Here is a 139,016-nt window from a genome sequence, read left to right as displayed (position 1 = left end):
AGTTACGGATGTCAGCAGCCAGTACCTGTGCATGGGGTGCCTCCTTCCTAAGGGAGAGAGTGGGGGAGTCAAGGAAGGGGCAGCGATGCTTGTGCAGCTGGGGCTGACCAAGCCTGCGGGCCCTACCCACGGGTGGTCAACCCCAACTTCTTTCCATCCCCAGCTCCTATGCCTTCTCCTCCAGGCAGCCCTTCTTGACTGCTCCTCCCCATGAATTTCCCAGATTGAACTCCTCCTTCTGGCCTGGCCCGGGCCACACAGGGCTGCGCTTATCCAACTCTGTCCCTGCCCCTTAGGCTGTGGGTCTCAAGGCCTCTCTGCCCCTCCCCCCCCACCATTGTCTCCATGTCTTTCAAATAAATCCTGCTGTCCCTCTGCCCTGGCTGTGACCTGGGGTATGCCCCACCCCCAGCCTCCCAGCCTCAGTTTCTCCTCCTATAAAAGTATCTTGATCTGGGGAGTGCTCTCAGTCAGCATCTCAGCCAGAGGGAAAAAAACACAGGAAGCCGGATGAGATTCGAATTTCGTAGAAGCAGCAAACATGTTTCTAGCGCAAGTGCAAGTTTTAGCACTTCCTCCCGTCTGCACGTCTGTCCCAGCTGCGGGCGACCACAGGGGCTTTGAACCTAGCTCCCCACTCACTGGGGTGGGGGCGGGGCTTATGTGGGTGGGGGCGGGGCTTATGTGGATAGGGGCTGGACCCCCACAGGCGCCACCAGTACGAGGACGAGCACCCGCACCCGCACTCGGGACCCACTTGCACTAAATAGTCATTATTTTGCTGAACTCACGTGTAACTGGGCCTCGTGACTTTATCGGGCGACTCTGGGGGGTGGGGGAGGCAGGCTCTGCTCCGGAACCTGCGGGAGCCCCTCTCACGGCCTAGGGCCTGGCTGACTTCCCGAACTCTTCCCCCCCTCCCCACAATGGAGCATTTATTAAGCACCTACTGTGGGATCTAGACACTCCACCCCCGGAGGTGGGGGCGGGGTCAGGGGGCGCCTGGGGTCGCACAGAGGCCCCCGAAGGAGCTCCCCGGGGAGAGTGTGGCCGGACCTCCGGGAGCCTCCACCCCGGCCAGGCCGCGCATCCCTCCCAAGGCTGGAGCGTGCGGATCGATGGCTTCTCGGTGTTTCCAGGAGCCGAGAGCAGCCCAGATCGAAGCGGGAGGGGTGCAAGGGGCTGGGATGGGGGAATGGACGGCGCGGGTGCGCATGTGCATGGGTGCCCGCGGACATATGCCTGTCTGCCTGTGCACCTGTGCACACAGCCGTGTGGCGCCGATGCTCTGCATCGGTATCTGTGTGCCCGCCAGTGGCCTGTGTAGATGTCCGGGCAGCGTGTGCCCCAGTGTGGACGTCGGTGTGGTCTGTGCAGATGTGTGTGGACGTGTGTGAACATTTGTGTGTGTGGTGGACCCTCTGGCCTTGTCTTTTGGGCCTGGCGGCCTGGCCGTGTTGGAGAGGTCACCCTGGGCCATTGGTGGTGCCGCCAGGACAGCAGGGACCCTCAGGGAGCCACAGTCAAAGGGGTTGAGGGTGCCAGGCAGCTGGCTCTCCCAGGGCTCCCCGGCTGGGTTGCCCACATGTGGACACCAGGCTGGTGGTCCCAGGTGTCCACCTTCTCTTCCCAACTGGACAGAACGGGGCAAGACCACCCAGGCCTCTGGGTGGACACTTGGCCAGCATCCCACCAAAGCCATTTCATCAACTCCCAGTATGGGAGGGGCGGTGGGCTGGGAGAATCCAGAGACAGAAACAGAGAGAGAAGGGGCAGCAGGTGGAGGATAGAAGAGAACCTAGAGCCACAGCAGCAGCTCACACTGTCTCTGTTTCTGTCTGTCTCCTTCCCTCCCTGTCTGTCTGTCTCTGTCAGTTTTGACTCCACCAGGCCAGCAGGATAACACATCCTTACATAGAAACAGGAATAAATAAAGAAGGCCCCCAGCAGCATGCATTCCTGGGGTGGTCTGAAGGACAGAGCTCTCTCCCTGCCTCAGAAGCCCTGGCCTGCGTAAAGGCCAGCAGAGTTGGGGGGTCAATCTCTCCACAGCCGGTGGGGAGGCCCCACATGTGCCCTGGCCAGCAGTTCCTGCCTACCGACACCCTTCTGGTCACAGCAGCCGGAGGGACTGAAATGCCAACTTGATGGTACCACTCTCCTGCTAAGATACTCGCTGGCTCCCTGTTGCTCTTAAGATCAGATCAGACTCCTCACGGTGGCCACGTCAGAGGTGGGTCCTGCCGTCCATCCCGCTTTTAGAGAGAGAAACACTGAGGCCTGGAATGGAAAAAGGACTCAGCCAATGCCTGAGTTCTGGCTCAGCTCAGAGGGTAACAGAAGCACTGGTCAGGCCTGCGATGGTAGGAGAGGGAGGTCAGATGTGACACAGGAGACCAAAGTGGGGAAGGACCTGCTAAGAGTCTCCAGGCACACAAACTCAGGGCCCACCACATCCCAACGTGAACACACAGGCACCTTTATTCAAAGGAGAGAGACTCACTCAGGTCCTGGTGACCCTTAGGCTACAAACAAACATGACAAAGTTCAAGTTCTTGTTTCTAGGCTGCAAGTTCAAGGGGAGAGGGACCTGCATGTGCTGAGACGTGACAGTGAGGGGAGAGGCAAACAGGGTAGACCCAAAGTCAACAAATTCTGTTCCATACTTGGGGGCTACTTAGTGGAGGGACCAAAAACACACTACAAACCCCAGCCATCGCTGCATCCCAGAAAACCGATCTTCATCGGATCCCAGTTTGCCCAGAAAAGTCACAATCCCTTCCTCAGCTCTGTTTAAATAGAAGATCAAATCTGTGATCCTTCTCTCCCCCTCCCCCTCCCTCTCTCCCTCCCTCCCTCCCTCCCTTTTTGTTTTTTTCTTTTTTGGCTGCGTTGTGTGGCATGTGGGGGTTTCAGTTCCAGACCAGGAATTGAACCTGGGTCTTGGCAGTGAAAGTGCCGAATCCCAACCGCTAGACCACCAGGGAACTCCCTGTGATATGGTTTCATATATTAAAATAACGTGAGCTTTATTCACATTACAAAAGTAATTTGTTAACCTTATAGACATTTAAAAAAATCCTGATAAAAGCAGAGAAAATAAAAGAAAAATTACCCAGTCCATCTGTCATAGGTTGGATATAGCATCCCCCCAAAATTCATGTCCACCGGAGCCTCGGAATGGGGCCTTCTTTGGAAATAGGGTCTTTGCAGATGTAAGGAGTTAAGGGTCTTGAGATGTGAAATCATTCTGGATTTAGGGTGGAAGGAAAAGACAGAGAAACACACAAGGAATAAGGTGATGTGAAGAAGGAAGCAGAGATTGGAGTGATGTGGCCACAACCCAAGGATTGCCGGCAACGCCAGAAGCTGGGGAGAGAAGCCTGGGATGGTTTTTCCTGTGGAACCTTCAAAAGGAACGTGCCCGCTGACACCTGGATTTCAGACGTCTGGCCTCCAGAGCTAGGAGAGAATAAATTCTGTTGCTTTAAACCACCCACTTCGTGCTACTTAGTTTCAGGCGCCCCAGAACACTAGTTCACTGTCCTACTATTGCAATATCTGCTCTGAAACATTTGTGTGTGGCCTTTCACTCTTCTTCCTATTCACGGGAATCTTTTCTTTCTGTCTGTAGGTTTATCCAAAACACTCCACTCTTGTCAATTTACAAGAGTATAATGTGAACATTTTCCCAAATAAATACTCAGCAGTCATCACTTTCAATACCCGGACACAGATATGTCATCGTTTATTGAACAAATGGTCTTCTTTTGGACACTTAGGTCATTTCCAATTTCTTTCTGTTGGAGACAGGACAGCCGAGAGCATCCCTGAATATGGGCACTTGGACACTCTGTGGAGTTTCCTTCAGGACAACCTCAGCGTCAAGGAGACAAATATTAAGGCTTTGATGATACACTTTCTCAAATTACCTCCAAAGCACCTTTACAAAATACACATCCTTTAGTTGTGTCTCAGCATGTATGTTTGCCATCATCCATGCCAGCCAGGGGAGTTGGCATTTTTTAACCTTTGAAACATCGAGGTATACAATCCAGCAATTCCACTTCTAGATATGCACCCAGAAGAATGGGAAAGAGGTGTTGAAACAAGTACACGTGCACACATATTCTCAACAGCATGATTCCCTGCCGCCATAGGTGGAAACAACCCAAAGGTCCACTGATGGATGGTGGATAAACACAGTGTGGTCCATCCATACACTGGAATATGATTCAGCCTTAAAAAAGAAGGCGATTCTGACACCTGCTACAATGTGGATGAACCTTGAGGACATGATGCTCAGTGAGAGAAGCCAGACACAGAAAGACAAATACTGTCTGATTCCATTCACAAGAGGTCCCTAGAGGAGTCGGATCCACAGAGACAGAAAATAGATGGTGGGGGGCAGGGGCTGGGGGAGGGGTGGGGAGTGAGTGTTTCATGGGCACAGAGCTTCAGTTTGGGAAGATGAGAAAGTTCTGGGGATGGATGGTGGAGATGGCTGCACGACAGTGTGAGTGTGCTTAGTGCCACTGAGCTGTGCGCTTAAACTGGTGCAGATGGTAAATGTTTATGTTACGTAGATTTTACCACAGTACAAAAACGTTTTTAAAAGGGATAAAAACAAGGTAGAATTTACACACAGTAAAATGCACAGATCTTAGTCTATAGTTTGATGCGTTTTAACAAACGCACCGCTCCTTGTGTAAAAAGAATTCTACCAGATCGGAACGCTGCGGTTTTCATTCATGAATTCGGGTTTTTCGTGTGATTGGTTATTTGTGTTTCCTCTTCTGGGAATTTCCTCACTGTGGCTTTTGCCCACTGCAACACGGTGGGCTGTTGCCCAGAACCAGACTAAACCCGACTGGCCCTCGAACTCTGCCCATCCCTAAGTGCTCGCGTGGACCAGTGGTCCAGGGACAATCGCGAGGTTGGAGAGTGTCAAAAGAGACACGGGTGGATGACACACATGCTCGCACAAGCCCAGCCTGTGCCTGGAAGGAGATCCCAGACTCCACATAACGCACGTCCCTGGGGAGGGGGACTGAGATAGCAGTCTTTTTGTTTTGTTCTGTTTGCTGTGGCTGAAAATATTGTTTGCCACTGCACATAATAAAGTAAACATGCTTGTAATTTAAAATTCACTGCTGGCAGCATTGTCCCCTGAGAGCAGAGCTGCCTCCCCAGCCCAGGGCTCAGGACTCTTTCCCGGTTGAAATGTCCGCCTTTTCTCCCACACCCCACTCCTGTCACTCAGATTCCGTCTCCCAGCCTTTGAGGCTTGTCCCTTCCCCTGGCAGAGGACTGAGGGTCCCTTCTAGGGACCAGCAGCTATAAGTCACCCCTGCCCTGAGGGGCCAGGTAAGTGTTGACTGGAAGATGGAGAGACAGACATATGGATGGGGACACAGGTGGACGGATAGACGGCTCGAAGGATGGAAGGGCGGGTGGAGGGTAGATGAGAGAAAGCAGGTGAAGGTCTTAGAACAAGGCCTGGCACACAGTAAGCAATCAATTAAGTGTTACCTTTTGATGGGATGGGGGAGGGAGTTGAGGGGTAGACAGTGCAACGGATGAATGCCTAGGTGGTAGGTGGATGGCTGAATGAATGAATGAATGAAGCCATGTTGGGTAAGTGAATACGTAGGCAGACTAGGTATGTAAATAAGTGCTCACATCCATATGTCAACAGATGGTTGGGTGGACTGAGGAATGGACAGATGGAAGGATGGGGGAATGATGGACGATGGATAAATCTATGGGTCTGCGGATGGATGATGGGTGATGTATTAATAGATGAATGGATGGATGGACAGACAGATGGATGGATGAATAGAGAAACATATTATAGATGGTGGATGTAAGGATGGATGGATGGATGGATGGATGAATGAGTCATGGATGGAGGATGGGTGATGTATTAATAGATGAATGGATGGGTGGACAGACAGATGGATGGATGGATAGAAGAACATATTATAGATGGTGGATGTAAGGTTGGATGGACGGATGGATGGATGGATGAATGAATGAGTCATGGATGGATGATGGGTGATGTATTAATAGATGAATGGATGGATGGACAGACGGATGAATGGATGAATAGAAGAACATATTATAGATGGTGGATGTAAGGATGGATGGATGGATGATGGATGGATGGATGGATGGATGAATGAATGAGTCATGGATGGAGGATGGGTGATTTATTAATATATGAATGGATGGGTGGATGGGTCTATGGATGGATGGATGTAAGGATGGACAGAGGGATTATGACTATATGAGTGGTGGATGGATGGACAGATGGATGCATGGATGGATGACCATGCACGTGGATGGATGAACAGACGGGTAGATGGATATGTGGACAATTGTCCCTGTGATTCCCACACCCAACAGGGCTGCAGGCCACCCCTTCCAAGGCCTGGCTGGCTCACGGGGGCTGCACTTCCAGGCTTGGATGCAGCCATTGGCTGCCCTCTGGGTCTCAGTCTCTCTCCACATTCTTGGGGGGACACGAGGGGGCCCAGAGTCTGCTGCGCCGCCCCCTCTCGCACCACCCCCATTCCTCCTCCTCAGGAAGGGCCGGTCCAGGAGCAACGGACAAGATGCAAGATGCAAAAAGGTAATTAATCTACGGTGGGGAGAGGAGTGTTAATACCTTGAAGACACGGGGGCACACTGCCAGCTCCCACCAACTAGTGGCCGAAACCCGTGTGGGCGCCTTTGGTGCTGCGGCCGAGTTGATTACTCGAATTAATTTTGCATCGACCCGCATGGATCTGCTGGGGAGCGCTGACTGGCCTGGGAGAGGGATGCTGCCAGCCGGCCTGTAACCCCCCCCCCAGCCCCTGGCTCCCCACCCCGTAGCCACTCGGCCCCTCCTTCCCCGTCCAGTCTGCAAGGTCAAATGCCCCCACCCCCCACCCCGCATCCAGCCCACTGCCCAGGACACACCTGGACCTACGGAACAGGGTGGAGGCACAGCCAGGAGCCTGTTTCCCTGTGACAGCGGTTGGAGAGGCGCTGAAGGCATCGTCCAGGGCTCACAGGGACCCCTCAGTGGGCCTGGATACGGTTCACGGCCACTGAGGGCTGCCCGATGGGAGAGCGTATGGGCTCAGTGTTTGCAGCTAGCAAAGCTTCTCCCTGCCTTGGCTTCCGGCGACAGCCAGACTCTCCTTCCCCCGTGCACGGGGGACCTCCCTCAATCAGGGGGTTTTAGTTTCCCATTCCTGAGATAACAAACTGCCACAAAGATAGTGGCTTAAAAACAACGCAGCCCTGGAGGTCAGAGGCCTCACGGGGCCGAATGCAGGCGTGGGCAGGGCTGGTCCTTCCGGAGGCTCCAGGGCAGCAGCGGTTCCTGCCTTTTCCAGCTTCTAGAGGCGCTGCACCCCTGGCTCGCGGCCCCTCCTGCATCCTCACAGCCAGCAGCGCGGCATCTCCCGTCTCTCTCTGCCTCTGACCCCCCTGCCTCCCTCTTATAAGGACCCTGGGATGACGCTGGACCCCCTGGGGAATCCAGGGTCATCTCTGTCTCAGGGACCTTAACTTAATCCCGCCTGCAAAGTCCCCTCTGCCCCGTGAGGTGACAAGTCCACAGGTACCAGGACGGGGACGTCTTTGTAGGGCTGTTATTCTGCAGAACCCAGGAAGGTGTCCCCATGCAGAGGCAGAGCAGTTCCCTAGATATGGTCAGAAGCTGGATACAGCCATGCCTGAAGGGACTGTTTTAAGTTGTTGGGATGAACAGAAAGCCAAGATGGGAGCTCACCAACATATCCAGAGAAAACAACGTGACTACTGACACCCTCCCCCAGTCTCCTCCCCCTTTCCCCATCGTGGGGCTGAATGGCAGCAATGCCAATGTTCGGTTTAGATCACCAGAGAGGATTTTGTTGTTTACAGCTAGATGCATCTTTATATATAGATACACCTATGTAACCTTCATCCCAATGAAGAGCTACAGCGTCTCCATCCCCAGAACGCTCTGTCATGCCCCCAACCAGTCTATATCCCCTGGAAGTCACCACTACCCTGGCCTCCATCACCAAGAATCAGTTTCACCTGTTCTCGAAATTCATATAAATGGAAGCAGATGTGTGTTCTTTTGTGACTGGCTTCTTTGACTTAACAACACATCTGAGAGACGCATCCATGTGCACTTTTTCCTTGCTCTGTGGTCTTCCATTGTATGCGTACCCCACATTTATTTATCCCTTCTACTGGGGATATTTGGGTTTGATGGACATCGGATTATGTCCAGTTTGGGGCTCTCATGAACAAATCTGTTATGAATGATCTCCAACAAGTCTGTTTTTGTGGACATGAGCCCTCATCTGTCTGGGGCATTCACTCAAGAGAAGAATTGCTGGGACATGGGATAAAGAGACATGCCCGGACTTCTATGTGGTGGGACCACCTTATGCCCGCACCAGCAGGAGATGGGAGGTCTCACGCCTCTACTACAGAGAGGACGGACCAGCAGTCAGGAGACTCAGCGAGAAGACATGAACACTATTTTCTAGCAAATGGTAGTCGTCTCAGATCTGCCTTCACCTAAGGATGATTAAAAATACGGATAAGGGGCTTCCCTGGCGGCACAGTGGTTGAGAGTCCGCCTGCCGATGCAGGGGACACGGGCTCGTGCCCTGGTCTGGGAAGATCCCACATGCGGTGGAGCAGCTGGGCCCGTGAGCCATGGCCGCTGAGCCTGCGCGTCCGGAGCCTGTGCTCGGCAATGGGAGAGGCCACAACGGTGAGAGGCCCGCGTACCGCAAAAAAAAAAAGAAAAGCCAGCCACCTACTGAGCCCCAAAGAAATCCCAATCCATTCCTAAGAGTGGGAAGAACGCTGGCGATGTTTGTCAACCACAATGAATAAATCTAGAAATAAATACCAAAGTCTTAAAAAGAACTAATTCTCGGATCAAAACAATTCCAGAGTACTTGAAAAATTATGAGAATGAAACTCTTCTCCCCAAAATCTACAGGTGATGGCCAGGCACAAATCCATTGCCTTAAAACGCTTTTATGGCTAAAGGAAAAAACAGCGAATATCAATAAAGTCAGTATCTCAAGAAGACAACAACCCCAAAACAGAACTAGTGAAAGCAGAGGAACAAATTAATAAAGATAAAAGCCAAAATTAACCAGTTAGAAAAGAGATACACAGCAGAATTAATAAATAAATCCCACGGCTGCTTCTCTGAAAAAATAGGAAAACACTCTAAAATAGATAAACCTGCTGGTGGAATCAAGAAAGAGAGAGAGAGAAGAAACACAAATGAGAATTAGGAATGAAAGACAGGCTATGAAACCATAAATACCGAGGACGTTTAGCTGCACAAAGATAAAACGATGGAGGATCCTATGCTAATGAACGTGAAAACTGGGACGAAATGGATGATTTTCTTGGAAAAACGTAAATTCTCTAAATTGACCCCAAAAGCAGCAGAACACAAGGGAAAACACGAGAGAGCTTTGCCCTCAGGTGAAGCCATGGGTCTCTACCCAAAATACTTGAAAAAAGATGTTCTAACAAATACTTGTTCATGAATGTTTACAGCAGCCTGATTCACAGCAGCCCAAACGAGTGCCCATCAACAGATGATAGATAAACACCACGTGGTCCCTCCACACACGGGACTGTCACTCAGCCGTGGAAAGGAGAGAAGCCCTGACACTCAATAACATGTGGACGGACCCTGAGAACACGATGCTCAGTGAGAGAAGCCAGACACAGAGGGACACACAGGGTGAGATCCCATTGATGGGAAACGTCCAGAACGGGCCGATCCACAGACACAGAGAGTGGGTTCCTGGCTGTCAGGGGCTGGGGGAGGGGCTGGGGGTGATGCTAATGAGGTAGGGGTTTTCCACTGGAGTGCTTTGATATTGAAATTAATAATAATAAATATATATTTGGCCTTTGTCCCTGTTCCTGATACAGAGCTCGTAAAATGCTGGAATTTCCTAAGTGACAAGAGAAATAGAGGGGTCTTGTGGGAGTCACAATAAACCCCTTTCAACTAGCCTGAGTTTATGTTAATGAGGTGACTTTGGGACCGTCCCTAAGGACAGGGAACCAGTGATTAAAGGATGGGGACTTTCAGCTCCACCCCCCAGACCTCTGGAGAGGGGACAGGGCCTGGAGGTTGAGTTCACCATCCCCAACAGCCAGTGATTTTATCAATCATGCAACAACGAAGCCTCCATAAAAACCCAAAAGGACGGGGTTCGGACAATTTCTGGGTTGTTGAACACATGGCAGGGGGCTCCCAGGAGGATGGTCCCCGGAACATGGAAGCTCCGAGCCCTTCTGACATACCTTGTTCTAGGCATCTCTTCCGTGTAGCTGTTCCTGAGTCGTATCCTTTTATAAGAAACAGGCGATCTAGGACGTGAACTGGTTTCCTGAATTCTGGAAGCCACTCTAGGAAATTGATCGAAGCTGAGGAGGGGGTCATGGGACCCTTGGGTTTATAACACAGGTGACAGCCCGGATTTTTCCATTGCCATCTGAAGTGGGGGCGGTCCTGTGGGACTGAGACCTTACCTGTGGGATCTGACGTGGTCTTCAGGTAGATGGTATCAGAACTGAGTTAAGAGACTTCCCTGGCGGTCCAGCGGTTAGGACTCCGTGCTCTCACTGCCGAGGGCTGGGGTTCAATCCCTGGTCAGGGAACTAAGATCCCACAAGCCTCATGGTGTGGTCAGAAAATTAAAAAAAATAAAAATAAGAGTTCAACTATTAAAAAAAAAGAACTGAGTTAAATTTAGGACATTCAGCTGATGTCTCACAGTTTTTTAGTGTGGGGAAAAACCTCCACACCTTTGCTGGGAAAAAGTAAACTGGCCTGTGGATAGCATAGTACACTGTTTTTTTTTTTTTTTTTTTTTTTGCGGTACGCGGGCCTCTCACTGCCAGGGCCTCTCCCGTTGCGGGGCACAGGCTCCGGACGCTCAGGCTCAGCGGCCATGGCTCACGGGTCCAGCCGCTCCGCGGCATGTGGGATCCTCCCGGACCGGGGCTCGAACCCGCGTCCCCTGCATCGGCAGGCGGACTCCCAACCACTGCGCCACCAGGGAAGCCCGTCACCTCAATTTTTAAACATACGAAACAAACAAACAAAAAAAGAGATGGTGCCTGACGGAGATGGTTTCACAGGTAAGTTCCTTCAAGGTTAAAGAAAGGCGAAGTCAACATGATTCCATTTAACTATCCCAAAGCCTGGGAAAATGAGAAACACCCCTCAACGAGGTAACTAGTGTCCCGTGCCCCCTCCCCGTTCACGTCCCCTCAGAACCTCAGAATGTCACCTTATTTGGAAATAGGGTGTTTGCAGATGTAATTAGCTGAAAATGAGGTCATACTTGGAGTAGGATGGGCCCTAAATCCATTTGATAAGAAGTGCATGTGAAGTCAAAGGCAGGGATCTGAATTACGCTGCCAAACCCAAGGGAAGCCAAGGATTACCAGAGGCCCCAGAAGCTTGCAGAAGGACAAGAAACAGACTCTCCCTCATATACTTCCAGAAGCCACCAGCTCTGACGACACCTTGACCTCAGATTTCTGGTCCTCAGGCAGTGAGGGAATACGTTTCTGTCATATTAAGTCACCCCATTTGTGGTACTTTGTTACGGCTGCCCAGGAAATTCATATGGCCCCCATGATCTTAACAATATCAGCGGACCCCGATATTAAACCTGCCAAAGATAAAAGGAAAAATAAATCTGCAGACCACCTCCACCCATTAAAACTGCAAAAGGATGAAATAAATTAAAAGAAAAATTCATCTCATCCAGGTGAATCCAGAGATATTGGAAGAAAAAACACCCCACCGTCATCAATTAAAGCTGGTTCCAGGATGGCAGAAGCTAGTCAGTGTTAGAAAATCTATTCAAATAAAAATAGACTTCACCGTCTTAATAGATCGGAGGAAATGAACCAAGGGCTCCTCAGGAGATGCCACAAACACTTGCCAGAGGTTCTAGGTAAAACGGGAAAAGGAGACTATCTTTAACGTGATGAAGAAATGGACAGGTCTGCCGGCATTGGCATCGTTGTTAACCACACGAAATCTTCACAGAAGTCTCTGAGAGGTTCCCAATAGCGTCTTCTAGTTTTTTCACTGGGGACCCACATGTGTCTTGGGAACAGGGAGCTGGGCATGAGGTCCATTCTAAACCCCAGGACCTGCACCAGGTAACCCCAAATTCCTGAAGCCTGCACCTCAAGAGTGAGGGCTGAATGGGATGGCAAGGTCCTTCTGATGGGCTCATGCCCCCTTCTGTTTTCCACGAAGCTTTCCGGTAAATCCCTGCAATGGAAGATAATTTGTCAACATCGTCAGGGTGGGTTGACTCCACCGTGGAAGTGCTAGCCAGCTCCATAGGGCAGGATAACAAAATAGCCCTCGTTAATAACGGAAGGGGCGGTAACACTTGAAGCAATGCCCATGGGGGCTGTAAACTCAGGGTACAGCCGAAATAGGAAACGAAATCGCTCATTGCTATTTTGGGATGGTGTCACTGGATTGCGGAAACCCCAAGAGAGTTTATAAAGAGGCATCAAGGTGTTAACGATAATTACAGTGTAAATACGCAGAACCAACAGGAGCTTTCCACAGACTGGCAACAGCGGGATGACAAGCTGTGGAAGACAGTAAAATGGAGCTAAATAAGTCCCAGGTGGAATAAATTTCTAAACATACGTAATGAAAGCACAGATGTATCGGAAAGACAAAGAACAATCTGAGGATAGTCAGATGTATATCATTTGGTGGCAGAAAGTATAAAGAGAGAAATTGGGCTAAAAATGAAACACCGGAAGCAAAAATAGAAAGCGGTTAACAAACCTAGAAGAATATGAAAACATGAATGGCAACGTTCGTGTCTTCAATCTGTAAAGAGATCTTACAACTGAAGAAGAAACTTAGGTACCGCCAATGGAGAATGAGCAAAACATCACAGAGCAGTGACAAATGACCCAAATGAGATAAGATGACTAAAATAAGATGCTATGTCCTCCCTATTAGGGCAGCAACACTAAAAAGAATCATGATACCCACCGCTGGAACAGATGTGGGTGTCGACAGCCTTTCAATGAGATGATTTGGTGACAATTCTGAGAAGGTTTCTTTTCAAATGAAAAGAAACCTTTAACTTGTCCTTTAACTTGTGAAACCATCAGAGAAGATGTGGTACAGATATTCATCACAGGATCGCTCTTAACAAGAGAAAATTATTATAAAGCCTTAAATGAGAGGTGGCTAATTAAATAAAATCGGATAGTCAGAAAGTTAACCATAGGGACTTCCCTGGTGGTGCAGTGGTGAAGACTCCACCCTCCCAATGCAGGGGCCCCGGGTTCGATCCCTGGTCAGGGAACCAGATCCAACATGCATGCCGCAACTAAGAGTTTGCATGCCGCAACTACGGAGCCCGCCTGCCGCAACGAAGACCCAGCACAACCAAAATAAATAAATAAATATTTTAAAAAATTTAACCATAGAATCACCATATGACTCAGCAATTCCACTCCTCGGGATGTACCCCAAAGAATTGAAAACAGGTGTTCAAACAAATATGTGACCACATGTGTTTTCAGCAGAATGATTCACATTTGCTAAAAGGTAGAAACGGCCCAAATACCCATCCGTGGTTTATGGATAAACAATGTGGTCCCTCCACACACGGGAATATCACTCAGTTGTGAAAAGGAGTGAAGCACGGACACTCGCTTCAGTGTGGACGGACCCCGAGAACACGATGCTCAGTGAGAGAAGCCAGACACAGAAGGACACACAGTGTGCGATTCCACTGATGGGAAACGTCCAGAACGGGCAGATGCGCAGACACAGAGTGGATTCGTAGTCGCCAGGGACTGGGGGAGTGACTGCTCGTGGGGATGGGGTTTCTCTCCTGGAATTTGATAGTGAAGTTGGTTGCACGACTCTGAATATGCTAGAAACCATTGAATTGCACACTTTACAATGCTTAATTTTATGGTATGTGAATTTCATCTCGATCTTAAAAAAGGGGAAAAGGAAAGAAACTCAGTTATGTCAGCAAGCAAAATACTGTTAGCAAAAATTGTAGAAAAGATGGATATCTGCTGGCCTAAAAATATTCTCAATATTACATTAAGTGGGAAGAAAGACTGAAAAACATTTTGATTCCCTGTTTATAAAAATGGGTGTATTCGTATCCCTAAGCATATCTGCATGAAAAAAAGCCTGAACTATTATGGATCAAAAGAAGAGAGGTCTAGGGCTTCCCTGGTGGCGCAGTGGTTGAGAGTCCGCCTGCCGATGAAGGGGACACGGGTTCGCGCCCCGGTCCGGGAAGATCCCACGTACCGCGGAGCGGCTGGGCCGGTGAGCCATGGCTGCTGAGCCTGTGCGTCCGGAGCCTGTGCTCCGCAACGGGAGAGGCCACAACAGCGAGAGGCCCGCGTACCGCAAAAGAAGAGAGGTCTAAATGTGATACGAAATACTGCATGGGATTCTGGAACAGAAAAAGGATGTTACGAAAAACCTGGTGAAATACAGATCAAGTCTATAAGATATAAATGTGTTAATTTCTCGGTCGTAACACACACACATCAGTGACAAGATGTTTCCATGAGGGTAGGGGCTGGGGTGGGGTTCCCTGCCTTATCTCTGCAACTTTTCTGTATGTCTAAAATTATTCCAAAATACGAAAAAACTTTTTTTTTTTTTTTGGTGCCTAAACCTGAGAATTTTTTTTTTAAGGGAGAGAACTGCTGTTTCAGTTCTAAGGCATGAAATTACCAATGATTAGATTTTCTCCGTTCTTTTCAATATTTTCTAATTATTTCTGATCCCGGTGACATATTACTTTTTTAATCAGAAAGAGCTGCTAATCTTTTCGTGCAGATCACAGACAATGTATGAAGCCATTTTTGCAAACTTCTTTAATATTTAGGTACAATTATTTTCCACAAATGTACGTGTCTGTATGGGAGAAACCTTGAAAGGTCTTTCTCTGGAAAGGTGGGGTGGATACTTTTGGTTGTAGGGGATGATGACCCTCATTTTAATACATTTTTGCCACCACAGACAGGCAGTGTTTGTGTAATAAAAAATAATAACGGGATTTATTTTTCTACCCACGAATTTCCCCCATGGCCTCCTGTGAATTTTCCCAATGACCTTTCCCAATACCCACAGTAATTGATCCTTAATCAGATATTCAAATGTGTGCTTCGAGGGAAGACACAGTGATTCGGCAACTTTGATGATGAAGAATATTTCTTTGCCTTCCTCTCCCACCCTGCCTGCTGCTACTTGCCTCCTAGCCCCCCTGCCCCCCAGCTTTCCCAGCCCAGCCCCCTTTGCCCCCTGCCCCACTGGAGTCTTGCAAATATCTTTTGGTTTTAAGAGTTCCCCAGGGAAGCCTTGTTCTAAATGAGGTGTAAAAATCTAAGCGGCACACACACACACACACAAAATAGCGAGAGGCTGGAATCAATACCCTCTTCACAGCTGCATCGATTAACAACCATATTCTTCATTTATTAATTATGAAGGGGGATTTCAGAGCCGCCATCTCCTTCTTTTGCTGTGACATGGCGCCCCCCTATCCCTGCTTCCGGCGGCTGCCCCCCTCACCTGAGACCACCCTGGGTCTGGGGCCCGTGGTACCCTGGCTCTGCATCCCCCAGGCCTGGGAGAAGGGGAGGGAGACAAACACCTGCCCCCACCTGCCAGTGCAGCCAGGAACAGAGAGCTTGGGAATCAGTCTTGCAGCAAATGATTCTAATTTCTTGGCTTCTTTGCTGTTTTATTCCCCCGGTCTTCCCCCTTAGAACAGAAGCTCTGTGAGGGGCCTCACCAGCTTTTTCCCTGCCGTGTTTCAATAAAGATCTGCTGAGTGATCCTGCAGGTGGAGTCCAAAGAGACAGGGTAGCCAGGGTGGGGGCAGTGAGTGTCAGCCCTTGTCTGGGCTGAACACGGTTGTTACACGAGAGCAAAATGTCCTTGGTCTGGGAATTCATGGGGCGGGGGCCAGCTCAGACTCACCTTTATCTCCACAGGGCAGCATCACCATGGCCCAGAAAGGACCACGCAAAATGCCTGTGGTGGATGAATGAATGGGTGAATTGATAAATAGATGGGTGGGTGGGTGGGTGGATGGGTAAGTGGATAGACAGGTGGATGGAAGGGGGAATGAATCAGTGGACAGGTAGGAGGGTGGTTGGATGGGTGGGTGAGTAGGAGGGTTGATGAATGAATGGGTGTGTAAATCGATGGGTGGATAGATGGGCAGATGGATGTGTGTTTGGTTGGAAACTGGATGGTGGGAGGAAGGATGAGTGGATGGCTAAAAGGATAGATAAATGGAGGGACGACTGGACGGATGAATAGGTAAGTGCATGGGGAGGCAGGTGAATGGCTTGGTGGACAGATGGATGGATGGATGGATAGAAGAATAAAGTGGATGGGTGAATGGGTGGAATAGATGGGTGAATCACTAGGTGGATGGATGGGTCATTGGGTATGTTGGTGAATGCATGGATTGTTGACTGTATGGGTGGCTGGATAAAGGGATAAACAAATGGATGTATTTATGGATGGGTGAGTTGGTGAACGCATGCAAGATGGGTGAAAGGTTTGGTGAATGGATGGATGGGTGGATGGGTAGGTGGTTGAGTGGTTAGGTAGATGAGTGAATAGGAGTGTAATGTGTGGGAGGATGGATAGACAAATGGGTGTATGGATGGATGGATGGTTGGGTGGATAGATCAGTGGCTGGATGAATGGGTGGATAGAAGGATAGATAAGTGGATGGATGAATGGGTGGAATAGACACGTGAATCACTAGGTGGATGGATGGATGGATGGATGGATGGATGGATGAATGGGTGGGTGGATGGATGGGTGGATGGACTGATGGGTGGATGAATGGATGGGTGGATGGGTAGGTGGGTGAGTAGATGGCCAGATGAGTGAATAGGGGTGTCATGTGTGGGGGAATGAATAGACAAATTAGCGGATGGATGGATGGATGGATGGATGGCTAGGTGGCTAGAAGAACAGATAAATGGATGGATGAATGGGTAAGAGGATGGGTGGGTAAATCAATGGGTGAGTAGGCAGAAGCACTGATGGATGGATGGAAGGATGGAGGAGGCATTGGATGAACGGGTACGTTGGTGAATGTATGGCTTGTTGACTGGCTGGGTGGATGGGTGGGTGGACACTGGACGAGTGTCTTGGTGAAAAGGCAGATGGGTGGGTGGGTTGAGTGAATTGATGAGCAGGTGGATGGATGAATACTCTGATGGGCACGCTGGTGAATGTGTGGGTGAGTGGGCACGTGGGTGGGTGAACAAAGGTGCTTAAGTGGGACTATTCTGCACCGGTTACTCTCTTTCCGAGTATTTACTGTACCTGTGCAGGTGCTGTGAGAGGAGAGCTCCTGCTGGCTCAGGAGCAGCAAGCGATTCTCAGAATAGGACGGCATGGGGGTCGGGGGGAGGGGAGCCCTACGGCAGAGTGTCGCAAGAAGTAGAAGCAGCCACTGGACTTGGAGCTGGCAGCAGGGCCAGGCCTGGGAGGGGAAGAACAGGATTCCAGACAAGGAGAGATGCTCGCAGGGGTGGGAAGCCTGAGACCAGCCTCTGCTCTCCCAGCCCGCCCTCCTTCCCGAGGGACCCCCTGACACCGAGTTGGCCCCTCCCCGCCCCACACCTTCCAGGGCTCCACCCCCCCGCCCCGGCTCTGTGCACACTGCACCTCCCCCCTTCCCTCGCCCTGTCTGTGCCCTCCAGCCCCCACCTTCTCCGGGACGATTGCTGGAGGAGAGGGGGCGGCCCTGCGCGGGGTGCTGGGGTGCAGAGCCTCGGGCAGCGGGAGCTGTCAGCGCCGGATCGTGGGGAGGGGCGCCTCCGCTCGAGGTCGATGGGAGCGGGGGGCCTGGGCTGTGGTTTACACTGAATCCACGAAAATCACCGAAGCTTGAAAAGTGCTCAATACTCCATCGATCGCTCTCTGCTGATCGGCGCGGCCGCCGCAGTGGGCTGGGGGCAGGGACCGGGCCAGCAGACCGGTCTCCCACCGCAGAGGCCCCACGCGCCCGCCCCCACCCACCCCGGGCCTGGGGAGAGCATCCCCCGGTGCACGTGCAGACCCCCAAATCCTTCCCTGGCTGTTGTGGGTGATATGAAATTAAGACAGAAAACCTGGCTCATCCACTGCTGGGCTGTGTGACCTTAGTGCGTTTCTAACCTCTCTGGGCCTCAGTTGCTGCCTCTGTAAAATGGGTGTGGTAACCCGTACCCCAACGAGAATTCCTGACTTATTTGCTGTCTATGGCTTCTGCATTTCCTCCCATCTTTGGGGTGATTCTCCTCTCCTCAGCTGGGGGGAAGGGTTTCAGGCAGAGGGAACAGCATGTGCAAAGGCTTGGAGGCTGGATGCCACATGGGGCGTTCAGGACAAGCGACTGGGACCTGTCTTCGGAAGGAGGGTGCACGGTGTTTGTGGCAGCTTTAGCTTTTAATCCCGGAGGTAAAAGAGAGCCTCTGGAGGATTTGGAGTGACAAGTGGCTCAGCAACTTTCGCCCCAAAGCTATGCCTCGGTCCTGGCATGGCCTGGCCTCCCCTGCCCCACCCCCAGGGCGCATTGGTCACCACTTCCTGCCCTAACCTCACATGGGCTCCCCCAGAGACCTTTCAAGGCCAGCTCTGAACTGGCCCCTCCCCTGCTCTAAGCTCTCCCGTAGCTCCCCGACGCTGGTCCAGGCACCTTAGCTGGACAGCAGCCTGTGACATGCCCCACTGCACGTCTAGCCACACGCCAGCCAGCCAGCGGTGCTCCAGCTGCCCCAGCTGCTGTCACGCGTGCTCTCATCCCACCCGGACTTTGTCCTCCTGCTAGGAGTTCTGTCCCCACCCAGTGCACCTACTAAAGCCCTCCTCATCCTCCAAGCTCCACCCCGGGGCCTCCTTTGGGCTGTGTCTGATTCTGTGTCTCCCAGCCATGATGAAGGGGGTACTGGGGGGCATTTGTAGCAGACACTGGGGTGGGGGCTTTGGAGACACAAAGCCGGAACCTTCCTCCCACAGTCAGGGAAGCTGAGGCCCACCTGGGGGGGGTCCTACCCCCCTCAGCTCCCTCTTGCCTTTGAACCCAGTCCCCAACCCACCACCAGTGTGACCCCACCTGACCGGTTCCCAAGAGGTAAACAGAAAAGAGAAAAAAAGAGAAGAGACAAGTGAAGGGGCTTCCCTTCCCCCACTCCTTTCACCAGACCACCCCCTTTCTGGTCTCTTCCATGAGTCCCCCCTCACCCACCCTGGAGTCTGAGCACCACTTCAGGACCCCCATCTGACCTCTGCTGGAACAGGGGCTGCCCTCTCCCCACCCCTGCGTCCTTCTCCTCAAAGGTCAGGCAGTTAATTTCATTCCTGTGTATCTCTCACACCTCGATGATTAATAATTGAAGAAAATGTATTTCTTTGGGGGCCCAGAATAAATCAGAAATAAGTCCAGCATTCACATGCTGCTTAAGGGCTGGGGATGCCTGGGGCGGGGGAAGGAAGAGGCAGGAGATGGGGGTGTGGGCTTCTGAGGGTCTAGCAGCCGTGAGGATACTCAACAATCATTTCAAAATCATCATCGTAACAGCAACAGCAAGTTCACTGAAGACTTGCTCTGCATACAGAGGCACTGTGCTTGAAAGAAATGAGCTCACTACCCCCATTTTACAGACAAGGAAACTGAGGTCCAAATCAGGAAACTGTCTTGCCCAAAGTCACACAGCTGGGATTCAAACTCAGGTGGGTCCTGTGCCGTACCTGGGGCTCTGTCCAGGACCCCCTTCTGGTATATTCCCTTCAATTGGGGTCTTGAGGCCCATGTGGGGTTGGATAGAGGATGCTTGGCCCCATATGGGGTCTGTTTGCTGCCCCAGGACTTGCCACATGGAAGTTAATGAGGTCAAAAGTCACCAAGGTACACCCATGTTCACAGCGGCATTATTCACCATAACCCAAAGTTTTGGCGTTCATCAACGGATGACAGATAAACGAAATGTGGTCCATCCGTACGATGGAATTGTTATGTACTACTCAGCCGTAATAAGAGTGACGCACTGACACTTGCTACAACATGGATAAACCTTGAGGACATGATGCTCAATGAAATAAACCAGACACAAAAAGACAAATACTGTCTGATCCCGCTCACAGGAGGTCCCTGGAGAGTCAGATCCACAGAGACAGGAAGTAGATGGTGGGGGCCAGGGTCTGGGGGAGGGGCTGGGGAGTCAGTGTTTCACGGGGACAGTTTCAGTTTTACAAGGTGAAAAGATTTCTGGAGACAGATGGTGGGGATGGTTGAACAACCGTGTAAATGTACTGAATGCCACTGAACTATGCACTTAAAATGGTTAAAGTGGTAAATTCTGTTATGTATGTTTTACCACGATTTTTAAATTTTCTTAAAAAAAAGGAAAAAAGCACTGACACACACTGTAACACGGATGAAACTTGAAATCATGAAGCTCAGAGAAAGAAACCAGACACAAAGGGCCACATAGTGTGTGACTCCATTTATACGAAAGGTCCACAATAGGGAAATTCAGAGACAGAAAGTGGATTAGTGGTTGCCAGGGGCTGGGGGAGGGGCGGCGGAGGAGTGGATGGTGGCGGGGTGATGGCTACTGGGGACAGGGTTTTAGTTTGGGGTGATGAAAATGTTTCAGAGCTACACAGTAGTAGTGATCGCACAACATTGTGTATGTACTAATTACCACTGAATTGTACACTTTAAAAGGGTCAGTTTTATGTTATATGAATTTCACCTCAACTACAAAGAACAATATACCATGAGGGCTGCCCATTCCCATCTCTGGGCATCTGTCTATGTTTTGGTGATACTGCCTCCCCTCCCCACCCCTGAGGTGGGGTAACAAACTTTAAATGCTTTTTATCCAGTTTCAGACATGCGGCAGTGGGGGGGGTCTTTATTTTCCATGTTCTGATCCCCAACTGATTTCATCCTGTTCCACTTACCCTGTGCTATTTTGCTGTTTGCCAAAAGAACATGTGCTGGGGGATTTCCCTGGTGGCGCAGTGGTTAAGAATCCGCCTGCCAGTGTAGGGGACACAGGTTCCAGCCCAGGTCCAGGAAGATCCCACATGCCGCGGAGCAACTAAGCCCATGCGCCACAACTACTGAGACTGCGCTCTAGAGCCCTCGAGCCACAACCACTGAAGCCCGTGCTCCTACAGCCCGTGCTCCACAACAAAGAAAAGCCACCGCAATGAGAAGCCCGCGCACCGCAACGAAGAGTAGCGCCCCTCTTGCTGCAACTAGAGAGAGCCCACACGCAGGAACGAAGACCCAATGCAGCCAAAAATAATAAATAAATAAATAAATTTACTTTTTTGTTTTTAAAAAAAGAACATATGCTGGGACTAGCCTTGCTTTCCAAGGGAAGGGGATTGATAAAGAGATGTCTCCTCCTTGCGGGTAATGCTGGGTGGGTATTAGAGGTGATGGAGGAGGAGAAATTTTAATGACATGGAAAGATACCCATGTGATAAAGTGAAAGACACTGACCACATGACAGCCGGAAGTCACATGAGCCCATTTTGGTAAAGCCTCTTGCCTCTGTCAGCATTTCCCTGGGATCCTAGCCCAGAGCCAGTTGTATGGAAAAATGTCCTGAGACCATGCAGAAGGCCACCACCATATCTGCCTCCCTCCATGCCCACCCAGTGAATCAAATAATGTCCTCCGGAAGTCATGTCCACTCGGAACCTCAGAATGTGGACTTATTTGGAAATACAATCTTTGCCGTTGTAATTAGCTAAGATGAGGTCATCCTGAATTAGGGTGACCCTTAAATCCAGTGACCGGTGTCCTTATGAAAAGAGGAGAGACACACAGAGACAGAGAGAAGATGGCCATGTGACAACAGAGGCAGAGTCTGCAGTGATGTGGTTACCAGCCAAGGGACGTCAGGATTGCTGACAACCACAGGCAGCTGGAAGAGGCAGTAAGGATCCCCCCTAGAGCTTTACAAGGGAGCACGGCCCTGTGACACCTTGATCTCAGAAGGAGGGAGGGGCCTCGATCCTCCAGACATGCTTGCCTCATTTTTCCTGTTTCCTCATCTGTAAAATGGGGATACATTACCCAAATGCACAGGATTTTGAAGAACCTGTACTCTTTTTTTTTTTTTTTTTTTGCGGTACGCGGGCCTCTCACTGCTGTGGCCTCTCCCGCTGCGGAGCCCAGGCTCCGGACGCGCAGGCCCAGCGGCCATGGCTCACGGGCCCAGCCGCTCCGCGGCACGTGGGATCTTCCCGGACCGGGGCACGAACCCGTCTCCCCTGCATCGGCAGGCGGACTCTCAACCACTGCGCCACCAGGGAAGCCCAGAACCTGTACTCTTGCACGTGCAAAGCACTTAGTGAAGTCTAGCTCTCTGTCAATGCTCAATAAATATTGTGAAAAAGATGAATCTGAGGCAGAAAGAAGCAATGGGGAGGAGCGGGGACCGCCCTGAATTTGTAACAGGTGCAGTCTCCGAGCCAGTGACTTTTCCTCTCTGGGCCTCAGGGTCCCCATCTGAGAACAAAACATGGTTGATGCCAACTTAGAAACAAAGAGCTTAATGGGACACCTCGCAGACCCCAACCGGGCAGGTACTACTTTACCTCACGGTACAGGTGGGAACCCTGAGGCCGGAGCCCCCCTGCCCCAGGCCACTCAGCCGGTGGGTGGTGGGGACAGGATGCTGCCCCGGGGTGGCCCCTGCCTGCACCTCCGGGATGAAACTGGGCACCAACGGGCTCCTTTGGCTGGGATGTTGGGAGATTATAAGTGGATGGTCCAGCGCTGGATGAATGTGAGCTGCTGCTGCTGCTGCTGTTGTTGTAGTTATTATTATTGAAAGGAGCAGGAGGGGAGGAGGTGGCGGATGGCGGGGCACCACCCCCCCTTAAGCCCTTTTCCGAGCTTATTAAGAGCCTCGGGCCGCTGCGATCGATGGCCACTGGGCGCCGGCTGCAGCATCCCTCCCGGCCGCGGGCCGCGCATGCGCACGGGTGCCGGATTGATCGTGGCCGCCTCGGATCCATCGCGCGTCGGCCCGCCCCTCCTCCCGGCCCGCGTTGCCCAGCAACAGCAGCTCGGCGCGCTCCCATTGGCCGGCAGCGCGCGGGGCTCCCCGGCTGCGCGTGGTCAGTTGGTCAGCGCGGCCGCGGCGTGGCCGAGGGCCTGGCTCCGGGCGAGGGTCGATGTCGCCTCCCGTCTGACCTTTCCCGGCGTGGGGAGGGAGATGCAGGCGGGAAGGGGGCCTGGGGAGGATGGAGCAACCCGGCCCGTCTTGGAAAAAAGTTTATTGACCCGTGTCTTATCTCGGGGACGCACGGCTTCCTGAGGTGGGGGCGACTGAATAGCCAGGGTAGGGGGTGAGGAGGCGGGGTGAGGACCCCTCCCCAGCTCTCCCCTGGCCCCAGCATGCACGGGGCTGCATCTGCGAACCCTACCTGGCCATCTCCCTGGACTGGCTGGCCCCATTCCCTTGCTGGGAAAACCAAGACTCGTAAGAGCGCAGTGCCTTGCCTGGTTCACAGGTCATAGGATGAAGGTGGGCCTGCCACCCAGAAAGTGTGGCTCAGGGGCTTTGGATTCTTTCTGCCACATCTGTGTGACCACTAGTCACCCCCCCCCAAAGGAGATAGAAACATTTATCCAGTGCTTACTGGGTCCTACACACTGGCTGCCCCTGTAAGGAAGGACAATGATTTAAACTATAATATAATGTTGAAATTAAGGGCTCGGGGATGCTGTGGGATCTTCCTGTTTAAAGGGCACCCCCCTTTCACAGAAGTTCAGGGAGGCCCAGATGCAAGGGTACAGACTTCAGAAAAGACACTGGTTATTTTGAAGGAGGTGGGGGTATGTGTGCTGCCCTAAACCTTCCAGTTAAAAAAAAAATCCCAAAGCGCCCAACAGTCAATTGGGTTTATTAAAATGAACAGTTAGGGCTTCCCTGGTGGTGCAGTGGTTGAGAGTCCGCCTGCCGATGCGGGGGACACGGGTTCGTGCCCTGGTCCGGGAGGATCCCGCGTGCCGCGGGGCGGCTGGGCCCGTGAGCCATGGCCGCTGAGCCTGCGCGTCCAGAGCCTGTGCTCCGCAATGGGAGAGACCACAACAGTGAGAGGCCCGTGTGCCGCAAAAAAAAAAAAAAGAACAATTGTATTTTGTCAAAGGAAGCTTTTTTGTAAAACTAAAGATGCTGTTTATAATAAAATGATAGGGTTCCTGGCATGGGGCAAAAAATATTTCTTTGAGGGTGAGAAACAGGAATGAATTATTTGATGCAAATATGTGATTGTCAAAAAAAATTGAATGTACATAACAGTTTTAATATGTATCCTGTACCAAGTCCAGTGCTGAGAGATTTATTTAAATGATCTCAATTAATCCCCCCCCACACACACATCCACAGATCAGCGTTGTTTTGCAGAGGTAGAAACTCTAAATTCAGTTCTATAACCACTTTAAAAGGAATAGAAGAGGACACAACCATTGGCCACAGGCTCACGCACCTAAAATCAACTGTGGTCATTCTGCTCAGGCCCCCTCCCTGGCTTCTGTGCACAGTACAGACACGCTTTACAAAGCCGCCAGCCTCCCTGGGTTTTGCATTTATTTTATTTTATTTTTCGCATCATACTGCACCCAGTCTCCTTCCCTGGCCTTTGCCTTTCTAATTCTTAGCAGCTGAGGAAGCTTGCATTGACCGGTGGAGTGTGTGGGGTTATTTTTGAAAGCAGATGCTGGAATTCCATTTTTATTTTAACCTGGTTATTGAGTGGGGTGGGGGAGGGAGAGGCTGGCCAATTCGTGTGCAAGATGAAAAAGCTGGATTTTATCACAGGCTGAGCAATTTTGACAATGGCTGCTTGGGTGTGTGATGTGTGAGTGGTTCCAAGGCAGTCCTGAATGCGTGTGTGTGAGTGTGCAAATGTGGGTGCATTTGAGCGTGTGAACGGAACGGGTGTGAGTGTGTGTATGTGTGTGCACTGTGTGAGGGGGCGGGGAGAGGGAGGGGGCAGAGGCTGGTCTGTGCACCTGACCGTGTATTCTTAGTGTGTGTGTGCACGGGTGTGCGAGGGTGAGTTGGTACGTGTGTGTGGTGTGGGTGCATGCATGCGTGTAGCTGTGTGTGTGCCTGTGAGTATGTGGATGATGTGCAGGAGTGTGTGGGAGGCATCATGTGTGAGTGCATGCCTCTGCACGTGTGTGTGAGAACTGTGCGTGCCCGTGTGTGAGTGGTTACAGGTTAGATAGGCGTGCGTGTGCTTGGGATCACGTGCCTTGTTGGTGCACATGCGTGAGCGCTTGAGGCTGTGTGTCTGAGCCTCTGCCCCTCCTGCCTTCCTCGCTTCTGCAAGCTCAGCTCCCAGCTTCCCGAGACCGCTCTGCCCCTGCCCGGCCTCCCTGCCTTCTCTCTGATGCCCCTGCCGCAGGGACACGGGTCCGCACCTCTTCACTGCTGCCCTGCTCAGTCTCTCACGAGCCTCAGGTGCCCCACTCGGGACAATATGCTGAGACGCATTCATTCCATAAATGTTCACCTCCCCTGGGAGCTGTCTGAGGGCAGGGCCCCGCATCCAAAGCATGGCTCGGTCCTCAGTCCCCAGAGCCCAGGACAGGACGATCGGACGAGAGTACGACACCCGTAGATAAGAACAGTGGCCTGGACTGTAGGTGCCGGCACACTGTGCCAAGGGCGGCCGTGGAAACCCCCTTGATGGATGGGGAAACTGAGGCCTAGACAAGAGGTCCCCCCACCCTGGGATGTGCCTCCCACCCCATCCAAGCACCGGCCCTGCTGGGTGTCAGCTGTCCTGGAACACTTTCCCTGTCGGACCTGGCCCGGCGCATGGATTTCCGCAGCCATCTCTCCATCTGGCAGCTTTATTAACCTGATTCGACTGATCGAGTGATTGACGTGTTTGCTTACGGGCTACTCCTGCCCCTCGAGGGACCCTGACTAGGAGCCCCCCACCTCCATCTCCATCAGCCCAGGAGGACAGGGGACACCAGGATCCTCTCACAGGCCCATCACACACACAAACAATTACTCACAATTAACCACTTGTGGTGATTGGGTCCATTGGAGTGGATCTTTCCAGAAGATGATGTGTCAACATCTAACAAAAAATTAAAACCCAAACTGAAAATGCAAGCTTGGCGAAGACAAGAACTTTTATCTGCCCCCTTCCTCCCTGGGTCCCGAGCCCCTTAAAACCATGCCAAGCACACAGTAGGTACTCAATAAATAGTAAATGAATTCCCCTGGCCTGTGTTCTTACTGCTAGGAATGTACTCCATCCCATGGGGGCGTGCAGAGTGGGGCAATATTTACATAAGAGTATGTTCCTAGAGGCATTCATTGTTCCAGCAAAAATCTGGAAACAGCCTAAAAGCCAGGGATAAGATGCTCTTGAAATCAGTTACAGAGTGCCGGCAGCTCCGAGCACTACACAGCTGTCCCAAAGGCGAGTGCCGCCCAGGCAGCGGCACTGAATACTCCCAAGAGGTATTCAGTGCAAAGGCTAGTTGCCCCAAAGGGGCCAGCAACTTATGTCCGCACAAAAACCTGCACAGGGGTGTTGACGGCAGCTTTATTCCTAACTGCCCAAACCCGGAAGTAACCGAGATGTCCTCTACTAGGTGGACGGATTGTCCAGAAGATGCAATGTTACTCCACACTAAGAAGAAAGCTAACAAGCCATGCATAGAAAGACACGCAGGAACCTTAAATGCACATGACTGAGAGGAAGAAGCCAGTCTGAAAGGGCTACACACTGTGATTCCAACTCTGGGACATTCTAGACAAGGCAGGACTCTGGAGATGAGAGTAGGATCAGCGATGCGGGCACTGGGGGAAGAGGGATGGATGGGCGGGGCTCAGAGGGTTTTTAGGGCTACAAAACCATTCTGTATGACGCTGTAATGCTGCATGAACAGTATTATGTCATGAGAGCCCATAGAACTTACAACACAAAGGGTGAGACTTAATGGAAGTTATGGACCTTAATGTGCCCTAACGAGGGACCTCAGACTGAGTGGCTTAAACAACAGAAATGATTCCCTCCCAGCTCTGGAGGCCAGAAGTCCAAGCTCAGGGCATGAGCAGGGCTGGTTCCTTCTGAGGGCTTGGGGGAGCATCTGTTCCAGACCTCTCTCCTGTTTCTGGGGATCGCTGGTGATCCTTGGTGACCTTGGCTTATAGAAGCACCACCCCGATCTCGACCTTCATGTTCACATGGCCTTTTCCCTGTGTGTGTGCTTCTGTGTCCAGATGTTCCCTTCTTATAAGGACACCAGGCACGTTGGATAATGACCCACCCCAATGCCTATCTCAACCTGATCTTCTGCAAAGACCTGATTACTGAATAAGGTCACATTCACAGGTGAACTTCAGTGTCTTTTGCAAGGGACAAAATTCAACCGATAACAATCACTTGTAATGTATTAAGGTCAGTTCATTAATTGTAGCTCGTGTACCACACCGATGGTAATAATAGAGGACGGTGTGTGTGTGTGTGTGTGTGTGTGTGTGTGTGTGGTGGGGGTGTATATAGGAATTTCCTACACAGTGTTCACTTTTCCTGTGAAACTGAAACTATTCTAAAAAGCAGAGTCTATTATTAAAAAAAAAAAGCTAGGTACTAAACAGTGAGAACAATGCTGAAATTTGAGCAAAGCAACGGGGGCACATCTTTGTGTGGGGCTCGTACAGATACAGGACACTGAGGCTGCCAAGCTCGCCCTCCTCCTGCCACCAAGCCTTTGCATATGCTGTTCCCACTTCACTTAATTAACTCCTGCTCTACCTACAGCTCTCAAGGCAAATGTGCTCTTCTTGGGGAGCCCTCAGGCTGCCTGTCCAGCCCCCAGTCCCCCTTTCAGCTCCCCTTAGTCTGGGTCACGCTTTAAGGTCTGTCATCCCCAGACTGAACTCCCCTGCTCCCCCTGCGCCCCGTCCAGTCCTGGCGCACAGTAGGTGCAGTAAAGATCCTTTGAGCGATTATAAGATTAAAATAAATGGAGACGCCACAGCCTCTTGTAGCGGGAACTCAGCAAATGGGATCACTGTTTGAAGGGTTATTAGCAGCCATCAGGAGCCCCCCCCTCCATAAGCCCTCGCAAGCCCGAGGAGGGGGGGACAGAGGCCCCTTTAAGGGTCCACCGCCACCCGGCACCCACCCACCTGATGAGACTCAAGCAGCCCATTAAGCGATTTTTTTCCTCCACTTACAGCGAGCGGCATCGACAGGGATACTCAATATCTGAGGGGCCGCTGGCCTTGGAAGAGAGATTGCAGCCACCTCGATAAAACATTCCCTCTTGTCAGCGCCTCCCCCGCCCAGCCGAAGCTGCGTGTCTGATCCCCTCCCCTAATGAGCTCCGTTCTCTCCCCTCCAGGAGGATGAGATGCTGCCCCCTTCCAGGCTTTCAAGCTCAGCTCAAGGGTTGAGGGTGGTGGTGGAAGGAGAACCATTCCTACTTCCCATCTGTCCAGATTCTGGTGGGGTCACCTCCCCCAGGAAGTCCTCCAGGACCACCCGAGTCAGGATCTGGATTCCTGCAGCCTTGCTTTGGGAGGTGGGAGGTTGGGGTACATAGAGGGACCGGGGACTGAGTGGGGTCACCCAGCAGTGTCCAGATGCCACCACTTTCAATTGTCCATTTGCTCAACAGAGAGGATGGCAGAGCTGGGCTCTGGTACTCCCAGCCCTGTGGGGCTAACATGAGGGGCTGGGTAAGATGGGGTGGGGCGCCGGAGCTACAGGGCAGGGAGGGACCAGACAGGGTGCAGGGCTAGAGGAAGCCCCCTCAGGATGCGATGGCAGCAAACTGGAGGGCGGACAACCCGATGTGACTGGACTGGGCTCGTCCAGCCTGCCTGGGGAGGGGGGACATGGCCTCTGAACGCTGTGGCAGGGGAGGGAGCTCAGCTGGCCAGGTTGGGGGTGGGGGGAAGCCCTCTCCCCAGACTGAAGACCTCCGGTTCTAGCTTCAGCACCAAGAACAGCTCCCCAGTCCTCTCACGATGGGAGGGGACCTCATTCGTCAGAACGCAGGACCTCTGAGAGACACCTCCCAGGACCTCCTTGGGTCTCAGTGTCCCCAGTAAGATGAGAAAAATGCCTCGCCCTTGTGGTGGGGGGGGGGATGGGAGGCAGCAGAGTCAACGCCAGAGTGAATGAGTAAATAAATGATTCCAAAATTTCAAATCTGACTCAAACCCCTTGTTCAAAAACAGGGAAACTGAGACCTGAAGAGAGTGTGGCTCTGCCCCTCCTCCACAGCCATATTCCAGAATCTTCTCTCCGGGCCTAAGGGTGAATGGGAAGGGGGAGGCAGGGAGGGAAGAGGGTTGAGGGAACTGCCACCTCCCAAAACGAGCCCTGTTCATTGTCCAGACACTGAACCACTGTGCTGGGAGATGCCAAAGTCCCGGAGGGCCAGCTCTGGTCTAGATCTCAGGAAGCCCCCAGGCTGATGGGGAGATGGGCAGGGGGCACTGGGTGGGCCAGAGTGCGAGCCCCAGTGTTCAGGAGTCCCTGGAGCGGGGAAGTGAGGGTGCTGGAGTCGGGCAGCTGGGGAAGGGCAGCGAAGGTTCTATCTGGGAGGGGTGGGGAAGTTGTATAGAGTGGGGGCATTGGGACTGGGCTCTGCAGGTAGAATAGGAGTTTCCTAGAGTGAGCAGAGGGACAAGCAGAAACACAGGTGAGAGATCATGGCTCATTTGGGGAGGGTTGGGAGGAACTCAGATGAGGAGGACGCCCCCGCCCCAGAGGGGAGAATGGGGGTGAATTGAGGGACCCCCTGGGACCTCGGCCGGGACTAGGAGAAGGTGGGGGCTGAGGAGGCCTGCTCAGAGGGGCCCAGGCACCCACTGCGGGGACCAAAGCCTCACCTTATCCCCACTAGCCAGACATCAAACCCAGCCTCCCCGTCTTTCAGGTTATTAATTTTTCAGAGAAGAAAATGCTTTTTGTATTTTTTCCAGGCAAAATATTGATAATGGTTTTAATGTGCCTTTCCTGCTTTTGTGTGTTGAGAGGACTTTTCCATCCTGGTTGCCGCAGAGGCTGCTATCCCCCCTACACACACATACACACACACCGCTGCAGCCCCCCATCAGCAGACGCGCACTTGGCTGTGGAAGCCTGGGTGTCTGCAGAGATGGCTGGGAGTGGGGTGGGGGTGTTTTGATTGCTGCCGGGTGGGTTTTGATCGCAGCTCCCTACCCGCCTCAAGCCCCCCACCTCTGCCTGCACAAAGCCAGATGCCCACCCGCCCCAAGGTGGGTCGATGCGCCCTGCCAGGGGAGCTGGTGTTTCCAGCAGCTCCAGGCTGAGATACATCTTCGGGTTGTTTGAAATATGCCTGCATTATTTTCATGACGATCAAGAAGCAGGAAGGTAGGGAGGCCCATTCATTTGTTCATCCGTCCATCCATCTACCCATCCCTCGTTCACTCACTCACTTGTACGGCAGCCGGTTACTAGGCACTTACCATGCACCACGCAGGGTACTGGAGCCACAGCCACCACCAGGCAGCCCCTGACCCCTGCCCTTTTGGAGTTCACAGTCTGGTAGCAGAGAAGGGTACTAACCCAAAAATTCCAGGAAAAAAGATATCATTACAACTTGTGACATGACCGCTGTGAGAGACACATAGGTGTGTGAGACTGTAAAACAGGGAGGGGTCAGGGACTTCCTTAGGGCCGTGACACCAGCTGAGCCCCGATGAGCCAGGAGGAGCGGCCTCTGGGAAGAGGGGCAGTGAGGTGCTCAGACCTCCTCCGAAGGGAGCAGCCTGTGTGGGACCCCAAGGCACCAGAACCGACTCTCAGTGGTTCTGAAACATAAGCAGGTGTCACAGTCCCATGGAAGGCTCCCTGATGCCCAGCCAGCCAGCCCCCCACCTCTGGGGCACTGATTCAACAGGGGATCCTCTCTCTGAAGGCCACCGCACCAGGGGAAGCACCAGTGATTGGTGAGATCCAGACAAGGGCCATAGCTCCAGGTACAGGCAAAGGGGGGGCCCTGGGGCCAGACACCCTCAAGGCCCGGCTTACCGTCTGCATGCTCTGGGGGGGCTCACTTCAACCTTCAGGTGTCAGCTTCCCTGTAGGGAAAACGAGCATGGTGAGCATCCCAATTTCCTGTGACAGGAGAAGGGACGAACCAAGATGACCCAGATCAAATACTTAGTGCAGAGCCTGGCACACGGTAGGTGCTCAATAAATGTGAGTGCCAATGATGATCAGGTGCATGACTGATTAAGGAGCAGGAACCCTCCCCTGAGCTGATGCCCGATCAAAATGCAGAAAGCAAGAGCACATCACATCATGTATTAGTTAGCTACTGCTGCATAACAAAGCATCGCAAATTTACCAGCTTGGAACAGCACACATCTACAATCTGTCAGGCTCTGTGGGTCAGGAGTCAGGGCACTGGGTCCTCTGCTCTGGTCCCACAGGCCACAGTCAAGGTATCAGCCAGGCTGAGTTCTTTTCTAGAGTTCAAGTTCCTTTTCCAAGCTCACGTGGATGTTGACAGAATTCAATCCTTGTGGTTGTAGGACTGAAGTCTGGGTTGCTTTATTTTTTCTGGCTTTCAGTAATGAGTGTGCCAGCTGTTTCCCAACACATGCTCCCCTCCAGGGACCCCTCACAATACGGTAGCGCACCTCTTCAAGGCCAGCAGGAGAATCTCTGCTGGGATAGGGTCTTATATAACACAGTGTAATTATGGGTGGACACCCATCACCTTTGCCATATTCCACTGGTGGGACGCAAACCCACACTCACAGGGAGGGGGTTATACAGGATGCAACACCTGTGGGTGCAGGTTCCGTGGCCATTAAAATTCTGCTGAGCACACCCTGCTCGGGCACACACTCACATGCACACGTCCAGGACCAGGCTTAGCAATGGCCACAAAAGTATGCGTGGCCATAAGTATGAACATACCGGCAAGTGCTTCTCTTTTCGCATTGCCTGCTGGGGAGCTCAGAGCCAATACTGTGGCCCACCTGCTGGGCTTAGAACCACCTGCTGTGGGTTTTATGGACTAACTTCTCTTCCAGCTATAGCTTCTCTCGACCTCCTTTCTAATTTATTTTCTCTGGCTGCCTTATCCCTCTGCAACCTCCTCCGTCCCAACTTTCTGGACCCAAAACAGGCTGATAAGGATAGCAGTTCCCATAAGCTCAGCAGATGAGCACTATTCTAAGGGCTTTACATGAATTCTCTCATTTCATCCTCAGCAAAACCCCCTCTTGCAGATGAGGGAAATGTTGCACAGAGCGGGTGTGAGAACCAGCCCAGGGACACCAGCTAAGAAGTGGAATAGAGAATCTGGATGAGAAGCTGGGCTCAATTCCAGGAGATTGGGTTTGAGATCTTGGGCTATAGGCACCCATCACGGACCTTCAATGAAAACACGTACAGAGACTGATCTGCAAAGCAACCTCGGAGAGGGTTGAACCAGCAGGAAGGCTGCCCAGCCGTCACCTCCTCCCCGCTCCTGAACCCACAGCTGGACGGTGGGGCTGGCCCCAGCATAAATAATCTGCAAACGCACCTGCACCCACACATCGATCCGTGGGCAGGACGGAAGGCGCTGCTTCAGGGAAACAGTTGATCCAGCGAGCAACGTGAAGCCCCTGCGCCAGCCTGCTGGGGACCCCCCTCCAACCCCCGGACAAAGGCCTGGCCCCAAGCCCCTCCCAGAGCCCCCCCAAAGGGAAGATGAGGGGCCCAGGGCTGAGGCAGGATGCTTGTTCACACCATGTGTTTAGCTGTCCTCAGGGACTGCACAGGCCCCAGCCTACTGCTGAAGCACGCTTGAACGGACCTTCCGGGCAGGTGTCTGTCCCTACTGAGCGGCCCTGGCCTGAGCGGGGCGATGGGGACACCAGGGCACCCCAAATCCTGTTCGTGCCTTCAGGGGATGCCCAGGCCTGGGAGAGAGACAGCAGGGAAGAGGCAGGGCAGCACACACTCTGGGTGGAGAGCAGATGGAGCGAGACACGACGGGATCACAGTGGGGCCTCTCAGGGTGTGGTCCTCAGACCCTCCAGTCCCCTCTTCCAGAGCTGCCTCCGCGCAGCTTTGTGCAGCCCCGGGTTCCAAACACAGGTCTGAGTATGCATCCAGCCACCTTCATTAGAACAAAGGCCCTGCACTTCCCTTGAATCAATTCACAGTAACTCAACGTGATCCCCATTTGACAGAGGGGGAAACCAAGGCACAACGAATTGGGTGTGTTACCCAGAGTCCACCAGCGGGGGCCTGAGCTCACACCCCAAGTCTGTGATTGTCAAGGTAGCGGGGGAGCTGGGGCCTCAGTCTCCTCACTCATAAAAGGGGGGGTGACCACCCTGGCCTTGCCCACCTGCTGGGATTGGGGGCAGGAGGTGAGCTGAGGCCCACAGCTCAATGATGCCCAAGGATGCTGAAACCAGGGCCCTAGCCCTGCCCCTGCCCAGTCATTTCTGCCCCATTCAGAGAACCTGGGGGAAAAAATAGCCCTGGGAAGGTACAAGAAACAGAAAATCAGGGGCTTCGCACAGAGGCAGACTGGGAATTCCAGAACCAACACACAAAACGAGGGCTGGCTAACCAGAGGCGCCTGAATCCACCACCATGTGCCTGGCACCGCCGCCCTGGAACCTCCTGTGAAGTGTGGCCGGGGTCCTGTGGGGCCTGCAGGGGAAAGGAGGAGCCTCCCTCGCCTCTGCCCGCCCCTCGCCCTTCTCTCCTGCTTCTTCCCTGGATCAATGTGCAGATCAATGCCAGGCTCTGTCCTCTTGGCCCTGCCTCGGGGGCCCTCTGACCCCCACCCGGTTCGCTCTCCCTCAGACACAGCTCGGTGGCCGCACCCGCACAAGCATTTCCTGGGCATCACCCAGGTGCCCTCGGGTTTGCACCGTGTATGTGTTGTGTCCATTCCACAGATGAGTACGTCGGGGTGCTGAGAGGGTCCGTGAGGTGGGTAAGGGAGAACTGGGGTTCACATGCAGAACTCACCCTTGGCTTTGGGGGGGTGAGGCCCTGGTACCAAGGACCCTGAGCCAAAGAGGCACCCACAGGGGATTGGCGCCCCAGGGGGTCAGGGGCTCCCCGGAGCAGCCAGCACAAGGCTCAATCTTCCTATCTGTGAAATGGGCCGCCCCTCAGAGGGGTCGAATCAGCCATGGCAGCACTTAGCTGGCTGCACCCTGTCCCCCACTATGCTTCTGGGACCTTCAGAGGGCTTTTCCTGGGCAGCCGAGAGATGCTCAGCACTCTGGGAGGCAGGAGCCTGGGCTCCGCCTCAGTTTCCTCACCCAGAAAACAAGCGAGGGGTCGACCAGATGACCCTCGGCCCTCCCCAACCCCTCCCCCTCCTGCCACTGCTATGGTCCTGGGGACCCCCCGCCCCCTAGGTCTAGCAGCCCACACGGGGACCCTCCTGATGGGAGCACATCCCTGATTTCTCGCTCCACCAGGGCCCTTGCCCTCCCGCCTCCCCTCCCTCTATGTGGAGGGCAGGCGAGGAGGGGGCTGGAGGGTCTCTCCCTCCAGGTTCCCCTGGGAGACACAGCCAGTGGGAGCCTGGCTTCTTCCCTCCCGATGCACAGGGAGTTCGAGGTCGATAATAATAGAAATGTTATGTTGTGCATGCGTGCGTGTGTGTGTGTGTGTGTGTGTGTGTGTGTGTGTGTGTGTGTGTGTGTGTGTGTATCTTAAGTAAAGAGGAGGAAGCTGGGTCCCTACCCAGCCAAAGTAAGGGATTTATTACAGAGGCAATTACACAGGGAGCCGGCAGGGACTGCTGGGGGCCAGGGTGCTTGTTAAGGAAGTGGGTTAACCAGCAGTTACAGCTGTTAGCAGCGGAGGGGAGGGGAGTGGAGAGAGGGAAGGAGGGGGAAGGGGAGGAGAGAAGTGGGGGAGGGAAGGAGGGGGAGGAATAGCTGGAGAAGGTGGGGGGAAGGGGAGGGATGGGGGAGGGAAGAGGGAGGAGGGGGGCATCAAGACCCCCCTCTCCTTCCTGGCAGACCCTCTCAGTCCCTCCGTGTTGGGGTGTCTGGGCCAGGCTCCGCTCTTCCCACTCCCGGGGCTCCCCAGAAGTCAAGCTGGAGAGAGTTCGAGCGGGACTGCAGCGGCCTTTTCTGGAGGAGCCCAGTTGACCCTACCTTTCCCCAGTTCCTTTAATGATTATCTGGCTGGGTGGGAGTCATGGGGGAGGAGGCAGGAGCCCCTCCAAACTTTAGCCCCCATGGCTCGGCTGCTGGTTCACAGGCCCTGAATAGGGGACGCCCTGAAAGTGCAGGCTGGAGTGTCCCTCTCAGTCTCCTCGTCATCACCCCTCCCCCGAGTCCCTGGGACTGTCCAAAGCGCTGGGTTGAAGGGAGGGACCGAAGGCAGGGATATTCTGTGTAGCTGGACCCCGTGCCCCACAGATTCGGCTGGGACTTCAGCGTTGCCGCCAAGACCAACTCTATCCCCAGCTGGACACACCGGTGTGTCCACAACACATGCAACCTGGGCGCACACTGGGACTCAGGCCTGGGGTCGGTCGGCTCACCGGTTGGGGGTCTGGGGCAAATCCCTGAACCTCCCAGGGCCTCAGTTTCCTCATCTGAAAAATGGGGATGATTAGCGTTGCTCCCCCAGAGTCTCACCTCCCCAAGCGCACAGCAAGCATTGCTGGGGTGGGGGGAGGGCAGGCAGGTAGAACCGGGTTCTGCTGGGCGCGTGACCCGCCAGGGTTCGGGGAACCCCCTCATGAACACACCTGGGGAGGGAGGAAGAAGGCGGCAGCTGATAGAAGGAAGGAGAAAACTGTTTCCTTCCCGCACACCTCGGTGACTCACCTGCTGGGCTCAGGAACAAACACCTCTCCCTCCCCCACTGTCACCGCCCTGGGGGGAGGGGGAGGCATTCAGCCCCCACCACATCCATGAGGATGCTTCTTTGTACAGACTGGGGCTGGAAGGAGTTGTTCTAGAGGCCACTGGGACCCCCTCCTGCTGGCATCCCAGCCCAGGAGAGAAAGCCCAGCCCCACTTAGCCTGGCGTTCAAGGCCTGGCTTTGACACCCACCCCCTCCCGTCAGGTCCCAGTTTTATCTCATTGACTCATTTAACAAATATTTCCTTGATGAAGGCCTGTGAGCTAACGCCAGCCTCCTGCCCCTGCTCCATTCCCTTCTGCCCCAAGTTAGAAGGGGTCTTTTCATCCCTGGACTCGCCTACCTGACTCAGACTCCTGCACGTTGTACAAAACCCAGCCTCGAGGTCCTCCCCTCCAGGAAGTTTGCTCCCTCCCCCCAGTCCTGCCCTCAGGGGCAAGAGTGTCTGTAATCTTTGTCTCCTCCTCCCCAGGTAGAGGAGCTACACCTGGAGGGCGGGGGCTGCAGCCTCAGCTCTGGGGTGGGGACTGCGCAGAGGGGTTTGTTAAATCGGGTGAACAGCCCAGCTCCGTTCCTCCGTCCTTGACGTGTAGATTCTGCCTGGCGGGGCGCGCACCCCGGTCCCATTCTCAACTTCTCAGTGTCCCTCAGACAAGTCTCCTAGATCCCCTCAGCCCCCAGGGGTGCAAGCAAAAGAGACAGACCTAGAGGGCAGCTAGGAGGTAGGGGGCGGGCAGCCTTGGGGATGGGGCCGGGAAGCCTCCTCTGCCTCCCCTCCCCCTTCCTGGCCCAGCGGAAAGGGCACGGGTGTGTTCAGATAAATGGCGCATTAATGGGGCGCCAGGCCAGGGCGAGGCTCCCCTGCCGGATGCCGCGGAGGGTAACCCACGGGGGCGGGGCGTCGGACCGTCCCCGAGTGGGGGGGGCAGAGTCCTCCGTCCCCGCTGGGCCTCCGTCTCCGTATCGGGAAAGTGGGCGCTCTCCCAGGCCTGTGCTGCCCACCCCCGCCTCTGTCGTCTCGTCCGGGGCTCTGGGGATCCAGGGTAGGACCCTCCCGGGGGTCGAAGCTGGCGTGCTCGGGCTCAGCAGAGCCCGCGCTGCGACCCGGGCCAAGGTAGCTCCTGGAGGTACCCCAGGGTCAGCCCCGCTGCAGTCCGGCCGGGATCACCCGGCCTGGGGCCTCCCCGAACCCATCCACCGCGCCCCGTCCCACCCCCAGCTCCAGGATCCGCGGGCCGCCTTTCTGCAAGGAAGAAAGCGTAGTGGATTAAATATATATATATATTTACATCTTTACTTGTCAAAGGAGCGTCCCTTCCGGGAAGGGCAGAGGACGCTCAGGACCGCCCAGGGGTGGGGGGACTCGCTTCACTGTCGGGGCCGGAGCTTGGCCGCGGGGATGGCCCGGCCTCTCCGGAGCGGGCGCCAGAAGCGGGTTTCGTTGCGCCGGGGAAGTCAGCGGCCTGCGATGCCCGGGCCGCGCGGTGAGCAGAGCTGGGTAGTGGGGCGCCCCCCTCTCCCATCCTCCGAGAGGCCGCAGCCCGCGCCCTGCCTGGCCTGGCCTCAATTTCCCCGACTGCACACCGCGGAACAAGGTCGAAGTTTCCTCACTTAGCAGGCGGCGGGGGGGGGGGGGGGACGACGGGTTGTGATCACGAAGGAGCCGAGAGACCAGGGGTTCGGGCCTGAGGGGGGCGTCTTCGTGTCCCCAGCCCCTTCTGGCTGGGCCTCCAACTCGGCCTCTCCGTATTTACAAGGTCGGCGTCCTAGGCTCCAGGCCCCCAGCCCAGCTCCGGGACCTGCACGCGATCCCCGGCGCGCAGAGGGAGCGAAAGCAGGCGGAGGGGGCGGGAGGTGAGCGAGCAGATCTCCAGAGCCCTGGGGTCCCCTCGCCCCTGCGGGTCACTTTCCAGACCTGGCAGGAGGTGCGGGCCCAAGCTCCGCAATCCGGGCGCCCCGCGCTCCAGCCGGGCTTGGCCGCGACCACCCACCCGGAGTCGTAGTGGTGGGGGTGGAATTCTCTCCGCTATCTGTGCCTGGAACTCCCGGGCCCGCGGAGGCCGAGCTGCTGGGGGAGAGGGACGAGGACGCGGGGCCCCAGGGAACCCCCCGCCGGCCGCGGGCTCCCGGTTCGGGTGCCCCGGCGCAAACAAGCTTGGTGTTTGCGGAGAGCGCGGCGGGCGGCTCGGCCCAGGAGCGATGAGGATTCGATGGAGCCGCGCGGCGTGGCGCGGGCAACGGAGCCAGGGCGGGCGCGGGGATCGATCGGGCGCAGCTGTCGCCGACACGCCCGCGGGAGCATCCACCCCGCGGGCCAGCGCGACCCGGCGCCCCGCGACCGCGGGCAGGAAGCTCGGACGTTCTGCCCGCCAGCTGCGAAACCCCAACGTCGTGGCGCCCCAGGTTCGGCGCTGGGATGTCCGCACACCCAACGTCCGAGACTGGAACCTTCGGGCGGCACGAGGGCAGCCGGGCCGGGACCCCGGCCGGGCAGGAAAAGTCTAGCGCCCTCCCCCCACACCCCCAATCTAAATAAAGTCCTCCGACCCCGCCCGAACGAAGGCGCAGGAGTCTGGCGGAGCACGTGGGCCCAGCCAAGTGCGAGCCGGCCAGAAGTTGGGGCGTCTGCAGGTTTGGGGGACTGTACCTGGGGCTGACACGGATCTCGGGCTGGGCGGGACTGGAAGGGGGACATTAATCGTCACTATTTATTAAAACCTCGCTCTAAACAAAAAGGAAGGTGCGCAGCGGCTGGTGAGTTTCATTTCCGTGGGCGACAAATCGAATCACAGAATCAGCAGAGAACCGTGCAGGGGCCTAGCGGAGGCCCGGCAAGGGAAAACTTTGAGTATAACACCCCCTCCCCATATTTTTGGCTGCGATCTGGAGTCAAAACAACAAGGAATGTTGCCTGTCCAAGAAGAGAGGAGGTGGACGGTACTGATTCGAGTTGGGGCGGATTGGGGGTGTTGAACCGGAGGAGACGGCTGGGCCCCCCGGAGCGGGGAGGAGGCCCGAGCTCCAGCCAAGCCTCCCTGCCACTTGCTGGACGCTGCAAGCCCCCGGGTTAGGGGCATGCGGTGTTGCACTTCCCGGCTTCTCCCAGGCCCGGCTGTGCACAGAGAGGGTGGGCATTGACAGAGGCAGCCCAGCGTGGACCGAGGCACCCCCAGGCACAGACGTGGGCTCCAAGCGTCAAACTCCAATTTTCCTGGACGGGATACTGAGGCCAGAGAGCTTCCGCCACGTGGCCAAGGTTGGGGCAGGGGCGAGGATGCGTGTCGCCCTGCCCCCATCCAGCCTACCCTTCCCCCTGCCGCAATTTGCCTAATGACCCAAGATCGATCAGGGCCTGAGCCACCGGCCCGTCCGTGGTCAGCTCAATTCTATTTTACTAATTACTAAAAGGCCACTGGTGGGGGAAGCCGGTTCTGGAGCTCCAGGGGGGCTCTCCGCTCACTCTCTGGAGGGTGGCAAATTTTTGCTCAGTCTCCCAGGGGGACCATAGCCTCTGCGGGAGCGGGATCCCTGTCCCTGTGGGTGTCTGAATGTCCAGCCTAAAAGGGGTGCAGGGCTGCGCGCACCTGGATGAGCCTGGTTCCCCCGCCTGCCCATCCCCTGCCTAGTGGAGGTGCTCAGGGTGTCCTGAGGCAGCAGAGGGGAGGGGACTCCTTCATCTCAAAGCTGCTGGTCTCCCTCTTTCAAAATGGACGCTTTCCCCGTTAGAAAAGGCACACATGCTTGTTATAAAAGTGAAAGTGAGAAGCTGGAGGAAATATTTATATAAAGATGGAGGTAAAAGGCTGCATGGCCCTGACCCCCACAGAGCAGCACCCCTTGGTTGACTTTGGATGCACTTCCTTCCACCTTAGCTTTCCCACCCATAGAGACCCCCCCGCACCTGCCTGATCTGCGCTTGTTGGGCCTGGGATGCGATCATTTTATGAAGGCTGATTGATTTTTAGATCCCACGATTATTTTTAATTATCTGTTATTGTTGGCGAGTGAGATGGGGGGGCGGGGGGCTGGAGCCCCGCACAGCCAGAACCCAACCTCCCAAACTTGGAATCTGCATGGGGAGGGGGATATTCACTTGTCCAGACCTGCCCATCTCTGCCACCTCTGTTTTCCTACCTGGAATATGGGTGTACCGATCTATAACCTGAAATTGTATGTAAGTCCTGAATTGAAAACGTCATGGACCTGGACCTGGGGGCAGTGTTGGCCCTTGGGAAGAATGGCAGAACAATCACTGCCACAGTCTACCTTGGACCTGAGGCAGAAGCAAAGTAGCCGTGCAACTTCCCCTTGGGGCTCGGTGAAGAGTGTGTGTGCCTGGTAAAGCGTAGGCAGCCACTAAATGCTAAGTCCTGAGCAGAAGGCACGAAGAGGGGTCCCTTTTAGCCCTATCCCACCCCAGGCCATTCTACTGTCTGATTCTCCAAAGCTGGGGGTCAGCTCATCCTGGTTCCCCTACTCCCTCACACTCAGAGACCCCCACCTCCCTCTCCCGCTATGATGGAAAACACAGATGTGCCCCAGGCTCTCAGCTGGGGCAGGCAGGAAGGCACCCTCCTCCCCGTCAGAGAAGGGGAAACAGACACAGAAAGGGCCCTGGCACAGGGTCCAAGCCCAGTGGCAGTTCAGAGAATCAAACCTCAAATGCGTAGCCGCGTCTACAGGGGCGGGAATCCTGTTGAAGGTGGTGAGGGAGGGGCTGCCCCAATGGTCTGCGGCCGGGGGCGGGGGGCTAGCTCGCTGATAGGGTCTTCCCCTCCCTCCGCCTGCAGATTAGAGCCCTAGTCCTCCCCTCGAGGTGGGGGTTCCCAGGGTACCCTAGCAGAGGGCTTACTAGCTCTACCCTTCCCCTCCCCATTCTGGAAAAGGCAAAGGTTTCCCCCTGGGGCAGATGTATGGGGAAGGGGTGGGGCCGGTTTGGCGAGTCCCTCCTCAGCCCACACTCTGGCCTTCAGATGGGGACACCGCTTGGGGTCTGGCTTGGCCACTCCAGACTCCCCTCCCTGATCTGCATCTTATTCCAATAGAGGGATCACCTTGGGGAGGGTCTCTCTGAGTGTGGGAGGCCCCCTCATTTATCCCAGTTCCCAGACATCCCTGGGCCTCACCTGTCTCCACGTGGTGAGGAAAAGGAGCACCCTCGCTCCCCCCTAAAAGCGGGGCTTCCCTGGTGGCGCAGTGGTTGAGAGTCCTCCTGCCGATGCAGGAGGCGCGGGTTCGTGACCCGGTCCGGGAAGATCCCACATGCCGCGGAGCGGCTGGGCCCGTGAGCCATGGCCGCTGAGCCTGCGCGTCCGGAGCCTGTGCTCCGCAACGGGAGAGGCCACAACAGTGAGAGGCCCGCGTACTGCAAAAAAAAAAAAAAAAAAAAAAAAATAGGAGAAACCCCAGGGAGAGCATGGAGCTGGACCGGGGCTTTGTGGGAAGCTGGGAGGATGTGCCTTCAGCCTGCCTGATCTGGAGGGGGAGAGGGGTTCTTCAAGAGTCACCCCCAAGCTGCTCCCACGCTGGAGATGAAGGAAACTAGAAGGACCTGGAAGTGGGAGGTGCCTTGGGCACCCCTGAGGCCAGGCGCTCCATTATACAGCTGGGGAAACTGAGGCCCAGGTGCCCACACATGGGGGCAGATCCAGACACTTGGGAGGCACAGGCCGTGACCCAGCCTGAGGACCCCCTTTCAGCACACTCGCTCCAGAGAGACCTTTGTGGAGGGCTGTGACTCCCTACCTGTGCTGAGATAGAGGGAGGTGAGCGAGCAGAGGGACCACCTCCTGGGGGGGTCTGTGTGGGTCGGGGGAGCACGATCACAGACCTCCACTCAGCCACGCTCCTGCGCACTCCCTAAAGATGGACTCATGGGTGCCAGGTAGGAAAGTAACCTTCACGACCCTCGGGAGAGACAGGGAATCAGAGACCCAGAGACAAGGTCCCCAGTCTCACCTCGGCAGAGTCTGTCCTCGACCCGCGCCCATTGTCCCTGGGTACGACCAGTCCCCAGGGGGCACGGCGGAGACAGAGGCAGGGGACCCCAGAAGCCCGGAGTCTGGCCCACTCCGGCCTGCCTGGCGCTGAAAGGGGCCGGGGCGGGCGGAGAGCAAGGCGGCGGGAGGTGGCGGCGAGGGGAGCCGGTGGGCGGGGGCACTGACGTCAGACCCGGGCCCGGGCGCCGGCGGCCGCTCCCCCGCCACATCCTGGTGGCCGCGCTCGCAGCCGGGCCGGGCCGTGCGCCGCTCAGCCGGGCAGCCTCGCGCGCAGCCACCGGGGAGCGGGCGGGGGCCATGCGTCGGCCTTGAGCGCGCCGGGCCGGCGCCAAGGAGCGCGCGCGGCGGGCGGGCGGCCGAGCCGGCGAGGGGCCCGCGCGCGGCGGCCGAGCATGGAGCTGAGCCTGGAGAGCCTGGGGGGCCTGCACGGCGTGGCCCATGCGCAGGCGGGAGAGCTGCTGAGCCCGAGCCACGCGCGCTCGGCGGCGGCGCCGCACCGCGGCCTGGTGGCGCCCGGGCGCCCCGGCCTGGTGGCCGGCATGGCGAGCCTGCTGGACGGCGGCGGCGGTGGCGCCGCCGGGGGCGCCGGGGGCGCGGGTGGCTCGAGCGGCGCGGGCGGCGGCGCCGACTTCCGCGGGGAGCTGGCGGGCCCGCTGCACCCGGCCATGGGCATGGCCTGCGAGGCCCCCGGCCTGGGCGGCACCTACACGACGCTCACGCCCCTGCAGCACCTGCCCCCGCTCGCGGCCGTGGCTGACAAGTTCCATCAGCACGCAGCGGCCGCGGCCGTAGCCGGGGCGCACGGCGGCCACCCCCACTCGCACCCGCACCCGGCGGCCGCGCCGCCCCCGCCGCCCCCGCCGCAGCGCCTGGCGGCCAGCGTGAGCGGCAGCTTCACCCTCATGCGCGACGAGCGCGCGGCGCTCGCCTCCGTGGGCCACCTCTACGGGCCCTACGGCAAGGAGCTGCCCGCCATGGGGTCGCCGCTCTCGCCGCTGCCCAACGCACTGCCGCCCGCGCTGCACGGCGCCCCTCAGCCCCCGCCGCCGCCGCCGCCGCCGCCGCTGGCAGCCTATGGCGCGCCGGGCCACCTGGCGGGGGACAAGCTGCTGCCGCCCGCCGCCTTCGAGCCTCACGCCGCGCTGCTGGGTCGCGCGGAGGACGCGCTGGCCCGCGGGCTGCCCGGAGGCGGCGGCGGCGGCAGCAGTTCGGGCGCCGGGAGCACTGGGGGGCTGCTGGCGCCGCTGGGCGGGCTGGCGGCGGCCGGAGCGCACGGGCCTCACTCTGGCGGCAGCGGCCCGGCCGCGGGAGGCGGCGGCCCCGGGGCGGGCGCGGCGGCCGAGGAGATCAACACCAAGGAGGTGGCGCAGCGCATCACGGCGGAGCTGAAGCGCTACAGCATCCCGCAGGCCATCTTCGCGCAGCGCATCCTGTGCCGCTCGCAGGGCACGCTCTCCGACCTGCTGCGCAACCCCAAGCCCTGGAGCAAGCTCAAGTCGGGCCGCGAGACCTTCCGCAGGATGTGGAAGTGGCTGCAGGAGCCCGAGTTCCAGCGCATGTCGGCGCTGCGCCTCGCAGGTAGGAGCGCGGCGCGTACCGCCCGACCCTAGGGGTCCGGCTCGGGGCTCCCCAGCACCAAGCAGTGCGGCAGCGGAGAGCCCCGGCTCCCTCCCCAGTCGGCGGCCTTGCGCCCCGCCCCCCCCACTCTGGACCCCCCTGCAGGAGGCTAGAGCGTGATCTGCGCCCCTGCCCGTCAGTTCCGTCAGTAAAAGGGGGAAAAGGATTGTGCCGCCGTCCCTCCCGTAGACTCCCGCCCAGCCCCTCCGGGAACTGGGAGGGGGTTCCTGGACCCTTTTTAGACTGCTGGAGGATCCCCAAGCTGCCAGCAGGGTCGCTCATTGTGTGTGTGATGTGTGCGTGTGTGTTTTAGGGGGTGGGTGCCCAAGACGCGCCGCCGCTTTCAGCTCGGGGTGCCACTCCCCTCCTCCCAAACGATCCCTCGCTGCGCCTCCAGCCCCGGGGCAGAGCGCCGGGACCGTGCACCGGGTGCCAGAACCTTAGCAGCCAGGGCCGGGCCCGCGCTCAGCCCCCGGCCCCAGCGCGCGCTTCTTTGTAGCTGGGCCTCTGCGATCGATAGCCTCCTCCCCCTCTCCGGCCGCTGGCAAAGGTCACCCGAGAACGGGCGGGGGAGGGGCAGCCCGGGGGACCCTCGGCCCGTGCGGCGCGGAGGCCTTTACACCCCAGCCGGCCGCCCGCCCCACGCGTTTGCTCCTGGCTAGGGTGCGCGCACCTCACTGGCCTCTCTTTTCCGTTTTGTGTTTCTCTCGCTTCTACTTCTCTCTCTGTCGGGCGAACTGGGATCTATTTTTTTTGCTCTGTCTCTGTTTTCCTGCTGGTCTCATTCTTTCTCCTTCTCTCTGTCCCGCTCCCTCTCTACCTCTCTCTGCCTCTGTCTCCGTGTCTCACTCACACTGATGCTCATCCCCCCCCTCGCTCCCTCCTCCCTCCCAGCTGACAACAGCTGGGTCCACACCTGCCCCCAGAGAGCCGGTGGCCAGGACCCCTTCTCCTGGGTGTGCGTGGTGGGGTGCAGGAGAGAGCCCCCACTCTCACCACGGTGGCCTGGCTTGGGTGGGGGGGAGTCTTTTCCTGGCCACTCTGGGGAGGGGCTGCAGCTGCCCCAGTAGCGGGGACAATAGCGGCCCCGGGCGCCTGATCGATCGCTTCTCTGCGCACACGGGCGAGTGGGGCTGGATGGAGTGGGCTGGGGCTCAAACCAAGCACCCCGTAAGCGGGGAGGCAGGGAGGCACTTGGCTGTGAAGGGCTGGGCAGGGAGGCTGGGGAAGAGGGGGTGCCATTGGGGGATGGAGAGGGGTCGGTGTTCGTTGCTCCCCTCCCCCTAGGCGTCCTGGACAACCTGGGGGACTTGCACCCACACACGGGCCTCAGTTGCCCCTTCTGCAGAACAAGGTGACTGCCTGAGCCCCGGATAGGCTTCCTAGATTCTCCACATTGGGGACTAAATCCTCCTTTGATGTGGCAGGTAACCAAGTGCGTGGGAAGGTGGCCGTGAAACGTTAGAAATGGCATCAGGAACCTGGAGCGTCTTGTGTGTAAGGGCAGTACCCACTCCTCATGACACATGCAATGACACAGGTGTGCTCACGGGGGACACTCAGTCACACCAGCACACAGCCACAGCGTGCCGTGTGTGATGCAGGTGATCAGGGAGCAGGTCAAGGGCATGGCTCTGACGCTGTAGGTACTAAGCAGCCCCCAGCGAATGGGGTCACTTGTGAGGTTTGACTTACTGTACACTGGCCACCTTCGGCCTCCTCCCCCGCGCGTGTATTTTGGGGACATCGTGTCTGACATGTGTGTACCCAAAGGACACACCACTTTCCATTTTTTTCCACCGTCACTGTCATTAAACTAACTGGACCTCTTTGTGGTATTTGAGTGGCGCACTTCGGGGCCACCCAACAGATTGGCCAGGGCGTCTTAGAACGACAAGCCTCAGGTGAGAAGTCCCTGTGGCGGGTGCCTGCTGTGAAGGATCAGTGCCAGCCAGCAGGGCACCAGCTCCCAGAGTCGGTGTCAGTGCGGGGAGGGCAGAGGAAACTGAGGCTGCGTTTGCATCCCAGCCGGGCCTCCCTGGCTTCTGCGGCGGCAGTCAGACGCCTCACCTCTCTGAGCCTCGGTTTCCCCTTTTGAAATGGGAGTCAGAATAGTGGCCGTCTCAGGGGTACGTGGGGTGAATGGAGAGGATGAGCACAGGACCTGGCACATGCTCAGGTCCAGGCGACATTGAGCCGCGACACCCGGCCTGTCCCCGGCTCCTCCAGGCCGCTGCCTACGCGTGACCCACCCACCCCACCCCACCCCCGTCCGCCTGGTCCGCGCGCCCGGCCCTGGGCCCCCGCCACACCTCTAGCGCGTTCAGGACCCCGTCCACAGCGCGGGGCTGGCCTTAGGATGTCAGCGGTGGCCGGGCCGGGGTAATTAGGCACCGACCGGCCGAGAGGCCTTTAGTTCCGGTCGCTGCGCGAATGAAAAGCGGTTAAGTGGCGGCAAATCGCAGCGGTTGGTGGGGGAGGCGGGGCACATCCCTCCGCAACGCGCCGACCCGCAAGCGACAGCCCAGAGCACCTCCCGGCGCCCAGACCCGCACAGTCCAACCCCGGCAGGGAGTACTCACCGCCGCCCTCCCTCCTCCCCGCCCCATCCCGGGACCCTGCAGCTCCGCGCCCCAGTCCCACCCCCTCGCGCTGGCCCGCCTCCGGCCTCGCCTCTTGGCCGAGCTGCTCCGGACCTCCCGTCAGGTAGTCCCGTCCTTGCGCTGGACCAGGAGGGAGAAAGACACACGGAGAGACAGAGAGAAAGAGAGATAGGTGAGGAAGGACAGAGAGTGGCAAAAAAAAAGAAGAGAGAACGTCAAAGAGACAGAAAAGGAGAGACTGGAAAGGGGAGTTGAGAGGTCCCAGCGGCTGCCCGGCTGCTGGGTTCCACTAGACTGGGTCCTGTCACCTCCCAGCTCCCCCGCCTCTCTCCTTCCCGACTCTGGGGCTTAGGAGGGAAGAGCAGTTCCTTTGTTTCTCTGAAGCACCCAAGAAATCTGGCCAGGTAGACCTGAGGGTCCCCCACTCCGTTGCCGCCAGGCCTGCCTGTGCTTTGTGACTCAGTTTACCCCCCTGTACAATGTGTGTGCATTGGGGGAGCCAGGCTCTGGGTCTGACATTCTGGGGATGGCCCATCCTGCATCCCCCCAACCCCACTGCCATGGTGGGGGGGTGACTAGCCCTACTCCATCCCAGGATCCTCAGATTCCCACAGCTTCGGAGCCGCCGCCTCTTCGAAGCCCTCCCCGACTGTGTCTCAAACAGTAATTACGGGAGAGGGGCTGGGGGAGGGGCTGGCGGACTCCGCGGGGGCGGGGCGGTCGATGAATTCGAATTACCGTCTCTAATTCATCACCGTCGCCGGGTCGATAACTTCGGCCGTCTTCAAATATTGTTTAAATTGCAACTCCGGAGGAAAAGTATTTTTTGTAACTGATCAGAAAATATATATAAAATATCAGATGGTGGCGATTGAAAGAAGGGCCTTCTCCTCCTCCTTCTCGCCCGCCGATGAGCCCCAGACCCAGAATCCCTGAGGGCTGTGGGAGACCGGCCGTGGGGGAAACTGAGGCAGAGAGGGAGCCATTTCCGGAGGTGACAGGGGGTGGGCACGGTGAGGGCAGATGTCAGGGTTGGCGGTGGCTTTGCAGTGCGGTGGCCAGGGGCCTGGAGTCTGGAAGGGATGGTGATGGAAAGGGGAAAGGCACACCAGCTGCCCCCCTCCAGGCTAGGACAGGCTTTTCCCCCACCCCTCCCCCCATTCTGCAGCCACCATCCCGGACAGGTGTTGAATGGGAAGAGAAGAAGAGACTCAGCCCACAAGGTCCAATTCCAGAGTCCCACTTGGAGGGACACTATCCATCCCCCCGCAAGCACTCTCCACCCCCTCTCACCTCCCCCCATCCCCCCACCCCTGCAAAGACCAATGTACCTTCAGTAAAACCTGACCTTGATCCACCCACAAGGGTCCACACCTCTTGCAGACCCCTCCAGAAAGCCACCCCAGTAGAGAATTCGGAGACCTGGCCTCACCCGGGCTCAGTCACTGACTGATCTTGGGTGAGGGTCTGAGTCTCAGTTTCCTCATCTGAGAAATGGACAGAATCAGATACCACCTCCTAGGTATTTGTTGAGGTTTTTCTTATCAACCCCGCCCCCCCCAGAGCCCCTCAGGATGTATTCACAGACCCTGTACCCTGAGGCCACATTGCTTAATCACCCACTCACACCCACATCTCCTTGTCTTTAGGGAGGACCTGGGTCATCCCTGGCAGCCTGTGCTTTGTGGGACCCACAGAGAGTGGGGAAGGGGAGCCAGAAGGGGTCTGGGACCTGGAGGGGACACTGCAGGCCTCCTCAGGGAAGCAGGGAGTGGGGGGATACTGTCCGGGGCTGTGTGTGCCAGGGCCACGAGGGGCTGTGCATGATGTCTTGGGTCCCCCAAACCAGTCCCTCCTTCTAGACCACAAGACCCAAGTGGGGCGGCACCAGCACCCTGCCCAGGTTCACTGATTCTGCCTTCCATTTCCACGCAGAGGGGGAGGGAGAGGAGAGGGGTAGGTTGTCAGATGGGGAGGGGGCGGGCTGGGATGCCCGGAGGCCCTCCCCTTCCCCCTCGGTTCACCCACCAGAAAGGAGGGACCTCTTAAGCCAGTTTGGGCGTTGAGCCCACTTTACAGACCAGCAAGCCAAGGCTGAAAGAAGGGTGCTTGCCAGTGCTGCACACTCAGGGTGACTCAGAGCCTTTGGTAAATGGGGCTTGAGATGCTCAGGCTCCCACCTCCCTCAGAGATGGGGGGACATTCCGGGCAGGTGGCCCGGCAGAGACAAAGGCTGGGAGGGGGGCTCAGTGGACTGAGGCCAGGGACAGGAGGGAGGCTGTCAAGGTCATGTCAAGGTCCAGTTTACAAACCGCTTGGGTGACCCTTGGGCCGGGAGGGCAGGCCTGCACTTGTCCTTCCGACTCAGAGTTGGACAGGATCACGGACCCACGTGAGTCCCCCCAGGGACCACCAGAGACCCTGGGGATGGGTCCTCCTGCTGCACTCAGAGCCACCCGCTTCTGCTTTTCCTGGTGAACTGCCCCTTCCTGGCTGCCAGCCCTCAGGGGGAACCTGGGCCCTGAACTGGAGGTGCAGCCCTCCTTGAACCCCAGTCCCGATAGTACCTTCCTGCCTGAGAGACAAGGATGGTCGTTCCCATGTCACAGAGAAGCACACAGAGGAATCTCCCGGGTGAGGGGCTGGAGCTGGGCTTTGGCTCCTTTATTCTGAAGTCCCCTTACCTGAAAATCCTAGGATTTTCTAACCAAGACCCAGCCATTCTCCCTAAACTCCCTCCCTATCAACCATCACCACTCTAGTCTGAGCAATCCACCTCTGGCCGCTGCCTCCTCCTTGCTGGTCTCCAGGCTCCACTCCCTCCCCTGATGTCCTCACTCCAAAGCTGGAGGGGGCTTCTTACAGTAAGTCAGAGCTCATCATTCTTCTGCTTAGTACCATGCCTCGTGGCTCCCAAGAGCCCAGAAGTAGAGGAAACTTCCTTCCACGGCCCTAACTTTCTGTCCTGCGTCAATGCAGGTGGAACCACCAAGGACAAAGGCTGGGAGGTGGGAAGCCAGAGCTGCTGTAAGGATGGAGGCTGGACCCCTGCGGCTGGAGTCTTTGTACGTAGCAGCGAGCTCAGCTGAACCAGGGGAGCTCAGGCTGGTTTGAATCAAGTGTTTAATTAAATATGGCCCTTGATCAATAAGGAAGGCTGTGCTCATGGGGGAGGGAAGAGGCTGGCCTGGAGCCAGGGGCAGCCTGGGAGACCCACCTGACCTTGGGCAGTCCAGGGACACCTGCAGCCTCAGTTTCCCCTCTGCCAAGTAGGTGTGGACGTGGTGGGGCTAGGAAAAGGGGGGACTCTCCTGCTGCTGGTGTCTTGCCCTATGGACAGATGTGGGGCAGGCCGGGGGCTTAGACCTAAAGAGTCGCACGCATAAAGCCACAAATTGGCAGCAGGTGGAAACGGACAAGGAGAGGCGCCCATGGCCGGCGCGGGCCTCTGGAGAGAGGGGACGGGAGTGTAGACATGCCAGTGCCAGCGACACAGTGTCGATGCACGCGGGGAACGCAAGCGGAGATGCAAAGGAACGGGGGATATAAGTGTAGATCCTGACGGGACACAAGTGTAGACGCCCACATCCACACTAGGGCAAGCGCGCGCAGACTCCGGCCCAGGACCCCCGCCGCCCTCCGGTCGGGGTCTGGCACGTCCCGGTGCTGGGGGAGCAGGGAAGAACCCACTTGCGTCCCCCCCGACACCTTCGCTGGCGCCTGGGAATTTTTCACGGGCCCCCAGCTGAGCCGCTGGGCCACCTCTCCTACCCATCCACTTCCGGGCAGCTGCGGTCCGGACCCCACTCCCTAGAGCTGGGGGGGTTGGGAGAGGGTCACGTCCGCCCGCGGTGACGGAGGTAGGTGATGGGGGACCTGGTGCGGGCACAGCAGGGTTCATGCTTTTCTACGCACCCTAGCGCATCCGCGCCCACTAGGGAAGATGTCGGTGCTTCAGTTTCCACCACCAGGCCAACGCCGCCCCGCAGTGCCGGCAAAGCCGCGGAGTGCAGCCGGGGCCGCCACGTTCCGCACGTCTGTCCTCAGCGGACGTGGGATCTCACAACCCCAAAAGGATCTAGCGTGCATCCGCCCTCCACAGCCTGGAGGGACATGGGCGCACGCAGCCCAGTGTAAGGACCCGGCCCCTTGCACTGCACACCCGCGGCCTCCGAGCCTCAGGGTCACCGGCGCGCCCTCAACAAGTGCCCGCATCCTACCCCGGGGGAAGTCATATCCCACCCGTGGGGAGCCGCCTCTGGGTTCGCCTCCCTCTGGCCCAACCCAGGGCGGCGGCGGACTTGGCGCGCTTGGCTGCGCGCTCGGAACGTCGGGTCACAGCTCCTGGAATGCAGACAGCACAGCGCGGGGGCCGGGGCGCTTGGGGAGGGATGCGTGCGGCGGCGGTCAGGCCCGGGACTGTGGACAAGGCGCTTCCCCTGCGCACCTCCGTTTCCCCAAATGGAGACTAGAATCCTCAGCCCGGCTGAGAACGAAGCACGTAAAAAAAAGCCTCCTGCGCGCGTCGGAGCAACGGCAAAGTCCCTGCTTGCTTCCTCCACCTCCCTCCTGTCTACCCACCCTGTTCTTTAAAAGATGCTGTATTATTTTTTTTTCACACAGCGGACACATTCGCCAAGTTCCAAATTTAAGTGGAGCAAGTCCCCTTTCTGTAAACCGCGGTTCGTATCGCTCCTCCGAAAGAGAGGTTACACTTCATCCGGCAGCCATAATGCACGTACTTTTCCTTTTCCTTTTCCTCTTTTTAAAAAACACCGGTTCTGCTGTGCTTTTGCTTCACCGACAGCCGGCACATCCACATCAGGAAAGAGAGAGCCTCGAAGGCATTTTTGCCTGCTGCATAGTATTCTCTTTGGCCCTTTCCCTCTGTCTTCAACCACGTCCCTGCCCAGTGGACATTTAGGACAGTTCCAGGTGGCTTGTCGGGCTGCAGTGAGCACGCGCAGCACGACAGTTTTGCCCGTGAGTTTATCTGTGGCTTAGTTTCCCAGGCACTGAAATGCTGGGTCCTCCCCCCCCCCACCCCCGCTGGCCTTTTCTGCTTTGGCTTCTCTATGCTTTTTCTTATCACCGAAGGTTCCTTTCCTGTCATCTTTTTCAAATCCATTTCCAGCTGTCAGCCGCTGCGACTCTTAACATTTTTTTTTTAAATAAAAGCTCTGTGTGCACCCGCTGATGAGGTTTGCCCCCAGTACCTGAATGGGGGGGCGGGTCTCAAGGCGTGAGAGCTGCCCCTGGACACCTCCGTCCCCCCATCCCCAGGCGTTGCAACCACCAGATGGAGCGCCCCCACCCCCGCCCCGGGAGGGGCAGCCCAGAACCCAGTGGAAACGCTCATTTCCCTGATAAGTCTTTGAAAGGCTCAGAACTAATTTGAAAATGCGGCCATTAAAATCCCATCAGGGGAAGCAGGGGGGCGGGGAGGGAGGCTGGGTGACAGCCAAGGTGCATTCAGAGGCTGGGGGAGGGGGAGGGGTGGACCTGGCGGGCAGGGGAGGGGTGGAGGGGCAGAGAGTGGTGAGGCGTCGGAGACAGAGGAGGGGCTGCTGAGGCTTCCAGGGGGTCCACATCTGAGGGCAGGGGCCTGGCTCAGCACCGTCTCCCTGGAGATGACTCCCCTCCCCCCCACCCATGGGAGCCTCTTCCCGGTGCCCTGAGGAGTGCAGGGTGTGGATAAAGCAGGTCCGAGACATGTATGTGCTCCAGGCTCCCCTCCGAGTGACTCACTGTGTGACCTTGGGCAAGTCACTCACTGTCCCTGGCCAGGGGAGGCCAGCGGGGGCTGCTCAGGGCAGCTCAGCCCAGTGGGGACAAGCCACTAGGGTGGTGGCATCAATGTGGCCCACATCTGGGGCTGAGCAGCTGGTGGCCGGGGTGGGACGTGTCGCCAAGGAAACCGGTCATCATCCCAGCCGGGGACCTGGCTCCGTATTGAATTGTCTGCCCCGAGAAGCTGAGCTGAGCGCAGGAGGTGGCCGGAGGGGAGGGAACGGGCTGTGGCTCTGGCTCCCGCTCCCACACCACCGCCCCGTGCCCAGGTAGACAGATCCTGGGAAGGGGCTGGTGCAGGCACACGCGGCCGGGGCCCTGGGGGCAGGCGAGGGTGGCTCCGCGGCGGCTCTGACACTGCACAGAGGGTGACCCAGAGGGATGAGCACTTCTGGGGCCACCGTCTGGCTGCTGTCCTCCCCTGTCAGACCCAGGCTTTCACAGTGGGGGGAGCCACCCTCCTGATGCCACCTGGCTTCTTCCAGATCTGTTCCCCCCTAGCCGGGCTCATGTCTTCCCCCCCCCCCCCCCCCCCGCCCATAGCCCAACCATGCCCACCTCCATCCCGAACTGCACAGCGGGGGCAGCTGGCAGCCCCGTCTGGGAACAGTCAGTCATCGGTTTCCCTGTATCTGTGCAATCATTCGGGTGACGGTGTTTTCACACCACATCGAGGCTCCGTGGGACCTTGCACACAGTGCACACAGGAGGTGCTTGGTAACTGTGTGAGTGAAGGGGGGAGGAGGAAGGAGCGAGCAGCTGCAGGGTCCGCCCTGGCCCGCGTTTGGAGCCAGCTTTGCTTGGGACCCCCAACCCCACGGACAGATGGGGACATCAGGACCAGGGGTCGCTGGGCCCGCTTTATAAACCAGGAAAACTGTGTCCACAGACTGTGTGCTCAGGGCCACTCGGCCCCCGGAGCCCAGGCCCAGCGTCCCCCGCTGATGGGGAAGGGCAGGGCAGTGGGGCAGCTAGCAGGCCCGAGGCCGGAAGACAGACAGGAGCCACCCCGGGGGTCTCACGGCCCATCCTACGTCCTGTAGACTCAGACCCAGTGGGCCCAGCGCCACGCACACTGGCTGTCACACCCAGCAAGTCACGTTCCGCCCTTGATTCTTCACACTGCATCCTCTGTCTGACATCCACGCTGTGTCCCCAACCCCCGAGGCCAGCTGCAAGCAAACGTCACGCTGAGGCCTGCTGGCCCCCGGGTCTTCCGCCGCTGCCCACGGACCAGCCACATCCTCTGAGCCTCTGCCCCCACTGCCCCCCAGGTCCCCACCCGCTGCCCACCTGTCTGCCTATCGCACCGAAGGCTCTGGCTACCCTCCCAGTTTCCCCGTTCCTCACACGCGTGTGGTCTGCTGTGCGTGGCTACCCCTCCCAACACAGCAAAGCCGCACTGCACACGCCACCTTCCACCCGGCCAGGCCCTGTGCAGCCCCACGCGGGCACACCCCACTGATGGGGGACAGGCAGACTCCCGCGTGCTCAGCCGGCTGGGGCCAGGGATGGCCCAGGACAGGCACAGCAGGGGCACTCATCCCGCCATGTCACCCACCCAGACCACGGTGGGCCTCTGGAGGAGGAGAGGAGGAAGGTGCAGGATGCCAGAGGGGAGGGGGAGACGGAGGGGGGGAGGAGATGGGTGTCTGTCAGGTGATGATGGGGGTGAACAAGTGCAACCCTAGCTCCCTCCACTGCGGACCTGATCCTCTCCATCCACTGAGGGGCGACTGAATCCAGGGACACCCCCCCTCCCCCTCCTGCTGCACAGCCCCAGCTTCTCCCTGGCTGACTGGGGACAGGGTGCTCCCTGCTGAGGGCCCTCCCTGGGGTCCCCCTGCTTTACCGGACCCTCCAGGGCAGTGACCAGCCGGGTCTCCCTGCGCAGGGTCTTCCAGTCTGGGCTGAGTCCCCTACCACCCACACAGGGGTGTCAGGCATCGGACAACACAGCCAGCCGGCAGGCTCCCATGGATCCACTCTGTGCTGGGCACCAGAAGGCTCCTAGGGGAGAGAATTGGGGCCCTGCTGAGGGTGAGGGGAAGAGTTTCCTGGGGCAAGGGCAACTGGGGCTGGGCCTTGAGGGATGTCTAGGAGTTCTTTGGCTGAGGCAGCCCAACTCCCTACTCCAGACCTCATTTTCTCCATCCCTCCCCCCTCCAGGAAGATTCTAGGGAAGGTGCTGAGGCTTGAGGCCTGCCCTGAGAGGGGGAGAAACTTCACAGCTGCCCTGCAAGTGGGGCCCAGAGCCTAGCTCCTCCCCGGGGCCCCCATATGGGAGCTGGGAGCCTCATCCCAGCCCCACCATCGTATTCAAGACTTTTCTGGCTAAACCCCTTCTCAGAGCCTGGTAAGGTAGAGATCATGATTAAGACAATTTTCCAGTTGAGGAACCTGAGACTCAGAGGCCGTCACCACGCAGTAATCCACGGTGGGGACGGGTCTGACTGCCCTCTTGGGCCCCTGGATGCGAGCAGCTTTGTAGAAAGGCAGGAGGGACAGAGGTGCCATGGGAGCACGTCTCCAAGGGTCTGAAATGAAAGGGAACTTGAGGGTCCCCCCAACTCACCTCCCATTGCCGCCACCCGAAACGTGGACCAACAGGGCCCACCCTCCTACATGGAGTCCCGGCCAGCGCTGGGGCGGGGTCAGCTCCCCTGTCAGTCACTGCGGGAACCGCGGGCCAGACCAGCCGAAAAGCCTGCCGTTAGCGCCTGCTGGGCTCCCCGTGAGGCAGCTGATTTGGGAATAAGGTCCCTTCTGTATCTCCTTTGGTCTCCTCCAGGGCTTCTGGGACCCCCCAGGAGCCAGCCCCAGACCCTCCTCATCCCTGGACTCCAAAAAGACTGATAGCAATGAGGGAAACAGGATGGGGTGTACCCGCCACTGTGGTGCACCCGCATCCCCTCCTCCACCTGAATCATTTCTATCTCCATCACCTTCCCCACCATCTTTAAGATCAGAGCATCTTGGAATCAGCAGCTCCAAGTATCAGATTCTCAGTCCCTGGGGTCATGGAGGGTGGACAGGAGAGAAAGTTGGGTCCAAAACCCTCACTCTGTGGCACCCCTGGATAGAGTGGGAGAATGGTGTGGAAAAAAGAAAGAAAAAAGCAGAGGAGGGAGAAAGTTGCAGTAGTAAATTGGGGGGGGGTCAGGGTGGGCCTCACAGAGAAGAGATTTGAGCGAAGAATGGAAGGAGGCAAGGGAACGATGAAGAAACGTGGGAAGAGCAACGCAGGCAGTGACTTCCCTGGTGGTGCAGTGGCTAAGACTCTGTGCTCGCAATGCATGGGGCCCAGGTTCGATCCCTGGTCAGGGAACTAGATCCCACGTGCCACAACTAAGAGCTGTCACAGCCAAATAAATAAATAAATATTTATAAATAAAAAAGAGCGATGCGGGCAGAGGTGGCAGCCAGTGCAAAGGCCCTGAGGTTGGACTGTGCCCGGGGGAGGTGACCAGTGTGGCCACGGAGGAGTGAGCTGAGTGAGGGGCAGCAGGAGGAGGTGAGAACAGAGAGGCAGTGGGGGACCAGGGGCCGAGCGAGATGGGGAGGGCTGGGGCAGCTGATGTGCCCTGAAAAATGTTTGAAGGAGGCAGAACGTCCCATTTTGCAACTGAGGAGACTGAGGCAGGCCCTGCAAGGGAACTGACCCACCCAGGGTCCCAGAGCATGTATGAAGGCCATCCCACCCCACCAATCCCACAGGCCGGCCCAGCTGGCTCCTCCTCTGCTGGCTGTCACGGCAGCCATGGTTGGTGGTGAGGGCCTGTGTCTGAGGCCACTCCCTGTCTCCCCACCACAGGCTGGGTGGCCCTGGTGGGGGAACCTGGGCTGAGTCCCCCTGTGCTGGGCACATACAAGGTGGACTCTAGGATGGGGTTTGATGGTGTCGGTGAGGATTTTGGAGGAGACGGTGGTGGAGGGGATAAAATGGAGGTGACGGTGGTGGAGGTGCAAGTGGAGGAGGTGATGAGAGCAGAGGTGGTGTTGATGATGGAGTTCGGCTGCGGAGAGAGGTGATGGTGGTACAGGTGGTGGTAATGGTGGAGGAGGAGGGGCTGGTGGTGGAACTGATGCAGATGATGGAAGGGATGGTGGTAGATGGACACGGATGGTGGTGGAGATGAGGTGATGGCAGAAGAGGTGATGGAGGTGATGGAGGTGGGGGTGATGGAGGGAGAAGTGATGCAGGTGGAGGAGGCGATGCAGGTACACCACAGTGGCAGTCCCCACTGGAGATCATCGTGGAAGAGGTGGCCGCAGCAGTGGCACGGCAGTGTGAGGCTGCTGGCTGGTGCCGTGAGTACATCCCAGGCTGCTCCCCGGGCTCCTCTTCCCCAGCCCTGCTCCCTGGCCGGTCCTCTGGCAGCCTTGGTTTTCACTTCTGTGAAAGGGGCCCATACCCAGGCCTCTCCTCCTTCTGGGGCTGCCTCCAGGGGTGCATTGGTTATTAGGACTGACCCGGGTGATGCTGGGCGCTGGGAGGGATACTGATAAGGGGCAGGGCAGCGATAGGACCCGCTGCTGGGGGGCTTTGGGGCACCTCCCGTGCTGGCACTCACACCCCCGCCAGGGGCAGGGGCCTCCAGGCAGGCGCCGCCGGGGTCTGTGGGGGAGGGAAGCGGTGACAAAAGCTGCTCGAGGTAAACAGCTCCGACCGACCGGAGCCCGGATCGATCCAGGCTGTGAGGAGCTGTAATTAGATTGAACGCTGGGAAGGGGGGCGAGCGGAGCCTCTTTTTGCTGCGATCGACAAAACGCGAAGTTTTTTCACCGCTCTGCTTCGCCCGGCCCCTCCCCCAGCCTCTGCCTCTGGGGCCCCCATTAGGCTCTGGGTTGGAGAAGGGGGAGGCCGGGGGCAAAGAGGCGACCCACATCTTACCTCCCTCCCCTCTGCCAGTCAACTCTGGCTGCTGTCTTGCCCCTGCCAGGACTTGCTGGGCGAACTTGGGCGAGGGGCTTACCTTCTCCGAGTAAGTAGGAAGGAAACTTCCTGCCCTATGGAATTATAAGGCCCTGCACATGCAAAGCTCTTGCAAGCTAGAGCATTGATACAAAGGAGCATTTGTATATCTGTCCCTAGTGTAAATGCATAGTGAACTCATGAGAAAATTGCTAAGAGAATGAATGAATGCATGAGTGAATGAATGAATTGATGATCGCAACAGGAGGGCAAGAAAGGCCTCTTTTGGAACGTAAAGGCCTGGTTGAGTTTTGACTCTTCCCTGGCCTTGCTGCCTGAGACCCAGCTTTCCCTTGAAAGAGTTGGGGATGTGGCCTCCTCTCGTGAGCCTCACAGGCTTGCCAGGTTCCAAGGAGATGGGAGGTCAAGGCAGTTGCTTGTGCTTCCTTCGAACATTTCTTTAAGCAGATAAAATACGAACAAATGTTCTCACTCCCCTGTTTTGTATACAGAAGGCTGCCCGGTACACTGTTCATGTCCTGGGTTTTGCCTCATACAGTACCAGGATGGCTTTTCCTTTCTTGCACGGCTGCTTGTTTTTCCAGGAGTTAATTGTTGCCAATCACAAACTCTTCCCACATCCTCCATCAAAGCTCGAAACCAACGCATGTTAGGACGTTTCCATTTCCCTTGGTTCTTCTGCTCTGACCTGAATGGGACTGCCCTCCGTGCCCTTGGTGCCTTTGTCCTGCTGTCTTTCAGGCTCTCCCGTCTTCATCTGGGGGACCGCTTTTCCCTTTCCTCTAGGTTGAATCACATTTCCTGATTCCCGCACCTTCCTTTTTTGATTTACTTCCTCATTTTGATGGAACACACCCTCTAGTAGCTTTCTGAGAAAAGGGTATAAAGAAGTCAACTTCTGGAGACCTTGAACGTCTGACTATATCTTTAGTCCACCTTCATGCTTATGTTTGGCCGGTCACACAATTCTAGCTGAATACAGTTTTCCCTCAGAATTTTGAAGGCATTGTTCCACTGGCTCCCAGTTTTCAAGAAGCCCAAAGCCACTCTGATTCTTAGGTCTCCAAATGGCATGTGGCTTTCCTCTCTGGGACATTCTATCTTCTTTTTCATCCTGGGTCCCTGACATTTCACAAGGATGAACCTCAGGGAGTGTATTCTTTTTCATTCATCGAGCTGAGCATTTCATGGGCTCTTTTAAACTGAACTCTCATGTCTTCCAGCCATGGATTTAAAATATATATATAATTTATTTGGGCTTCCCTTCCTCTAGTTTTGGATGGCCTCTTGCCCAGATGACAAACCTGCACATTCATCCTCTAACTTTGTTACCACCTTTCCCTCATTTTCCATCTCTGTGTCCACCTGTATTTCCAGAGATATTTGCTTTATGTTCCAATCTTTTTTTTTTTTTTTTTAATTTTTTGGCCCAGTCACATGGCCTGCAGGATCTTAGTTCCCCGACCAGGGATTGAACCCGGGCCCTTGGCAGTGAAAGCGCCGAGTCCTAACCACTGGACCGCCAGGAATTCCCTACGTTCCAATTCTTACATTGACTTTATTCCAGCTATTATATACTTAAATTCTAAGAGCATTGTCTTCCCCTCTCGTGGTCCTGTTTCATGGATACAGTATTTTTCTCTTAGCTCTCCAAGAATCTGACTTATAACAGTGCCTGACCTGTCTGTTTCTTCTGAGGGCATCATCCCCCAATCCTCCTGCCATTTTTCTCTCGCTCCTTCGTTAGAGGCTTTTCTGAAATGTCCAGTAACCTCTGATCATCACTCTTCTTTAATCATGAAACCTGAAACAGCCAATCAGAAGCCCCGTGTGTGTTCCAGGTCAAAAGGGCCAGGGAGGGATGTGGTGCGTCAGTTCACACAGGGGAACCTGTCGTCCCCGAGAAACGAGCCACAGTGCAGGGGACATTCATTTATTTTTGCTGACGTGTGTGGACATTGATCTGGCATGTCATCGGGTTCAGACTGTCCTGGAACCAAAAAAAACCAGCTTGGCTTGTGGTCCCAGCAGGCCACTAGGCCTGGCAGCAGGGATCTGCTAGTACAGCCTGTGCCACCGGCCACTATGGGGGTGACAGAGTCTCTGGGGCAAGCGGTTGGCGGGGAGGCAGGATAGGGCAGGTGTCCACCACCCACTGCCCCTGACTGCTACGTGGATGAGGAATTGAGACTCTGATAGAGTTTGTGCTGACGTCAGCAGCCCCCGGGGGGAAGTAGCCTGCTCTGGCTGGTGAAGCTCATCTTTTCCACCCACTGGCCCCCATGGCATTGAGGGGAGGGGTCCGCTTTGGAGCTGGGGCAGGGAGGAGGAGGACCACAGGCTCCAGCCCAGCTCCACCACCCTGAGATGTTGCCATTTCCCCTTTGCAAGCATCCACCGACCACAGGGCAGCCTCCTGCAGCCTTCCCGGTCCTCCGTGCAGGTGACCCTGGGAGAGGGAGGGTTGGTCTCTCAACCCCCCTCAGATCCTCCCAGCTCCAGAAGTTCCTCTGGGGACTCGAGGGGAGCCAAACCTCAGTCTCAGTCTGCTGGTGGGGGGAGGCCAGAGTGGGGGCTCAGATATCAGAATCAGGCAGTGGACGCCCATGTGAGCCTGGTTCAGGGTCCCTGAGCTGGCCAGGCGCCAGAGGACACCAGGGAAGGAAGCGTGGGCTGTCACCCCCCTTCTGAGAACCCCCTTGCCCCATCATTCCAGGGGGAGGTTACTGGGCTTTGTGACACATCTCCAAGGACCTATGAATTAACCACTTCTTTCACCCAGGTCTACACTGAGCCAAATAACTCACATGTAGAGTTTCCATGTCATTTCCCCCAGCACCCCCCAGGTGTGGGCTGCAGAAGGGAGGGCGGAAAGCCACCAACACCAGTGGTGCTCTTGAGGTCAGGATTCTTGGGGGGGTGGGGAGGGGTTTGGGGATATGAGGCTGGGGAGGGGGCCAAGCATGCAGACGAGGGATGGGAGGGGTGGCGACCCGTGCCTGTGGAGGTGTGCTCACACTGTGTCCCCTTCTGTTTCTCCCTTTCTTACCTCCACATCTGCCTCCTCTGTCTCTGTCTCCTGCCCACGACTGTCTGCCCCCCCCTTCCTTCCATTACTGGCGGTCTCTACTCGCTGCCTCCTGGCCTCTTTCTGTGTCTCCCTGTCTCTTTTGGCCCTGTCCCCGGGTCGTCTCTCCCTCCATCTCTCGCGTTTCCCGCGTATTTCTGTGTTTCCTCGTGTCTCTCCGCTCCGGGACGCGTGGCCTGTCTTCTTCCGTGCGGCCGCACGGTGGCGCTGCGTCCCGCTCGCCCGCCCGCTCGCCCGCAGCCTGCAAGCGAAAGGAGCAGGAGCAGCAGAAGGAGCGCGCGCTGCAGCCCAAGAAGCAGCGCCTGGTGTTCACCGACCTGCAGCGGCGCACGCTGATCGCCATCTTTAAGGAGAACAAGCGGCCGTCGAAGGAGATGCAGGTCACCATCTCGCAGCAGCTCGGCCTGGAGCTCAACACCGTCAGCAATTTCTTCATGAACGCGCGGCGCCGCTGCATGAACCGCTGGGCCGAGGAGCCAGGCGCGGCCCCCGGGGGCCCCGTCGGCGCCGCGGCCACCTTCTCCAAGGCCTGAGGCGCCCCGCCTCCTCCCCTCCCCCCCAACCGCGCCCTCCCCTCCCCCCTCCCCCACCGCGCCCTGCCAGCCTCCACGGCCCGGGCGCTGCCCTCCCACGTCCCCCAGCCCCAACCCTGCCGGCCCGGAGACCCGCGCCAGGGGGCTCCTGGAGGGGCTGCCGTCCGGGTTCCCACACCCCGGGAAGGGATGCAGCACACCCCCAGCCCAAGTGCACAAAAAGGGCCCCCCTCCTCCCTCGGTCCCAATCTCCTTCAGGCCAAAGGAAGCCCTCCACCCCCCCGCCAGAGGGGAGGGTGTGACAGAAAGGGGCTCCCGGGCTCCCTTTCAAGGCAGGACGCCCAGGGGGCTTCGAGGAAAACCAGGGCTCACGTGTCGTCCCGAAAGCGGGTCAAGAAGCACATACTAGAAACAAACCGGGTATTTAAAAAAGGAATTTAAAGAATAATCCCTCCTTCGCCGGCCCCCCGACCCCACGGAAGGAGGCAGGGAGGCTTCCTCTCCAACAGTACCCCTCCAAACCCCCGCCACGGACCCTTCCCCGATAACTCAACCCCTCCAAAGTCGCCAAAGCCCACGTCGAGCTGGAGCCTCACACTGCCCCCACCCCACCAAGACCACCCCGGGTCCGCCGGCAGAACTGCCTCCGCAGCCAAGACCCAGCCGCCCCTCCCGGCAGCCGGGATTCCTTGTGCCAAGAATTGCCTGCCTTAACGTCTGGGGGCGGGGGTGCCCTGCAGCGGCGACCGCCCAGCACCCACCGGCGAGCACCCTTCCCCACCCTGTCCCAGACCGGAGGGGACGGCAGCTCAAACAAGCGGGTAATTCCAGACGCCTCCCTCCCCACATCCCTCTGCCAGTTCACTTTACCGCTAGGCACCTTGATGAATGACGCGCGGGGAGAGACAGACCCCAGGAAACAGAAGAAAACACCCAGATTCCACGGAGAAACGGGCCCCGGAAGAGCAGGACACACCGGAGCCTCTGCTCGCTGGGGTCGCGGCGTCACCCTCTGCTCGGGACCCCCCGGAACTTCCCCCACCTCCCAGCGCTCGGGGGTGCGGCGCTGGGCCTGCAGGGGCGCAGGGGTGAACCGGTCCTGCTGCTGCTTTTTCTCCAAAGAGAGAAAGAAGATGATGAACAAGGTGGAATCTGCTTGCTCTGATTTTTGCCAAAAGAAAAACAAAAAATGATAAAGGGGAAGGAAGGGTCAGAAATGAAGATGAGCACGCCCCCCTCCCCTGCTCACCCTCTCCAGGTGACCTCCAGGACTGGCCGGCAGCTGGATCCCAAGAGCCTGCTCCCCCGCCCAGGGCTCAAGAGCTGGAGGCTAGAAGGAACCTCTCCCCACCAAACCGCCTCCCACCCCCTGACCACCCCCTCCCACCCCCTGACCACCGCCTCCCAGAGAGGTGGCCACACCCCTCCCCTTTGAGAATGCAAGAGACATTTCTAATGAAATGCCCCTCCTCCTCCCCAGGTAAAGGCTACCTCACTCAAATGTTCATGTCTGTGATTGGAAAAATCACGCCTGATACCAAAGATTTCCCCCAAGGACTTGTGCTGGATGCTAGGATTCCCTCGCCTGGGGACCAGGTGTGGGCGAGGGTCTGCTTTGGGCCCTGCCCCCCAGGTGCCACCTGTCCACCACCAGAGAGAGCAGAGAGAGAGAGAGAGAAAGAGAGACAGAGAGACAGAGACAGAGAGTGGGAGGGAGGGAGAGGGTGGTGAGGTCGATGAGTGCCTTTTTCTTGAACCAAAGACGTGTGTGAGATGCTCTCTTGTCCTTATCGACTCGCTATTCTCCCCGCTTTTCAAGCAACCGGATCTGAGTGATGCTTCTAGAACCTTTGGGTGTTGGGGCAGAATCCTAAGGGTCCCCGTTCCCGTTCAGCAACAACCCCTCCCCCCAGACACACGTACACACTCCTGTGCACACACTGGTCCCACCACACTGGGAGCTGGGGTCTGGGTGGACACGGCCCCTCCCTCAGCCTGCCACGAACACGTGGGCCCCACTTGAGAGAGCACCTGCTTTTGGGGGACGGGGATTCTCTGCTGGTTAAGTCACTTGCTGGTCCTGCATTCAAGGCCCAAGCGTCAGAGGCCAGGGCGTCCTGGGTTTGTCCCGTGTTGGACACTTAGGAATGGACATGGGACCTTTCTGGTGACAGGACCCCTCAAGCCCCAGTGACACGGGTCACGGAAGCGTCCCTGACTCCTGCGTCCCTTTCAAACACCCTCCTATTACATATGCACACGCGCACGCATACACGTGCACACACACCATCTCCCTTCTGACGCCCCGCCCAGCCCCGCTTGCCCCAACACCCAGCTGGTTGTCACATACCAAAGACCATTCTCCACACAGGGAATGACACCTCCAGCACAGCTCCTTCGAGCCTTTGACAATTTTCTCTGAAATACCTCAAGATATTTAATGTATAGTTTATGTGATTAAAAAAAAATCCTTAGCTAGTTTTTGGAATACGTGACTTGAAGCTTTATACCGTTAAATTATAATTTTGCAGACGATGGTATGTCATTTCTTTCGGTGAGCTCCGTGGGAGACGCGTTGAATGTCAGGGCAGGGGAAGCTGGGTGGTCAGAGGCAAAGGGCCGGGGGAGCATGAGCGAGAGAGAGAGTCTGGGAGCGCACGAGGAAGGACCTGCGGCGTTTACAGATTTCTTATTTCAATGAGTCCTTTAGGAAAGAGAGGAGAGAGAGAGCGTTGGATACCTTTCTGTTCTCTGGCGTGTTCTGTTTCTTGTTTTTTGAAGTCATGTCTTATAAGAGTATTTATTATTCTATGTGTTCTGTGTTCAAATGTAATTTAAGAAAAAAAAAAAGGAAGAAAAATGAAAAAAAAGACGCAATGGAATTTGATTTGATGCATGACTAATGTACTTTTTCTTGAAGATAATGTACTAGGTGGAAGGGTGGGGGTGGGGCGGGGCCGCGGGGCCGGAGCCCCGGGATTCCGTGTCGCATCTTGTGTTTCATGCCCCAGTCGGTGCTGTTCGGTGCTCCTCGGCGCTGCTCTGTGTTACTTTCCCCCCTTTCCAAGGATCTGTGTCTAGCCGGCGGTGGGTGGACGGGCCTCAGGTGCAGAAGGAAGGCGGCCGGTGGCGGGGCCTCCAGCTCCTGGCACCAGAGTCCCTCCGACTCCTGGTCCTGGGGCACCAGTGGGCGTCACTGCCACCTCGGGCCCCCCGCTCGGTCGGTCTCACGTTAGCATGAATTCCCAAGTGTCTTGTTCAGAGGAGACAGACAATCAACCAATTCGAGTCTTGTCGCCTAGGTTGGTGGGGGGCGGGGTGTACCCCTACTTCCTCAGATCTGAAGGGCCCTCCTGAGACAAGCCCCCCAAGGCAGGCACCTGCCCGGGCTCCACCCACACGCCCCAGCTCCCTCAGGCCTGGCCTTCACCTTTCGGTCTGGCCTGGGAGGTAGGGGGTGCACACCTGTGGAGCCCTCCCTCCCAGCCCCCACTGGTACCCAGAGAACAAAGGGGCCCCCAAAAAATCATGAAAGGGGGCTCTGGGACAGTCTCCCGGACTGTGACTCTTCTGCCACGGGGCCCACGCTCCCACCAGGGGAGAGCCCACTTTCCAGGACAGGCCCCAGGTAAGGTGGGTTTGGGTGGCCAAAGGGGGTCTCTCACACCCTGAAGGACAGAAGGCCCAAGTTTGGAGGGCTGGGCCTGGGGGCGCAGGTTCAACCCACCTGCAATGAGGGCGGGGGGTGGGGGTGGGGCGTGTTCCGGGGCCCCTGCACCGGCTGGAACTGGGGACACTCACGTTCTTGGCGCAAAGCAGTTTCAGCCACACCAGCCCATCAGCTCCCTGGTCTCCTCCTGTATCCCTGGCAGGCCCCCCAAGGGCTGGTCTTTGGGAGGATTGTCTCCACCAGGGGTGAGGGCGGCCAGGAGGCCACGCGGCCCTGAGTGTGTAATCACAACTGGACACTAGGGCCGCTTTCAGGGGACACACGATTTGGGTCATCCAAAGTCCTCCCCCGAACCCCCAGGGCTAGAGGGAACAGAGGCCCCCTCCACCCTACCCTCAGGCGACAGGCTTAAAAGTTTAAAAAAATATATCATCATCGTTGCGAACCATTGCTGTGCTGGGTTTCTTGTTTTGTTTCCCTCCAATAAATTATTTTCTAGTCACTCACCTGGGCTTGTGCCTTTGCTGAATGGTGGGGGGGAGGGGCTGGTGCCGGAGTGGGAGGCATGGGGCTCACCCTCCATGAAGGAGGAAGGGGACGAGGGAAAGTGGAAGCGGGCCTCTCCCAGCCCACCCCTCTCTGCTCTGAACTCAGCCCTCCCTGAGCCCCTGCCCCCACAGGGCTCCACACTCCACAGGGCCTTTGGGCCACCTGAGCCTCGGATCTTGCTGGGCTCTGCTTCTGAGGTGTCACTGACCACTGCCTTCTGGAGCCTAAAGTGTAAGGTGGTTTGTTTGAGAAGAAACCAGGGCAGCCCAGTGGAGGAAAAGGCTGGGTGGTGTCAGGACTGGACCTTATAAACTGCCCTGAGATAGGCCAGCAGGCTGCAGGCAGGAAGCCAGGGCTGGTAAGCAGAGTCTGCTCAGCACCTTTCTCCCTTCTGAGAGCAATAAAGCTTTTATCCACATTACCCCAGGGTAAAGAAACCCAAAGAAACCCAGCTTTCCCTGCAAATCCCCCATCAGGCCACTAGAGGTCAGTGTTTTGATTTTTAAAACCAGAAAAGACCTATTTCATGGGACATCACAGAAAGAAGTATAGGAAGAGAGAGCCTCAAGGAGACCTGGGGTCAGACAGACCGTGGTTTATTAGAGAAAGAGGAGCAGGTGGAGCCCCTGTCTTTGGGGGAAGGCCTCACGATGCTGGGTGACACTTACTAAGCCTGGGCAGTCACTGCTGTTCCTCAGGTGAGGGCGGCAGCCCTGCCGGATCAGGTGGAGTTTGACCCTCGCTGGGCCCTGGCAGCCACTCCATGGGCGACGGCTGCTTCTCCACAGGGGAGGGCTCCACCGCCATCGGCTGCTCGCTGGTGGACGATCCTCTCGCAGTTGGTGGTGGAGTTTCCATCAGAGCAGTAAGGTTCGAGTTGGAAACTGGCACCATCCCCTCCTTGGGAGGGCCCGGACTCCTTTTGCCAGGTGTATGGCCAGTTCTTCCAGGACAGTTTCCGGATCTTCCAGAGGAATGTCTTCTCCTGCAAGTGTGCTGACTGGCTCTTCAAAGACAGCTGGCTTGAAGGCAGCATCTGGCTCTCAGAAGACGTCATCTGGCTCTCCTCCACTGATAGTGGTGTCTCCTTGGTTGGTGGCAGACTCTGGGGAGTATATGGCCACGGTTCCTATGACAGTGACCTCTCCTGCCTCTTCGGCAACTTCTCCTGGAGAGACCCGGACAGCCGTTTTTTGGTGAGAGAGTGCTGGCTCTCCTGATAAGGAGAGGACTGCCCATCCACAGGCAAGGATGAGCTCACCTCAGAGGCAGGCTGAACATCCTCAGAGGACACCTGCCCCTGGTGCTGGCGCCTGTTCCTCCCCAGGAACGACATCCTCCTGGGGTACCAGGAGGACTCCTCCATGCTTGAGGGCAGCTCATCAGGTGGCCTCGTGTGACCAACCAGCGTGTCGCTGTTGACCCCTGGTGACCTCCACAGAATCGTGCCCTGTGTGATGAGGTCCGCATAGCCCTCCCGGTGGGAGAAGGCACAGCTGGAGTGCCGGGTCCGTGCCTCCCGGAGGACATGGGGCATGGGCTCCACGGTGATGATCTCCTCCTCCTTCCACAGAGCAAAGGGGAAAGCAGGAGTCATCAGGCTCCTGAGCCATGTTGACTGCTTTCGGGTCACCTGCCCCTCCAGTGGGGGCCAATCAGAGCCCTTTGCCACCATGGATTGGCCAGGCTCTTTCCTACCCAAGTTGACCCAACTGGAGTCCTCCATGGGACCTGACTTTTTTCTCTTTTTCTTTGGCCACACCGCGCAGCATGTGGGATCCTAGTTCCCCAACTAGGGATCGAACCTGTGCCCCTTGCCATGAAAGTGCAGAGTTCTAACCACTGGACCCCCAGGGAAGTCCCATGGGACGTGACTTTGGACCAGCCAATCAGATTCCTTCCCTAGGACCTGACTTTGGATCAGCCAATCAGAGTCTGGGGCAGCCCAATGTCCAGCCTGTGTGGGTGAAGGTGGCAGGTTTGTGGCCATGTCCTAGTCCACCATTCCAGTCAATTCTGGGGCCCAGCCCAGCTGCGACCCATCCTTCTAGGTTCTGATTTTATGAGCCAGCGAGTCCTCTCCCCCACCTTTTTTCACTGTGGTAAAATACACATAACATAAAATGTACCATTTCAACCATTTTTAAGCGCACAGCTCAGTGGCATTAAGCACATTCACACTGTCGTGCAGCCATCCCCGCCATCATCTCCAGAACTTTCTCATCTTCCCAAACTGAAACTCTGTCCCCAAGAAACACTGACTCCCCACCCCTCCCCCAGTCCCTGGCCGCCACCATCTACTTCCTGTCTCTATGGATGTGACCCCCCCAGGGACACCCTGTGAGTGGGATCAGACAGTATTTGTCCTTTTTTTTTTTTTTTTTTCGGTACGCGGGCCTCTCACCATTGTGGCCTCTCCCGTTGCGGAGCACAGGCTCCGGACGCGCAGGCTCAGCGGCCATGGCTCACGGGCCCAGCCGCTCCGCGGCATGTGGGATCTTCCCTGACCGGGGCACAAATCCGTGTCCCCTGCATCGGCAGGCGGACTCTCAACCACTGCGCCACCAGGGAAGCCCTGGTCTAACTCTTTTAAAGCAGCACCTTTGAGCCTGTTCTAAGTGGATGACTTCAATAAAAAGCTACAGGAGGGAAAACGGCTAGAGAGTGTGTTTTTAGATCATTTTCGATTTAGGAAATCACTGATGGGTAGAAGAGTTGGAAGAGACCTCAGAGACAAATAGCCCAGCTCCCTTCCCGAATGCATGAATCCAGACTAGTTAAAAGAATATCAGTTTCAGTTCCAAAGACCACTTTATGTGCATTGTGGGATTGAGCAAATAAGTAACGATCAAACTTTTTTACCAGAATCCAGTTTCTCACCATCGGAGATAAGAGTCACAAAGCAGTAAATGGAAAAGGCTAAGCTGAGCCTTGTTCTGTGGGTCAGGAAGCAGAGGTATCAGTGTGAACTCACATACACAAAAATAGATAGATGGATAGGTGTCGATAGAGATATAGATTTGCATCTAAACGTGTGTGCATTTGCATCTGCATTTGCATTTGCATCTAAACGTGTGTGCATTTCCTAGCTCTGTCTACCAAGAGGATAATGGCATCCCAGTAGCAAAATGACCACACTAAGCACTTGGATCTTGGTGTCTAACTACCATTCTCTGGTGAAGAGAACCAGGGCTCCATATGGGAATGGCTCATTCCAGGGTTGGGGCACAGAAAAGACAAAATGGGCCTGGAACCTCTTGTAGCACCAGGAAGTGAGGATGTACTCAGAGAAGAGCAGGCATGTGGCAAAGGGGCAAATTGGGGACAACTTGAGCAACAAAGCATAGAATAAAATAAACACCCATGAGTCCACACTGATAGAAATAAATAATTGAATAAATAAATAGGGGAGAAGGAACAGTTCTTCCCATGGAAGAATTCCAATTAACAAATACAGAAAGACTGGACACTGTCCCCTCTAAGATCAGGAACAAGACAAAGGTGCCTGCTTTCACCATGGCAATTCAACATTGCACTGGAAGCCCTAGCCAGAGCGATTAGGCAGGAAAAAGAAATTCAAAGTATCCAAATTGGAAAGGGAGAGGCAAAACTATCTCTATTTGCAGAGGACAGGATCAAAGGATTCACAGGAAAGCTACTAGAGCCAATAAACAAATTCAACAAAGCTGAAGGGCACACAGACCAACACACACACAAAACTGTTTCTATATACCAGCAATAAGCAAGCTCAAAAGCGAATTAAAGAAACAATTCCATTTAGAGCAGCATCTAAAAGAAGAAAATATCTAGAAATAAAAAGTAAAACAAAAATATATATTTATGGGGCTTCCCTGGGGGCGCAGTGGTTGAGAGTCCGCCTGCCGATGCGGGGGACACGGGTTCATGCCCCGGTACGGGAGGATCCCACATGCCGCAGAGCGGCTGGGCCCGTGAGCCATGGCCGCTGAGCCTGAGCGTCCGGCGCCTGTGCTCCGCGACGGGAGAGGCACAGCAGGGAGAGGCCCGCGTACCGCAAAAATAATAATAATAAATATATATATATACATATATATACATATATATTTTTTTGAGGGTTGCTGCTGTAAAGCTCTCTCTCAAATACCTTGGCATTAGTGATGGGGAGCTCATTCCCTCTCACTGTAGTCTATCTTCAGACAATTTCCTTACACACAGGGGACATCACTGCCCTACAACTCCTGTAACGCTCTGGAGAGCACAGCCAGTATTCACCATGATACTGTCAAGAGTCTTGAAGTTAGGGAACCAGCCCCCATAGTCTTATCTTCTCTCAAGTTCAAGCTCTCATTGTCTCCCCTTGAAGGATGTATATTTGGAGCACCTGTCCTGCCCTTGCTCCACAGCTCAAATTTGCCAAATATCCCTGAAAAGGCTTGGCACTGAGCTGGGCGTGGAACCATCCCTTCCCTTCATCTGGAATCTCTACCTCTATGAATGCGGCCAAATAAGAGTCTGTGCTGCTCTGTGACTTCAGGCAACTCTGCCCCGTGATGACCCGAGTGTGAGCCTGCCTGCTGCCTTCCTGGAGGCTATGGGAAGGACACGGCAATCCCAGAGCCCACCCCCCCGGCCCCCCCGCCCCAAGAGGGGAGTTCCCTCCAGCGCACCTGGGCAGTGAAGCCGCTGTAGAAAGCGAAGCAGATCTGGACCATCATGCTGGCCAGCATCCTGTAGATAAAGTAGCGCAGGAACTCGCAGACGCGCGTGTAGGACCAACGGCCATGCACCAGCAGCAGCCGCCGCAGGAAGCAGAACTGGGCCAGCACATAGTCGCTGTTCTGCACCGCCTGCATGCCCTCCTGACCCGCCAGCCCCATGCCGATGTCCGCAGCTGCAGGGGCACACGCAGCCTGTCGGCCCCGGGCCCCTCAGCTACCACCCCCGCCTGCTGCCAGCCGCCGGCCTCCCCGCACGCTGCTGCCCACCACCCACGAACCGTCACACCAGGGACAGGCGTCTGGCCTGCAGGAAGTCCGCCCTCTCCTCTCTGGGCTCCTGCCAGGGCTCCGCCTCTTCCAAGCTCACCTTCTGGACCAGGGCCCGGGGCTCCGTGCGCAGGGACAGCAGCAGCTGGTCCTGGCCCGCGGGGGACAGGGGGCGCGTCACTCAGCTGCACCACTGCCCTCCAGGAACGCCCCGACTGGGCCCTCCTCCCGGCTGGACCTGACTGCGCCCTTCCCTTGCTCTCGCCCTGCTGAGAACCATCTCTCGGTGTGACGCTTCAGGCCCTTCGCCTTGGCTGGTCCAACACCACATCTGGGGGCCTTTTGGTGGAGGCCGTCCCCAGCCCCCTCCCAGGTACCAGGGCCCCGCTGCCCACCCTGAGCTGACACTGACCAGGAACTCCCCGTTAATGACCAAGGCCATTTTGACCTGCAGGGGGAGCTGTTTGTTCAGGTGGCCCTTCTTGCCACCCTGCAGGCTATTGCTGCTCTTCCAGTAGACCTCCAGGATCTGCCTGCAGGGGTCCAGCAGGGGCTCAGCCACACCAGCCGCACAGGCTTCCTTGCACCCACTCCCCAGCTGTGCCTTGGTTTCCCCCTCTGGGAGCCCCACCAGGCAGAGGCTGAGGGCATTCTGCAGACCCCAGAGCCATGCCTGGGCCATGGGTGGTGCCCTGCCCCAACCCTGACCCCCCCAACACAGGCTCATGCACCCAACCACCCAACCCCCACGTCTTACACAATCTCCTTCTCCTCCAGAATGATCATGTTTTCCGAGAGCAGCTGGCAGGTAAAGCCGATGTTCACCGCTGTCTCTGCAAACCAGCCCAGCTCAGCCCCTCCACAGCCCCCTGCCTGGCGGCCATGCCCACTCTGCCCATCACAGCAGCATGCCCCTCCCCCTGGCCACAGCAATTGGTTTGGAGGAGGGCATGTGACCAGGCCAGCCAATGAGAGTCAGCCCTGAGACTTTGGGTGCAGCTCTGAGCAGAGGGGGCTCCATTCCACTCGCCTGGCTGGAGCTGGGCTGCCAGTGAGAGGTGGGTCTGGGGCCAGGGCCAAGGGATCGTTAGACATATCGTGCTTAGGGCCCCAAGGCACTTCCAGGAACCCACAAAAATGAATTAATTTGTTTAAAAAAAATAAAGAAGAGGGAAAAAATGAATATAAAAATGCAGCCTGGATATTTGTCTTTACTCCAGCACAGCTGTTAAACGTCATTCTAAATATTTTGTGTACGTGCCTCCTGCCCGCAGAAGTTCTAATGCAGCCCTGCAGGCACCCATGCCCAGTGGGGCCCCGGAGAAGCCTCAGGGGAGTGGAGTCATGGCTCCACGGCCACAGGACCTGAGGTTCCATTCCAGCTTGGCTCCTGGGTGGCTGAGCAACCGTGGCAGGTGCCCATGCTCTCTGAGCCCCGCTGGGTCATCTATGAGGCAGGGGTAATGAGGGCCCCACTGCATGGCGCTGCCAGGGGGCCAAACCCCAAGGAGACGCTGAGCATGGCACCGGCCCGCCCGAGGGAGGCGCCCAGGGGACCCCAGTCCATTGTTCCCGGTCCTCCCTTCCCAGGGACAAGGTGGAGGGCAATGCTGAACTCAGACAAGAGGGATAGGCCAGGACTTCCCTGGCGGTCCAGTGGTTAAGACTTCGCCTTCCAATGCAGGGAGTGCAGGTTTGATCCCTGGTCTGGGAGCTAAGATCCCACATGCCTTGTGGCCAAAAAACCAACATATAAAACAGAAGCAATACTGTAACAAGTTCAATAAAGACTTTAAGAATGGTCCACATCAAAAATAAATCTTTGAAAAAAAAAGAAAAAAAAAAAAAAGAGGGATGGGCCGACGGTGGTGCCCAGGCAGGGGTGAGCTCTCCCCGCACTTCCCTTCTCCCCACGTTGGGGGTGGCCGCCCTGGGACCCACCTTGCTTGTCCCCTGTGGGAACCCACACTTTGATGTTCCCCTGCTTGAGACACTTGATGGTGTCGAGGACACCGTCCTGGAGCCTGTCCTCGACGGCTGTGGCTCCCAGCAGCTGGGGGTGGGCGTGGGGACAGCCTGAGCAGGGAGCCAGCTCCCTGGTGGGGCTGAGGGGCTGGAGCTGCGGTGCGGGCGCCCCTCCCCCTGAGCTCCACCCACCTGGAGGTTCTGCTCCATCTCCTCGTACAGCGGGTGCAGGGCGTGGGCACGGTTCTGCAGCAGGATGCTGGCTTCCTGGTGCCGCTGGCGCCACTCTTCGTACATGTCTTCGTCCACCTCCTTGCAGGCCATGCACAGTGTCCGCAGGGTCTGCTCGGCCAAGGACTGGGCCCCAGGCGGGCAGGCGGCGCTGGCACCCCCGCCAACCCCTGCCCCCTCACCCGGGCACCTCTCCCTCTGCCTGGGGTCACCCAACCTACCCGCCACCCACAGTCTGTCTTCCGGGGCAGGGGGAGCTAGGACCACGTGCCGCCCTGCTCCATACCCGCTCTGTCTCAGCCTGCCCCCTGCCCCCCCCCACCCCCCGCCCGCCGATGCCCAGCTCTGTTTTGCCCCCAGACCTCACAGGCAAATTCTAACTATTCCGCAAGACACTCGGTGCAGCCCTGCCAGAGCCCTCCGCCGTCAGGGCTCCCCCAGCCCCAGACCCCTCCCTCTGCCTCATTTTTCAAGGAGCTGAGGCCTCTGGGGTGGGTGGAACTGTAAGGATCCTGGGGACTCCGTCTCCAGACCCCAGGGAAGACCCAGAGCTCGCTCGCCCCAGGGGGGCCCATCGTGGCTCCTTCCTTCCCTCCTACGCCCCAACCCTCCCCCAGGCTTTTCGCCTGTTGCCTGGGGTCTTGCTTCTGTTCCTGACTGGAGGTGGGCTTGAGCGGCTGAGCTTGGACAGGTCAGGAGCTCCAGACAGGCCTGTGCTCCTCTCGTGCCTCAGTTTCCCCATCCACTCCATAGGCGGTTAAGCCAAGCCGTCTTGCCGAGCTCCTGGGCTCTGGGTCATGGCTCTGACTGCACTTCCTCAGTTGTGGGTCACAGACCAGCTGCCTGCTCCCCACCCCCCACCCACTTCCTGGCAGAGGTAGAACAGGGCAGTCTGGGAGGCCCCCGTGTGGAGGGACACAGGATATTTCTTTCCCCAAACAGCCCCACTGGCCCCTGTGCTGGGTGAGGCTGGGGACCTGCAGGGTCAGGGCTGGGCCAGCACGGCAGGACAGCCCCATGTCAGGGTCGGGGTGGGAACAGCTCCCTGGAGGTGGGGACCTATGGCTGAACCTTGAGGACCAAAGGATGGTGACTGAGTGCTTGAGTGGAGGAAGGCATTCCTAGCAGAGGGAATAGCGTGTGCAAAGGTCCTGAGGCAACACCTGAGCATGGAGGAAACTGCAAGCCAGAAATTGGGGTTCTGGGGAACCCCTCGAGGTCAGGGAGGGACCAGGATAGACAGAATAGCAGAACACAGAAAAACAGCCTGGAAAGTTGGGCCAAGGCGTTTGGGCTTCACCCACGGAGACAAAAGTTTTGGGACAGAGAGGGCTAAGCATGTCCTGGAAACTAGGCCTGGCTGGGATAGCGGGGTAGCAACCAGAACAAAAGCCTAACCACAGGGTGTCCTTGCATGACTGAGAAAAAGGTATTCCCTTTGGGCAGGTGCAGCTTGGAGTTTGGCTCCCTCTCCAGCCTCTGTGTGTGTGTGTGTGTGTGTGTGTGTGTGTGTGTGTGTGTGTGTGTCTGTGTGTCTGTGTGTCTGTGTGCTGGGCAGAACAGTGCACAACCTGATCAACTGTACATGGCCGCCCTGGGTACCTGAGGCCATTTCTCTGCACACTCTCCTCTCCTGCCCTTCTCCTCCTGTCCCTGTGCCCTTGAACCTGCCCCTCCACCCTCCCTTCCCACAGGGACTCACGGCCAAGGCCTCTTCCGTGGTCCACTCCATCAGGCCTTTCTTCTGCAGGAGCTCATAGATGACCGTGTCAGCCCCTTTGGTGTAGAGGTAGATGGAGCCCTCGGGGTTGCGGACTGTGGAGGAAGAGGCCTGGCTACCCACACACGCTCCCCTCCCCACCTGTCCCCACCCCACCTGGAGCCACGGGGGCTCACCCAGAACCGACATCCGCTTGCACAGGCTGTTGAAGTCCATCATGGCCAGGACCTGGTACACCCACTCCTCTCCCAGATCCATCACAGTGACGCTGTCCTGTGTGCGCACCAGGAACACGTAGCCGAAATTCCGGGCCGCCATGACCAGCGCCTCCTCGTCTGGGGAAGCTGCCTGGTATGACAGCTGGTCTGGCCCGGGAGGTGGGTGGGGTGGAGGAGGGGGAGGGGGCTGAGAGCCTGCCCTCCGTCAGGGACCCACCACCCACCCATCTGTGCGGCCTTAGCACGGGGAGGAAACGGACACAGGAGGTGCCCGTCAGGTATTTGCGGGATGACGGTCTCTTGCGCCGGCACCACCTCTAAGCTTGGCTCCCAATCTCCATGACCTCCTCCTCCCTGCGCGATGACAGGCCCGGACACCCTCTGCAGAAGAGGTTGGGGCTCGGGCCAGGGGCCTGCGCACCCTCTAAGCCGGCTGAGAGGGCCCCGGGAGTTGGGCGGGAGAGTGTCTCAGGAGCCCCGGGCAGAGGCAGCCTGGGGGCAGGCTCACTGTTCTTCTCCTGCACCATCACCGTGTGGCAGATAGCCAGCATGTGCCAGCACTTGCGCACCCTCCGGTCCTGGTTGGCCCGCACGGCCTGCAGGAGCTCCGCGTTGCCGAACCACCATGTGGTTTAATGACAGTCACCTCCCGCACTCCCTGGGCCACCTGAAGACAGGTGTTAGGGCCACTGCTGGGGCCGCAGTACCCAGAATAGGACCTGCATACAGTAGGTGTTCAATAAAAGTTTATCGGATCAACGGATAAAAGCAGAGTGTCTCATTTCACTCAGAACAGAATGAGAAACTGGGTGCGGTTGGGGTGCTCTGGAAACTGCCCATCCCTCACCCATCTCCACCCATGACCGGCCTGATGCCAGGAAGTGACCCGGCGGGTCCCAAGAACCTAATCCTTCCTCCTGGCCCTCTGGGATCAGCTCAGCCTGCTGGGGCCAAAGGGGTCAGGAGGCCGCCTTAGACCTGGAGGGGCCACCCATGCACCCTCAGCATCCAACATATATTGAGCGCCTCCTGTGTGCCAGACCCTGGGCTGGGCAGTGGGGACCCAGCCATGAGGGTGCTCCCAGTGTGAGGGGGGGTGGACACTGACCCACCAGCCACACAGACAAACACGGGGTAGGACCACACTGGGTCTACAGAGCCACGTGGGAAGGTGGGAAGGGAGGGCTTCCTGGAGGAGGTGGCTCGAGCAGGTAGAAGGAGTGGAGTGGGCACAGGCACTGACCCCTGGGGCTGCCCCACCCGCCCCACCTGGAGGATGATGATGAGAAGGAAGTAGAGGCTGGACATGCGGTGGAACTGCTCATACAGGTTCAAGGGCAGGAAGGAGAAGACATTGTACTTGGCCGTGTGGATGACGTTCCTCTGGGACGAGAGCCGGCAGCCGGCATGGGGGCGCCGCCCAGGAGGGCCCGGGTTCCCACCCAGCCCCATCTGCCTCCCCCTTCCCTCCAGCCATGACCAGCGCGGGTGCAGACCCAGTGAGCCGAGCTGTGACCCCAGGACTCCCCGCGTGAGACGCAGGCCGGGGGTTTCAGGTAGAGCCCAATGGACACGCTGTACCGTGAAGGTTGCCTAGTAACTTATTTAGGGCAGAGGAGACACGCAAAGCGCCAGCACCGGACCCCACGACTCGGCGAGGGCGGCGCTACAGTCCTCAGGACTAAGTGGACTGACCCAGCATGCAGAGCTTGGGTGGCAGGTCCCGGAGGCCCGCGGGGGTTGGGCCTGCCCACCTTGTACTTCTTCCTCTGCCAGCACAGGAAGACCTTCTCCTTGAACTGGTTGTTGTAGGACGGGTTGTTGGCTTGCACCTCCCAGGTGAATTCTGAGGCCCGAGAGGACAAACACGGGCTAATGACACCCCGGAGGAGGGCTAAGGGGCCCCCCGGGGATCCAGCCCGTAAACAGATGAGAGGGCCCACGCAGCCCCTGCACAACAGTAGGCACTCGGGGAGCCCAGGTGGATCTGAGCATCCGGCTCCCCTTGAGCCAATCCCTAGGCCCTGGGAGACCCACTCATGCACATTCCTTCTACAGAGGGGTAAACTGAGGCCCAGGGACGGGTGCCGAGGTGTCCGAGGCTCTACTCCCTGCCCAGATAGTTCTGGGCTCACAGGCCCACAAATCCTGAGTCCACCTCTCAGTGATAGGATTTTGAACTCTTTGTAACCAACTGAGAACCGCGTGCTTGGCCTCCCGTCTCCCCACTTCAGTCATTGCACTCTAACGCCCCTTGTCAGGGTCCCCCTGGCACCCCCTCACTCTACCCCCAGCCCTGCGCCCGCGCTTGGCCAGACATGCACCCGAGTTCTTCTCCTCCTCAAGGTCTTCTCGGTACACGAGGCTGCCCGTGCTGGTGGCGCTGTCGAGGAGAGGGGTCTGAGGTCACACTGGCAGCCGGACAGTGCCCACCACTCCACCTTCTTTGAAATGTCACCTCCCACGTCCATCTGCTGTCCCCTCCCCAGGCTCTGGAGGTCCAGTCACCAGCTGTGAGTCCTTCCCCGTTACAGCTGGTCACCTGGCCGCTGCTCCCCACCCCTATGGCCCCCCATGGCCCCCCATGGTCGTCCCCAATCACCTCTCCGGGGCCGATCGCACCCACATCCTCCCGGGCCCCCCTGCTGCCCCTCCTGCCCCAATCCCCACACGGCACACGACGCCCAGCCTGGTCAGGTGCTCAGTCAATGTTTGTTGACAGACTAAATGGGGTCCCAGGGCTCTCCGTCATGTCTCGAAGTGTGTTTGAGGACCAAGGGGCTGAGAGGTCTGAGTGTGGTGTTGGGGCAGGGACCGCCAGCCCTCCACAGAGCCCGGAGCCTTCCCACCAGCTAGTTCATGGTCACTCCTAGTCCTTCCGTGCCCTTGGCAGCTCCCCAAATGACTCCCACCCCCAGCACTCAGCAGCTCCCTACTCCCCACGCCCTGGCCCCGCTGTTCCCTCTGCCGGGAGCACCATTCCTGCTCGCATGGCCGGAGCTTTCTCACCCTTCGGCTCTCAGCCTCTACTTCTCCTACTGCCCAGCCTTGTTCTGCCGCCTCCTCTGGGCTTCCCCGCTGCCTGCGGGATCCCCCATCCCATTTCTGGTCACCCTCTCTCCTCTGCTTCTTCCCCTGTCTGGGCTGCCTGATGAAATTGGAATCTCCCAGGGCAGGGACTGCTGGCGTCTGGGTCACTGGTCCCGGGGCCCCCACGGGGAGGGAGGGCCTGGCTCAGGGCCAGCTCTGATGCTCCTGGGGGCCCGAGCAAGGCCAGTGCCCATTCACCAGATGAGGAAAAGTGAGGCTCATCCCGTGGGGCCACAGCCGGGATGAGCTCTGGCCCCACCGGAGCCAGAGCTGGGGGAAACCCGGCCGGGGTTAGACGAATGCTGTGGGCCAGAATCCAATCAAAGCGTATCAGGAGGCAGGGACACGCCCTCCTCCCTCGCATTCTCAGCTCACCGGAACGCCCACTACCCCCCCGGGAAGCCCTGAGCATTCCCGCAGCGAAGCGGCTCAGGGTTCGACGCCCAGGCCCCTGGGAAATGCACCTGGATATCCGAGCCCACACGACACAGGGCGCTCCGGCGCCCGTCCGAACCTTGGCCCACGCGAACCTCTAGGGGGCGCCCCCGCCGCCGCGGCTGCGTCCTCCCGCCCTCAGGCCGGGCGGAGTCCAGAGAGGGTGCGCGGGCGCCCGGGGACGCACAGCTGCGGGAGCGCCGCCGCTCACCTGCGCGGGCCGGGGCAGGCGGGGCCGGGCCTCCTGGGGCGGTCCGCAGGCGTCCAGGGCGACGGACGTGGTGGAGCTGTTAGCCCGGTGCCAACGGGCCTGAAACGGGCCTGAAACGGGCGGCGCGGGCGCGGGGTGGAAGGTTGGGGCCTAGGGGCGGGGCCGGGCAGAATGCAGGGGGCCGAGGGCGGGGCCAGGGTGGAAGGTGGGGCCGGGGTAGAGGGGGCGGGGCGGGACCCCAGGGGTGGGGCCAAGACAGAAGGCGGGGCGGGACAGAGGCGGGGCCGAGCTAGGCCTTGCCTAACAGGGCCAAAAGGGGCGGGGCCTAAGGCGGGACCGAGCGTGACCTCGAGGAGCTGGGGCGGGATGGAGTCTTAATCTGGGCCTGGGAATTAAGGAGCCAGTCGCTGGCGGGGGTGGGCTGGACCCGGCTGAAGCTGGGCGGGGCCGGGTGTGTGTGCGGGGGAGAGGCTAGGGGCGGAGAAAGGACGGAGAGGTAATCGCAGGTATGCGGAGCGTGAGTCTGAGCTGTGTGCGCGTTCCAGTTCAGCGAGCATGTCGTACGCGCAGGTACGGTGTTGGACTTCAGGCTGGGGGAGGCTGTTAGAACCAGAGATCATCCCGCCAGGAAGAAGCCCACAGGGTTGTAGCCCGGTGTGTGTCTACCCAGCACGCGGCCGGGACTCCGGGGGCCTTCCTGGAGGTGGTGACAGGGGTGGGAGACAGCGATGAGGCTGGGGCAGCGTCCAGGCCGGAGATGGGGGACTTGAGCCAGGGCGGGGAGGGTGTGTGGGAGGCGCTACTGAAGGTAGGGTCTTCCTAGGAGGGTCAAACTTGGGGGTTCAGGGGAGGTGATTAAGCTGTTTTTCATATTCTTTTAGGAACCCTCTGAAGCGCAGAAAGTAGGAAGGTACTGGACACCTCCACCACCCTTTCTCCCCAGCCTCGGGGTTGCTCTCTCCCTGTGGCCCAGCCGCCACCCAACAGACCGAGGGTGCCTGTCTGACTGTGCCCTGCCTGGGGCACGGGCATCCCCTCTGAGCTGATGTTGGGTGAAGGAATGAATGATGGGGATGGTGACAGCACCCAGGAGCTGACTGCCCCCATCAGAGCAGCAGCCTTCCACTCTCATTTCTTGGGAAGACCTGCACACCCAGCGGCCTGTGGGGGATGCCAGGTAAACCTCTCCTTTCCTTCATTCACTGGAGAAACGTTCATCCAGCCCTACCCAGCGGTTACAGAGAAAGACACTGCGGGGAGGGTCTTGGACAAACTGCTCTAACAGCCTTTAGGAGACACCTCACCCGGTGGGCGCCTGTGAGGAGGGGGTCGGGATCGGTTCTCCCCCCTGGGACAGTGACAGAGGGAGAGGAGTTTCCCAAGCAGCGAGTTTGCAAAGGCTCTTTGGCCTCCAAGAGGCAGCAGTTTTGGCAAGCTGAAAGCTTGCACCCCCCCCCAACTCCCCCACACACCCGGGAGCTCCTCCCCCAACTGCCCAAGGCCTCCCTGGGGCACTCATGCTCTGGGGAGGGGGACAGACCACACAGAAACGGGGCTCCTGGGATGCTGCCTGCATCCTTTCTTTAGAAGAACACTCCTTGTTCACAGAGGGTGGGGGAAAGTCAACTGGTCACAAGAACAGCCCCGGAGGGACACGATGGTGGCAGAGGCCTGACTTCACCAAGAACCCTCCCCTCAGGGCCCCTGTGGACAGAGAATGTTGCTCACCATCAAGCCTTCTGCCACTGCAGCGCCACCCCCCTTCCCCAGTGGTGCGCCGTGAGGGGATTCAGGATGGAGAAGAACCAGATACTGGCCCTGGATAGCTGAAGTGCATATCCAAGGAATGATTTCAGTGAGCCCAGACAGCATCTAGCATCTTCCCATACACAGAAAAGCACTGCAATCATTAACTAGAGATGTCAGCTTTTTGTGATTAGCAGGAACCTTTTGATGTTTGACTCTATGGGGTTTTTTTCAGCAAAAACTCCGAGGAACAGTTCCTCAGAGCTATATGAGAGGCAATGTCTTGGGCTACAGTCCTCAGTAAGTTCCTGGAATAAAACATAACTCACAGCTTTCAAGTCTTATATTTTTCAGTCGACGCCCCCTGGGAACTCTGCAGCCCTGGCTGCTGTGTCCTCAGATGGGAGCCTGCCCTCTTGGCCTTTAGCAAAAGCCAGAGGAACTTCTGCGGAAGTGGAATGGCAAGGGGGCCTCCTCCAGGCAGCCCTCCTTCCAGCACCTTCGTGCTCCTGCACAGGGACCTGGGGCCCCCCAGCATCTCCCCGACCCATGAGGCTCTTTGGGCTTCACTTTTTGCTTTACCCCAGTGGCTGCCCTTCCCAAGTTAGCTGCTCAGACAGGGAACATGCAGCGGTGGCCGGGGTCTCCCCACTCCCAGCCCCGTACACAGGCCCCACCTCATGAGTGGGCAAGGCAACTCCAGTCCCAGGGCCTGGCCGCTAGCCCCACTGTCACGGAACCCCGAGGGGCTGGAAGCATGGGGCCCTGGTCTGCTCTGGACACTGGTCCTGGGGGCAACCCGAGCACTGGGCTGTTTTTTGTGAGGGACAGCAAGGTCCCATTCCTGATTCCCCCCGTTACGGGTGACGGTGACCTCCACTGTGTGTGTAGAGCCACACCTGGCACCAAGAACACCTCCAGACGCCATGAGCTCTAAAATCCATACAAACGTTTATTCTGCCCCTGCCTGGGGGTGGGGGAGAGGGGATGCAGGAACTGGGGCACTGCGGGCCTTTACAGACAGCCCCCCGAGGAGGGCGGGGCTCTGGCGGGAAGACAAGTGTCCAGAGGCTGATGGGCCCTGGGGCGTCCAGAAGGCAAGGCCCTGGGGGCTGATGGAGGGGCTGGCTTGGTTCCCAGAACTCCCAGGTCCTGGCGGCTGCTGGGGTGCCGGTGCTCCACTCCCAGCCCTACCCCCGTCCCCCGGGAGGGAAGGCAGCACCAGGGCCTTGCTCCTCCAGGTGGGGGAAGACAACTGTGCAAGTTATCAGGTTTAAATTACAAATAATAAAAATAACAATACAAAATAAAAAGACAACTCCTGTCACAAACAAACCCTCGACAAGCCTGCCCAGCCGCCCCCCCGCCCACGAGAAGGAGCAGGGGCAGGTGGTCTCGCTGCCTGGGGCACGAGCAGGGCCCGCTGGAGGTGCCAGGCGGGAGGGCCCTGGCCTCGCCCGTCGGGTCAGCAGCAGTCTCCAGAGGACAGAGGTCTGGGGCAGAGAGGCAGGGACGGGTGACGGGGTGCGGCGGGGGCTCGGGGCTCCGGGGTCAGTCTCGGCGTTGGGCTCTCGTGGCCTCCGCCTTGTCCCGTTCTCTCGGTTTTCTGTGTCTTGGCGACGTGGACAGGGTTAGATCTCAAGATTTATTGCACTGTTTTGGAAGAGGCCTGGGGTAGAGAACGGGCCGGGGCGGCAGGAGAGGCGGGCGGGTGGGCGGGCGGGCAGGCGGCGGTCACCGCTTGGTCTTGGCGTCTTCGCGGATCTTCCAGATCACCAGGTGCATGCAGGCGCTGGCGTCCTCACTGGAGCTGTGCCCGTCCACTGCAGGGCAGACAAATGCGTCAGGGCAGGGAGCCCACAGCCCCCACGGCCCCACGGCCCGGCACTCACCATTGTCCTGGATGATCTGTCTGAGGTAGTCGGCCATGAGATTCCGCAGGGAGCGCTTGTAGGGGAGGCCCAGGCGATGCGGGAATAACACGGACGTGTCCACCACGGTGCTATGGATGACCTGCGGGCGGGCGGGTGGGCGGTCAGGGACCACAGGAGGGCTGGGGTGGCAAAGGGGGGAGGGGGACGCCGAGTGCCTGTTCCCCGACCCTACAGCTTCCGCCCTGGGCTGAGGGCAGCGGGCCCCAGACGGCCCCACCCACCCTCTGAGGACCCTCAGAGAGCCGAAGACGAGGCAGGCGGGTACCTTCAAGGCCAGCAGGTCGCTCTCCAGGCTGTGGCCGATGAGGATGGTGTCTGAACTGAACATGCTCAGCAAGACGGCCTGGACGTCCCGCAGCGAGATGCTCGTGTCCGTGAGGTCGGCCTCAGTCACCCCTGAAAACCTGGGGCGGGAGGATGGAGGCCTTAGGGAGCTGGGGAGGGCACTGGGACCCCAACCCGGGGCTGGGCTGCGGGCAGGAAGGCTGGGCCGTGGTGGGGAATGGGGGTCCTGCCAGGGCTCCCAGCTCCTTGGTCAAGGGGTCGGGGGTCAGGGTGGGAGGGGCACACCTAGTGTTATAGTCGACGATCTCATTGTCCGGCCTGACGAAGGTGTCGTACACAACCTGGAGCTCTGTGTCCACCACCGTGACGCGCGTCAGCTCCAGGCCATACGTGGTGTAAGACTGCGGGGCCAGAGGACAGGCCTCAGATGGAGCACCCGGTGGCCCTCCCCGGCCCTGCACACCAGCACTCCCGCCTAAGCCACCCTGTCCCTGAACCCTGCAGGCGGAGGCTCAGCTCCCACTCTCAGATACGGAAACCAGGCCAGAGGCCTTCCGGGGCTTCTCTGCGGGTCGGAGGGGGCGTGAGCCCAGGCACCCTCCCAAAGCCAGAGCTGTGCTCATGAGGCCCACACAGCCTCCGAGAGCCAAGGTGGACCTTGTGTGCCAGGCCCTCGGGCGCAGGCAAGGCTGTGACGGGTGCTCAGCGGGCAGGTGGGCCCGGCTGCCGTTCACGCTCTTATCCCGGCACCTGCGCTGGCCCGAGGCTCTGGGTAGAGAGACTGGGTCAGCCCCGCTGGGCAGCCGGGCCGCCTCACCATTTCACAGTCGAGGGCGTAGACTCCTGGGTGTGCATCTCCTGAAAGTTCTTTCTCAAAGGTCTTCACAAACCCTTCGAGGTTCTCCTTCCGGCCGTCCTGCACGTGTTGCTGAGGGTGGGAGGGAAGGAAGGTCAGGGCGGCAGGCTCGGAAGGGCAAGGCCGGGCTCAGGGGGCTGTGCTGTGCTGGTGGCTTTCAGACTGTCCACCTCTTCCCAAAGCCCCCAGACCAGGCAGGTAGATCAAGGATGGGAAAAGGGCAGCTCAGAGGTCAGGGCTCTGGCCAGAATCGGGGAGGGGCTTCCCAGGACGAGGAAGGGCCCAGGACACCTACCTTGGCGACCTGACAGCCGGCGGAGCCGATGGCGGCCGAGCAGCATGTGTACTGAGTCTCCCAGCCCCCTGCCACTGCAAGGGAGACGCGGTCAGCAGACCTCCTTGATGCCCTGGGCCCAAGCCTCCCGCAGGGAACTACAAATGCCAGCTGGTTTGCCTGCGCGGGGCAGGGGCTTCCCAGTGCCCTTCCCTGGAAGGGCGCCAGGCCCGACCAGGCAGTGAGGGGCCAGGACAGCTCGCAGACCCACCGCCCTGCCCAGGCTTAGCGCAAGCCCTTCGCATTTGGTAGTGAGGACACGCCTGGCGCGGCCCCCAGGGAGGCCTGCCCACCCAGAGACGTGTCTGCGGGCGGCCAGCCGGCAGCTCCACCCCGTGTGTTCCCAGGAGAGGGAATTTGGCCACACCGGCGACAAAATGAAACAAGCAGCCGCAGGACAGGACGAACGCTTTGTTCCCACTGGGGCAGAACCGCCCACGTCGTTCCATGGGGACAGTCGTGGAAAGGATGCGTGGGGGCCTCATGGGGTGGGAGGCCTTCCTTTTATCTACCCGGGAACACTGTCACAGGAAGACCTTTGTGTTACTTTTCCCATGAAGAACAACCAACGGAAAAAAGTTACAAATGGTCAGAGCTGGCGCCAGCCCGGCCCAGCGGGGGTCTCACCTCGGTTCCGGCGGAGCCGCCCCCAGTGGTAGTAACACTCCTCGTCGCGCACGCAGCGGCCGGAGGAGGACACGAGGTACTCGGCGCCGCAGCGGCAGCAGACCCTGCAGGCGGCTGCGAGTGGGGATGGGGCAGGAGGAAGGGCAATGCGTCAGGCCAGCCTGGGCCTGGCGTTCCCTGTCCCCAGATGGCCCCTCCGCCCCAAGGGCGGTGGCGCAGGAGGTACTCACAGTCCTTGGGCTTCTTCTCCTCGGTCGTGAAGATGACGGCGCCCCCTGGCTTCTCGGGGTGCGGGAAGGGGTAGCCGTTCTCCTTGAGCTGGGCCTCGGTGAGCAGGTACTCCTTGAGGCGGCTGTACAGGGTGGCCCCTGGGGACAGGGGAGAGGGGGTCAGCCCCCAGCTGGGCTGGGGCTGGACCCAGTGGCCGGGGAGGGTGGGAGAGCCTCCAGGGGCCGCACCTGGAGAGCCAAGCTCACCTTTCAGATCCTCCACGCGGGGGCTGCTGGGACGGCTGAGCGAAAAGCTGGTCTTGGCAGCCAACTTGCCCCCCAGCACCACTTCATGGGACACCACCCTCCGGCCGCTGGGTTCTGGAAGGGGAGGGGAGGGTAAACGAGGTTCAGACCTCAGCCCTCACAAGTGCTCCTCCACCCTCCTCCAGAAGGGGACGGCCTGACCTCCTGTGATGTGCACTCTTTGGGGAGCAGCAGGCTGCCCGGCAGCCCCTCCACCGCCCCTGGACCCCCCGGGGGTCTTCACCCCTTGGAGAAGGAAGGGAAAGGACTCTACACAGGCTCTGATGGCCACCTCGGGCGCTGTGCGCAGCTGCCTGCCAGGGAAGCGGGCCGAACCGGAGAGCAGGCGGAGCGGACAGGCGCTAATGCATCCTTCGAGAGGGCTCAGGAAATGCCCCCCTGCTTTGCGCTTTGAAGAGGCCCCCATTAGTGGCGGCCCTCGGCTCGCTGAGGAGGGCGGTTAACAGCGAGAGGAGGCTGTTCTGAGGGCATGGGCCCAGTGCCATCCTGACAGGAGCCTGGCAACCGGGTGGCTGACGCGCAGAGCCTTTGTCTGACAACCTGCCGGTGGCCCGGGGAGGGCTGCGCCCCGGTCCTCCGGAGGCGACTTACTGTTGAGACCAGGCCCGGTGCCAGGGCCCAGGCCGCGCAGCTTCTTGAGGGTGTTCACGGCCACGTTCAGGTAGATGTTCTTGCTGGGGCTCCGGTCGTAGGCCACCTTCTCCTCGTTGAGCGCCTGCAGGAGAACACTCGGCTCAGCCCAGCCCAGCCCCGCCTCCCACCAGCCCCGCCGCACGCACCTTCTCTATGGCTTCCTGGTTAGAAGAGCAAAACTTGAGGCATTCTTCAATGAACAGGTTGAGATAGCGCTGGCGGATGACAGTGGGAACTTTGCCCCCAAACTCTTTTGGGATAACGGGCTTCTTTAAACTCTAGGGGAACAGAGACCAGCAGAGCGTGGCACGCTCCTGTCTGCACCCCGCTCAGGGTCTGCAAACTGAAACTGCTCGAAGGAGTAAGGCTACGGGTTAAATGGAAACAACAGGGGAGCAGGGAGAGGTAAGCTAAGCAGAGGGCTAACCTGTAAGGATGGACTGTGCGCCACACGCTTGGGGGCCACGGTGGCGGTAGTCTTGGACGCCATGCCCGACAACGTACGCGTCTTCAGGGGCTGGCTGCCCGGCTCGGGGCCATTGGGGGGCTGGCTGCTGCCGGCCGAGAGGGTCCTCTTGGCACCTGTAGGGGCTGGAGGGGGACGGGGGACGTGAGTACGGGAGGAGAGCACGCCCATCACTGAGCTGCAGAGCACCAGGCAGCTGCGGCTGTTCAGCGCCAGCAGGACGTGCGTCTTGGGGCACAGGCAGAAGGGCCGGGGTCTGGCCTGTGGGCTGTGGAACGCCATTAGGCTCTATCAGCTTTCGGGCAAGTCCATCGAGAGGGGACGCGACGAAAACGGGGCTTCGGAGGCCAGCTCAGGCAAGGTCGCCACTGGGGTGGCCCTGCAAGTGGAGGGGGGGTGTGGGGAGCCTCTGCCACATGCTGTGGCCCCGACCCCGAGGCACTCAAATGTGAGGGACGAAAGGCCCTGGCTCCTGGGCAGAGGGCCTGCTCACTATGACCGGCCAGCCTGCCCCCAGCGACCTCTGTTCTGTCTCTCTCTTTGATGACGTCACAAACCAGACAGTCTCCTGTGACCACCAGCAGGGCTGTTTCCAAGGGCTCGGAGGGTGGGTGGGGTGGCGGGAGGGCTCAGCCCCGAGGAAGGACAGGAGCAGCAAGGAGACCGAGGCACAGATACAGAGCGGCGGGGCCCACACCAGGCCCAGCCTCTCGGGCCACAAAGGAGGCCAGCTGCCGACCGGCCTCGGCTCTAAGAATGCACACTTTTCAGTGACGGAGGAAGGAACGCTTTTACGGTCATCTGGAGCATGAGGCATCGGATGACAGTTGAGTCCCCCTGGGGCTCAGGAGAGCCGCCACCCCACCACAGCGCGTGCAGTGACAACGGTGGCAGGACTGTCCCAAGCCATCGGTGATGACCAGACAACCTGAGAGCAGGTGCAGGCTTTTGAGAGTGTGCGTCTCAGGTCCACAGCTCAGGTCGATCTCTGTTCACATCCCCAGGGCCAAACAACTGCTAAAACCCATGCCAGAGATAGAGCCCCTGGCTGACAAGCCGCCTGGCTGTAAGCGCTCCCTCCAGCATCCTGGGGCAGGGGGAAGGATGGGGATCTGGCCAGCTTCTCCTGAAGGAGGCTCTAGCACCCAGGGAAACCAAGGAGGCCTGCGGAAGCCTGTATCCGCAGGACCAGCGTGTGGAGCCGTCTCCTCGGGGCTGGCTCCTCAAAGGGGTCTTGGAACTAGCAGGAAGGACATCCCAGGCAGCTGTTCAGACAGTAAGGGTCCCCCTGGTCCAAGGGGGCAAACGACTGCATCTGAACAAGCCTCCAGGTGGCTGCAGAGCCCCGGCTCCTGACCCATATCCTCAGCCCCAGACACACCACTGAGCACCTCACGCATCGGACTGCTGAAGGGCAACCCAGCTTTCAGACAAGCCCAAGTTGGGGGAAAGTGGCCCTCAGGGTGGGAGGGGGAGGAAAACCAGCCCCCAACTCCCACCCCAGATCAGCTGGCTTGACTCAAGGGTGAAGGCCTCCAGGACCACCCCCCCCATTAACACCTTACCAGGTGCAAGCCACACCTGGGTGGGAGCCCCCCACAGAGCAGGCAGCAGGGGCAGAGCGGAGTCACAGGCAGACTTCTGGGGCTGGTGGACAGACAGGGAAGAGAGGAAGACACCCCTCAGACTCCCTACGGCCCGCCCCACTGCTAACACCAAAGCCCACAGAGGCCCAGAGCCGCCGGGCGCCACAACAGGCCTGCCTCAGCCTCCCACACAGCTGGGAGACTTTTATCCCCATTTGACATATAATCACCGAAACGCAGCCAGGCCCTGCTCAAGGCCACCACTACTGGCATAAAAGGAGCCCGGCCTTGGGGTCCTCCTGCTGGACAAGCACTCCCGAGACCACAACCCTGGGACCCACCTGCAGCCAGGAGGGGGTTGGGGACGTGGGCAATCCTCCTCTTCTCTCCGGGGGCTGAGATGTGCATGGAGGACTGCTTCTCGGCCAGTGGCTGGGCAGCCTGGAGCCGGCTGGCTGACTCCCTCTGTGCCTGCTGGGCCCGGCGGTAGCACACCTCCTGGGCAGTCGGGGGACGGGTAGGAGGCGCTGGGCCTCTGCTTGTGGGCTCCGCCTGGGTGACAAATTTCAAGTCCAGACTGCACATCAGAGGTACCCAGAGCAGGCCTCGAGGAGTGTCAGGAGAGAGGTAGTACTGTGGGGCGGGCGGCAGGTGCTCCAGGGCTGGGATGGAGCAGGCCACCTCAGAAGCCTCCTCCTGAATGTGCAGGGGTCCCGGAGGGAACCAGCTCTCCTCCTGCTGAGTGTGCAGGGGCCCCGGAGGGAACCAGCTCTCCTCCTGCTGAGTGTGCAGGGGCCCCGGAGGGAACCAGCTCTCCTCCTGCTGAGTGTGCAGGGGCCCCGGAGGGAACCAGCTCTCCTCCTCCTGAGTGTGCAGGGGCCCCAGAGGGAACCAGCTCTCCTCCTCCTGAGTGTGCAGGCGTCCCGGAGGGAACCAGCTCTCCTCCTCCTGAGTGTGCAGGGGTCCCGGAGGGAACCAGCTGGTCTTCTGAGTTTGCTGATACCCTGGAAGGAACCAACTAGCTTCCCCCCAAGTCTGCAGATACCCGGGAGGGAACCAGCTTGGTGCTTCGGCTCTCAAATTCACCATGATGCTTCACTCTCCCAGGTCCCTTCCCAGCCCTGCTGTCCTGGCTTCTAAGTGCCCAGACTGTGCTCTCAGCCCTTATATAGACACAGAGTGGGTGGGAACCCCCAACACCTAGATTAGATCCTGCTTGATCAAATCTTCTCTGAACTGTACTTCCAAAATCCCCATCCGGGTGGGGCAGGGGTCTGGTGATTGGATCACCTGCAGTTCTTCAGCCAGGAGCCCTGTCTTCTGCTCCAGCCTTCCCTGTGCTAACTAACTGAGCAGCCCCATAGTGACTGACAATTGATCCTGTCTCTGGACCACAAGGGAGGAAACCTAGGCTCAGAGAGGTCACACCACTTGCCCAAGATCACACAGCGTACCTCTGAACTGGGACTGGGATGGGGCAGTGCGACCCTGCTGGAGGGCTGCCCCTCATCTCGCTGTCCCTGCTCTGTGCCCCACTCTGCGCACTAAGCGCAACTTGATGACTGGACGTGGGTCCCTGGCATTTTTCTGCAGGACACAGGCAGTGCTGGATCCACGGCTGCCAGAGGCACCCATGGGCAAGGGAGAGCGAGGCCCATCTCCCCCCTGCCAGCCTCTACCCAGGACCCAGAAGCGGGCCCTCCCTTACCTCCTTGCCTTGCTTGGAGAGGTGAGAGATCCTCCTCTTCTGCCCAGGAAACAGAGTGGTCAGCCCCGAGTGCCCCTGTTCCTCGGTCTTCTCCTCCTTGGGGGGCTGAGACACACATCCGGCCCTCAGCGAGGCCCCCCCCACACACACCGATGCTGCGGCTCTTCTCACCCTGGCCCGCAGCACGCGGAGGATCTGACTCCCAGGCCCGAGTAGTGGGTGGAAGACAGTACCATGCTGAGGGAGGGCTGCCGCGTCTAGAGATGCGATTTGGGGCATCTGCCCCACCTCCCAGGTGAGCAAACAGACTTGGCGCCCCGGAGCCAAGGCCCCCAGTTGCTGCCTGAACCCCGGGCCCCCCTCCCAGGCCCTGCGGATGGTGAGTTCTGCAGACTTGGCCCAGCCCACGCTCACGCCTGCCTCTTGCTCCCCTCCCACCCAGCCAGCACAGGGACAAGCTCAGAATCGTGGGAATGAAGGGGAAGAAATCAGAAAAGCAAAGGGCCAAGAACAGGGTGGGGCACTAATGGAGGCAGTAAGGGGCGGGGCCGGGTCCCACCCTGGGATCCCTCAGAAGCCGCAGGTTCTCTGCAGGGACTGACTGGCTCAGCCTGCTTTGTTTAGAGCAAGCTCCCTCTGGTGGCGAGGTGGGGACACTGCAGCAGGAGACCAGAAAGGTGGAGGCTGCCTGAGTTTGGGGGGGTCAGGGACGGGTTGCTGGGGGGGGGGGGAAGCCGGGGAAGGAGGGAGGAGGGGAGAGGCAAGAGAGGCAGGGGAGAAGCAACGCTTCAGTGGGGAGAGAGGGCTGAGGAAGGCGGGATGGTGGTGCCTGATACCCCTTGGCCGGGATGCTCTCAGAAGGCTGCCGTGGGAACCCCGCTGGGTGGGCCATAAGCCAGCGTCCTCTTTCTGGACGGGGTGCAGGGGGGCAGCAGGCAGCCAGCGAGGGGTCCTGAATTCTGAACGAGTTGAGAGGCCGACGCTGAGCGAGCCGTCTCCACCAGGCGCTGGGACTCCAGTCACGGGGGAAGCCAGGAAGGAGCCCGGCTGCCCGAGCCCAGCCCGCCCTCACCTGCCGGGCCAGGCGACCCTTGTCCTCCGTCTTGACAGCGGTGGACTCGTTGAAAATGCGCAGGCACTCCTCCATGGGGTCGGAGTCAAAGTCGACCTCCTTCTCCAGGGCCGAGTAGTCCACGTCGGAGCCCGCCCCCGAGGAGGAGGAGGAGGGGCGGGGAGGGGAGGACCGGCTGGCCGATGGGGGTGGGGAGGCCTTGAGGCGTTTGGGCGGCCCCTGCGCGCCACAGAGGCCCAGGCTGGAGTCCGAGTCGGAATCGGAGCTGGAGCTGAGGCTGGGGAGGGCGGGCGGCCGCGGGGTGGGCGCCTCGGGCCCCGGGTCCTCGTCCTCGCTCTCATCCCCGAAGAGCTCGGCGTGGCTCAGGGCCCGCCTCGGCAGCTTGGGGGCACCCCGGGGGGCACCCTCATCCAGCGAGCGGGCCTTCCGCTGTGCCAGCTTCCCTGACGGGGTCTTCCTGCCCGTCCTGTCTGGCAGCTGGTGGGCAGCCCCTTGTGCGGGGCTGGGCCGCGGTCCCGGCCCCTCGGGCCGGCCTTTCCCTGAGCTGGCCACCGGAGTGGCTGAAGATGGCTTCTTCTTGGTCCCTTGGGGCCGCTCCGCCCTGTGCCGGGGGCTGCCGGCCCGCGGGCCCCTCCTGTCCACACAGGGCTTCTCGGCTGGCCTCCCATGCTCTCCATCCTGACCCCTGCCTGTCTTCCCGACACCATCCTTGCGGCCGGCGGCCGGCGGCCCCCCGCTTTTCTTCTTCTTGGGTCTCCCCTCCTTGGGGCTGCTGCGCTCCTGCGAGGCGCTGCCCGGGGAACTGGGCTTGGCAGGAGGCAGCCCGCCTGGGCCCTTGGCAGGCTGACCGAGGTCCCCCACGTCGTACTGCACGGCCATCTCCTTGGTCTCCCGAAGGCTGCCCTCCTCAGGCTCTGGGCCCTCCCTGGAGCCCGGCTTCCCCAGGGCCTTGCTCGCAGGGCCCACTCGGGCTCTCGGGGGGCTGGCGGTGGCGAGCCTGTCACCCGGAGCAGCAGCGGTATCATCGTCAGAGTCTGAGAACCTGGCGTCGCAGCCGCCGAAGGGGCCACAGGGCTTCTTGGGTGCAGGTGTGTGGGGCTCACTGCCGCGGGAGCCCCGGGGCCGTTTGGGGGCCCTGTCGTCCTTGGTGCTGGCCCTGCTGAGCAGGCGGGCGGAGAAGTTGGACAGGGGGTCGTATTCCAGGTCTGTAGATGGCTTGGAGTTGTCCACCACGTACTTGCCGCTGGAGATGGGGCGGCCATACCGCCGGGGCTGGCCCACGGCCTTGGGGACGTACTCCAGGGTGCCACCAGCCCCTCCACCATGGCCCTGACCCCGGTCCAGAGAGGCCAGCGAGTACTTGGTGCCAGGCTCGGTGGGGCTGGCCAGAGGCGTGGGCTGGTAGCTGGCATCGGGGCTTAACAGGCCACGGCCGCCGGGGTTGTATTCGAAGGATAGAGAGAAGGTGTCCCCATCCAGGCCGGCAGTGGGGCCGTGGGGCGCCAGGGCGGGGGCCTCGGCCGAGCCATGCTCCCGGGCCGTCTCCAGGAGCTCCCGGTAGCGCCTCTGCTCCAGCTCCACCTCAGAGCGCACGGCCTCGATGGCCTGGTTGACCAGCTCCAGCTCCAGGATGTCTGAGCGGGGCTCGGCACCTCTGCCCAGGGCGCCATTCTCCCTCTGGGCAGGGGGCTTGGGCAGCTCGGGGTTGTACGGGTCATAACCGAGCCCTGAAACGGAGAGGGAGAAAACAGCAATGAGCAGGTGGCTATAGCAGCAGGCCAGACGAGCCAGTGACCGGTCACTGCCTCGTCCCGGGCCTCGACCCCAGGTGCCAGCAAGGAAGAGCAGAGTACCAGCCTCCAGAACCTACCGGGGGCCAGACCTCCGGCCGACCCCCACCAAGGCTCCAGCAGCAAGTCAGGGTTTCCAGAGGGCCCCTCCCTGCAGGTCCTGCCCCGAAGAGGCTGCCAGGTAGGGTGAGGGCACAGAGTCCAGGCCCCAGAGGAGGCCACAAGATCCCGGGGACTTCACTCCCTGGGACAGGGGATGGTGAGGCCTGGGGAGCTGGGCGAGAGGGTGGCTTCTCCCCAGGGCCCAGCCCACACTGAAGACACACCACGCTGCTCCCTGCAGCCGGGGAGGCCGGACACCGAGCCAGGGCAGAAAGCGCAGAGCGCACAGACCCCTGACTGGGGGGCGACAGGGGTGTGAGAGGGAGCGGGAGGCGGGGCCGACACAGCCCACCCACAGCAGCGGGTGGACAGGCGGATGCATACGGCCCTGCCTGGTGACAGCGCCTTTAGGGCTCTGTCCCCCACACGCACTCTCGCCCACAGAGAACTCCACCGGCTGCGTGTGTACCAGTGAGGACACAGAAAGCCCCGAAGCGTCCACTGGGAAGGGGCAGCGGGTGGGGTGGACGAAGGACAGCACAGCACATCTCACGGGGGAAGCGAGGCACGACGATGTCCAGGGAACAGCGCCACGGCGTGGAAGATGTTCCGGCAAGGGCAATGTTGGGGAAGCACGAAGTGGGGCGGACGGCAAGGCGGGCACAGGACACACTTAGGTTTGTATCAAGCTGAACAGGGGTGGCGGAGCGGCTGGCGGGCTACCTGGCTCCAGGGTGTATTCCACGAGACCAGTCCAACCCCAATACCACCCACGTTGACACAAAGCTCACGGGAGACTCAGGACAGAGGTGCGGAAATTCTCAGTAAGATGTAAGCAAATAAAGCCCAACGTTCTGAGAAAGGATAACGTGTTCAAATATTCCAGAACGTAGAGACGGTTCATTGTTAGAGCGTCTGCCAGACATAATCTGTAAAACCTCTGGCAGAAAAGTGGATCGATTTGGTGCTTTCTGGTTAGCAAAGTAACAGCCAATTCTCCCAGAACCCCCAGATGGGATAAGCCATGCCCACACCTGGACTGTGGCCCAGGGAGATCCACTTTGGACCTCTGAGCTCCAGAACCACCAGAGGAAAAACCCTGTGTTGTTTTAGGGCACCGGTGAGTGGGGTCTTGCTGAAGAAGCCCCGGGAAACGCACGCATCACTGATGAAGCACCAGAGAACCCGGCACTGCCGGGGCCAGTGGCTGGGCCTGGGCCGCCTGGGGGCCCAAGGTGGGGCGGGGCCCACTGCAGGCCTGTTGTCTGGCTTCTACCTTGGAACCTATCTCTCAAACAATGCTTAGAAAGGAGAAAGGACGCGCGCGCACATCTGTGCTTCAGAACACCGAGGACACACCCAGGCTGCGGGTTATAGATGGGGAGGTAAAAACAAGCTGCAGAGGCCGCAGGGGGCAGCGGGACTGGGCGCCGGGGGGCAGCCACTTCATGCCCCCACCTCCCAGCTGAGGGTGCCAGGGCGAAGGGCGGAGTGGGGGACAGGTCAGGACACACAGCCACTGGGCCCGCTGCCCCCCACAAGGTTCAAGGTGAAGGCACCACAGAGAGGAAAGGCTAGAAACCCCAACAGCGAGATCCAGGGCCCTCTTCCCAGCCCACCCTAACCCTCAACGGGTCCGAAGGCACTAAAGCAGACCCACCCCTAGCCCACCACCCGCCCGGATGAACAGAAGAGCCAGCGCCCCCGCACGCCGTCCCCTCGGAGTGGAGGGCCCAGGACACAAGCCAGGGGGCACTTACAGGGCATCTCAAGTGAGGGGTGGGTCGGGTCTTGCCGGTCTCAGGGGGCCTCCAGCCCAACCCACCTCACTCCCAACCTCCCTCCTGAGGCCAAGATGGCTCCCACCCCAGCCGGCTCCCCTAGGTGGGGGACAGGAGCAAGGGCCCAGCTGGTGGGAATGCCCTCCCCCAGGAGAGGTGGGCAGGGCAGGGTGAGGATCAAATGGATGGGGGTCCTTCCCCACCTCTGACCTGCTCTGGAACAGGTCACAAAGGGCCACAGACAACATGCAAATCACCCAGGAGTGCCTCTAGCCCTTCCCAAGTAAGGGCAGAGTTCAAACCCCTGCACTTTGCATTTTGAAAGGGATCCACCCACAAACAAGTCTGTGCTTTGGAAGCAAGGAGAGGAAGGAGGTGCCCTGGGACCCAGCCCCCAGCCCCTTAGATCTGAGCTTCCAGGAGCTCTGTCAGCGTGGGGTGTTTTCAGTCCCAGGGGAGGCTGCCTCCTCACACCCCATCAGGCTACACCAAAAAGCAAAAGAAACAGCCCAAGGTGGGCGTGAGCCGGTCTAAGCCAACACCCTCCCCTCCAGGGCCTCAGTGTCCCCAAGGTACCATAAGGCCAAATCACCAGCCCGAGGAGCTCCAGACAGGTCCAGCCGCATCAAGGACACAGCTGCCAGGGGCTCGGCAGCAGCCCCCTGTAGCTCAGAAGCTAGTGCATGGGGCCTAGAGCTTGGTCCCTGGAGCTGCAGCCCCAAGCCCCTGCCAAGGCTACTGGAGGCTCGTGGGGGGAGGCGGGCAAATGGAGAAGATATCTGTGATGCTACCTAGCGCCCCCGCCCTACCCCGCCTCAGGGACCGGTAGGAACTGGAGAAGCTCCCCAAGAAAATGTTTTACAAGCGACTCGACAGGTGACCCTCGAGAGGTCAGGAATGGCCGTGGGAGCACCTCAGAAGCACCTCCCCATTACTGGGGAGTTAACCTGGCTGGGAGCCAATGGGAGCTCCTTCAGGGCTTGCACCAGGGAAGCATGCCTTTGGTAAACAAGATTAATTGGGCTGTTTTTCGGAAAGGGGGCGAACCTCGGGATGACTGGAAAAGCACCTTGAAGGCCTGGCTGCTGGGGTCACACTCTCAGAAGTTCCTGCCCCCGGCCCAGGGCAAGGAAGGGGTTGGCTACTGCCACTAGAGGGACACCCACAAGGCCAAGGGCCTGCCCAGGTGGGCCACCGCTTGAAGGACGCCCCTTGGGAAGGCTCCCGGCCAGCTCATGGGGCCGAGCCTTCTTCAGCCGTCCCTGTGCCCAGTTCTGTGTGCACCAGCTCCCACTCCCGGCTCTGGTGCTGCTGGACACTCTCCCAGTGACCCAGTCCCGACCGGCTCTGATCACCAGCTCTGAGCAGCATCCGGCACAGCGGGGCCCAGGCCAGCTGCCCCACCTCCACGCCGGGAAAAGCAAACACTCGGGGCCACAGCGCTCAGGGCACGGATCACGCAGAGCCCACGGCGGGTCGAAGGACAACACAGGGTGGTGGCCACCTCCAACTCCTCCAAGCCTTCCCCCTGATCCTCTCTGCTCCCACCACGCCCTTCCATTCCAGAAAACACTCCGCACCCTTCCAAAACTGCGCAGACGCCCGGCCCACAAGCTCTAGCTGCACGTAAAATTAACAAGCGAAAATGAGCAGACACATGAGCGTGAAGACCCCACTGGGAGGCACGTGACCCCCACCCAGCCGGCTCCGAGGCCTTCCCCTTTAATCTCTACGTTCGCCCTGCTCGCGTCAGCCCCCCTCACAGAGGAAAGAGGAGGCTGGGTCTAGGGCAGCGGGTGAGGGATCTGCCTAACCCCAAACCCTGGCTCCCCGCCCCCAGACCAGAAGACCCAGCGCCGCGCGATCCTTTCCGGGCCCCGAAAGACTCCCCATCACCCCACCCCTCCTCCCCACTGCACCTCCAAAGACAAGAAGCACACAGTGGTCCCACCCCCACCCCCCGCCCACTTGTGCTCTGATTAGATATCAGTGGGGACTCCTCCAACCCGGGGGACGGTCACAACACAAGGGGGTGGGCAGGGGGGCCAGGAGAAGACAGACACCATCCCGCCACACGAGAGGTAAGCAGGACACAAGGATGAGTCGAAGAAGAGCAACTAGACCAGCCCTGCCCCAGGAAGCTACCCAAGTGGCAGAGGCCTCAAAGGCAGTGAAAGAATGGAGGACATTCCACTTCCAGCCACTAGGCAAACTTCTATTCATCCTTCAAAGCCCAGCTCGGTAACTGCTTGCTTGGGGATACTCGCCCGACTCCCTGCAACCTCAGGTGCCAACGGCTCGCTCTCCCGGACTCTGGGCCGTTATCTGTGCTGCTGGACATCCCTCCTTCCCTTGCAGAGTCCCCACAGCCTGGTCCCCAGATAAGTACTGAATTCAGACAGACCCAGAAGAGCCCTTGGAAGGCCCCAGAGCCAGCTCCTGATTTTACGGACGACACAGAAGCTGTGCCGTGCCCGCGTGCATGCCCAGGCTGAGGCCACAGCTTGTGAGATGGCCAAGTCCCAGCCCCCAGAGCACCCAGGTCCATCAGCCACCCGTCCTGCTCCCCCCAGCAACTACAGCAGCAGGCAAGAGGGCAGTTCCCCCAGCAACATTCCTGGGCTTTCGACACTGCCTGCCACCCGCGCAGCCCTCGGGGGCAGGGTGCTCCACATGGCCCTTTACAGAAAGCCTCAGTGCTCAGAGGAAGCCACGGACCCAGCGCCCTAAAACCGCTGGCACATGTGCCTGCTTCTTCAAAGGGCAGACTGGCTACCGCAGGAGCCTGAGGACCTGCCACCACCAAGGAGGACAGGGGACCAGGAGACAACCCTATGGGGCTCCGGCCGGATCTGCCCTGACCACCTCCCAGCTCTCGTGATCCTCCTTCCGCACTTTTCCTCTTTAGCGTTCCAGGTTTTGCTTTGAGTCAGATCAGACCAGCAGAAGTCTACCTTCCGCACTTGGACAGCTTAAATAATAATAAACCAAATTCCTATGCACCCAGCACTCGCTCGTCACTGGAAATGATCCTGTGTGGGGGATTCTGAGGGCAGAATGGGAGTGGAGGAGGACGGCAAAGCAGGAGCATTGCGCAGCACAGCTGAGACGAGAGAGGCGCACTGTGTGTAGAGGGTCTGTGTCGCGACCCCGTTTTGCAGAAGAGGTGACTGACGCCAGGCTCTTCGCACAACGGAAGGTGGAGCCAAAAGGTCTTCATCTGAGGCCCTACTCCACCTGCAGGGCTGAAAGCCAGCCGTGGCGCCTGTACCTCTTCTCTGGAGGATGCTCTGGGGGTGGGGGGTACACTTGGGCACCCACGTGGTCCTCTGAGCTCTCCCAGCACGGTGCTGTCCCTGTCCACCCCAACCTGGGCGCCTGGGCCGCCCTGCCTCACCTCCAGAGCCGGAGGAGCTGGGGCGGCGACGATTCTCGGGGTTCTTGGCTCCCTGCAGGCGTGGCCAGCCCTCCTGTCCTATTCTCAAATACGAAAGGGGCCAGGTGCTGGGACACTGATCAGGCTGCTCCATGTCACCTGGCACCACTGACGTTTGGGGCTGGAAAAGTCTGTGTGTGTAGGGGAAGGGGGCCATCCTGGGCACCCGCGGGCACTGAGCGGCATCCCTGGCCCTCGCCCCCTTGTTGCCAGGAGCACCCCCAAGTCATGACAACCGCAGATGTCCCTGTATCGCCCTGTGTCCCCCAGGGGATCAGGACTGTCCACGGTGAGAGACACTGCTTTACTGACACGAAGCAAAGAATCCTAAAATACCAAAAACAGCTTTAAGGGCAGATGTACCCTTATTCAAGTGTCCCAAGCCTGGATCTGGGCAAGAAGGCAGGTTTTTAAAGTTCCCCAAGTGCTTGAAGAGGGGCCGCAGGCCTGGGGACGGCCTCTCACCTCACTGGAGTCTCTGGAGCCTCCACAAAAGAATGCAACTTCACCAGTGAGGCAGGGTCACGAGTACAGAAAAGAGACACAGAGCCTTTTGTTTCTGAGGCTGGGAGGACGCACAACAAGCCGGCAGATGCAGGACTTGCGACAACATACGAAACATCTTTGCTTTGACTTTGCGGCATTCTCCAGTGGTTTTAAAATGAACGTTCTCCAAGTCCAGAAAAAAAAGTGCTCTGAATGGAGAGACAACGTGTCCAGGCTGCCGCTGGCTGGGACACTGCCCCCGAAGACAAGGGCTGCATCTGGGTGGGGCTGAACCACAAATACAACCTAGATTCTTCTTATCCTGGTGTAAGAGACGAACTCTGCTCTGAAAATCCAACAGTACCTCTCCTCTACTCTCTCTTTACAAAAAAGTCAAGAACAATAGAACAAGAGAACCACCCACGGGATGGCAGTGAAGGCCCCTCCTCTGGGAGGCCACAGCTCTGTCCTCTGAGCCTGGTGGCCCGGGCTCCCTGGGGCTGGAGCTGCACCTGGGCACACAGTTCCCTGGGAGGGGCAGGGAGGAGACTTTAAATTAAAAAAAGTGGCCTCAGCAAGAAGCAGCCTATGACCAGGGGGTCTCACCCAGGGTGATCCTGCCCCCCCAGGGGACACTGGGCCACGTCTGGGGACATCTGACATCTGTGCACGTTGTGACTGGGGGGGCTGCTGGCATCGAGGGGCTGTGACCAGGGAGGCTGCTCCACACCTCAAAGTGCCCAGGACTGGCCCAGAGGATAACCCCCCATGTCCCCAGTTTCTGCTATTCTTCATAGCTCCCCCCCGACCCCCCGATGAAGTGAGAGGCCCTGGCTGGCCTGACCAAAGACCACACCTGACAACCAGCTAGGAAAATCCCTCCCAGGTCCTCAAGTACCCTGGCTGGGCCTCCAGACACAAAGGCGATTCTGCTCTCTGCTGAGGTTTTCTCAGTATCAGTTCTCTCCCAGGAAGGGAAGGGAGGGACGTGCACACGGCAGTTCACTCTGGAAGAGAAAGTGTCAAACCGAGGAAAGCACTGTCATCAGGGCAGTGGGAAAGCTGCTGGCACCCAGCCCACGGGGGAGGCAGCTAAGGGGCAGCGTGGCCAGCGGCCCGGGGCAGTGATACTGCAGGGGCTGCTGCCCCCTCCTGTTCCAAGTCAGCTCGTGGAGAAAATCAAACAAAACCCACCCTCTGCTGGAAGCACTCGTTTCTCTGGCTGCACCCTCCCTTCCCTGCCTGACTCCTGGCTGCGACCTTCCCTGGAGAAGCAGGGCTTGCTCTCAGGATTCCAGACCACAAGGGGCCGCTGCCGAGGCCTAAATCTGAGACCCCGGGGAGCAGGTTGCCCAGGGAGCTGCCACTGCCACCCAGCTGGGGCCACCCCGCCTTCCAGCCTCCTTCCGGCCCATCCTTGGAAGGTTTCAGTGCTCAGGCCCTGCTATACCGTCTTTCCCAGATCTCACTGTTACGTCCCAGCGTCAGGGCACAGCACTGAGCCCACATGTAATGGGTACCCAGGTGCCCAGGTCCCACATGTGTCAGGCAGCAGGAATCGGCCGTCGGTGGTGAGAGGCAAGGGCCTGACAGTCCAGATCAACCCCGTGTCCCCCACTTACCAGCCATGTGTACACAGGTGCGTGGCTTCCCCTCTCTGGGCCTGTCTCCTTGTCCCTAAAATGGGGACAATCGTCCGTACCACTGGTTAAAGAGCACGACTGAGGGTGCGTGGCGGTAACTGGGCATCCCCCAGCTGAGTGCCAAGGTGGGGACCCTGGAGCACAGGAGGGCATATTTGAGGGCTGGGAAGAACGGGATGCCCACCCAGCCCTCAGGAGGCCATCAACCCAAGGCCAGAGGTGCTGGGCTACACAGGGACCCCCACATCCTGCCTGCAGGTGGCCATCACCCAGCACCTCAGCATCCTTGCGCAACCCACCCTTGCCAAAGCACCTGTGCTTGGGCCGTGCCTATCTGGTCAAAAGTGGACCCCCAAAGCCTGGATTTCTGCAGTCTCTCCAAGCCCGATGGGAAGTGGGTTTGTCAAAATCTGGAGCAACGGGAGCTGAAGGGATGGGGGAGGTCTAGGCACACACTCCCCCTGGCCCACGAGCACGCCACAGAGAAGGAAAGAGAGTGTCAGAGAGGCCCCGCAGCGAGAAAGAGGCCAGGCTGGGATCTGCCCCTGCCTCTCTGCAGGGCAAGGTAGCCCTCGACCAGAAGGTAACCAGAGCACGCCCCCCAGGCCCCGCCCTCCGTGATGGGAAGAGAGCTGCTTATTCTCACCTGCAAAAGGAAAATGCAGACACACTGGGGTCAGGGGTAGGCAGCTGCACTTTTTCCTGCGGGAAAGTGAAGCAGACAGGGCTACATCAACCGAATGGATTCTCAAAAACGACTTTGGGAAAATGGCTATTTGTGGTGTAGGAAGCAATCAAGAGACTGACTTGGCACGAGAGAAATGCACGGGAAGAGAAGTCAGCGCCCCAGAGCGCAGACGGCTGGAAGGCCACCTGTGGGCCTGCAGAAGAGTCAGTCCCGGGGTCTCAGGGAGCCGGCCCGCCCCGTCTGTCCTGACAGTGAGGAACCCAGACACCAGTGGCTCTTTACAGAACGTCACACACCACGCCAATAACTCAACAGATGGAGTGAGAAACTGCCCTGTGACAGGGTGACCACCGAGAGGCCTCCCACTCACCCCCTTCCCCTCTCCCAGACCTGAAGCTCAGGCACCTGCGTGCACGTCTCTCTTCCCTCCTCGAGGGAAGGTTCCTGAGACGCAGGCTGGAGCCCAGCGCAGGTGTGGAGCCCGACCTTGTAGCAAACACTGGGCTACAGGGACCAGTGGTCTGAGCAAATTTACAGTGGAAATTTGAAAAAAATTCTACCTTTTTTTTTTTCTGGCAAACTGGGAAAACAGCCCTATGGTTTCATCCTAGCAATGACGCCCCTCTCTCCAAGTAAGAAGACTCTGAGACAAGAACCAGTGCCTTATGGGGGAAATCTGGGCCCTGATGGAAAGGGGGAGCCAGTCCCGGAGGACAGGGGCCACAGCGGGAGCCTGAATTCCCCTCGGAAAGAATGACACCACATTCGATCCTCCCAGCGGGCCTTTCCTTGTGATGTCCCTCTTTTTGCCCCCGTTCTTCACGTTTCGGCTCAAGGCCCACACTTCCTACGAGAAGCACTGCCTGCCCCCTGACAGCTCTCACCGAACTCTGCCATGACATTGATAATCACCACGCTGATGGGATGCGCAGTCTCTGAGCGTTCTCTCGGAAGGCGGTCCCCGACCCCAAAACACACACAACACACAGTCAACCGGGTTTGACTCACTCCCTAACCCTAGCATGACACACCAGGCTCGACACACAGTCGGCGGCCGCTAAACAAGACCCTCTCGACTCCGCTGTAGTAAACAGGAGCGGCCACGAGCAGAGGCGCGGCGCGAGAGGAAGCGCGGAAATAAACAACGGCTGCAACCAACACCCCGGGCCGGGGAGGCGGCGGGAACGGTTCCCCGGGCAGGAGTCCCGGGCCTGCAGACCAGTGTCGGCCGCGCTCATTTCCCGATCCCCGCGCGCTCCACCCTCGCGACACCTCTAGGAGAGCAGGTCCTCCCATTGTTTACGTTTTACACTCACGGCAACGGTGGCTTACAGAGGTCCCGCGACTGGCACTGGGCCCCGGGGTGGGTGGTCCCGGCTTGGGGGGACGAAGCCCGCGACCATGCAGGGAGAGGGCTGAGCGGGGAACAGGAAACCATGGAAACCCGGGCGCTGGGGTCCAGGCCCGCGCCAGAGAACAGAGCCCGGGACGGGCGCGTAGACATTACCTGCTGCGGGGGGCGCCGCTCCGCCTTCGCCAGGTGCGCCCGGACCCCGGGCCCCGCGGTGCCGGAAGTGGCAGTAGGGCCGCCGGCAGGGTCCCCCAGGCGCCCCGGCCCAATAGGGGCAGTCGATGGTCCGGAAGAAGCCGGTGGAGCGTAGCATGGTCCGTCCCGCGGCGGGGCCCCGGCCCGGAGCCGCCCGGGCCCCCGGGCCCCCTCACTGGCGCCGCGGTCGCCGCCGCCCGCAGCTCACGGACCCCGCCGCCGCCGCCATCTTGCTCCGAGGTCCCCGGAGGCCCCCGGGACGCCGCCGCAAGGGACCCCGGGAGCGGCTGCCCGAAGTGCGCCTGATCAGAAACGCCTGCTCCCGCGGGACCGAGGTGGGTCACGGACCCCTGGCCTGGGACAGACGGCTGCGGAGGGAGTGATGGGGGGCGCAGGCTGCCCTGCCTGCGGCTTCCGGGTGTCTTGCCGCCGCCGCCGCCCGGGCCTCTGCGGCGGCAGAAGCACCATCTTCAGCCCCAGGCCCCTGCGGCACCTGGGCTGTCCAAGGCGCGCCTGATAAAAAAAAAAAACGCCCCACAAGGCTCGGCTGCGGCTCATTTGCATTCAATTTGCGTTCTATTAGCTTGTCTCCCTAAGCGCCCTCTGCGGGTCGATTCGAGTCCTGCGGGCGCATCTCACCTGCACCTGGGAACCCTCACCTGAGTTACCCAGTTCAGGCTCTGAAACTCAACTCTTCCCTGGTTGACTGGCAATAAGCGCTTCATTTCTCCCACCTGGACTCTTGTCAGCAGTCTAATCCCCAGGTCTACCAGAGGAGACCTGTTCCAATTCACTCATTTGTCCATCAAATATTGAGCACCTACTGTATACCAAGGCCCTGCCCTAAATCGTATTTTATGCATTCATCAAATGATGGACATTTGGATTGTTTCTGCCTTTTGTCTATTGTGAATTGTGCTCTTGTGAACATGTGTGTATCTGAGTACCAGTTTTGTTTCAGTACTAGTTTTTCAAATGATGTAAATTTGCCTGTTGCCCTTTTTTTTTTTTTTTTTTTTGCGGTACACGGGCCTCTCACTGTTGTGGCCCCTCCCGTTGCGGAACACAGGCTCCGGATGTGCAGGCTCAGCGGCCATGGCTCACGGGCCAAGCCGCTCCGCGGCATGTGGGATCTTCCCGGACCGGGGCACGAACCCGCGTCCCCTGCATCGGCAGGCGGATTCTCAGCCATTGCGCCACCAGGAAGCCCTGTTGCCCATCTTTAAAATGTAGGGAGATGTCACATACAACTACAATTCCCAGCCTGTCCACCAGCTGGCAATTACCAAGGATCCTCCTGTGAGCAGGCAGTAGTCTGTGCAGGTCACCTCCCCGCTCTCCCAACCCACCTCTCTCCCTACCTCAGCCACCTGGCCCTGCAGACATATGGGCTTGAGACCCCTCACCCCAGGGGTCTCTCAATGCCTCTCCTCCATTGCCAACAGGAGGGTGGGCTCCTGAACAAAGCAAAGATCCCCACCCTGGTGGCTGTAGCATTATAGATGCAGACAGACAGACAACAGGAAATCAGTAAATATCTTGATACAAGGTAAAAAGTGCTATGATGGGGAAGTAGAACAGAGTAGGGGGCTGGGACAAGGGGTGGTTCACATAGTCCTATGGGAAATGTGGGATTTGAGCAGTTCTAAGGAAGCGAATGAGGAAGTTAAGCAGGCATCTGGGGGAGGGGCTTTCCAGGAAGAGGGCATAGCCCGTGCAAAGACCCTGGGGCAGGGCCGGGCCTAGCATGTTGGAGGAACAGCTAGAAGGTCCATGTGTCTGGAGCAGAGTGAGCAAGGGGCAGAGAGGGAGGAGGGGAGGGCAGGAAGGGGACGGGGCAGGTCATGCAGATCCCTGTGGGCCACGGGGAGAGCATGGGCTTTTATCCCCAGGGAGGTGGGAATCTTGCAGGCCTATGGGCAGAGGAGGGACTGGACCTGGTACAGGTGCTCACTGGCGCCCTGTGGCCACTACAGGGTGGACAGACTGTCAGGAGCGAGGGTGGGAGTCAAGGACCACAGGGGAGGCCATGCTGGTCCAGGTGGGCCATGATGAGGTGGGACCAGGTGGAGGCCGAGGAGGGGGGAGAAGTGGGTGGATTCTGGATATGTTTTGAAGGTAGAGCTCTAGGGAGATTTCCGGGTGGACTGGATGTGGGTGGTGAGACAAAGAGGGGAGTCACAGGTGACCCCAAAGATTTTGGCCTGTACACCTGGAAAGATGAAGCTGCAGTGATGAAGGGAAGCCGACCAAGGCAGACTGGGGGCAGGGGTAAGAACATTCCGGGCCTGGAGTTGAGGGTGAGGCCCAGCTGGCATGGACCAGGGGGTGTCCTCAGCACACCTGGGGAGGAGGGCCAGGGGTCCCGAGGCCACCTGCCAATGAAGCGTCCAGGAGGCAGAGGGGGCATCTTCGAGCTGTTTCCGGGGCACGTGGGAGTGCGACCAAGAGAGACTAAAGGGGGGGGCTGCCCGCGTGGACCCAGCATTCCAGGAACCCTGCCACAAAGGAGCAGAGAAGCCTGCCAGAGCTGGAGGGGGACAGGGGTCCAGGGAGCGAGATCTGCGGGCTTTCGGGCCAGATTCCAGGAGAAAGGGAGCAAGGGGAGTGCCAGAGGGAGGCCACCATCGAGTAAAGGCGAGGGCCCCGTGCCCAGGTTGGGGCGACCTTGGCGGCCCCAAGGACAGGACCCTGGGGAGGGGTGGGCCGGAGCCGGTGGTGCAGTACCAGGGGAGGCCACCAGATGGCAGGTCTGCCGCCTTCCCGCGGGCGGGAAGCGGGGAAACCCATGGGGAGCGTCCGCGCTCCCCCCACCGCAGTCCCCCACACACTATCCGGGCTCTGGAGACCGCTGGAACCTGGGATGCACTTTTCCTAAGAAGGGGTTCAGAGCCCTCACCAGTTTCTCAACGCTCCCGAGGCCCCTTGCCCTCTCAATTGGGAGCCGGCATACAGCAGGCATACACGATACAGGAGCGGCCAGACGATGGGCACAGGAGCCGGGCAGGGGTCGAGGGGAACCTCCGGGGAGGAGCCCTGTCGAGCCCGCGAGTCCTTTAGAGTCTAGAGAAGTGCGGGCTCCCCCCGCCCCCGGTTCCGGAAGGGGGCGGGCAGCGGACGCCCCCGGGCGCCGTGTCACCGCGCCTCGGTTGCCGGGTAACGGAGCCGGAAGGCGGGCTGGGGGCGCAGCTGCTCGAGGCGTGGGTGCCGCTGGACTGCAGCACGCGCCACGCGCCGCAGAGGGCAGCCCCCCCCCGCACCTTAGGGCTGGAGGGGCGTTGCCAAGACCGCCACCGGGTCCCCGAATTCACTAGCCCACTGCCTCAGTTTCCCCAAGAGGAGGCTGGGGACCCCATTGGCGAGCGGGACAGAGGGACTCAGAGGGCCCACCGGCTCGGACCAGCGATGGGAAAAACCACAAGGCTCTGGAAATCGGGTTTAAAAAAGACATGTTTAATTAATTAAATACCAGGATGAGGCCAGGCAGGGCAAGGGGAGGGGTGTGTCACCCGAAAGCACAAATCCCTTAGGACCCTACCCCCCCACACCTCGAGAGGCCACAGCTAAAATGGCTGGAGCCAGACCCCAATGACCATCGGTCCCTCCAGACTCCTGGACACGGGGGGGTAGGGGGGGCAGGGACAAGTTCTCAGCTCCCTGGGTCCTCAGACCACAGTCCAACCCCCGCGGACATGCACCGGCCAGGGCTGGGACAATGAGGGGGGCGTCCAGACACACACAAAGGGAAACAAGGCCCGGGCCCGCCCTCTGCCCCCTGGACTAAGGCATCTCACCACCGTGGGAAGATTCTCCGCAGCCCCACCGCCCTCCCCAGGACCCCAGGCACCTGTCCCTGGATCCTGCCAGGGCCGTTCCGGTCCACGCTAGTGCCATCCAAACGCCCCAGCCGCCAACTGGGAGGCAGGAAGGTTCTGGAACACAGAGGGGTGTCACAGACCTCGTGCAGCCGAAGGCGGGATAGGCCTTTTCAGGGTATGGGACAGGGAGCCTGGGTCCCTTCCCATTCCAGGGCCGGGGTCTTCAGTCCCTCTGTCCAAAATGAAATCCAACCGCAGCCACGGTGGGAAGACACCAGGAGGGGACGTGACATCTGTCCTTCCTCATCCTAAGTTCAGACCACGCAGGCCCTCCCCCCCACACCCACAAAGCCTGAGGACAACAGACCACCCACCGGGGCCCAGATCAAGGAAGAGATTGGCGCCTGAAAAAATATTCTACCCGGTCCAAAAAAATCGAGCTATCCCAGGGGGTTCGGGGGTCAGCCCTCCCACTTCCCGCCCGCCCGCCCGCCCGCGTGGGCGGGACCTCAACCGCTGGTCCAGTGGCCATGCCCGGGGCAGGATGGAGCAAGGGCCCGGGATCTCCTCACCCCCATCCGCAGGGCGGGGAAGGGGTGCATTTCGCCCGAAGGCTGGCCTGGTCCCAAATAGGAGGGATTGATTGTCACGTGATGCTGCACAAGGCCAAAGTCGGGGACTCTTCCCCTTCAGGAGAGGGGAGCCAGCCATCCAAACTGGGGGCCAGCTTCCCCACAGTCTCTCTCACTGACACATTCGCACACCCACCCAGAGGGGCAAGGCAGCCCCCCAAGCCAGCAGACAGAGGAAAATAAATAAGCCTGCAGTAACTCCCATCCGGTGATATTCGCGCCCCGCACCCCGCCCCCACCGTGAGTCAAATTGCTCTTTGGAAGAACCCCCCTTTCTCTCCCTCCCTACCCCAAGTCTCAGAAGCAAAACCGGTACCCCTATGGAAATCCTACGACCTCCCCCATCCCCACCCACCCAGCCCTCGAGGCTGGGGAGCTGAGGGGCCCCTCCCATGAGCAGTGGGGTAGAACCTGTGGACACCTGAGATTGAGTACCCGAATGGGGGCGGCCGGGCCACACCCCCGTTTCCCTGAACGTCTCCAATGGCTTTCGGTGGGGTGAGGGGCTCCCGGGGCGGGGGATGGGGGGACACGAGGCAGCCCGCGGTAACCCCTGGTTCACCTATGGCTCTTTGCATACTTCATCCCAACCTAGACAGAGGGGCCTGGGGACCAAGTGTGAACACCGGTTAGGGGGTGCCTTTCTTGGGCCACCTCCCCCCAAGGCCCACACGTCCCTCAAAGCAGGGAGGTGGCGAAGGGGGAAGGGGGACGCCTCCTGGCCACCCACCCGGGGTCCCTGTTTAACAGCTGGGAAGGAAGTTAACGATCATGGCTATATACAGACACGGGGCCACTACCCCTCCCGAGAGCAAACTCCAAGGCCCGGATGACCCCGGTCCAGTCTCAGACCCCTCCTTGTTTTCTCGAGGGGGCAAGGACATCTTGGGGGGCCCTCAGGGGGACACTGGAAGGGGCCGGGCTGGCGGTCAGTCCGTTCCCCGCCCCGGGCCGGGACAGCAGGCGTGTTGCTGGTACTCCATGCCCAGGCCCAGCGGGGGCGCGCTCAGGGCGGCTGGACTGGGACTCTACAGGCCGGCGGGAGCCGGGCTGGGCACCGGGCTGGGCGCGGGGCTGCCCGCCAGGCTGCAGGGCAGCGAGTCGCTGGGCGAGGTGCTGCGGGCGCCCGGGCGCCGGAGCAGTTCCGGGCGGAAGCCGGGGTGGCGGCGCGCGTGCTTGGTCAGGTGGTCGCTGCGGGTGAAGCGCTTGGAGCAGAGCGGGCAGGGGAAGCGCTTCTCGCCCGTGTGCGTCCGATGGTGGCGGGCCAGCTCGTCGGAGCGCGCGAACTTCTTGTCACAGCCCGGCCAGTCGCAAGCGAAGGGGCGCTCACCTGCGCGGAGGAGGCGGAGGACAGACAGACAGCGGTCAATGTCGGGGGAGAGAGGGAGAGGAGGAAGTCCCATCAGATCCCCAAAGGTCCTCGTCATCTGCCTCATCCCTCCCCACCTCGTTCTAGAGGCTGAATTCTGGGCGTGAATTTAAAACGTGTAGATGTTTAAAGAAAACGGCCCCAACTCATTTCGCGAACCCCCGTGAATACTCTCCCCTCTATTTCCTACGACTAATGGTAATCAGACTGGGAGCAGCTGCCATGGGTTGAAAAGAGAATCTACAGAGACCGCGTTCTCCCAGGACCGCGCGCCCGCGCGCCCCCACCCCCAGGAAGGCGCCACCTCGGTGTCATGTGTACTTGGCACACACGTGTCCGCTCCGAACGCACGTCGAGTTTTCGGAGAGGCTTCTTATGCAAACGGGTCCTGCCGTCCCCACTCCCGCGAAACTCCCTTCTGCCCTTCCTGTGGGGGCATTCGGGGTCTCCCAGGTGCTCGCGATCCCAGTCAAGCCCCTTCTTTTAGGAAATGACCACCCCGTGGGGTGCACCGTCTGGGCAGCCTCCCATGCCTTACGCCACTGCTGACCCTCGTGGCCCCTCTACAAGCTGAGGGACATGTGAAGGGACCCCCAACCCCGGCCAACCCCGGGGCCGCACTCGCAGGGTGCGGAGGGACGCAAGGCGAGACGGGGACAGCCCCTGGGTGTGCGCGGGGAAACGGCTTCCCCGCGGAGCCCGAGGCAGCCCAGGACTCGCCCCGCCCCAGCGGAGCAAAGGCGAGGGGAGGGGCGGGCCGCCACCGGCAACTTCCTCCGCAGACCCCTCCCACCGCCAGGCCGGCCTCGCCCATCCTGCCCCTGCGGGCCACGGCCTTCCCCGCCTGCCAGTCCCCACCCGCCCATCCCTTGGGGGGGGTCTCCTCCCCGGAAAAAGGTCGCCCGACCCCCCTCATCAACCCGGGGGGTCACCCGACCCCCCTCATCAACACATCAACGTCTGTGTTGTCAGCATGTCCCCAGCCGACCCAGGGGGACCCCCGCCACGCCCCAGGCCCGGGGGCCGTGAAGCACCCAAGAGTTTGCACCCTTCTGGACCCAGCGCCGGGTACCTGGGACCCTGGAATCCCCAGGCGTTGTGTTGCCCAATGCTCAGGGGGTTTGCAGGGTGTGTTGGGGGTGGATAGAGTGTGGACACGTGGGCAGGGTCGCCCCTCGTGGCACTGGACGGAACCCAGCAGAGGAAGAGGGGGAGGCCAGCTGGGGGGCAGGAGGGGGAGCCACAGTGGGGTCAGGGTAGGTTACACACTGGGAGGCCCACACCGAGCACTGGGGACTGCGGTGACCCAGGCTGACCCTGCCTCAGGAAACACGCCCACCGGTGGGGGAGGTGCTGAGGGAGACAGACTGAAGGGTGTCTGTCAGAGAAGCACCTGAAAAGCAGAGGATCAGAGAAGCACCTGAAAAGCAGCACCCTAGTGGGGGCGTGCACCGCTGACCAGGAGCCGGAGGTGGGGGCCATGGGACAGACCCGCAGCCGTGGGGTGGGGGGAACCTGCATTCTCAGGGTGACCCAGTGACATCTCTGCTCTGGAAGCTCAAAGCCCGCCCTGGGGAGAGGGCTGGGAGGGGGAAGGGATCGCAAACCACTGAGGGGCACCAGTGGACTTCAGAGGGGCTGCCCAGGAGAGAGCGGGACTAAAACCTCCCCTCCCCCACCCCTTCCTCCTGGTCGCACTCGGACACCACCAGCGAGGCAGAAAAGCGGGGGGGGGGGTCAAAGCCCAGCAGCCTCCCCCAGAAAGTTTCTTGTGGGATACCTGTCGGTTATACTCACGGCTGGGGGAGGGCACGCCCCAGGAGGCTGCGGACCCAGACGCGCTGGTGCCACCTCCCCCAGGGGTCACAGGCCACAATCATGGTGCTGGGGGGAGAGCAACTGTCCAAGACCACAGGTGGCCCCAAATCCCTGGGGCTGCCCCCCCCCCACATACACCCCATGCTTCCCCTGCAACAATCCAGCAGGAAGAGTCCGCAGCCGCTGGGGGAGGGGCCCCGGCGGGGACGTCCTCCATAGAATCACGGGGCTCAAAACAGCCCCAGAAGGTACACCCCACCCCACCCCACTTGGAACCGGCAGGTCCCGAGGGCCTAAGTCTGGGGGCGGGGCTGCTGGCTTCCAAGCAAACGGGGGCCTGGGGGAGCGACGCCCCTCCGAGGGGCATGCGGCCTTGTCGCCATCTTGCAGGACGCAGGCGGGGGAGAAGGGGGGGGAGAGGGGGGCCAGCCCGCCACGGGTGCGCCCCACAGTTGGCTCACTTCCCCATTTAGGGCAGCGGGGCCCGCCTCCCGCCCTGCCCTCCCCTCTCTCCGTCCCGCAGCTCTACTTTGCCACCAGCAGGTTGCAAGAGCGGTGCCAGTGCCCGCAGGGGCCGGACGCCTGCAGCCGCCGGGAACACAGCTGCCGCACGTAGCTCAGCGGCGGCAGGGACATCCGCAGCCCCAGCCGGCCCCGCTCACGTGGTCCCGCTCCCGCCGGGGCCGGGGGTCGCCTCGCCGGCTGGCCGCCTGCCAACCCCGCCCCACGCCGGGTTGCTGGGTAGCGCAGCGCACGTGCACACGTGGGTGGCGCGGCCCGGGGCTTACAGGCTTCCCTCCCCACAACGTCGGGCGGATTCCTGCAGGATGCCAGGGCCTGCCACCCTCTCAGTCCTCTGGCCGGGAAGGGCGGTAACATTCAGAGGCTCAGAGCCGGCATGCCGGGTGCAGCTGCCTGTCTGCTGAGTCCACCTGGGTGCCGGAGGAGGAGGCGGGGCTGCGGTGGACTTGACCCTCTGACTTGGGCTGGGACTAGGGGTGAGCTCAGGACGGCCGGAAAGGAGGTCCTGGCGACCGTGCGCCAGGCCTGGCTCAGTGTGCTCGGCCTTCACGGGGGACAGTGCCCCATCTCCCCGGGCTGGGGCTGGGAGCCAAGGGTCTGACAGCTGACCTTCACTGTGACCTCCTGAGGTCATCACTAACCTAAGAGGGGGGTGTGTGGCCCACAGCCAACCCTTGCGCAAATGCCCACCTACCAGGTGGACTGCACCGGGGGAGGGGCCCAGGTAAGGTAGCATCCCAGGAGAGCTGGAGAAGGCTGGGACTGCAGCAGGTGCGGGGGCAGGGGGCTTCTCAAAGGAGATAGGCCTGAGCAGGCCGCGAAGGACAGTACGGACATACAGCCAAAAGGATTGAAAATTGATGGTGAGGTCCGGGGGTCAGAGCACAGGGTCCCCGTGCGGCTGGCCATCCTGATGGCTTTAACAAAGACCAACCCGTGCGAAGTTCATGTGCTCTGTGATCTTAAATACTCCCTAGACGTTAGCCACCCCCATCTCTCTCCCTGTCCCTGCCCCTCCTGTAGGTTTTCCATTTCAATTGCTCTGCGGTTGCCACCAAAAACCGTAGGCAGGGGTCTTGCAGGCCCTCACCTCCCCACGTGGTACCTGGCAGCAAATCCCATCAGAGCCCCTTTCAAAATATGTCCAACCCCCCCCCCCCCCAGCTCAGCCCAGGAGTGAGGCGGCAGCCCACCGGCGGGTGCCTGGGCCGCCCAGCCTGTGCTCTGCTCCCTGGCTCAGGGTCGAAGCTGAAGTCTTCACTGTGGCCTCGCTTCTCTGCAGCCCCGGTAGCTGCTCCTCACGCACCGCCTGGAACCTCTCCCCCATCACTCCGTCCCTTCTCTGTGCTAACGTCACCCTTCAGAGCAGACGCTCCTTATCCCGCTGGGGTACCCCCCCCACTGTCCCCGTTCTCGGCTTTCTTATGCTTATGCTCAGCCTCTCCTGGGAATGATATGTGCCCCCCACCTGACCATAAAGCTGACAGCACAGGCCTGGCACACCGTGGGTGCTTAACACATCCGTGGAAAGCGTCTATGAGCCCCGAGAATGGCACTCAGGTTGCTACAGCTCCAGCAGCAGCTAACCAGCTAGCTTGCTGGTGCGTCATCTGGTTTACCTCCCCACCCCCCAGGTAGGAGCCACCACTACCCCCGTTTACATAAAAAGCGGGCCACCTGCCACCCCACACCTCTCCTCCCTCCTGGGGAACCCAGGCTGCCCTCACTTTGCTTCCCCACCCGGACTGGCATCTTCAGCATCGGGGGTGATGGCCCACTCAGTGCCTGTGTGTTCAGGCCCCCCAGAGCATGTGTGTTCCGGAGCCCCGCTGTTCTGGAAACGGGACTGGGTGAGGGTGGCCCCCCTCCCTCCCCGGGAGGCCAGCTCCTCAGGCTGGTATCGTGTGCCAACTCCCGGGCCATCTGGGCCAGCTTTATCAGGGAGCCTGGGTGGGGGGTGGTTATCGCCCCTTGCAAGGTTGGGGGCACCCTCCCCCGCCCCCCAGCCGGGGCACCAGCACCGTGAACAGTCCCAGCTGCTCGCTGCACCCTGCTGCGGGAGGAGGGGGCTGGGGGGCGGGCAGTCCTGGGCACTCGCACCCCACCCCACGCCCTGGCACTGCCCCATTCTGGCCCCCCAGATAAGCCACCAGTCTCCTGCGCCCCACCTGGCACGCTAGGGGCGCTCACAGCTCTGCGAGGCGTGGAGGTGGGGTCTGCTGACTCAGACAGCCCTGGGGGGTGCGGTGGCTACTTCCCCTCTGGGCCTCAGTTTCCCTGTCTGCCTCTCCTCCTGGGGACCTGTTCAGCAAAGAATACCACCACCACCACCCCCCTTAGGCCGCTCGGCAAACAGGGGTCGCCCTAGCCGCCTCTTGTCCCCCAAGTCCTGGGCCTTGTCCCTCCCACCCAATTCGTGCGGTGGCCCACTGCTCTCCCTCCAACACAGTGGCCCCCCTCCTCGATCCCTCCGCCGGATCCTAATCCCTTCCCCATAAACGGATTTTCCTCTGCAAAGCCGGGCCTGCCCGCCCCCCCCACCTGCCCTTGGGATTAAAGGGCACACTTACCTACTCTGCCCCCTCCCCACCTCCCACCCACCACAGCCGCAGCCCTCCAAATCCACGCCCCAGGGTCCCTGCCCCCACCCCCAGCAGCCAGGGTGCCGGCCCCTCTCCTGGGACACACCCTTCCCTGCTACATCTGACCCCGCGGTGTCGCTCAGCGGCCTCTTCCTACAGGAAGCCTTTCCCTCCATCACCGCTGCTGTCACTGTCCCCCCAGTGTTCCAGGAGTCCCGGGGGATGGGGACTGGGTCGTCCCCACAGTGCCTCTCACACACTGTAAAGGCTCAGCTACTCTTGCTCTGGCTCAAGCAGACAGGGTTTTACAGGGGGTCTCAGCTGGAGGTATTGCCGCAACGCCCAGGGGACACTGGATGATGTCTGAGAACATATGTCATTGTCACAACGGGGGGTGCTCCAGGTGGGGGCCAGGGAGGCTGCTCAACACCCTCCAGTAGCCAGGACGCCCCACACAGACAATGAGCCGGCCCCGAAGTCAGCAGGGCCGAAGGGGAGACCCTAGACTAACAGCCCCACTTCCAGATCTCAGCTCCTTGCGGGGAGGGGGCCTGAGCCCACCAGAAGGTGCTGGACACTGGGGGCACTGGGGCAGGGGAGCAGTCCGGAGACGAGGGAGGTTGGGAGAGCGAGGAGTAGATTGCCAGCCTCTCCGCCCCCGCCCCACCTCCCTCCCTCTCCCTCTCGGTATCCACGGCAACCGCGTCAACATCTCCTGCAGCTTCCCAGTTCTTCCGTGCCCCACACTGGAGGCAGGAGAGCTCCTTCTGGGCCAGGGGCTGCGGGCCAGACACAGGGGACCGGAGGACAGCCGTCCCCGCTCCCCCACAGCTGGGTGGCCCTGTGAAGGACCCCATCGCCCCTCCTGGTCTCCCCACCCCAAACCTCTGTGCCAAATGGAGCAGGGATGATGAGGCACCGCACTCAACTCGCCTGGCTCCTGCTGGGCCTGCTTGCTCATCTGTAAAATGGGGCCAGGCCAGGATGGGAGCTCTCTTTACTTTACAGAGAGGAGAGCCGCCATCAGGCAGAGGCGGGTGGAACGGGACTCCCTCCCAAAGGCCCTCGGGGGACAACGGCGCCGCAGACAGCCATCATCTAATTAAAGCTCCTCATCAGATCACTCCCCAGGCCTGCCCCCAGCAGTGGGCAACAAGGTCCAGACAAGCATGGCTTCCCCACCCCAAAACAGGCATAAAAACAGCTGCCCCCTCCCCTGGGGGCTGGAAAAACCCAAAGGCCTTGACACAAACCCTGGGTAGGGTTTGGTGGTCCTGAGCACTAGACAGATGCTGAATTAGCAATCACTGAGCACAAAGGTGCCCCAAACCCTCCAAAACCGGCACCAAAGGTGCCTAGGTGCACGACTTTCACTCTCAGGAACAGCATCCCCCCCACCCCAGGGCCCAGCACCATTATTATCCAGGGGGCAAGGCATGGGGGGATGGCACCCTGCCCTTCCCCACCCATCACTGGGACACCCCAACTCAGTCCCCTGGGCCTCGCTTTCTCTTTAAAACCAGAATGGCAATACTGACATCCAGGCGCTCGACAAGGAGTCCTTTCTCCCCCAAAGGCTTAGGGGGGCGGCCAGTACTGCCTGGGGGCCCACGGAGGTTCTCAAGGATCCCAGAATACCCTGGGGAAGTGTCCCTACAGAGCCACAGTGGGAAGGGGGGTGGCCACCCCCTTCACCAGACCCAGAGACTCAAACAGAATGTGGAAAAAAACAAACCAAACTAGAGCACTAGGGGGTCTGAGCCACTCTCAGGGGTCACACCATCCATGTCTCTGCCACAATGCTAGGTCCAACCCCGCTTCCATGCACCCGCTCCACGTGTTCCTACAGTGGGAGCGTGTCCACTGAGTCAAGCTGATGCACCCTACTGCCCGACGTGACCCCCATAACGGCCCTCAGGAGAAGGCAGCCCGGAGGCGGTAGGTAATGTGCTAGAAACGGACAGAACCACCAAGTCCAAGTGCACGCCCACCCAGCCCCCCTGCCCTTTCCAACAGAAGGAACACCTCCAATGTTCAAACTCAGGCTGGTGACCAAGGCCCACCATCCCCAGACCCCCAGCCCAAGAGACAATCCTCAGGATTGAGAGTGGGACTCCGTGGGGAGGACTGGGGGGACCCACAGGAGGAAAAAGAGGGGGTGACAGAGTGAAAGGGTGGCCAGAGCCCCCCTACCTCCGGCTCCCTAGCGGCCCTTCCCCACCCCCGGCTGGGCTGTGAGACGTGACAGTGTCGCGCGGAACCCACCCCCGCCCCCAAGCCTTCCCGGCTCCCGCTGCAGGCGGGGGCGTGGGGGGGACCCAGGAAGCTGCGAAACGCACTGAGGACGTGACACCCTTAGGGGTCCCCCTCCTCCCCAGACTCAAGCCCTAACCCGCACTCCCAGCTCTGCCTTCCGCGTTATTAAAATACATATAAAGGAAAAAAAAACGTGTCGGGCACACCCCAACCTGGCTCTGCACCAGGCGCTCCGCCGCTCTCTGGGGTGAATCCTCGCGGCCACCTCGGAGGCAGCGCGCGGTTCCTCCTGCCTTTCTACAGAGAAGGAAACCAAGGCAGGAGAGAGAACGAGAACCTCAGAATTGGACGCTCCGACCACGATACCCATCAACCAGATCCGAAACCAACGGAAAATAAAAGAGAAACGAGGCCGAGAGCGAAGGAGACTGCCCGGGAGCCCCGATCCCGCCCGCGGACCCCGCCGCGACGCGCGCCCCGCGAGCCGCTACCGCTGCCTCGGCGCCCGCCATCCGCTCGCCGCCCGACCGCGTGGCCGCCACGCCCCCCGCGCGCGCCCCACCCACCAAGGCCCCGCCCTCCCGGCCGGCGCGGCGGCGGCCCGGGCGCGCCCCCCTCCCCGCCCCCGACGCGCCACGCAGTTTCGGGGTCCCGGCGGGGGGGTGGGGGGAGCGCGGGAGGCCGCCCTCGCGCGGGCCGGGCGCACGGCCAGACTCACCTGTGTGCGTCCGCAGGTGCGACTTGAGGTGGGAGGACTTGTAGTACGCCTTGGCGCAGCCCGGGAAGGGACAGCGGTGGCTCTTGGCGGCGGCGGGCGCGGCGCCGGGGGCGCGGCCGGAGGACGGGGACGAGGCGGCCGAAGAAGAGGAGGCGGGCGAGGCGCCCCCCGGAGCGGCGCCGGGCCCGCCGCGCAGGTCGGCCAGGATGCTGGCGGCCAGCAGGTGGGGTGCGGCGGCGGCGGCGGCGGCGGCGCCCGGGCCTGGGCCCGGGACGACGGGGGCCGGCGGCGGCGGCCCCGGGGGCCCGGGCGGGGCGGCCTCGCGGCGCGGCGCGCGCACATCCAGGCCAGCGGCCGGGCCCGCGCCCTCGGGGCCCGGTCGCCCGCGGTGCACCACGGCGCCTGAGGAGATGGCCATGAGCACGTCGGCGGCGAAGTAATCCACGCACGCCACGGCTGCCGACATGCCAGGCAGGGGCGGGCGGCGCGGCCGAGCGGGCGGAGCGGAGGCGGCGGGAGCGGCGCCCGTCCGGCCGGCGGCGGCTGATCGAGTGCGGGAGGCGGAGGAGGAGGAGGAGGAGGAGGCCGGCGCGCGCCGCCGCCGCCGCCGCCCGCGCTCGGCCTGCCCCGCCCCGCCTGACGCGCCCTGACGCACCGGAGCCCGCGGGGGCGGCCGCGGCCCGCCCCGCCCGGAGGACGCCCCCTCGGGGCGCACGGCCACGCCCCCCGCCTGGCGCGCCCTCCACCACCCTGCCCGCTGCGCGCGGCCGCCGGGGGCGGGGCCGGGCCGAAGGAGCCGCCCCCTGGCGCGCCTACTGTGGCAACGGAGTACGCCTTCCCTCCTTCTCCGAGCGCTCCTTCCCCACGCGGGGCGCCAGGCCGGGGAGCCAGCCCCCTCTGGCCCTCCCTTCCCCCTGCGGCCACCCCTGGTCCGCTTCCCCGAGCACCTTCTCCTCACACCAGGAAGCTCCGCCCGGTCCCCGCTACGGTCCCGCCTCCGGGGTGCGCCCCGCCCCGTCCCGGCACGCCCCTCCCTCCTCGGAGGGCCACGCCCCCTAGGGCGCGCCCCTCCCTGCTCGGCGCGCGCCCCGCCTCCCCGCGGGCTCGCCCACCCCACGCTGGGGCGCGCGGCCGGCGGGGGCCCGCCCCTTCCTCGGACGCTTCCACCCTGGCCCGGGCGCGCCCCAGGTCAAGATGGGGGAGGGGTCGTTCCCCACGTGGCCCGGTGGGGGTGCGGAAGCGGCTAGCCCCGCCCCCCGGCCACGTGCGCGACCCTTCCCCCTCTTCTCCCCAGTTTGTGGCCCTGCTCGACCGCGCGCCCCCTGCCTTCTCTCGCCCGCTTGCTTTCATGGTGGGTGTCCCCCTCGCCGCTCCCGGAGACCCGCAGCTAGGCCGGGGAGGGGAGGACTCCCCGCCTGGTAGCGTCGAGCTAACGTGCGCTCGTTCCTCTTTTTTTGACCCATTCGGGAGTAAAGATGGTTGGGGTCACAAAGGGTGGGGCGCGGGGTGCTTTGGGTTGGAAGAGTGGGTTGGCCCCCCCAGAACAAGGGGGTCGGGAACATCAGTACCGGCGCCAGTCAGGGATCTTTGGGGCGCAGACGGGGCAAGTGGGGCCTCGGCAAGACCCCGAGGACGTCCTGGCCAAGTTGTTTAATGTCGATGACGCCAGGAACACAGATGCCCGGGGTCCGCCCAACCCTCAGGTCTGAAGCAGCGGGCGCGGGGAAGTGGGGCGATGGGGTGGTCCCCTCCATTGCGACCACGCCCCCGCCCCTTCCTAGGCAGGCCACGGGGACCGTGCAGTGGCAGGAGCGGCCTCCAGGGGACCTTCCTGCACGGGTTCTTGTTTTCTCGGTGACCCGCCCTGAGCTGGGTGTGGACAGAGGCCGGGGGCTCTAGCCCAGACCCCATCCCGGGACTGAATACTCACCCTGGCCACCTGCAACACATACCCCCTCCACGCGCTGGCTGACAAGGCCTGGCTCCGCCCCATGCGTCCCCCTGGTCTAGGCCCGACCATCCTTGGTGGTGCCAGCTTGTGCCAGCCTCCTCTGGGGGCCCGCCCTTGCACAAGGGTGGACAGAGGGAGGGAGAGGAGAGGGGCATTGGAGCAATGACTTCAGGCTTCAGAGAGGAGACGCCGCTTCTTCCTTTAACAGATGAGCCCACTCCCACTCCAGGTGGGCACTTGGTGGGCGCCGGCTGTCAGCATTCCTGCTGGCTGGGGCCTCCTGTGCCTTTGAAAGTCTAGGAGGGTGGCCCACCTGGGCAGGCCCCCACCCTCCACCATCTCAGCACAGCCACCCGCAGGTCTTCCCCAAGTCCCTGTGCCTGGCCTCTCCCAAGTCCAGACAAGGCAGGAAGTGCTTTGCAGGCTGCCCCCATAGGCCCCAGCTCACCCCAGCATGTGGGGAAGAAGCAGGACAAGAAAGATGCCGGCACCCTTTGTTCGTTCCTTCCACTGATGTTTATAGGACCCCGAGCAAGATCTCCCCAGTGGCTTTGCCCTCCAGGGGCTCAGAGTCTAGGTCAAGGCAGCTGGGACTCAAGACAGTGGCACAGCGGATGGACACAGGCCTGGCAAGTGGAAGAAGTGGGGGTAGCATCCCAGAGATGGCTCCACCTGGGGCCTGCAGTTCAAGGGGGCAGCCACGGGAAACTGGGGCAATAACTTCCCACAGGCAAGCGAGGGGTGGACCATGGCAAAGCAGGGCTTAGGACTGCCATCCCGGCTGTGCCTGGCAGATCTCACGGCCCCAGACAGACCATTTCCTCAGAACCCCAGGTGTGCACTCGCTCCCACGGATAATCAGGGTCTTGGACCTGTGGCTTTCTTCCACGGACCACTTGTGCAGGCAGGAGACCCCAGGCGGGGGACCACACTCCACCCACAGTGTTTCTGTTCACACCCCAGGCCCCGGGGGATGCCTGGGTGACCCCTGATGACCCCCCTGCCCCACCTTGACCCCATGCCCACCTCTGCCTTATGTTTTGTTACCCTATCCTCACTACAGCCCTTCAGGAGTTGTCACCCCATTTCATAGATGAAGACATCAAGGCTGGGAGAGGTCTCAGAAGTGGCCTGAAGTGGCTGGCCCACATGGAAGAGCTAGGAGGCAGCAGAGGGTTTAGGGGCCTGAGCTTCTGTCCTGGCCGGGGCACCCACACAGAGGTCAGTCCCTTCTTTCTCCAGACCTCAGTTTCCTCACCTGTAGATGGGGGCCCATCTCTAGCCTTCCCTTCTGGCACCAAGGAGTTCAGGGGGGCTCTCGCCAGACCACAAGGCCCATGGAGCCAAGCTGGGCAGAAGCAGACACAGGGAGGTGTGGAAGGGAAGGGGGCTCAGAGGGTGAGCCTTCCAGCTGCCAGTGAGGGGAAGGCAATATAAAGTGGAGCGCATTGGAAACATGGATGCCCTGGGGCCCCAACAGGTCAGACTGGGAATCTAGGCTCGTGTACCTGCATGTACGTCTGTGTGTCTGTATGTATAGACATTCTGGAAGGACCATAGCTTTTTTTTCTTTTAAAGACAGTGAACCCTTCACTTTTTGTCTTCATAGTACTTTCTGTATAGTTCAACCTTTTTTTTAATCCATGTGGATTTATTACTTTTATTTTCTTTAAATGTCAGTAGATATCTAGGCAGTGCAATTATGGGCCATGGGCCCTTTCCTTTCATACTTTTCCGTATGAAAAGTTTTTGTTTTTCTTTTTGTTTTGGACATGCCATGCGGCTTGCAGGATCTTGGTTCCCCCAGCAGGGATCAAACCTGGGCCCAGGCAGTGAAAGCACAGAGTCCTAACCACTGGACTGCCGGGAAAGTCCCTGAAAAGTTATCTTCTAAATAACTCCCCTGCTTTGGTGTGGGCTGGGCTGAGGACAGTAACCTGCTTGTGGGGAAACCTGGGGACCCCACCTAAGCCAGGAGGTCAAGGTCGTCTTCAGGGTGTCAGCAATCCCCAGTGGGATGTAATGAGAAGGGCATCTCACTTCTGGGTGTTCTTCCCTATACCCATAGCCCTGGTCTGATCATGAGAAAACCCCAGAAAGGCCCAGATTAGGGGACATTTACAGAAATTCCCGACTGGTCCCCAAACTGTCAAGGCCATGAAAAACCAGGAAAGACTGCAGGAGCGTCACAGGTTTTAAGAGGGTAAGGAGACATGATGACTGAAGGCCATGTGGGCTGCCGGGTCGGACCCTGGAACAGAACAGGACGTTAGTGGGAAAACTGCGGAGACGGGGAAAAAAGTCTGGAGCGTGCGAATGGGCAGGTACACAAGTTAGTCCTTGGTTTTCACAAGACCCTCCCACGAGGGGCGCTGGGGGAAGGCTAGACATGGCAGCTTTTCTGTAAACCCCAAACTAGTCCGAGGTGAACATTTGAAATTAAACACGAGGAGTGGATGCTAGCAGTCCACATCGGAGGCACCAGGAGTTCTACATTTTCACAGCTGTGTACAAAGCTGTCACAGCCGTAAATGTGGTACCTTGTGACCCAGCAATCCCACTCCTGCAAAGGTACACAAAAAATATTTTTTCTTTTTTAAAGCCGTGCACCGTGCGGGATCTTAGTTCCCCGACCAGGGATCGAACCCGTGCCCCCTGCATTGGGAGCGCAGAGTCTTAACCACTGGACCACCAGGGAAGCCCCCATCCCAGTTTATTTCTAACTTGTGTCAGATTACTCACCGTGGTCCTAGGGGTTGGTCACACGTAGGAGGTGCAGAAGGCCCCAGCCCAGGCCTAGGCGGGCAGTGGGCATGTGGCTAACTTCCCCCACAGGAGGTGCCAGGTCCCTGCTCCCAGCTTCTGGGGAGAAACCCAGCCCACCCCCGTAACCCGTCCCTTCTCTAGGAGCGGGAGGGGGCAGGTATGGCCTGAGCCCCGTGAATTCCCTCCCCAGGGCCCCTGCTCATCCTCCATTCCTTGCTGGCCTGGGACCAACCCCTGGAAAGCAGGGGCTTCCGGAGGAAAGTTTCAGATGGCCAGCTGCAGTGGGGGCCACCCGTGGGCCTGGCCTCCTTGTGCCCTGCTAGGGGAGATGACAAGCCCTCTTCAAGGCCCTCTCCTGTAACGTGGGTTGCGCGGCGCTCTGCTGGGCTTCAGAGAGCACCTGGCTCGGCTCCTGCCAGCGATGACCATGACCACAGACAGGCCCACCCCTTCCACCTCACCTGGACGTGCTGTGGACACACACGGGGCTCTGACCTGTGCCCCCTGGCCCTGGGGTCTGGCAGCACAGAGCTCACTGTCCAGCAGGGGCACACCTGTGTCCCAAGACCACTTGAGCACCAGAGAGCCCAGGCCTGAGTCCTGTCAGGGTCCCAGGCCTTCTTCTCTGGGCAGCTTGGCCAGAGCCATCTCCCCTGAAGTTGGGACAGTGGGGACGGCGACCCCAGTAGCCCAGGGTTGTTATCGTGAAGATCCACTGCACACGGCAGGAGCTTCAAAACTTAAGGGGGACGCTGATGCTGGGCTGGCACTCCCACCTGACGGAATCGCACAATTAACACGTTGGCCCTGCACCCTGACCGTGAAGCATACAGACAAGTGCCTGCCCTGGGGTAGCGCCCAGGCCCTGGGTCGGGGTGCCGGGGGCCCTGAGGGGTGGCAACCACCGCGAGGCCCCATCTCAGATCTGGGCCCTGGGGGGACCACAGCTCCTCACATAACCTTAGCCACTACGCGTCAGAGAGGACACTGAACTCCCCATCCTCTTCTGGGGCCCCCCAGTTAACACGAAGACAGCAGAGCCAGAGGGGTGGGTCCCACCAGTTCAGCCTGATGGGGGGTGGGCAGTGAAGCAGGGTCGCCAGAGGAAGGAAGGGAGGATGGACGGAGGGCCCTCGGGGGCTGGGCCCTGCAGGAAGTCCAGTCGGGGCTCCTGAGGGCGAGGGGCATGCGCACAACCCGGACCCCACCCTCGGGGAGGGGCCTGTGCCTGGCTGAGGCAGCCCCACCCCCTGGGCGGGCTGTGTCCCCCGGGGTCTCTGGGTGCCAGGCGTGCCTAGGCCGCGGATCAGAGAGCCTGGACCCTGGTTCCGGGACCCAGGGGCCAGGTGTCAGGTGAGGTGCGCCAGGCCAGGTGTCGAGCGGAGGACGCGAGGCTCTGGGGAGCCGGGGGGCGCCTGCTGAGCAGCACAAGAACGCTGCCCGGTGTGAACACGTGTGTCCTGGGAAATTCACAAAATGGAGAACCGAAAGTTGGCCCTTGTCCCAGGCGGCCTGGCTCATGGGCCGTACCAAGTGGAAAGGAAGGGGGGGATGCATCCCGGAAGGTACCACTCCCCCATCACAGCCCCTGCGGTTCAGAGGCTGAGCCCCTCAGAGGCACCCCCCGTGGGAAAGGCGAGTCCCCCGCAGAAGGGCAGAGCCCGCCGGCCGGGCCAGGCTGAGGAGCCCCTGGCCTTAGCTTATCCCTTCCTTGCAATGGGCAGGCACCGGCGAGTAAAGCACTGTGCTGACCTCAAGCAAGGTCAGCACCTCGCACTGTGACTGTACATGGGGGCCAGGGGGGAGGCCCCAAAGGCTTAAGTTTTCAGAATCCTATCTGTCAGAACTAGCATTACAGGGAACATGTTCAAGCTGTCAGCTATTTATTATGACAGAACTTTTCTTGATTTTCACGAGGGGAGTTGGGGCCTCCAGACAGTAAAGAAGTCAGCAGGGTTCAGGATGACTGGGGTGATAGAGTCTAGAAACAGAGCCCCGGACATGGAGAGCCCCTCGTGCGTGCGGTAAAGGCGGTGCTTCAGTCGGGGAAAAGAATGGCTTTATCGGGAAATGGCTTTGGGGTCGAACGATTTGGGAAAAAGCAGGTTGGGTTCCTACCTTACTCCTTCTCAGAAGTCCTTTCTAGAGTTAGACCAAAAATTTAAATACATATTTAGAAAACAAACCATTATATTTACATAAGAAAACATCAAACGTTTTACAATCGTGGAGTAGGGAAGATCTCTCTGAGCACTATACAAAATGCTGAAGCCATATTGATAAGGTAATGACTGATAACGATTTTAAGTGCCTGGCAAAACTAAATAAATAAAATTAACAAACGAAAAAAAAAAAACCAAAGAAACCCACACACAATCCAAGTCAAACACGAATGACAAGTTGGAAAAAATATATATCCTTTTTGTTTGTTTTTTTTTTGTTTGTTTTGCGGTACGTGGGCCTCTCACTGCTGTGGCCTCTCCCGCTGCGGAGCGCAGGCTCAGCGGCCATGGCTCAAGGGCCCAGCCGCTCCGCGGCATGTGGGATCTTCCCGGACCGGGGCACGAACCCATGTCCCCTGCATCGGCAGGCGGACTCTCAACCACTGCGCCACCAGGGAAGCCCAATATATATCCTTTTTAAGACAGTGGGCTAATTTTCTTCATCTGTAAAGTGTTCCTATAAAACAGTAAACCAAGAACCCAACAGAACCCAACCCAAGAACCCAATAGTAACATCAAGAACCCAATGGACAAAGAATGTGGAATACAAATGGCTTTTTAAGTATATACATGTTTATAATAGACTTCCAGTTTCAAAATGATTATATTAGTGGTAGAAATGATCAACATAAAAACAAATCTGACAGAAGCACTGAGATGTTTGATTATACTTCTAGGAAACACAAATGAAGCTACAATGAAATACTATTTTAAGGGCTCACATACCCATTTAGAGTTCTATGGAAAGCCCTTGGATCTAGTCCTTCTGTATGAAGCAATTCAGCCTCCAGAAGTACTCGTACTTGGGTAGGAAGATATTTGTACGAGGATACTGGACCTAGCATTGCCTGCTACAGAAGACTGGAAAAAACCTACATCTCAACCAACAAGAAACAGGATGAATAAATTATAGTGCTAATAAACTGGCGTGGCCACCAGGAGGACTGGATCCAGTCTATCTATGTAGGGGAAACTCAACACTCTCCAAGGCACGCTGAGTAAGAGGATCACACTTTTGTATAAATTCATTAGGTACACATGCACTTTCTTTGTTGACACATAAGAAACTGCTTCCTCTCTGCCCCAGTGGAGGGGAGCACTTGAGGTCAGGGGTGGGAAGAACACTGAGTTTTCACCCAACACTCTTCTATACTCTGAATTACTCTGTGTGTCTGAAAACATTTTTGTTCAATCGTGAGCCGTCGCTTTGGACTTGCTGCACTGCGGAGCCCCGGCACTGAGGGAACTTACATTCTGATGGGGTGAAAAGACGGCGGGCTCTTGTGACACGGGCAGCAGTGGGGTCAGTGGGAGCACAGGGCTGGGGGGCGGCTTCGGGGAAGAAATACTGCAGCGGGAGGCTGAGGAGCCGGACGTGCTGAGGGGGATCGGCAAAGGCCGGGCCGTAGTGGCGGCACGTCGGTCACGAGGACCAGTCCGTGCAAAGGCCCCGCGGCGGAAAGGACCCGATGCTCTCTGCTCCCGAGAGAACACACCCCACGTTCAGTTTTGCTCCTAGACGTCCTGGATTATCAAACACGAGCCTAGCCTCCCAGCGGGAGGGCCCGTGGGGCTCGGGAGGGTCAAGGCCGGGCACCGTCCTGGGTCAGGGACGGCGTGCCCGGGGCCACTCCCGGCTCTTCCAGCGCCCCAGGCCCGAGGGCCAGCTGTGAGCCACAGAGAGCACTGACACACACCCGCCGCCGTCGGCCGGCCCGCTGGGCGCGCCCCCACGACCGGGACGGCGGCAAGGGCAGGGCCGGCCAGCCGGAGCCCGAGCCGCTGCCACTTACCGCGCAGGCCGCGGTCTCCTCGCGCTTCGCCACCCACCGCCTCCGCCGTGCGCGCGCCACCCCACTTCCGCTTTCGCCCGGCCGCGCCCCTTGCCGTCTTCCCCGCCCCCAGGCCGAAGCACCGCCCCCTCTTAAAGGGGCCGCGGACCCCGAGGGGCCGAGGCGGAAGCATCGCCGGCTCCCGGCCTCGCCACTGCCTAGTGTCGCCACACACGCCGAGCCGCCGCCCGACCTCGGGGTGGATGACAGGCCTCTGAGGCCTTACCCACTCTAGAGTGCCGCCCTTGGAGGTCGCAGGGGGTACTCCGGAGGCCGTTGATGAGCCAGGCGTCTGGCCAGGGTCCAGGGTGACGCGGACCGACCCTGTCTTCAAGGGCACCCCGGGCGGAGGATACAGCTCAGACCAAGGTCCGGAGGCGTGTTGCGGGGTGCTCATGGTGACCTCATTCCTGGGGAGGCCCCACGCGGCCTCGGACCTGCCACTGCCCTCCACTGGGCCCAAGCGTCCCCGTTGGCAAGACTCTCTTAGCTCTCTGGGCAGCGGGAGCCGAGGACGGGTGGGGTGGGATGGGAAGAGCAGCCCTGCGATGTCTACCACACGGGCACGGAAGGGTTGTCTGCCTCTCTGGGGGCCCGGAGCAGGCCCAGCCTAAACCGGCGGCGGCCACTTCCACCCCCAGGGTTGTCTCGGAGACAGGAAGCCCACCACCCTCCCCAGGTGCGCCCTCTGAGCACGCAGCGTCCTGGGTTCGAATGCTGCTGCCCCTCCGTCACCACCCAGGCAACCTGCAGCCCCAAGGACCCGAACTGGACCCTTCTTCTGTAGGGAGTGACCTGACATCCGCAGTTGTGAACTTTCCTTGGGGGGTTGGGGACAAAGCCCGGCCCCCTCTTCGTGCTTGCTGAGCCCCAGGAAGAGCACGCATGAGCCAAGAAAGGGAGAGGAACCTTAAAATTTTAAATCTTTAATTTCTGTTCTCACGTTTTTCCTTCGTTTTTCTTCCAAAAGGAAAGGAGCGCATAGCTCCGTCGCCTGTACATTGTCCACGGCCCAGGGGCCGGGTCAGGTCCCGACCCCTACCGGCCAGCTGCTTCGAGGACGTGGGGCGCCCGGGGGTTCACATGCAGCCCCCGGGGCCGGGGCCGGGGCCGGGCGCCGCCTTATTGCTGAGGTCCCGGCGCGGCTCGGGCCTGCTGCTAGGCTAGGCGCGCTGGCTGGGCAGCTCCTGGGAGATGAAGCGGCGCAGGCGCTCCAGGTACTGGCTGTAGAGCTCGATGTCGTTGTGCCCGGCGCCCTCCACCCACAGAGGCTCCACGGCCTTGGGACAGCGCTCGTAGAGCGCCAGCCCGTGCGAGAAGTCGATCACCTCGTCCTCCGTGCCGTGGATGATGAGCACCGGCGACGTGATCTTGGACACCTTCTCGATGCTGCGGGTCGGGGCACATTAGGCCTCCACGCCCCGCCCCCTCCTCGGCCCCGCCCCCTGGATCCCCGCCCCCGCCCGCGGCCCCGCCCCCCTCCGCGCTCACTTGGGGAACGCGTCAAAGCAGTAGGTCTTCTTGGTGTCGGGGAAGGCGACGCGCATGCCCGAGGTGAGCGGGGAGTGCAGCACCACCGCGGCGCACTCGTAGCGCGAGGCCAGGTCCACGGTGGGCACCGTGCCGATGCTCTGCCCGTACAGGACGATGCTGTCTGGGCTGATGCCGTACCTGGCGGCGGTGGGGGCAGATCAGCCGCGACGCAACACGCACACCCCTCCCACTGCCTGCCCTCCTAGTGCAGTCCCCAGTTGTTCTCCGCTTACGCTCCAGGCAATAGGGTGGCGCCCAGGCACCCTCCCCTGCCTCCCAGCCCCGAGGCGGTCCGTTCAGCAGGGGAGGCAGGACCCACAGGTGTGAGGGGAGCTGGCTGCCCGCAGCCCCAAGCCCCCAGCTCTACCCTCAGTTTCGACAGCATCTACTTGGTCACACCTGGGCAGTGCACCTGTGCGGGCCGTACCTGCGCTGTGTGGTTCCTGGGGGCAGATCCCTGGGGCCTCTCCTGCTCCTCCTGGTCACCAGGCCACCCCCACCCCTACACACACTCGACCAGGGCCGCATGTAGAACCTGCTTGCGGCCCTCCTGTCCTCGCTGTTCGGAATTCGACAGCCTTTCCAGGTCGCAGGGCAAGGGGGTGTGTCTTCCTCCCAGCATCCGTCACCCTCACCCACCCCCTTGGCCTCGGGGAATGGAGGCAGCCTCGTCCTCTCTTATCTCAGCCAGTTTGCAGCCCCTCAGCTGCTTAGTACAACGTGGGTGAGCAGGCATAGCGGCTCCTGAGGGGAGGAGGTGGGTGGCCATCACCTCCCTCCCTGGGCATCTTTCCTACACAGTGGCCAGGTCCTGACCCCCCCACACACACACCCCCTCCACACGGGCCTCCCCCAGCGCCATCCCAGCACAGTCCTCTCCTGACCCCACAAGGACCCACTCACCACCCTCCCACTGCAGGGGGCCTCCACGGCCTTCCTCCCCACACCCACATACTGATCTCAAAGGGGGTGCCCCTTCTCCGAGTGGCCAGGGAAGGTCTTCGTCTCACTTGGGCAACCCACCTGGGCACCCAGGCGCCATCTGCCCCTGTCCCTGTCCTCCGGTCCCAACCCCCAGGCCTCGGGGATGCCATCTGGCCTTGTGCCTACCACCCTGCAAGCTCCTCCCCGACCTGCTCCCTGGTTCACCATGAGTACTGCTGTGCTGAGCACCAGCCTCGTCCTATCACTCAGCTCCAGGCAGGGACCCCCAGCTGCCACCTGGCTGTCTCCACCTGGACAAACATGACAGGTGCCGCATGACACAGCTCTTCTTTCCAGGCCTGCCCCGCCCCAGGCCACCACTTGGGCCCCAGCCTCCCACCCTCCTGCTGATTCTCAGCTGTTGGGTCTGAGGGACCAGGTCTCTGGAGGTCAAGCCTGGCAGCAGGACAGATGGATGGATGACAGAGCTCAGACCCCTGACCCTTCGGCGGGATATGATTCCGCCAGCAACCCCCAGCCAGTGGGGACAGGCTGCGGCAGCCGAGTGTGGACACACACCTGCACCACGCCACCCAGCATGGGTCCCAGTGCCAGGGTGGTGCCAGGGGACCCTGCTCCCAGGGCCTGCATCAGGGACTGCCTGGTGCATCACTCCAGCAACCAGGGCCCCGCCTCCCCATGGCAGGCTGGCTGTGGTCCCTGAAGGAGCTGGTTGCGCCAGTCGGCCAGGCAGGGCCAAGATGGGGCGGCCCTGGGCAGGCAGAGGGCACCACCTTCGGGAGGGTGGGGTTGGGTGGGTCTCCCTCTAGAGCAGCACAGGGCGCCGGGCCATCTCTGCACAGAGACTGAGCTATTGTGCTTCAGTGAGCGAGCACGGGGTGGAAGGGGGCTGCCAGGACCTGGATGACCGGGGCAGTGGGGTCTGGGGACGGAGGTGTAGACCAGACAGCGGGGGCCCTGTCTGAGTCAAGCAAGCAGCTGTGTGCTGGGCACAATGCCTGCGGAGGACCCAGCCTCCAGGAGCTGACCTCCCTCCAGCCACCAGGACTGTGCTGGGTACAAAGCTGCCCGACAGAACCTTCCAGGCCCAGAGGAGACCCTCCTCAGGATGAGGCCAAGCTCCACGACCAGAACCCTGATGCAGAGGCCCAGCCCCTCCCCGCACCCCAAGTGCTCCCTCAGCCTCGGGGCTCCCAGAGTCCTTTCACACCGCCCTCACACACCACCTCTTGGGCTCAGGAGGGGCCTCGTCCTCTGCCTGCCCCCTCCCTCCAGGCGGAACCTCCATTCCCATGGGGACAGTCCCAGGCCAGCGGCTCCCAGGAGGGGCCCCCCCCCAGGGAGGCTGGAGGACCGCCCTCCCCCTGCACACCAAGCATGCCTGTTACCCTGCAGGGGGAACAGGGGTCGGGCTTCTTCCTGTGGCCCAGTGTGGCCGCAGACCAGCTCCCTCTCCTGCGGGGCTACCCACCTGGGCTTCCTCCCACCTGGTCTCACCAGGTCCAGCCACCTGTGAGGAGACACGTCCACCAGCCCCTCCCCGCCGCGTGAGCTCACCTGGTACGCAGGGCCTGCCAGGCGGCATCGATGTCGGCGTAGAGGTTCTTCTCGGAGGGCTTGCCCGAGCTCACGCCGTAGCCCGAGTAGTCGTAGGAGAAGATGTTGCAGTTGAGGCGCGTGCCCAGCCCGATGTAGAAGCTGCTCATCTGGCCCAGGTCCACCGCGTTGCCGTGCGAGAAGAGAACCGTGTACCTTGGGGTGGGCAGTGGGGAAGCACAGGTCAGACGGCGAAGGGCGGAGGGGGCAGGAGCCCTGCCAAGGGGAACAGTGCCTGGCTCTGCCCGGTGTGACTTAGGCCATGACACACAGTGGAGCCTCGGGCTTCCGCTCATCAAAGGGGGCCGGTGGGCCCACCAGTCACCTTCTTGCCACAGGTGGACCCCCAGCGTGAGCCCAGGAAGCCGCAGTGACCATCACATTGACGCCCTGAGCAGCAGCCACCTCTCCCTTGGAACTGTTCCTGTTGGAGGGACTCTGACGGCCCGAGGATGGGAGGCACGTCTGCCTACTGCTCGGAACCATCCTGGAGGATGAGACGCGGCCCTCCGACCACAGGCGAAGAGAGCCAAGCCCCGGTCACCGCGGTGCAGCTCTTCCCGCTCCTCCAGGGAATGACCCGGGCCGCCACCTCTGCCCTGTGCCCCATGGCAGCCCTGCCAGGCAGTCATGCCGATGGCAGGTGACCAGGCTGGATCCCGGCTGACAGCCTTGCAGAGCCTTCTTCCTCCAGCCCCACTGCGGCCCTAGCCCAGCCCAGCTGAACGGTAAAAGCTTGCCCTTTGGACCCAGCCTGCTCTGAGGCGGAAGCAGCTGGAAGGTCCCCCTCTGCACCACTGTAGGGCTCCGGCAGTCAGACCTGGCCCAAGCCACCAGCCAGGCCTCAGGGGCCACCGGCCCAAAGCGGGTGCCGGGCCTCACCAGGCACCCAGGGCCCAGGAGACCAGCCCTGGGCAGGTGAACACCGAGACCCGGAAGCAGACGGCTCCACATCGAGCAGGTGACGTGACGCAGCCACTCAGAGCCATCCCCGAGCCCCCGAGCCTCAGGGTTCTTGTCCACAAGACAGGGTGCCGAGAGGGCCTCCCAGAGGGCTGTAAGTGGAAGGGCCCCCGGCAGTTCCTCGGTGGCCATGGGCAGATCTCATCTGCTGCCCCTCTGGCGAGAAGAATCCCCGGGGCACCTGCACCTCCAGATGGGCTTTCGCCAGTCTCTGGCCCTCCAAGGGCCACCAGTGGCCGAAACAAGAGCCCTGAGGATGGAGCACATCCTGGGCTCCCACCCCTCACCCGGTCCCTCCACCCCGGGGGGTCGAGTCCATGTGGCTCACCTGGCGCCGGGCACACAGCGCACATACATGCAGGAGATGCGGTTGCCCCGGCTGCTCTTGGTCAGGAAGACCTCGATGGTGTCCAGCTCACGCTGGCTGTACTGGAAGTCGGCGCGATCCATCAGGTGGAGCTTCCAGCGCCTGGGGGTGCCAGCCGAGGCCCGCAGGGTCCCCGAGGGGGCGGCCCCGGCCCCACCAGGCCCGGGCTCGGGCTCAGGCACCAGCGAGTAGGTGGGCTCTGGAGGCAGGAAGGCGAGCTTGGCGGCAATGCGGCCGGGGCAGGGCGGACAGCAGAAGAGGCAGCAGAGCTCAGTCACCGACAGGCCGTTCATGGCGGGCGCCGGGCCCCGGGGCGGGCCTTGCCCGGCAGGGGAGGGATGGGGGTGCTCGGAGACACGGGCAGGGGGCAGGGCGACCCCCGGCCACCGCCCCAGACGAGAGCCCCGTTAGGAGGCTGCAGCCCAGCCCCATCGCGGTCCAAGCTGAGCCCTTGGGAGCCTCGCAGCCTCGTGTGTCCATGTCGCACAGAGGGAAACCCTGCAGGGGGACAGCAAGATGTGGAGTTCCCCCGGGGCTCCCAAGTGACCTTGGTGGGACCTAAACCTGACCAGGACCCCGCCTGCCACCACCCTTCCTCCGCTGGCAGACACCAACTCTTGCCATTTAAGCCCATTCATCAACCCAGCCTCGGCCTGCAGGCTGTGCGGGGCGATCAGAGCCCTGGCCCACCCAGCTCTCCCAGGCACAGCTCCTGCTCCAGGCCCTGGGAAATGTCACCCCAGCCCACCCCCGCCCCATGCCTCTGTCCACACGGCTGGCCCAGACTCTGCCCTGGGGCCCATCCCCATCTGCCACCCCCAGGTGCCACAGCTCAGCCGGGCGAGGACGGACTGCTGACCACAGGGACCCAGGAGCACGCTCCCAGCTCCCAGGGCCTGCGAAGTCCGGAGACAGGAGCCCAGGCAGAGGAAATACAACAAACAAAGGCTCTGGAAACAAAAGCAGGATACATCTCGAGGCTGGGAAGGCCTACTGGGCTGAGACAATGGCTCTCTCCAGTGCTTGGGGCCAGGCCCAGGGGTCAGCCTGCTGCAGGGGGAAGGCAGGGCAGGGTCATGGGAGCCTGGGGTTCCTTCCCCAGCTCTGCCAGCTTAGGTGTCTGTGGCCTTGGGCAAGTCGCTTAGCATCCCTGGGCCTCAGTTTCCTCATCTATCAATCAGATACCACTCAGGTCACAGAGACAGTGAATAAGATGAGGAGAAAGTGGTGGAATGGGCCAGGCTCAGAGAAGAAATGCAGAATGTCATGTGAAACGTGGCCTTGAACAGACTACAGCGAAATTGCTAAAGCAACTACAATCGTACATGGAGCTGCCAACAGGGAGACTGGAAGAAAATACAGAGGTTTGAAAATACGGAGTACTCACTTACTACATTTTCCCTACAGCCTGGAGTGAGGGAGGGACACACGCTCACAACTCAAGTGTCAGCAGCAGAGCACCTGAGCCCGTTCTGTTTCGGGGCCACAGCATTTGTAAACCACTGGGCCAGGGACACGCGGATGCACAGCAGGTCGGCGCAGTCTGAGGCCCAGAAATACACCTGCTCCCTCCAGACCCGTGATCTGAGACCGGGGGCTGCAGAGAGCTGCACTGCAGTCACTCGGATGGGGGCACACGGAGGGGTGTGGGAGAGGGTGGCTAAAACCAAGGAGGGGACACGGACCGCCTCCAGGAGCCCCCAGACTCCCAGGTGGGATGCTCGCTTTACAAGTCCATCACACTGTTCTCAGACGAAGGCAAGTTTGCCCCCCGGGGACACTTGCCAAGGTCTGGAGACATCTTTGGCTGTCATGAGTTGGGGGCGAGGGGGTTACTAATGGCACTGAGTGGGCGGGGCCAGGGGTGCTGCTCAACACCCCACAGTGCCCAGGACACCCTCCCTCCCCCTCCAGAGTGTCAACCAAACCGATGTTGCTCCAACACATTCTCAAAGAGGCCCAGGCCCCAACAGAGGACACTGCCCTGGTGCTTTTGGTGACTTGGCGGGTCTGGAGTTTGGGTGGCACAGGGAAGGCTTGTTTTGAGAGGAAGGTCTGGCTGAGAGCCGGTGGGCAGGTAGGAGGCCTCTGGTGACCCGAGGATGAACAGGCATACTAAGGTGGACAAGGTCCCACTGACCAAGCCAGAAACCGGGATGCCATCCTTGACACCTCCCTGCACCCTCAGATCCGCCCGTCACAGGGCCTGCTAACTCTGCCTGGGGCATGCACAGTCTCCTTCCTCGCCGGTCCCCACCCCCACCCCCGGCTGGGCCACCATCACCCACTCTGGGCCATTCTCACCCCAGTTGCCAAAAGATCTTTTCACAACACAAATCTGATCATGCTACCTCCCTTTTGGGGTGCCCCAGTAGCCCCACTATTTTCAGGGTAGAGATCAAAGCCTTCACCACGATCTGCCAGGTTGGCACCAGGCGTGGGGCCGACCTCTCCAGCCTCACGCATCTTGTACCTCACTCTCCCCTGATGAGCCCCACTGCCTTCTCCTGACTCAGAGCCGAAGCCCCAGCAGTTCCCCTAATCTCACCAGAGAGCCCGTGACCCTTGTCCCACCCACCCTTCACATCTCCCTTCCAGCACCCTTCCACACAGGGTCAGCCCCCCATACACACTCTCATGGCTCAGATCTGTCTCTGCAGCTTGTAGTTGCATGTTCAACCATACCCCTCAAACCAAAGAGAAACTCCATGAGGGCAAGACTACTACCTGTTCTTGCTCAGTAAACACTGACTGAACGAATGGACAAAGTACCAGGGGCAAAAGGGAAGGGGGGACGCTACAGTCCGCCAGGTCTGACATCTGACAGAGAGGGGGGAAGGTCTCTTCTCAAGCCACGCAGACCTGGGACCTCCCGCTGTCTTTTATGGATGTCACTGAATGTGACCTGAGAGCCTGGCCTCGGACTGGACAGAGCACATCCAGATGCCTCACTCACTGGGCAGGCACCCCTGGCACCAAGAGCCCAGCGATTTCACCCACAAGCACATAATCGGACACCCCGCTGCCGGGCCGGTGCAGGCTGGCAGTGTCATGAGGACCAACATGGAACCAGGCAATTACAATACTCCAGGACGACCTAAATACGGACGACTATGACCGCACCTCATTCAGCCAGTCAGCCTGAAAGGCACAGGCAAAGTGCCGGGTGCCGGGAGGGGAGAAAACAGGCAAAACCCAGAAGTGACAGCGGGTTCCAGGAACTGCGGGTCCCAGGCTAGAGGGACACTGGGAGGAAGAGGAGAGCAGAGGGATCCTGGAGGGAGCCACAGCTGGGTCGGGCCGCGCCCATAAGCCCTGCTGCAGTTTGGACTTCATCCTGGGGGAAAAGGAGGAGCCCTGGAGGAGTCCCGGGCTGGGAATGGAGCCCGTGGGTTAGAAGCTGTGGATATGCCCTAGCTGTAGCCTGGAGATGGGACTGGAGCAAAGGCTGGGAAGCCTGTCCAGGTGTCCCAGCCCGCCAGAGGACGCCCGAGAAAGGGCAGAGGTGTCTTGGAGACGTTTAGGAAGCAGGGCTCCGGCTGCTTCGGCGGGTCCGGGTGTCAGGCTGGGGCACTGGTTCGGGGCCGGGGATAGAGTATTTGGCTCGGACAGCGCATTCCCCGAAGGCGGGGCCGCGTACCCGGAAAGGTGGGAACACACCCCAAGTCGGAGGGCTGAATGGACGGCGGACGGGGCTCTGCCGGAGTCTGAGACGCCGTCCCTGGCCCTGATCCTGGGGTCCTCCGGCTGCGACCTCGGCCGCCCCGGGAGTGCGGGGTCTCGGGGGCGTCCGGCCGGACTGCCCCGGCCTCGCGGCCCGGCCCGGCTCTCCAAACGGCCGCTAGAAGCACTGAGACCGCTCCGCGCAGCCACGCCAGCCCCTTCAGGACACTCACCGCCGCGGCCCGCGCCCCCCGGCCCCGGGGCCGCGCTCCATGGCTCCCGGCCGCCCGCCCGTGCGTCCGTCGATCCCCCGGGGCCCCGGCCCGGTCTCCTGCGCCGCCACCGCCGCCGCTCCCCCGCTGGCGGAAGTGAACCTCACTCCCACCGCCGCCCCGGAAGTGACGCGCAGGTGTGCGCGAGGGCCGGAGGGGCCGGGGGCCAGGCGCCGGGCGCTGGGCGCTGGGCAGGGTTTGGGGGTGGAGCTGGCTCCCTGGAGGGGCGGGACCACGTCGTGGTGGGCGGGGCAAGAGTGGGTGGGCGGGCCCGGGCTTTGGGTTCCCCTTAGGTTTCAGGCAGTGGAGACTCACAACCATTCATTCGATCCTTCACTCATTCCAGCGCCAGGACTCGGGTGAGGCAAGTGAGGCACTCCTAGAAAATAAGCTTACAGCGTGCCAAAAAACTCAGTAGTCAACGTAAAAAAATATATTTTAATGCACTACTAAAAAACCCACAAAGTTTTGTTGGAACCAGGCCCCTGACTGGGGTAAGGCAAGTGATCCTGCCTTTATTTTGTTCATCATGGGTTCTTTTGCCTTGGTTTTGGCTTTTTTACTAGTGCAATTAAAATATTATGGATCGGGGACTTCCCTGGCGGTCCAGTAGGTCCAGTGGGTAAGACTCTGCACTTCCACTGCAGCGGGCACGGGTTCCATGCCTGGTCAGGGAACTAAGATCCCGCATGCCGCGCGGGGCAGCCAAATAAATAAATAATATAGTAAAATATTATGGATCGCGAGCCCCTCCCACTCAGCTCACCCCGCGGGCAGTGAGGCGGCTGGTTACCGAGCTGAAGGTAGGGGAGATGAAAAAGGATGTCAGTTGAGAGCAAAGTGGTGGTGTGGCTGAAGGTGACCAGGGAATCTCTTCGAGGGTAGTCAGGGCAGGCCTTCCTGAGGAGTGACAGGGACAGGGGCAGGAAGGCTGCAGAGGCCAACAGGGCCCAGCCTGAGTCAGGGAGATGAGTTAGTGGGACAGCTTCGTCATTCCAGGCCTCCGCCCTTTGCGTGTTCCTTTCCCTGGGCCGGCAAGCCTATTCCAGCTCAAAATCCGCCCCACCAGCTGCAGGCAATCCCAGGCCCCTCTCCTCCCCGGGAAGCCTAACCTTCAGCTTCATTTGCAGAGATAAGCCTCCCTGGCCAGCCCTCCCCCAGGGCCCCATTCCCGGAGAGGCTTAGGCTCAGGAGTGGACACTGTCCAGAGGTAGTTTCCAGCCGGTTTCCTCTGGCCCCTGGCCCCGGGATCAGCTGCCACCTTCCACACCATGCGCCAGGGGGCTGTTGAGGGGTGCCCCGGAGTCCTCCTGCCTCGGCTGCCCCCCTCAGGGCTCCTGGCATCAGCTGTTCTCCTGAGGTCCAAAGGTCACACCTGGGCCAGGCTCCTTCCAGTTTCCTTGTGCCAGAACAGGAAGAGGCCTGTCCGGAGCTTCCTTCCCCTGCCCATCTTCCCCTCCAGGCCTGGGCTAGAAAGGGCCAGAGCAGTGGCGCCTCCAGAAAGCCCAGCTCAACCAGGACTGAAATGCCCCAAGGGGAACACTTGTGAAGAGGGTGGCCAGGATGTGGGGATAGGCTTAGTCCCCACCCAAATGTGGCCTGACCCGCTCCCACGGAGTTCCCCCATCAACCAGAGGACACTCTGAAAGGATGAAGGCACTGCTGTGAATGCCCCAAGGTCTCAGAAGGTCAGTCACCCCTCTCTCCTCCCCTCCCCAAAGCCCCTGCTTGGTGTTGCCATACAGCTGCTGGCCCATTTTCCCCATCTCTTTTTTTTTTTTTGGTTGCACCACGAGGTGTGTGGGGTCCTAGTTCCCCAACCAGGAATCGAACCCATGCCTCCTGCATTGGAAATGGGGAGTCTTAACCACTGGGCCACCAGAGAAGTCCCTTCCCCACCTCTTTTGCCCCTGCTCTCTCTGCCCCATCCAAACCATCCTTGCCAAGTTTGTTCGTACCTCAGGGCCTTTGCACAAGTGGTGCCTACTGCCTGGAGTGCCCCCAGATAGACACATGGCCAGCTTCTCCTCCTCTTCAAGCACCTGCTCAAATATAACCTCCTCAGAAAGCCCTCCCTGACCACCCCCAGTCAAAATCCCTACCACACCCTATTCATTTCCATCATAGAACTTGACATCATTTTATTGAGTTGTTTGCTTATCATCTGTCTTCCCCCCATTCCATGAGCTCCCCGGGGCAGACACCCAGGCTCTTACCCACCAGGTCCCCAGCTGTCTCCCATGCTGTCTGATGAATCAGTGGATGCACAGGAGAAGGGTAGTTCCCAGCCCAGAGGAAGGCTTTCGGGAGGGTGGAGGGAGGCTCCATGAGATTTTCGGTGCCACTGGCACAGACCTCAGGCTGGCGGGATGCTGTGCTTTTCCTTCTCTCTCGAGACACTCAACCCATTGGCAAAATAACGTGACCACGGGCATCAATGGTCTTAAAAGCAATCCTGTTTGAGGAAAAGATCAAGAGGTCACATATTTCCCATCCTTGGGGCAAGGGAGACACCGCACATGCGCAAAAAACCTTCCTTCGGGGACAAAAAGGGGACATAGGCCTCTGGGCTGGAATCCATCTTGGGAAAAAGTTGCACACGTGTGCTGGGGAAGGTCCTAGGGCAGTTCAGGTGTGGAAAAATAAGCCAGATAATTGGCCAAAGGTAAACAAAGACCCGGAAGAACTGCCCTATATGAATGATTTAACCGCCCCTTTACTGCGCTCCTCCTCTTTCGTGGGGACACGCATATCTTTCTGTCCAGGGGTGCATCTCTGCCTTGCTTCTGTCTTAACTAAACAAATTGTTTTTCTGTGTGCTCTCCCGCTTGTTGTGCTGTGTCTCTAATAACAGACTTTGTACCTGTTTCTTACAGTTTTTGCCTCCTTGAGAAATGCATTTTTCAACGGGGGCAAGAGCCAGGGGAACCTTGCTTCTAGCCTCTAGTCCTTGGTGGACTAGTGGCTAGGATTCTTGGTTTTCATCCAGGCTACCCAGGTCCAATTCCTGTGTGGGGAACTAAGATCACACTTCAAGCCCCCGCTCACTGCCGTCTCTCTCCGAGATCAATCCCACCTGGAGCCATAAGTTCCAGCCCCACACTATCCAATATGGAGGCCGTCAGCCCCAAGCCACTATTTAAATTGAAATGACTTGGGTTTCCCCGGTAGCGCAGTAGTTGAGAGTCCGCCTGCCGATGCGGGGGACACGGGTTCGTACCCCAGTCCGGGAAGATCCCACATGCCGCAGAGTGGCTGCGCCCATGAGCCATGGCCGCTGAGCCTGCGCATCCGGAGCCTGTGCTCCGCAACGGGAGAGGCCACAGCAGTGAGAGGCCCGCATACTGCAAAAAAAAAAAAAAAAAAGTAATAAATTGAAATGACTTGATTAGAAGTAAATTAAATTTCACTTCTCCAGTCGCTATGGGCTCATTTTCAAGTGTTCAAGAGCCACCTGGCGCTGGGGGCTCCCATTTTGGATGGCACAGATGGAGAACAAGTCCATCACCCAGAAGGTTCTAGAAGCACTGGTCTAGCCCCTGAGCTCCAAGAGGAAAGGCATCTGCGTTGGTATCCTTTTGGTTTCCTGTTGCGTCTCTGGTGCCTAGCTTGGAGCTTAGCATTCAGTCAGTGCTCAATGAATGTTTAAAGGAGGGAGGGAGGAAAGAAGGAATTCTCCTTGTAGGAATCAAAGTAAATAATCTGATGAAGATAGCAAGTTCTATCCATAGATGTCCATCCCTGCATTATTTACAATAGTGAAAAGTGTCCATCGATAGAGAAATGCATAAAGAAGTTGTGGTACCTATATACAATGGAATATTACTCGGCCATAAAAAAGAACAAAATAATGCCATTTGCTGAGACATGGATGGACCTAGAGATTGTCACAGAGAGTGAAGTAAGTCAGAAAGAGAAAAGCAAATGTCGTATAATATCGCTTATATGTGGAATCTAGAAAAATGGTACAGATGAACTTATTGGCAAAGCAGAAATAGAGTCACAAATGTAGAGAACAAACTTATGGTTACCAAGAAGGGAAGTGGGGGTGGGACGAACTGGGAGGTTGGGATTGACATATATACACTACAATGTATAAAATAAGTAACTAATGAGAACCTACTTTATAGCACAGGGCAGGGGTCCCCAACCCCCAGGCCGCGGACAGGTACCCATCCCTGGCCTGTTAGGAACCAGCTGCACAGCACGAAGTTAGCGGTGGGCAAGCAAGGGAAGCTTCATCTGCCTCTCCCCATCGCTTGCATTAACGCCTGAATCATCACCCCTACTCCCTCACCCCCAGCCCCCGCCCCCTGCCCCCGGTCCGTGGAAAAAATTTCTTCGGTGAAACCGGTCTCTGGTGCCAAAAAGTTTGGGGACTGCTGGCACAGGGAACTCTACTCAGTGCTCTGTGGTGACCTAAATGGGAAGGAAATCTAAAGAAGAGGGGATGTATGTACACGTATGACTGATTCACTTTTCTGTGCAGCAGAAACTAACACAACATTGTAAAGCAACTATACTCCAATAAAAAAATAAAAGAAAATATAAAAGAAAACAGAAAAAACATCCTCAAAGTGAAGAGAGGAAATTAAATAAAAAGATTATGGTCAACCTTTGAAGAAAAAAACTGCAGCCCTGAGGTATGCGGACCCATACTAGGCTGTCGGTCTTTTTAAAAGAAAAAACAGTTTGCGGGGACATCCCTAGTGGTGCAGTGGTTAAGAATCCGCCTGCCAATGCAGGGGACACGGGTTTGAGCCCTGGTCTGGGAAGATCCCACATGCCGCAGAGCAACTAAGCCCGAGTGCCACAACTCCTGAGCCTGTGCTCTAGAGCCCACGAGCCATAACTACTGAGCCCACGAGCTGCAACTACTGAAGCCCGCGCGCCTAGAGCCCATGCTCTGCAACAAGAGAAGCCACCGGAATGAGAAGCCCGCGCACCATAACGAAGAGTAGCCCGCGCTCGCCACAAGTAGAGAAAGCCTGCGCGCAGCAACGAAGACCCAATACAGCCAAAAAAAAATAAATTTTTTTAAAAAAGTTTTACTTTGATTTATGTTTTTATGGGAAATATATTTACATGGTTCAAAATTCAAAGGGTTTAAAAGGCTGTGCAGAAAACCTCTCTCCCCCAATCCTGTTGCACAGGAAACAGATGACCCCATCTTAAGGCGGCCAATATTCTCAGTTGCAACCGATTCAGTGCTGAGAAACCCAGGCATCTGTGTTCACCTGTGAGCAGGTGTAAAGACACAATCCCCATTATTATTATTATTTTTTGACACATATAGTAGCTTGCAGCAACACTGCACTTGCGATCCTCTCATGCAACCCCTAGGGCTGGCCCACTGTTTGTGTACACAGTCCGCTCTTGCTGGACACTTAGGTTGTTTCCGCTGTGGGCGGGACAAAAACAGCACTTGGGGCATTTACCACTTGTGGGCGCGACTTGAGGGGAAGATTCCTGGAAGCAGAGGATTCTAATGAGAAGATTCACGCACCACATCCAGCAAACAGCGCAACCAGCGCAACTGTAGCCGACACCCCCGCCCCCAAACACACGCCACAGTGGAAACGAGGGGGACGCTGGGGCATGAGGTTACAGGAGATTTTTTTTTTTCTCTTCTTCACTCTTTGATGTGTCTTCTGAGTTTTCGTTGGTTTTGCCAGGCAAAGGGAGTGTTTCATTGTTAGGATCAGCCAGAAGCTGAGATAAGACTAGATGCCTAAGGGAAGGCTGGCTATTAAAAATTAATGTTTGTGGGACTTCCCTGGTGGCTCAGTGACTAAGAATCCACCTGCCAATGCAGGCGACACGGGTTCGAGCCCTGTTCTGGGAAGATGCCACATGCCATGGAGCAACTAAGCCGGTGCGTCACAGCTACTGAGCCTGCGCTCTAGAGCCCACGAGCCACAACTACTGAAGCCCGCGTGCCGCAACTACTGAAGCCCGCGCGCGTAGAGCCCGTGCTCTGCAACAAGAGAAGCCACCGCAGTGAGAAGCCCGCGCACTGTAACGAAGGGTAGCACCCACTCGCCGCAACTGAAGAAAGCCCGCGAGGCTTCCCTGGTGGCGCAGTGGTTGAGAGTCCGCCTGCCGATGCAGGGGACGTGGGTTCGTGCCCCGGTCGGGGAGGATCCCACATGCTGCAGAGCGGCTGGGCCCGTGAGCCATGGCCGCTGAGCCTGCGCTTCCGGAGCGCTCCGCAACGGGAGAGGCCACAGCAGTGAGAGGCCCGCGTACCGCAAAAAAAAAAAAAAAAAGAAAGAAAGAAAGAAAAAAACCCGCGTGCAACAATGAAGACCCAACGTAGCCAAA

At 59.4% G+C, this 139,016-nt stretch overlaps 5 protein-coding genes across 5 annotated transcripts; 1 reads left to right on the top strand and 4 right to left on the bottom strand.

Annotated features, from left to right (window-relative positions):
* Positions 1-42,384: 42,384 nt before the first annotated feature.
* ONECUT3 (one cut homeobox 3) lies at positions 42,385-60,559 on the top strand (the record flags this gene model as incomplete). The annotated part of the gene is made up of 2 exons (XM_082834849.1): positions 42,385-43,570; positions 60,267-60,559. The coding sequence occupies 2 exons, from the start codon at positions 42,385-42,387 to the stop codon at positions 60,557-60,559; spliced, it is 1,479 nt and encodes a 492-aa protein (XP_082690975.1).
* A 4,900-nt stretch (positions 60,560-65,459) lies between these two features.
* Positions 65,460-79,909, bottom strand: ATP8B3 (ATPase phospholipid transporting 8B3; the record flags this gene model as incomplete). The annotated part of the gene is given in 20 exon segments (XM_082836491.1): positions 65,460-65,693; positions 65,695-65,907; positions 65,911-66,342; positions 69,425-69,648; positions 69,773-69,893; positions 70,155-70,275; positions 70,500-70,575; positions 71,684-71,795; positions 71,900-72,064; positions 73,641-73,753; positions 73,835-74,023; positions 74,385-74,498; positions 74,724-74,817; positions 75,146-75,259; positions 75,631-75,722; positions 76,201-76,259; positions 77,226-77,236; positions 77,613-77,762; positions 77,950-78,083; positions 79,858-79,909. Coding segments are annotated over 20 exon segments (2,820 nt in total).
* An 815-nt stretch (positions 79,910-80,724) lies between these two features.
* On the bottom strand, positions 80,725-101,077 carry REXO1 (RNA exonuclease 1 homolog). The gene is made up of 16 exons (XM_082835454.1): positions 100,829-101,077; positions 89,396-91,122; positions 88,324-88,428; positions 86,957-87,167; positions 84,991-85,154; positions 84,710-84,841; positions 84,522-84,645; positions 83,871-83,984; positions 83,625-83,762; positions 83,395-83,508; positions 82,729-82,802; positions 82,395-82,505; positions 81,863-81,978; positions 81,558-81,696; positions 81,251-81,371; positions 80,725-81,181 (listed from the first exon to the last, which is right to left on the bottom strand). The coding sequence occupies exons 1-16, from the start codon at positions 100,983-100,985 to the stop codon at positions 81,093-81,095; spliced, it is 3,636 nt and encodes a 1,211-aa protein (XP_082691580.1). The 5' UTR covers positions 100,986-101,077; the 3' UTR covers positions 80,725-81,092.
* A 4,858-nt stretch (positions 101,078-105,935) lies between these two features.
* Positions 105,936-115,048, bottom strand: KLF16 (KLF transcription factor 16; the record flags this gene model as incomplete). The annotated part of the gene is made up of 2 exons (XM_082835858.1): positions 105,936-106,647; positions 114,583-115,048. 2 exons carry the CDS (start codon positions 115,046-115,048, stop codon positions 106,346-106,348), a joined length of 768 nt encoding a protein of 255 aa, XP_082691984.1. The 3' UTR covers positions 105,936-106,345.
* A 9,244-nt stretch (positions 115,049-124,292) lies between these two features.
* ABHD17A (abhydrolase domain containing 17A, depalmitoylase) lies at positions 124,293-132,788 on the bottom strand. Its single transcript, XM_082835155.1, has 5 exons — positions 132,654-132,788; positions 128,719-129,255; positions 127,389-127,583; positions 124,845-125,024; positions 124,293-124,742 (listed from the first exon to the last, which is right to left on the bottom strand). Exons 2-5 carry the CDS (start codon positions 129,048-129,050, stop codon positions 124,517-124,519), a joined length of 933 nt encoding a protein of 310 aa, XP_082691281.1. The 5' UTR covers positions 129,051-129,255; positions 132,654-132,788; the 3' UTR covers positions 124,293-124,516.
* Positions 132,789-139,016: the final 6,228 nt, after the last annotated feature.

The sequence above is a fragment of the Leucopleurus acutus genome, assembly GCF_964270905.1.
Source record: "Leucopleurus acutus genome assembly, chromosome: 3".
Lineage (NCBI taxonomy): Eukaryota > Metazoa > Chordata > Mammalia > Artiodactyla > Delphinidae > Leucopleurus > Leucopleurus acutus.
This window is presented reverse-complemented; position numbering and strand designations above follow the sequence as displayed.

Excerpts from the sequence above, each read along its gene's own strand:
- REXO1 (XM_082835454.1), bottom strand. The coding sequence starts at position 100,985 with ATGCTACGCTCCACCGGCTTCTTCCGGACCATCGACTGCCCCTATTGG. Across the intron at positions 91,123-100,828 it reads AGCGGCGCCCCCCGCAGCAG|GGCTCGGTTATGACCCGTAC; the intron begins GTAATGTCTACG and ends TCTCCGTTTCAG. Across the intron at positions 81,979-82,394 it reads ACGCCCTCGACTGTGAAATG|TCTTACACCACGTATGGCCT; the intron begins GTGAGGCGGCCC and ends CTGGCCCCGCAG.
- ABHD17A (XM_082835155.1), bottom strand. The coding sequence starts at position 129,050 with ATGAACGGCCTGTCGGTGACTGAGCTCTGCTGCCTCTTCTGCTGTCCG. Across the intron at positions 127,584-128,718 it reads CGCTGTGTGCCCGGCGCCAG|GTACACGGTTCTCTTCTCGC; the intron begins GTGAGCCACATG and ends GCCCACCCCAAG. Across the intron at positions 124,743-124,844 it reads TGCTTTGACGCGTTCCCCAA|CATCGAGAAGGTGTCCAAGA; the intron begins GTGAGCGCGGAG and ends CCCGACCCGCAG.